General features: G+C 39.7%; 1 protein-coding gene across 3 annotated transcripts; it reads left to right on the plus strand.

Annotated features, from left to right (window-relative positions):
• Positions 1 to 49,459: 49,459 nt before the first annotated feature.
• Positions 49,460 to 100,712, plus strand: SDG2 (SET domain protein 2). Of its 3 annotated transcripts, none has more exons than XM_087700334.1 (21): positions 49,463 to 52,121; positions 52,222 to 52,287; positions 52,414 to 53,850; positions 62,416 to 62,756; positions 62,831 to 63,553; positions 63,648 to 63,778; positions 63,863 to 64,628; positions 64,717 to 64,911; positions 65,170 to 65,241; positions 65,635 to 65,745; positions 65,834 to 65,934; positions 72,764 to 72,863; positions 72,942 to 73,037; positions 73,138 to 73,305; positions 73,419 to 73,535; positions 73,657 to 73,710; positions 73,808 to 74,055; positions 74,144 to 74,252; positions 74,341 to 74,640; positions 99,775 to 100,285; positions 100,363 to 100,712. In XM_087700334.1, the coding sequence occupies exons 1-20, from the start codon at positions 49,952 to 49,954 to the stop codon at positions 99,958 to 99,960; spliced, it is 7,491 nt and encodes a 2,496-aa protein (XP_087556460.1). In that variant the 5' UTR covers positions 49,463 to 49,951; the 3' UTR covers positions 99,961 to 100,285; positions 100,363 to 100,712. The 3 variants fall into 3 exon arrangements, with proteins under 3 accessions (XP_087556462.1, XP_087556460.1, XP_087556461.1); XM_087700335.1 differs by having other exon boundaries at positions 52,420 to 53,850; XM_087700336.1 differs by lacking the exons at positions 74,144 to 74,252; positions 74,341 to 74,640; positions 99,775 to 100,285; positions 100,363 to 100,712 and having other exon boundaries at positions 49,460 to 52,121; positions 73,419 to 73,551; positions 73,808 to 73,946.
• Positions 100,713 to 144,179: the final 43,467 nt, after the last annotated feature.

Here is a 144,179-nt window from a genome sequence, read left to right on the forward strand (position 1 = left end):
GGGTTAGGGTTTCCCCTGCCCCTTAAGGCCATTCACATCCATCTACCCTCATATACCCTTGCTTAGGGTGAATTCTCATGCCTATATTGTAACACAAATGGCACGATAGCCAAACTAGTAGAGGATTTTTGTCTAGGACACTCGATAGACAAGTGTGTGATCCCACACTTAGGGCATCTCAGGTCAACCTTGTCTCAATTGGCTTGCTCTCTTTTGAGGCATCGAGATGAGATGTGTCCTGGGAGACCACAAGTGCAACATGAAATGATGGGTTCGTGGTTTTGTCCTCCTAGTCCTCTACCTCTTCCTCTGCCCAACGCCATCACTGGCACTAGTTTGAAATCCATCAAGATGGGATTACCCTCTATGTCATACAAGATGTAAGGGTTCACATATGTCTCATCCTTATTCGACTCTTCTACATAATGTATCGAAGCGTCACGCTTCTTGGTGGATGGGTCATGATGGGTCCAGGTGGTCTAGGTATCCCTATGGGGTTGATGTCCATCCTAAGGACGACTAGCTTTGAATCGTTTGGTGTTGGTTGTGATCTATTCCCTAGGTAGTAAGGCTGATTGTATGGCTGTGAGTATGGCAATTGCCTCGGTAGTCGGCACTGCAATGCTCATCATGGCCAAACCTATAGCAATTGTCACGATTGGATTTGGGATCCATGCACTTGGCCGAAATGTGGTTTTCTCTACAATGCATGCACTGCACTTGAGGTCGTGCGCGCCTTCTCATCATCTCTTAAAGCCTAGTCAACTCTAGCTTCATGTCTACCAACTCCTGGCTCTGGTCAACACTCTTTCCCTTGTCTTGGGTGCTTTGGCTAGATCTTTCACTAACAGAGATTTTAGAGACAATGTTGTCTCAGGTTGTGAGTCTTGAGCTCCTCTCCTTGAGCAATTCATCTACTCATATGGCTTCTTTAAAGACTCTAGCTAGCACATCCATTTGCAGGGTTTAGTTGCTCACCAAGGCCTTATAAAGCTCTTCACTTCAAATTCTGCATATGAACACAGTGGTGGAGACTGCTCATTCCCTAGGTCACTCTATGGCTGGGATTCTCTTAAAGAGACTCTATACATGGGTGACGTAGTCTTGAATATCCTCATTGTCCTTTTGACTAATGTTCATCAACCTAACAATGAGATTGTTAGAACATCCTGCCTCAGAGAATCTCTTGATGAAGAGGCTCTTGAGGTTATTAAAATTATTGCATTCGGCATTGTCTAGACTAGTGTACCACGTCCCTCCTTTGTCTCCTAGGCAAAGTTCAAAATCTTATGCATATTGAGCAAGGTCCATGAGGCCTTTCGCCTCGCATACTTGCTCAAACTGCTCCACAAAGCTATACGGGTTGTTATCAGGTTGATACTTATTGAGTTTCTTAGCAACCACATGTATCTTGGTTTTGCTCTTAAAATTCGGGTGATTCCTACTCCTATTAGCAATGAAGTTGCCAGGGCTACTTCGCTCTATTCTGTGGCCGTGTTCTCTAAGGAATCACTTCGTGAGAAGCTCGCTCATCAACATAAGATCGACCTTTAGTGCTCTCTCCCTCTCTACGTTTGGTCATGTCTTATTTCGATTGGCGAGTACTAAGATGCATTGGACCTTGTGCATTTCAATGTCTTGCCTCACCTTTTGAGCTCACTGCTCTTAGTTGTAGGCAACTATGCCTTCTTGAAGTGCTTTCATTGCCAACTTTCATTCTTCCTTGATATCAGCTATGATGTCTTTTTCTGGTCTACCATGATACTCCATTTTAGTTTGCAAGTCATACCAGGTTATCATTTGCTAGATGTTGACTGGGAATTCTTCCAAGTCAAGCTTGTCATTTTGGTGATGGCTCCTGATATGTTGCCAATTTCTTGAGCAACTAGGGCGTCGATCAAATTGATTAGGATAGGTAGAGCTATGTCCCCAAATGTACTTGTTACTATTGCTCCCTAAGTGGCTCGACTATTCAAGTCTCCAACAAGTACTCAGTGATTGGGGTCCTTACCCATTGTTTGATGTTTGGCGGTCTCCTCCTACTAGTGGGTTCATTCAGCTTATCTTATCTTAGGTGAGTAATAGATCTTATGAAAAAATGAAAGATGAAGGAAACATTGGTTGGAATGATGGATGTGGACATACGTTAGGGTCCATTGTACTACATGTGGATATAGTTAATCTTCATACTCACATTTATACTCCTTAATATAAACATGCAAGTAGTACATGTTGCTTTTGTATAGCCATACATGTACTACAGCTTCATTAGACACATCTAATATGTAGGTGCATTCATAAGTATACATCATTAACATTCTTAAAGGTACAAATGAACACACCAATGTACATGCATGTGCCTATTCTGCATGTGCACACCATACATCTTTTTATGTATGTATACATCATATGTACACAAGTATTTTGTGGCTATGTAACACTTTGTAGCGAATACTTAGTGAGGCAAGCCATCACTAGGTGGTAGCTTTACAAAGCAACAACCTAGCCTACATGGTAAAAGATTGACCTTCCCTTATTCAAATGTCACTGAAAAAATAAAGAATAAATTGACATTGATGGGCACCTGCCACATGCAATGTATAAGTATGCGGGTACTATCAATCTAATGAATACACAAGTGGTTAGGCACAAGTGCCTTTACCCTCAATAATCTCCCACTTAAAGGTGAATGTACCCCTAGTGAGGACAGAACAAGAAAAAAAGTGACAAAATACAATTGTACATAAAGTACAACAAGGTGAGGAATAGATATCATCTCATCCTACGCCCATCATCTTCCTAAAGAAGACAAAATATTTAGCTGAGAGACTTTTAGTGAGAAAATCTACATGATTCTCATCAATTGAGATATTGATAAGCTCAACAAACTTGTCCTCTATCACCTCCCTGATGAAGTGATAGCACAACTCAATGTGCTTTGTCTTCACATGGAAGATCAAATTCTTGTCCAATTGAATAGCACTTATAGAATTTGAATGTAGTGGAGAGACCACATCAATAATATCAAGGTCTACCCACCAAATGATCTAACTAGAGAGCCTCCTTGCATGCCTCCTTAGTGGCTACAACATACTCTACCTCTTTAGTAGATAGGGTTGTGCATTTCTATACCCTAAACACCCAAGAAATAACATCTCTAGCAAAGATGGACATTAAAGGTGGACTTCCTATTTTCTGCATATCTTGCATAATCAATGTTAGTGTATCCAATTACTCCTGTATCATGGCTACCGTAACATATGCACATATCTCTAGTGCCCTTAAGGTACCTCATTATACCCTTCATGGCATCCCAATGCTGCCCACTACGTGTAGCCATATAGCATGCCACAACTCCCACTACATATGCTATGTTAGGATGAGTGGCTATCATAATATATACCAAACTACCCATTGTAAGAGGCAGGGGGTGAAGACTCATACTTGTATTTGGGAGGGGGTGGGGACTCGTACTTGTATGTGGTGGAGGGGGTAGAGACTTATACTTGTGTTTGAGAGGGGGAGACTTGTAATAGAGAGGAGGTGGAGACTCGTACTTATAGGGAGGAGGAAGGGGAAGACCCATATTTGTAAGGTGGAGGGGGTGGAGACTCATATTTGTATTTGGGAGGAGGAGGAGGAGGAGACTTGTACTTGTATGGAGGTAGGGGAAGAGATTCATACTTGTACCATACATTATATTACTTCTACAAAACTTTTTATAGCCTTCTTGTAGTGTAAAGAATATCTGACATTGCTGTTGGTTTGCCACAAAAGTCTTAAGAAGTGATGGAGCTCCATCCAAACCTTCATACTATTATTTGCTACTAAGGGACCATTCATTCTATTTGTTGTACATTCTCATAATTCTTTCTTGCATTGCCATATTGCATTTTTTCGGACATTATCAAAGTTGGAGAGAAATATACTAGCCTTTGATCCTCCCATTGATATACAAACTAAGACATTGGTGCCTGAATTTTCCAAATTGTTGTATATATTTTTGAAGCGGCACATGGCCTCCATGAAATCCTATTCTTGAAAGGAGTTCTTCACATTTCTTGAATTAGGCATCTAAGAGTGATGTTTTTTTGATAGAGTAAGCATAATCCAATGGAAATCTTAGAAGCTTATCAAGAATACTGACATGTAATGTACAAATATGCACTATTTTTAATGGAATTTTAAGGATAGTCTCCTGATTTCTATCTTGCAACTCTTTGAGGCATTACTTTGTAAACACCTTCTTGCACTATTCAAATTCCTAGCTCGACTATTTGTCTTATCCTTTGATAGGGGAATTCCTATTTTTCTTGTGTCAAATCAATCCAAGGACACCATTCCATCCATACAATACAAGCATGGATGTGGTGTTGTCACTCTACCAAAAATCCCAAGCATGCATTTTAGGACTTTCAAGTTAGCACTTAAATATCATTCTACTTCAAATTACCCAAGGCCTTCTACCTCAAGTAGCTCTCCTTTCACTTGTGACTTTATGATGCTTGAGATATCTATATGTTCAAAAGCCATTTGAGGATCTCATGGCTCTCATAGGGCACGTGAGCTACACCTATCCACTATACATTGTTCTCAAATTGAATGCTTTTAATGCTTCCCTGTAGTAATGACAAATTATTTGTATATTGTAAAGCCATATTCACGAGTGCAATACTTATATCTTCCATCTTTTGGTATTTTAATATTTATAACTCATCTACTTTCAATACAAATACAACTCTGCCCTCTATATTCTCTACAATCATAGAATAAGCATGAACCATTTGCAACCTACACTCTTAAGATCCACTCATACATTGCTAAATTTATTATATTGAAAAATCAACATATCTTTTTTTTTTCCTTTGTAAAATGTATTGAATCTTTAATATGCTTATAGACACTTGGAGCTTTGTGATTGCCATATTTTACCTTTGCCTTTCTTCTAAAATCATATATGGTCTGGAAAAACTAAACCACTTTGACAATGTTAACAAAGTTTCTTCACCACCACCTTGTTAATTGCTCTATACCTTTGTCTACTTATTGAAGCATTGTTACACGCTTCCAAAACTTCCCTTGGTTCAACTATGTTTTGAAAATCCTTGTGTAGCCCCTTCCACACATCTTTTCCACATAGAGATTAAAGCCCATTTTCATAGCACATTGATAATGCTCTCTTTGTTTTTGGATGCTATTTACCTCATCAAATGAGAGTTTTTGAAGTCCATTTGAGAAATGGGGCATTAATTTTGTGGAGCCATCAACCAGATGGAAGCAAAATAGATACATACTAGTCTATACAAACTATGTGATGAAGTGGTGTGAAGCCAAAGATCTCAAACAGGATGATGGCAACAACGTGGCTCTATTTCTATATAGGAATATTATCGAACATTTTGGTAGTCCCTTAGAGCTAGTAAGTGATTGTAGTTTAGTTGGTAGAGTACCGCCCTTATAAGTGGCTCATTGTGCTTACAAGCCGAGTGCCTAATCATTTAGGCAATGCTAACAGTATCTTCTACTAGAACCGATGGCTAACTTTCTCCCTAGGAATGGGAGACTCATTCTAATTGGAATTAACCGTACAAGTATAACCTATAGATCCATCTTGGGAAGATAAGGGTTTTAACACATTTATTCCTGGAGGAATAGCCTCTCACCACATTGCAGTAAGTGTGTTAGGCATATTAGCCAATCTATGGCTATGCATAGCTATTCATATTTTGATATGCATATAAATCCTTAAGGTGATGGAAACTTGGATGTTTGTTCTATATCAATATCTAGTCCTTTTCCCACATTATCTATTAATGTTTCTTAATCCAAATAAGTTGATTCTTTGACATATATATGGAAGGGAACAGGCACTCACTTTCTAAATAAGATCATGAAGGTGCTAACAGAGATCTATAAGATATGCCATCTCAAGTCCACACCCTACTATCCTAGAGTCAATGACCAAGTCAAAGCTACCAATCACATCCCCTATTCAATCCTAATGAGGATGATTGTTGCATATGGCTTGAAATGATCGACTTATAGAGGCCCTTTGGGCATGCAAAACCTCCCATAAAGCCACAATAGGATAAACACCTTTCCAATTTCTATATGGCACATAAGATATTTTTTCTATTGAATCGGAACTGCCCTCCTTGCTATTGGCTATTATAGAATGATAAGGAGATGTAGAGTCCCTACAGTGCCATCTTTTGCACTTGGAGTGTTTGGATGAGACTTCTAGGATGGCTTTACATTGCATGGAAGCCACACAAGCTCAACAAAAAGTCTACTATGACAACTTCATCAATCAAAAGGAATTCAAGAAAGGTGATCTCATCTTGGCATATGATTCTCACTTTGGCAAGTTTCTTCGAAAGCTCCAATAGCACCGAATGGATCTCTACAAGATACTTACAATCAACCCTATTGGCTCTATGTAAAGACAAGCCATAGATACCTCTAACGATCCCTTCTTGATCAATGGGAAGTGTTTTCCTCTCTAGGGATCCTGACAATCACAATTGATAGTCCCTTTCCCCTTGGGATGTCACTCCGTATTCCTTCTCATGTTACTACTATTGATAGTCTTCATTGTGATTCTATTAAGGTGGTCTCATTCTTTTGTCCCCTCAGTTCCATCTCCTGCCCTTACTTTGTTACCTTCTTGTCTAATCCAATAGATATGGCATAAATGGTCCTAAACACTAGTATTCTTACCTTTGAAAAAATATATAAAAATTTTAAAAAAGACAAACACACGGTTATGGGAGAAAAGGACTTCGATCCTTGCCATGCCAACCTTCTCTTCGAGAAAAGATGGCAAACACTCTTGGACGAGGAGATAGCTATGGAAAAGGTGGTGACACCTTGCACTATAGATCAATTGAACCTCTTGATGATGCTTCTAGTGTACAATTCCGAAGCCATCTCCCTTGGTGCATTGTGTTCCTGTGCTCAAATAACTCCTCTAGTAGACAAAAGATATTCATCTCATCTAGGCTTATGATCTATTGGCTACCTACCTAGGTACGCCTATTCATTAGCAGATGTTTGACATCATCAACAAGCCGAAGCTTATCTTCATCGACAACCATTGAGAGTGCTGTGAGATTTCATCCTAATATGATGGGGATGCAAGTATGGGTTTCCCTCTGTAGTCATCAATAGAGCATGAGACAGAGGGTGGGGTGAGTGACCAGTCTTTTCCTCTTCAATTCAAATGAGAGGTGAGCTATGTGAATGGAGTATTGTACACATGGGTTGGGCTTCTTAATACACAAAGCACTTATGAACCCTTGTTTTGATGTGAAATTTGTCAAAAATCAATGTCATATATTGTAAAATGTAGTGGAAATTGCAAGTCTTTTAGAAATGTAAATTGCTTATATACTTGATTTGAGACATTAAAGGCTATAAACCCTAGTAGAAGAAAAGATTTGTATTTTTCTTTTATATAAAGAAATAATAGAGGAGGATTGAAGGGTTGTGGGATGGGAGGCTAGAAGAGGTGGTTTCTTCTCTTCTTTGTTTTCTTGATTACACCAGACTTCTCCCTCTCTCTTCCTTCTACACAAGTCTCACTTTCTACTCCTATATTCATTTTTTATCTTGAGAGAGGGAGAGAGTGAGGATGTAATGTCTCTTTCAATCTTTTGTGTGCATTTGGTTCATAGTCTAATTTTAGTGTAAAAAGAGAGCTTTTAAGGGTTTCTTTGCTAACATTCTAGATCAATGAGCATACTCACAACCTCCCTTCCTTGGGATTTTTCTATGCTTGGAAAGCCATATCCATTTGGTGTGTTTGCTAAGAGGAAGGTGATCTAGGATGCTACACAAAGAAGTCGAGAGGTGAAGTGTAAGAAACTGGGAATACATGTGTTAGTGAGAGAGAGTTGCTAATAATACATTGTCATGCTAACGTAGGTATAAAAGGTGTGAGACATGTAATTTTTGCCATCTTTGATCATAATACAATTACTGTCTCTCATCTCACCTGCTTGTACTCGGTTTTTATGGCTTCTCTCTCTTCTTTTCTATCCTTCTAGTATTTCTCTCTCCTCATCACTCTTTCTCTCTTCTCTTTTCTCTTCTTTCTCTCACCTCTCATCCCTCTCCTTGACAAATGGTATTAGAGCATTGGTCTTTGATCCATTTGGTACAATCATTTCTTGGATTTCCTTCCACAGTCTTGTTACCTCCTAGTTGCTCAATGATAGGGTGTCAATTGGAAAAATGGACACGTGCAATGACCAAGCAGACTAAGGATAACTAGTTAGAGTTAACTACAATACTTGAACATAGATTTGGAGGCATCTTGGACAAAATGGCAAGACATGCATCAATAAGAGGCTATTTTGGAGGTAAAATGGTTAAAGATAGGGTGAATAAAATTAGTATTAGTTAGAAGTCCTGTTATTTTTCAAAGTTAGGCTTTCTCTTTCTCCCTCTTTCAAGATTTTGGCTAAGAAATTCATGATGGCTACCACAAAATCCAATATCTTGCTCTCCAATTATCTCCTTTCATTCTCTGACTATGGGACAAGGATCCTACACATCCTAAGCAACAAAAGTAGAGCACCAGATAAGTGGAGTTCAACTAGAGATTAGTCCCAAGATCAGGCCCATAATTTGCAATGCAAAATGCACTACCTATCCTGGTCTACACAATAATCTTCAACTCTTACCTCCTTGATTCTAGATCTTTCCATGCTTCTAGTAATCAATAGCAACCCCTTGCAAGTGATCTTCAACCTTCCTCTCCATTCTTTTGCTCAGGGACCTCTTAAAATCCTAAAACATAGTAGGGTAACCATAGCCTCAGACCTGGAAGCTTCAATTTCTTCAATCTTTGGCTCTTCTCGACCTTCAAGGCTTCTTTGCCATCATTTTGGAGCATGATAGACTTCAAGATTGAAGGAATTTCAAATATTTCAACATATTGAGCCTCTTGAAGCTCATATTGAAGGTTTATTTTGGGGCTTTTCTTCAAAAAGCTTGAATCTTCAACATTCAAGTGTTCAAGCAAGCCCATGGCATTGATTCTTCACAGATTAAATCTTATTTAAGTAATGTACAAGATGATTTTATGGATTCTTATAGCTTCATGATGGATTCATGGTAGATTATGGAAGACTATTCAAATAATTGGACTGAAGCTTGTATCAATCATCTTCTTCAAGCTTGATCAAGGTATTCCACATGCTTAATCTCTCAATAGCCACTTGCTTTAAGCTATTCCACTTGTTGATGGGAGATTATTGGTCAATTAATTCTGTGAATTGATCAATAGATCAGAAATTGTATTCTTCTCATTTATCAGAGCCTATTACATTGAATTTTAGCATTTATTTCAATCTTATTTCATCAAGGCTAAATGCAATAATCATATCACCACAAGGAAGATCATGAAGTATAAACATGTCATCAATAAACTTCATAATCAAGCTAACCTTGGCCAATGCCAAAACTGATAGCAAATTCTTTTTTATATCTAGTATATAAGCATCATTAAATGTGAAAGTAATGTCATTAATAATTTTCTTCCAATTCATTCAACAAGATATGAGGAGTCATTGGCACATGTCACACTATTACCCTTAGGGGCAAGCTCAGGAGAAGTGAACAGAGTACGTAAAAAACTAATATGCTTTGTGGCACCACTATCAAAGTACCACATATCTGAATCCACCACAAACATATAAAAATCATGTAAAGAAGGGTCATAAATGCATTGCACACTAAACGTTCATTCGGTATCATGCACAACACCTGTAGATTCTAACTTAAAAGGAGAGGCATTTGCAAGAGCCATAGTAGCCTCTTTCGCAACCAATTTAGGATAATCCTTGATGACATGATCTTTTGACTTACAATACATGCAATAAACCACTACTCAACAATAATGCATATACCACTATCCAAACATTGTGAATATCACTGTGTATAGTTAAGGACATTGTTTTATTAAAGCTTGAAACTACCTTAGATCAAAAAATGGAGCAAAATCAACCCTAACAAACACATCTCAAGAATTCTCAACCTCTTTGCACATGTCAAATCGCATCCAAAACAAAGACCTTGAAGATTTCTACATACAGCATTGGTTGAAGACTCCCATTTGCTCTAATACCAATTCTTGGAGCTACAAGTTTCTTTTACATACAAAACATGTGAATTTCTTTTTTCTTGTCATCCTTATCAACCTTCTTTGTCTAAGTAGCATTTGCGTATTTCTGCTTACTAGCATAAGAGAAAGCTTTACCTTTGCCTTTCTAACTAGCTACAAAAGCTTGGTCTACAACATGTATATTTGCCTAGATTCTTCTTCTTGTAGCAAAACAGAAACCAACTTATCAAATGGCAAAGCATTTGGATTACCTTTCATCATCAAACAAAGAGTAGATGTAAAACCCTAATAAGAATTAGGAAGATTGTTGAGAACAACTACATAAGTGAAGTATCTAGCAAAATTTCATGTATAGCAATCAACTACTCCTTAATATCTTTAGTCTTTGTTAAAAAGCTATCCATGGAGTCACCTTTATCCATATATTCACATTCTAACTACTTGCACAAGTAAGCAGCCTTATTTCTTCCTTTGGTACAAAAGTACAAGAGTATCCCAAGTCTACTTAGTTATCTTATATGATCAAATATGTGGAATCATGGTAGGTTTGATAGACAACACAATCAAAGTATGAACCTTTGCATCTCTACCATCCCCATAAATCTTCTCAAGAGTCAGTGGTGGTGGTGGTCTAGAGCAAAACCAAAACCTTCAACATCCTTAATGACACTTGTTTTTGTTGCTTCTGTTGCACTTGCAACTTCTAAAATACCACTAGAAGTCTTTTGATTCCATGTACAATGTTCAAAAGCCCCTTTGCAACCAATACATGACACATCACATAAGCCCACAATAGGTACTTGATTCCATTTAGCTTGTCCTCACAACAATCAACATACATAATACATCATTGTTTCCAACCATGGCCATTGATTTACTTGATGCAAAAGTTGCATATATAGAGGAAAACATGCACAAAACTCAGCTGTACTAAGTGTGTTCATACACATCACTATCAAAGTATATTAAGCAAAGCAAGCCCTAGATCTCATAGAAATTATAAAAGTGATTTATTTTCCTCATAATTACAATTATTATGCCTTTCTCACAATAGAAGATATTCTATTTTATACATCAAGGTATTTTTGAAAAAAAATTAAAATCTATCTTTTGCTTCCATTTTTGCTCCTTTTAAATGGCTTTCTTATGCAAGTTTTGTTATCCCTCAAGGTGAGAGTTCTAAAATGCAAATACTCGACATGAGCATCAAAGCACTCTCGTATGGTGTTTGAATTAATAATTTCAAAGCACCCACTAAAAAATGGTTATTTCTTTTCAAATTGGTGGTACTTTAGAAAGCCCTAATGGGTAACTTGAATATGGTACCAAATTCTCATCTTCAAGTATTCATGATTATGGACCATAGAACATAGTTTAGAGAAAGTGCAAGTTGACAAAAGGATACAATAGCTTTTAAATTGAAGCTTTATGATTCCACAAGTCTCAATGACGTTATTGTACTAGTGTGGTTGCTTTTATACTAAAGATTTCTCATCGCACAATGCTTGATGACACATTATGTAGCTAAGAGCTAGTGTACTACAGGATGTCTAATGCACATCTCATAAAGTGCACAAATGTTACATGTAGCACATAGATACCTATAGATGCTAGTCTACATATGCGCACAAGTGCACACATGTGTGCATTACATACACATGAACTCATGTGTGCACATGTGCACTCACATAATATGACAATATAGATATTCATGTAACAATCACACAAGTTGTAATATGCAAACATGCATATAAATTTTAGTTTACATGCATTTTTAAGGATTCAAATATATTTATGTATAGTTGCATTTCACATGCATACTTTGTTTGCATGTGGAGATATGTAAATACAATATATGCATATAAACACTCATTTACAAGGCATAATTATATCTACATGCAAAGAATCATATATGCTTTACACATATATGAGTGCACCACTCATACATAGACAACACACACACACACACACTCTCTCTCTCTCTCTCTCTCTCTCTCTCTCTCTCTCTCTCTCTCTCTCTCTCTCTCTCTCTCTCTCTCTCTCTCTCTCTCTCTCTCTCTCTCTCTCTCTCTCTCTCTCTCTCTCTCTCTCTCTCTCTCTCTCTCTCTCTCTCTCTCTCTCTCTCTCTCTCTCTCTCTCTCATATGTATACATGTACCTTAGATTGTACTAGTAAATCCCTAAGGTACAATGCTTGTTGAAGCATATAGCTCAAAGTGACATTTTTTATGATCCTTGCAATATACTTCTTTATTTTCTCATGTTGATACCTTTCAAGTAAATGCTTGATCCCTTTATAATAAAGAAGGTTAAAGGTTAAATTTTAGAATGTCTCTATCCGTAGTTTTTGTATTATTCTCTCATTGGTGGTGGCATACTATAAACAGACCATACATGAGTAGAGACATCTAAATGATACATTCATTATTATTCCTTTGAAATTTGATCTTGTCGAAACTTAATGAGAGGATGTTGATATGTATAAATATGTGGTTGTACATGTGAATCTTTAAGGCGTATTAAGGACAAAAAGGCAAACATACACATACACATAGATATATATGTGTGCAAATAGGTTAACATCAAAATAGATATGTTTTCATACATATCTATATACATGCATGCATGGATGAATACGCATTGTGTATGGATTGCAATACGTACACATAGATACATACATGCATATATGCATGCATGGTTACATGTGTAATTTTATTGAGTTACAAGTGTGTGTGTTACATCATATACACATTTAAGAATTTGTTGGAAGTTAGAAACAATTCTTGCAACAAGAGCACCTACAACAACCACATATGACATAAAGGTTAATTTATGTATACACCATACATTTTATTATATGCAAATATTTAGCTACCTTGTTCTTTCATATTAGCTTTTTAAATCAAATGGATCTTTTATAATTATGATAGGATAATCATTATGCATCTTGACAAAGCCCCTATGAGAATAATTGAGCCATTGTTAAGAAGGATCAAAGATTCTTCTAGATTGAAATCTTGCTAGAATCTACCAGATACATCATTTGAACGTACAAAAGTTCACTTTTCCCATATCAATTGCTATTGGATTAGCCAGTCTCCTTTGATAGATATTTTTATTTTCCAAGAAATAATGTTTCTTAATATGGGAAGATAATAGTTGAATGGAGTGAAATTCATGATAAGTGCTACATGTTATGTTAACTATCAATAAAATTAACTTGCCAACACCTTGAAAACTAAGTTTGCACCATTTGAAAAAGTTGATTTTGATCAAACACTCTTAAATCCATTAGGCATAACTATTCTTGCCATGGACATGAAGAGAAGGTGTTGCACATGGCTTGAGATAATAGTGCAATATGAAAGGTCATATAAGCCTTTGTTTGAAAAATGGTAGCATGATCACCTTATTATTCTAACATCTTAAGAAGTAGTTGAGTGGAGCCCACATGAGTAATAAGGTTGAAAAGTTATTTGGCCACCATTGTGAGGGAAAGCCTTGTTGGAAGAAGAGCTACATGGGTTTTTGAAGGTCCATGGTTTGAATTCTATATGGCTCTAGTGCGTCTCTCTTGGATGTATTTATCTTGTTCAAAGAAGGTGAATATATCCAACCATTGAATTCTCAACAAAATTACACATAAAACCTAAAGGCCAAACCTCCAAATTCTTCCTAGCCTATATGGCATACATATGTTTTGTAATAGAACAAAAACTATTTTCATTTAAAGTTAACATTCTCTCCTTGAACTCAAACTCTCCAAACGTACATCTTTGACTCCAGAGTGCAAGAATTTGTATGCCATCTTTGTCCTTGGCCACCTTGAACCCAAATGGGCTAACACAATTGCATGCATTTAAAGTGAGATTTGGGGTAGTTTGATTTGAGTAGGGGTGCAAGAAGAGGCATTCTCTCTATCATGTTCAAGCTCCTTGCAAACCTTTTGTTGCAACACATATACATGTTGGATGACACTCAACATCTAAATATTAGGTCTCTTTCTCTTGCTAAGGTGTTATAAATAGTCTATATGTGGGTCATATGTTGAAGAAGAGATCTTGATCCTATTTATTTGTAAATCGTCTATGTGTGGGTAATATGTTGAAGAAGAGATCTTGATCCTATTTATTTGTCAATTCCAATATGCTCTTGACCATATGTGAGAAAAACCAAAGTGATCAAAGCATCTAGGTCTATCAATACGAAAATGTTGGTGATATTTTACTTTGAAATACAAAGTATTTGTTACATGAAAAGGCCACAAATCAATGGAAATACATGGAGATAAACTTAGCCAATTACAATCATGAGTAATTTAGACCCAATAATACCAGTCAAGGCAACTCCAATAGCACTCTTCATTCAAGCACTAATATTTGTTGAAGGACTATGATTGATTATGCTAGAGTTACCAACTATTCTTCATATTGTATTATAAATCTTTTGTTTATGTTTTTTACTCATCTTAGATGTCAATCCTAAGCTTAGTTGGATTATCACTCTTCATTCAAGCACTAAACTGGTTGAAGGATGATGATTTATTATACCAATGTAATGTATGATTTTTTTAAATTTGAATATGTTTTTACCTCATCTCAGATATCAATCCTATGCTCAATTAGATTTAGCACAATTTGACAATATAATATGAGAGAGATAGAGAGGCTATTAACTCTTGTTTTATAAACTAAAATGGATACATAGTTTGAATAGATACAAACTAGCAATAGCTTTCATATGGCCTACTTAATCGTAAAATCCTACATACTTAGTTGACATGATTTAGGTGCATTTTTCTACTGAAAGAATTGTCTTTGTTAATGTACTCATTAGTGTTATGCCTTAATTAATTACCTTATATTTGGAGATATTGTAAGTAGTTTTACTTGCCTGTCTTCTTTTTTGGAGAACATTGTGATTGAGTGGAGCAACATGACAAGCTAGTTAAACTTTGCCTAGTAATAATAGTTGGGTGGGAGATGAGGAGCATGTATGGAAGCTATTACGTTAGCCTATGATTAAAGGTGAGAGAGTGTTTGTTAAACCTATGTGCCATGTGGTAAATCCTCAACTTGCATGCATGAATTCCTCTGGGATAAGGAAATCCAATGGAATGGGTAGGAGTAGAAAGAAAAGTCTCACAGATAAGAGATTGTAGGCTGATGGAGTTGAGGATGGACTACAATAAGGAGAAAGAATAATATCTAAGCATGTCTCCAAAGAACACCCTCTTTCTCCATAGAAAAGACAATGAGATCAATGGCATAACTATATTCACCCTCCTAAGATATGTATTTCTCACATTCCATTGAGTTGTCACTATATTGAACACTTTTATGATTAAAATAGGCCAAATCCTATGGCATGTTGAATGGTCATGTTGAGATGTTGACCTCTACATGAGCTAACATCCACAACGCATGCCTCAGTAATGTAGTAGGATATTATTCACCAGCATGTTATGTGACTAACATGAGGATACACTAGTGATTCTATAGCTAGACTACACCCACATAGTCCATCCTTGGTTATGGCACATTCACTATGCCATCACTTCTTTCCTTACCATGTTCACACTTAGTGGCTGCATGTACATACGTTGTGATATTTTCATATTAGTCTCTTATCATGTTGTAGACTTAGTTTTTTTGTGTGGAAGAAGAAGAAAGAAGAAGAAGAAGATTTTAGCCCAATCTCTATGTGTGCTCTTGGTCTCTTCACCTCTCTTTCCTCTTGTTTATTTTCATGGTATCAGAGCTATCCCACGGCTGTGCAGAGCTCAATTAAAGACTGAGGTAAATTTATTAGAGCATGAAAGTAAGCAAGCAAGCAATGGGTAAGAAGCTCATCCACCTTGCTTTATTTGCCTTGGGTTATAAACAGAGGAGCCTCCTCAGGCTAGCAGTGTTATAGCCTTCGATTGGAGTGAAAGGTGAGCAAGAAGAATGGCATATATATTGAAGATAGACCCTTGAGTACTTTCTCGCTATGATTTTTGATATCTAAGGCTGTTTCAACCTCGATTCTAGACTTACAAGTGGTCCCGATAGCAATTTTTGGGTATACTGCAGTTTTGACTGCATTAGTCGTTTACAAGTACACGGGTTCAATTTTGTAAGGTTTCAAGTATTTACTGGGTTGTAGACATAAAAGGCATCTGCATAGAAATTGTAGATTGTAGTTATTGTTGTGCAGTCATAGTGAAAAATGCTACGTATTTAATTGTGATGCACCTGGTATCAGCTTATTTACATTGCAATTTTTTGCAAGGCTTTTTGTTTTGTCGAAATATCGGATAACTTCAATTAGATTGTCAAACAAGGAGCTTGATAAGAACAATTATCATGCATGGAAGTTCAGGATCATAAATTTCTTAAAGTGCAAAGGTGTTTGGAATTACATTGAAGGAAACATGGCAGTAGCACCTAAAGTTCCTATATGAAATGCTACCGCATAGTAGGTAAAGGCTAAGAAAGATTGGGAGCAAACATAGAGTGAAGCCATGTATTGGCTATCTGTCAATGTCACAGATAGCATGATGGGTTATTTGCAAGAATCTAAAACCCCCACTATTGCACGAAAAATTTTGGCAAGGCTGTTTGAAGTAAACTCAAAGGCTAGAAAGCTACAGCTCAAGTCTGAGCTAAACCAAGTGAAAAGAGGAAACATATCTATTAATGATTATGCCTTGAAGATCAAGAGTATTGTGGAAGCTCTTTGATCTATTGGTGTGGTAGTTAATGATGATGATGATGTTGTGTGTGCATGCTTTAGATGGACTCGGAGATTAATACAAAAGCTTCAAGTCATCTATGAATATGAGGACTAATATCCCTGATTTTGCAAACTTTATTTCTATGATGATACTTAAGGAGAAGAACCTTGGCTTGGATTCCTCTTCTTCTCAAAGCAAAAACAAGTCTAAATAGGTATTTTACTCTACTAGTACAAATAGAAGTCATGGCAGTAGAGGCCAAGCTAGTGGTCATGGTCAAGGTTATGATGAATAGAAAAATAGAGGAGGACAATCTCGAGGAAGGGGGAATCAAAGAGGGCAAGTTGCAAATTTTAATAGGCAATAAAGTTCTAGTGATAGCAGAGGCTAATGGCATTGTGGTAGAAAAGGCCACATTTCTAAAAATTGCTTCAAAAAGAATGCTAGATTTAGAAATGAAAAAAAATAGTAAGGCAAACAATAGCATCAGAAACAGTGATGACATAAATGAGCAATTGTGTGACTACTATGATTGTCGATGGTTCGTCAAAGAATAATGTATGATACATAGACTCATATGCTTCTAACTACATGACTTCTCATGGAGAGTGGTTTAGAGCGATGCACAATCTAGAGTCTCAAGGCTATGTGGAGACAAGGGATGATGCAGCTCATCTCGAAGCTTGGTTAGCTTCCATTCGAGCTACTTACAATAGGGATTCACCATTAGCAACCATGGATTCTTCATCCCAAGGTATATGTTGAATTTTATCTTCTTCCTGATTTCTTCCACCCTCTTGAGGCCTAATCTAGGGCCTTTCTAGAGGCCATTGAGCATTGCTACAATGCCTATTGAGGCTAGCACCTGAGGCAACACCTTTAGCAACAACCCACATGCTTGCATCTATTTGGGCAACCCTTCTCCCTGCAAGATTTGACACCCCTCCAACCTCCCATCATGTGGCCTTTGGCATTTAGGGCAATCATCTCGAGCACTCCTTGCCATTTATATTGGCCTTGGCATTGGCTTTAGCCCTTGGCATTGAGATTGGGAAACTTGTATTTAGTTCACTAACTGTGTATGCAACATATAGTCTATAATAACAAGGCAGCCCCTTGTCATTGATGCCTCTTGCTTAGTGGTGATGCATAAATGATGACCATACATTTGAGGATGCTTACCCATTGATTGGATATCGTTTAGGAGTTGATTTAGACACTATTATTACTCAGTTTGGTTGCTATAACAACCAAGGCTAAAGCCCATTTGGTCAATAAAATATATGCCTATTGCTTCCTAAAGGTGCTTACCAAATACTTGGGTTAATATATAAATGCTTATGATTCATGTTACATGCTTTGTCATGACTCTAAAATGCTTTTGAGTAGTGATTGAAGCTCATTTTGATTGACAATGGCTTGCATTTATGCTTCGGTCAACTATGTATGCCACTTGGTTTGCCCATGCTTGACAGTCACTTAGAGCTTCGTCTTTGGATGTATTTGAGCATTTTGGGCCTACTGGGCATTACATTTGGTTGTCAATTACATGCTATTTGAATGCTTTCAGGCTTATGCTTTACGGGTCTGAGATAGCTTGGGATTTATGCTTCGAATGTACCCTAATGGGACTTGGAATGTCTGATGCTATGTACTCGATGTATTTGAGCATTGCTTGCTCTATTTGCATCTGACTTTACTTCTAGTGGGAGCCTCTTGGCATATTCGGATGTACACAGAGTTTTACTTACACTTGAGCTGCAAGAGTGCATTGTCTCAGGTTGAGACGCCCTTCGCGGTGAAGCAAGAGGGCAGTATATGCTGCGAGTAAGGGCTTTAGCCCTTGGTGACCCTGTTTTTTTTATTTGAGGCCATTTCGGGGCCTGTTTTGGAGGCGGAAGTTTTTTGCACACACAGGAAAAGGCCCAGTTTTATACTGTGCGACCACTGTTCTACAGGTCGGTGAAAAGTTACTGTAGAAATTGCATCGTATGCTTGTGTGCAGAGACATTGGGAGTTACAGAATCATCCTTGTTGCCTGTTGATGCAAAATCGTCACTAGGAAGTGACTGTGTGGTCAAATACCACTTTCGTCAGTTTTGGAGATTAGCCCTTGTGAGGCTGAAGCTGTGTTCTTTGCAGTGACAGAACTTTTTGCAGTGTTCTGTAATGGCGTCTGATTCTCTCTCACAGATTGTCACTGAAAAGCTTGACAAGAACAACTTCCAAGCATGGAAGTTTAGAATGACGAATTTCCTTATGGGAAAAGGATATTGGGAATTTGTTGCAGGAAATGAAGAAGAACCAGTTCTTCCTGATGTTCCCAATCAACAGCAAATGCAGGCATTTAAAGCATGGCATGAGAGAGCCAGGAAAGTTATGTACTGGCTGTCTATCAGTATTTTAGACTATATGATTGTGCATATTCAGGATGCAAGTACGCCAAAGGAGGCATGGGATACTTTGTCAAAAATGTATAGTACAAATACTCAAGCCAGGAAAATGCAGCTCAAGCAAGAGTTGCATAATGTGCAAAGAGAAAATATGAGCATCAATGACTACCACATGAAGGTGAAGAAGATTGCAGATGCACTTGCTTCCATTGGGTCGCCAGTGGAAGATGATGATTTAGTTTCTGTGACCTTGAATGGTCTAGGAAAGGATTATGCACAGTTTCGAACATCCATTTCCGTCCGTGAAAGATTTCTTGATTTTGAGGAGTTGATTGCTCTTCTAATTTCTGAGGAGCAGAGAAATGGTGGTGCATCTTCTTCAGGAGGAACTTCAAAAGAAGCTGTCTTCTACTCAAATGCTGGAAGAGGTAGAGGTAGAGGTAGAGGAGGCCGTTTGTGAGGCCGTGGTAGAAATCAGAATATGCAGCAAACTCAAGAAAACCAGTCCTATGGAGGAGGACGTGGTAACTCTAGAGGCAGGGGGAGCCAAAGAGGTCGTGGTGGATGGCAAAGAGGGCAAAATGCAAACAGCAATGTTGAATGCTACTACTGTGGTAAAATGGGTCATATGGCTAAAGACTGCTATAAAAAGCAGAATGACATCATGAATGGAAAATTGCAACAAGGAAATTATGCATCTTCTAGTAGACAGGGTGATGACAGAAATGAGTATTTGTTTATGGTGCAGCACATGAACAATTCTGTGACAAGTGTAGAAGAAAGCAATGATGTATGGTATGTTGACTCAGGTGCATCAAACCACATGACAGGTCATGCAGAATGGATGGAGGATGCAAGGAAAATGGAAAAACCAGGATTTGTGGAGACTGGTGATGATACTGCACATCCTATTGTGCAGATTGGAAAAATTCCCTTGTCTATGCAGGATGGGAAAAAGAAATACCTGTCCGATGTATTTCATGTCCCGAATATCACCAAGAATCTGGTTTCTGTTGGTCAAATGGTTGAGCAGGGCTTGCAGGTCAGATTTAATCCTCATGGATGCTTTGTTGAGGATATGAAAAATAAAGGTTGCTTGATAGCAAAAGGAAAGAAGAAGGGCAGAATGTTTACGTTGGATGCAGACATGTCTGAATTGAGTGCAGCAATGTTTGCACATGGGACCGGTGTAGTTGCAGATATTGATATCTGGCACAAACGCATTGGTCATGTTAATGTACAGCGACTTAAATCAATGCAGGCCCAAAATATTGTTGCAGGATTGCCTAGATTCAAGGTTGCAGAAATGCATAAGGTGTGTGAAGCCTGTCAGTTTGGAAAACAGGCAAGGAAACCATTTCCTAGACATGTTCAAGAGAGTAAGAAGCCATTGGAATTAATCCACTCTGATGTGTGGACTACTAAAGCTGCATCTCTTGGAGGCTGTCATTATTTTGTCACTTTTATTGATGACTATAGCAGAAAAGTTTGGGTGTATTTTATGAAAAAGAAAAGTGAAGTTTTTGGGCATTTCAAAACTCTTAAAGCTATGGTTGAAAAAGAAACAGGCCTGCAAATAAAATGCCTAAGGTCAGATGGAGGGGGAGAGTACCTCTCAAATGAGTTTGCAAGGTTCTTGCAGGAGCATGGCATAAAGCAGCAATATTCATGCAGTCATACCCCACAGCAAAATGGAATTGCAGAAAGAAAAAACAGGCATATTGGAGATGTATCTCGTGCCATGCTCGATGAAAAAGACCTGCCAGATTTTTATTGGGCTGAAGCAGTTGCTACAGCAGTCTACATAATGAACATGACTCCCACTGCAGCAATACATGGAATGACTCCAGAGGAGAGGTATATTGGTAGGAAACCAGATATTTCTCATTTGAAAATCTTTGGTTGCATTGCCTATGTTCATGTGCCAGATGAGTTGAGATCCAAGTTGGATCCAAAAGCTGAGAAGTGCATCTTTATTGGTTACTCTCTGCACAGCAGAAAGGGTATAGATGCTATAACCCTTCTACTCGTAAGTTTACAGTGAGCAGAGATGTTGTTTTTGATGAGATGAGTAGCTGGTATAAACCAGTAAATGTGATTGATGATGTATATGCACAAAATGGTAATGCTGCACAGAATTCACAACAGCAGTCACAAAATATTAGTGGACCTGGAGTGTCCTCTAGCAGTGGTTCACATTCTTCACCATGGATAGGCAGATTGAGATCAGGAGAATCTTCTCAAAGCAATGCAGATAGTGGTATGCAGGTTTCGCGAAAAGGAAAAGAGAAGGTAGATCAGCCCATGTTTGATGTGAATCCAGGTCACTCTTATGTGGATGGTGAATCCAGTGGCTCAGAACAGAGCATTGATGATGAGTTGGGTATCGCCTCTATTGTTACACCTGGAGTAAGGAAGAACAGGGATGTTTTGAGAGCACCTGGAAGTGAGCCTACTTTGCGTAGGTCTACCAGAGCTAGGTATCCTGTGGATAGGCTGAAATATGATGGATTTACAGCCATCCACTATGCATATATGGTCAAAGTGATACAGGAACCAGAACCCACTTCTTTTGAGCAAGCCATGGGAAAAGAAAAATGGGAGAAAGCCATGGATGAAGAAATGGATGCCTTGGAAGCAAATGCTACATGGGAGTTGGTACCTTTGTCTAAAGGTAAGAATGCAATTGGCTGTAAGTGGGTTTATAAGGTGAAGCACAATGCAGATGGTTCTGTGAACAGATACAAGGCAAGATTAGTAGTCAAGGGGTATGCACAAACATATGGCATTGATTATGAAGAAACATTCAGTCCGGTTGCAAGGATGGCAACCGTAAGAGCAGTCATTGCTATGGCTGCATCAAAGGAATGGTCTTTACATCAGATGGATGTAAAGAATGCCTTCTTGCATGGTGATTTGCAAGAAGAGGTATATATGGAGCAGCCACCAGGTTATGTGCATGCTGTTCATCCTGAGTTTGTTTGCAGGTTGAAGAAAGCATTGTATGGCTTGAAGCAAGCACCTAGAGCATGGTCTGACAAGATAGGACAGTATCTTATCACTATTGGCTTTCAGATTTCCAAGGCAGATTTCTCACTTTATGTGAGAAAAATAGAGAAAGGTATTATGCTACTTGTCATTTATGTTGATGACTTGATTATGACAGGTGAGAGTGATGAAGATATCCTTCATATGAAAATGCTATTGAAGCAGAAGTTTGAGATGAAGGATTTGGGAGAGCTGCGTTATTTCTTGGGCATTGAGGTGATTAGATCACCAAGTGGGATACAGCTCTTGCAGAGGCAGTATGGATTGGACATGCTGTCCAAATATGGGATGACAGGCTGTAAGCCTATTTCAGTCCCTTTGGAGCAGAATGTGAAGCTGAGCACATATGCAGGTGAGCTTCTGGAAGACCCTACTATGTACAGACGCATAGTAGGAAGTTTGATTTATATGACTATTACCAGGCCAGATTTGAGCTATACTGTTGGATTGGTAAGTCAGTTTATGCAGGCTCCAAGGAAATCGCATTTGGATGCGGCTAGACGCATACTCAGGTATGTGAAGTCCACATTGCAGTATGGACTATTTTATGAGACTGGGGTTCAGATATAGTTGCATGAATACACTGATGCTGATTGGGCTGGTAGTATTTCTGATAGACGATCTACCAGTGGGTATGTGTTCTCTTTTGGGAGTGCTGCAGTCACTTGGAGCAGCAAGAAACAGCCTACAGTTGCCTTGTCGAGCACAGAGGCTGAGTACAGGGGTGCAGCAATGGCTGCATGTGAGGTAGCTTGGTTGCATAAGCTACTTTATGATATGCATCAGTCTACAGATGGGCCAGTTGTCATTTATTGAGACAACATGAGTAGTATACACTTGGCAAATAACCCAGTCTATCATGCTAGAACAAAGCACATTGAGGTGCATTATCACTATGTGCAGGAGAGGGTTTTACTAGGTCTTATTGATCTAGTTTATGTCAGCACAGAGGATCAGGTAGCTGACATATTCATGAAGGCATTGGGCGCAGAGAAGCTGCGCAAGTTCAGAGTCCTGCTTGGTGTGCAGGAATTGGGATTGAGCTCGAGGGGGAGTGTTGAGAGATCGAGCTCCACTTGTGACATGCCAGGGTGACCGTTGTGCATTTATGTCACCGACTTGTCAATTGCAGATGCGGTTGGTACACCGCCCATGAATAATAGCTAGATGACAGCTATCCTTATCTACTCTAGTTTGTGGCGCAGTTAGTATGCCACCTTAGTTAGTTGAGTTTGGTTTGAGACCCATATATAGGGTTCTTCTATTTCTTTGTATGAGAGTTCTTTTTGGCTTACACAACTAAGAAGAGGAAAACTGTTTTCAGCCTCCACCTCTGTGTGTATTCCCCCATTGTGCAAGCAAGAAAGCTACAAGTGAGACTCCTTCCTTCTCTCCCACAATCTTGACAATATTCACACTTACATTAACATAAGGACCCTTTCCATTCACACACCTTATTAGTGGCCTACATATTTACTTGTCTCCTTTTTCACTTTCAAGCTAATTCAACTAGCCAATTGCTTATAATATGTTGTCACATTCTTGATGCTAGGGTTGACTATAGATCTTTAATTACTTAGGGATCATTGGAACCTTAGAAATTAGCATGGTAGCACTCTATCATGGAGCAATTATGTATACTATTGAAGTAATTGAGTGATATCATGAATCTATTAGTCAAAAGAAGGTGGAGAGAGTACATGGGTGCATCTCCATCTTAGGACAGGGAGATTTAGGGATGCTCTCTAAAAGGCCAATAAATCACATCAGTTGTAACCTATAGCCAATGTAAAGTCACAGAGTTAATGCATATGTGAGTGTGACTCCTTTACCAAAACTCCTTCTTATTATCTGTCTCTATCACAAAGATATGGATTAATTTCTAGCATGGCATCAAAGACTTCTTCACATTCATGTCTCTTCTAGTTTCATCATCTCTTTCAATTATGTTCGTACATCTACCATAGCTCTTCTATAGGCATAACTTCAATCTCAAGGTTGGTATATCAAAGTTGCTTTGTTAGAGCAATGAGCATCAAACCTCAATTTAAAGCTTTGATCATACTCTAGTTAACTATTTAAGATTCAAACACCTAAAGGTTTGCTTGAGAGAAAGCAACATGTGCATCCACTATTGAGATGAGTGCTTTGCAATGCCATGGCTTGCAAGGCAGTTGTAGGCAAAGGTGCTACAATACCCTGACAAATATGCCATAATTACTCACTTTTGTTAATGCACCAGCTCATCTTTTATCTAGGGTATCACAAACTTGCAAATAGGGCAATTGTATTGGGAATGTGTTATCTGCAACAAAAATTTATTCACAAGCGCTTAGATGCCCTACCATTACTTGTAAATTGACCTCCTGACAAATTATGACGCATAGATTCAATGCAAAGTTGCAATCAATCCTCCAATAAACATTGGGGCAAATAATCAAACCTTCATATCCATCAATGTTTTGAAATCTACAATTTCCATGAGAGTGTGAGTTTTGCATTGATCATTAAGAAAATTACTTGAAATTTTTTACTAACCACTTGAAATTCTTGACTACTACTATTCCACCATAAAGAGATCCCATCATCATTTCCATCTCATCTTCTTCAAGCTCTTAGATTATTGACATGCCCATACCAATCAAAGAATCAACCAAGATTTAAAAGCTTAAGGATGAAACTAAAGTGATACTAAAGCCCAACTTGAAGGTGCAAAACAAAATTGTGATAGACATTACTAGTTCCTCATGCAATTGGTAAGAAATCTCTAATCACACTATGGAGAATTATAATTCAACCAACTTGGAGATGCAAATGAAAACTATTAAATAGGAGCGTAAAAGCTACATGGACATTCACCATTTTGCTTAAACATTTCTAATTTCGTATGCAACCAATCAAACCTCTCTATTCACCATGACAAATCCTACTTCAACTAGATAAATCAACAAACTTAATGGCCAAATGTTTCACACTTGATCTACTCAAATAACCTTTGTTAACCCTCAGACAAACAAGGTGGAAAATTCAGAAAATCTAAAGCATAAGACAAAGGCCAAGGCAAAAGTAAAACGAAAGACGACGGCACGCCAAGAAAAATATGGAAACACAAGAGGTGCAGAAAAGTCCTAAATCAAGGAAAAATGTGCACAAGAAAAGCGCAAGCCAATACTTTTGTAAAAGAGCGCAAGACACATCATGATTTATTTTAAGAGCGTGCCGAGCTCTCACCCGTGCAATTTGTAAAGGTAGATGGGCGATAGGAAGGAAGCTAGGAAGATAGGATGACAATGGGAAAAAGGGCCTAGGCCATGGCTGGCCATGTAAAAAAGGGGATAAGGGGATGACCACCCAAAAAGGGATTTAGGGTTTTGTATATAAAGTTGAAAAGTGAATGAGAAGCTCATTCTTGTGTGTGGCCAAAAGTGACTCTCATCTTCTTCTTCTTCTTCTTCTTCTTCTTCTTCTTCTTCTTCTTCTTCTTACTTGCTTGCTTGAGAGAGGAGTGTGAGAGTGTGAGGGTGAGGAACCAAGAGAAGAAGCTCTCCATCTTCTCCTCTCTTCTTCTCTTCTCTTCTCTTGTCTTGCTCGTGGCAATGGAGCTTGGAGTGTGGAGCTTGAGGATGGAGCTCGCTTGAAGCTTGCACTTGGATCGTGGAGTTATCGGAGTGCTCGGGAGAGGAGGTAACTCGATTGGGCATGGAGGTAAGCTCACTATACTTGTAGAGATGGATGGTGCATCAGCTACGTGAGAGGTAGCCATTAGTGCTCGGCTTGGAACACTTGAAGTAATAAGCGGTCCATGGCTCTCGGCAATTCATCACCTCCACATTTTGGTTCCGTTGTCAAGTTCAACGAATTCAAGCCTTGAGCACTTGCGCGCTTCAAATCAAGCATTGAAGTAGGGTTTTCCCCAAACTGGTGCTTGAGATAAATAGGTAGGAAGCAAGGGAGTTTGAAGAGGTATTCGATCTCCTTAGCAAATAGGTTTCTAGTTTTTTGGATTTGGAAAAGCACGTTGGAGTAGTGTAGGTATTTCCTTTATGATTTGTTGCTTGCAATTAAGTAGGATAGGAGCAAAACATTGGAGCACGTAGTAGGGTTCTTTGTTGTTGTATAACAGACTGAAACATGGAAAAGAATGGCAAAAAATGAAAATTTGGGTTAAATATTGGTAAGGGGAACAAGACTAAGGTGAATGCAGGCCTGGGCAAGGTAATAAGAGGCCAAGAGTGGCAAGGAAGACCACATTTTGCATTGCAGGGTTTCAGGAGAGGAGAGGGAGAGAGAGCTTCATTGCATAGACCTGCTTTGATCTTGCCATCGAGGAGTTCTTTGCCCACTATAGGTAATCCCACATCTTCCCTTGCATGAGTAGCTAGGATTTGGAGGTCCTCGACCAGTACAAAGGCCTTGAGCGCTCGGCACGACGAATTCTGTGGAGTCTGACAAAAAACACGTCACGCTCATGGCCCATCTGAGTGATGGTGATTCTGGGCCAAGTCCCAAAATCGGCCCTCGGTCCATTTGACTCAGGTGGCCCCACTCGGCCCACTTGATTCTAATACTAATCACTCGATCTCAATCTGAGACAATCATTTGAGCCAACTTAATATTCTCCAACTTAATTTGGCTCAAACCAACTCGGTCATCTCCACTCGGCCCTTTCTGACTCGGTCTGTCTGAACAATCAACTCGGCCCACAAACATGATTCGGCCCTTGGCCACATCCATTTGGCCATCCAAGCCGCAAATTCGGTCACCGTTTCCATTCGGCCCTCAGCTCGGCCCTCAACCCGTCCAAGTCCACCACTCGGCCCCTGCAATTTAAACGAGTTGGGTTGAGTTAGAGTCTTGCAAATTTTTTGAAAATTTACAGTGGACCCAGCTAGATCTCAACTACAAAACCTTTGTGAGCCATCCTGAAGCCCAAAATTTGATTCTAGCACAAGGAATAGGTGAATTCACAAGACGCTACCGCTTAGCAGCTTGAATAGGCAATTAAGAGAGTCAGCAACTTAACGGCAGCCAATGGAGTCATAGACTCTGAAACGAACCTAAAACGAGTAAGACAACGTAGTAAGAAACCCTAGAACCTCAATGGGCCAATCTAGCCAACAAGGGAAAAAAGGCCACACCACCCAAGCATGTATAGGTTGCATTCAGACTGTATCTAGTCAAAGCGAAATGCAACAACCTCAAGCTACAATTGCGAGGATGACTAGACATGACAGTCCTGAAGATGGATGCACCTTGAATGACACTGCACAAACAACCCAAGATATCAATAGAGAACTCAAATCTAGCCGTATAGTTGGAAACTCAAGGGCATGCATCAAAAGGCTTAAATTTACAAGTCAAGACCCAGAAGATGAAGACATTGTGCCGCCTGCTTATCTTAGGGTCAAACTCACCGCAAAAAGAGAGCATAGTGCCGATGCTCTCATCGATGAAGGGGCAGATTTTAATAACTTGGCCTATGAAGCATGGACTCTGCTAGGCCAACCAGAGCTCACACCGACTAATGCAACTCTTAGTCCATATGGGGGAACACCCACAAGCACTCATAGGTGTTATAAAATCTGAGATACATGCTCTACTTTCTTATATACTTAAAATATATATGGCGAATATTATGTTGGCACAGAGGGAGAATAGATGAGAGAAAAGAAAGATGTAGAGAGGGAGGTAGAGAAATTGGGAACACACTAGGGACTGGAAGATGGGCCAGTCCCCCTCCCTTGTGGAGTTATATTATTGACGAGGAGCAAGCTCCTCTATTACACATAAGCCAATTCTTACTTGTAGATCTTGGAAATAAGATCACGGTTCCTTGCACGGTATACAACCGGCTAACACTTGCACAACTTGGAAGTTAGCAACTTTTGATCCTTCTTGAGTCTCCTTCTCTCCTGCACAATATGTGTAAGGCTCTCGTCTTGGCGCTTGATTTTAGCAGAGCTTCCGCAGCACTTGCACCTTCTCTTCTCCTCTTGGATACATGCAAAGTGATGCTTCCTTCACGCCCCCCCCTTACACCCAAGGAGAGCCTCCTCTTTTATAGGCTTTCAAGAGCTTCTCTTTTTGGAGAGAGAGTTGAGTTGATCTTCATGCAAGATCTGGTTGTTCTACTCTGTAGCACTAATTTCAAGATATCTCTTTGTCTGTTGTTTGGATGAAAAAATGTCCAACACAAAAGTTGTAGATCTCGATGTTTCCGATAACCTTCGTAGCCCGTTTTTAGATATCGTTTTTCTATTGCGAGATATTTTAAAAATGGATTCTCCAAAAAATAGCTTTTTAAACTGTACTCTTAACTTGTGGTCCATGCAACCACCTTGAGTCATAGATAATGAGAGTTCATTAGATTGCATTAGGCCTCAACCTTAAGATTGAATTCCACACAAAAGCTTGTGTCATTTTAGACCTTAGAAAGAGAAAATCACTTCTCTCCTCACTTCCAGAGGATCACATCTCTTGTCTTTCTTAGTGAGAGAATTCTCTTTCTCATCTTTCTTAATGAAAGAAAACACCTTAAACCTTGACTTGTAGAGGAGAGGATGACCCCAAATGAATGCAATGCTCATTACACACAAGTAAACATTCCCAGGCGTCCCTGGATGCACACATAAATACATATACACAATGATAATGCACTTTCTCTTCTTAGAACTCAGCTCCTTGGTTCTTGTGTACACTCTTACACTTGGCAGACACTTCTTTTCCCCTTCATAACTTGTATTGCTTGTACCAAAGATCCCCGTCACAGTGCTCTGATCACCCCATTAAGTGATGCACTAGGAATACTGGTCTCTAAATGGTCTCATGGCCATGCTAGATCATCATCACCACTTAAAGAAAAGTGAGTCATTAATTTATTGACATGAATTTATTAAATAGAGAGTGCGTAATAAGCAATCAATTTATTGACGATAGGAAAGTGCAAAATCCTTGTAACTATTGAAATTGAAAGCTTGCCTATCCTATTCCATGTTCCTCCAAATAGTGCTAGTTGTGGAAAGGAAACCCTCATGGGACGACCCTTCAAAAGGGCGATGAAATGTGAGGCTGATTACATAGCACAGAGGATACACTTGACACTATCAGGTGTGAGGATAATCACAACCTTTAGTAAAGGTAACATCATTAAACCTCGAGGTAAAGACAAGGAATGTTCTGACATACTAGGCAAGCTTGGTAATGAGAGCAAGGACTTGTTGAAAGAGTTGGCACAAGTGCAAGTTGAACAGGGAAAACCAGTGAGCGAGGCCATACTCGAAACAAGAAGGTCAGGAGGCAATGCCAAGGATGGGCTTTGGACTTACAAATATCATAAAAGGCCCCAAAAGAAGCCCAAGCCTTATAGATGAAGGTATCGATGGAGAGCTAGCACAACGCTAAGATGGATATCCAAAGCGTTGCTACATGCTCAAGGGTATTATGCAGGTAACCGATGGATTTGGGTACCAAAATCCCTTGCTAAACCACCTCTATCAGCCAAAGGCTAGGATGTATCAAGACAGAAAAAGTGCAGGAGGAAATCTAAACGAAAAACCAAGTCTCGAGTCAAAAACGTTGGACTGACCGAGCCCCTCACGAGTAAAATCAGGAAACCAAACGAGACTATTTGAAGGGTAGATCCTCAACCTAGCGTGCTTAACAAGCGCATATCATATGTACGTGTCAAGTGTACACAAAGGCCACTAGTGCCCAAGGAGCCTTCGATTTTCCAAAATAATAATGAGTGGCTTAGGTGCAACATTGCTCATGGCAAGGTTGATTGCTCAACAAAGCAACTGGTAGAATCATCTTACAACCACGAGCAAATCTCTCAGTCAGTGCCAAGTCCACCTAGGAGCCCCAAATCTCCTACACCCTCTTTTCCTAAACAGTCACAAGAAGCACAACAGCAGTCGTCAAGTGCAGTTGCTCAATCCCAATCCCTATCTCCATCTAATCTTCCAAATGTCCAAGAGGTGGGACATGACACCACCCTTAGCTCTCAGCCTAAGGATTTGCATGTGCAATCCATCATGACTAGCTCAACTGTGCAAGCGAATGCGCAAAGGGCAACAAAGGACATGGCCACTTCTGACCTGCTTAAGGACTTGACACCGCATTCTACCAACAATGGCTAGTCCACTGAACTAGCCACTACTACCTCCAATCAGGAATCGCAGCAATTGCAACCTTTGACCATGACAATGCCTCTTGCGGAATGTGTCCTTAGCAATTCACCCATGGAAGAGGTGTCACAATTAACATCCTTGACACCTCTAGCACCATCGAAGGACCTCCTAGGCTTGAGGAGAAACCTCTAGATGTAGCCAGGGAGATGGCACATTTGACCAATCAACCTACCAAGGCTGTCCAGTAGGTCACAGCTACGTCCATGAGGACACACTAGAGAAAGAGAAAGCTGAGACCCAACCAAGTATATCAACGACTAACCTAGTTCAAGGTCCTGAGTCTTTAAGGGATACACCTTCCCTAACCAAGGAAAAGAGGGGGAAATAGCGAAAACAATGGTAGTTGCAAGTGGTTGGGGACACCAAGAAGATGGAGACCAAGAGCACGGAAGGGCTTGAGAATAAAGTGTCGAGCCTACCCACTAAGGAACCCATGGCCATCTCCCCTAACAGCAGTGAAACCTCAAACACATCTGTGTGTTTTGATAAGTCCAAGCAACCATTACCATCAACGGTTGCTTGCAATACTCAATCCACCAATAATAGAACTTACATTGAGTAATCAAGAGTGGATATAACACTGTCACAACAGGTTAACAGAACTATACAAGTCACATCCAAGGGAAAGAAACCATGACAAAATAGCAGCAAAGCCTTAGGAGAAACATGAAAACCTCAATGATATAAGCGATCCTAGCATTGACCAAACTTGCTCATCTAGACCCGGCCCTCCAGCTATGCTAAAACCTAGAGAAACTCCTAGAACCTTGCAGGAAATGGCTACCGATCAAGCCTTCATAGAACATAGAAGTGTCACAAAATGCTTAACTGAGTTGGATGCTAAACTCAAATTATTTGCACGTGTCTACGTCCTTGCAGACATGGGTACATTCCCTAAGAAGCATCTTGAGGAATACTTGCCATTTCCTCTATCCTGGGAAGAGCAAGAATATCTTAATGAGCACTATGACAAGCTCCTACATGAACGCATGCAAGTCATCCCTAATGAGGAGGCCGACGAACTACACTTAACTGTGACATTCAACAAAGCACTTTGCCAACCAAATCTCTTAGAGATAGAGCAACTTAAGCAACAATCAAAGGGTTGAAGTCAATTTGAAGAACATTGCTTTGAAAACCTCATTACAATGACCGAACTACGAGCCTAGATCATGATGGTCTTAGAGGAGTGATTGGCTAAATGGCAGTCTTGAAGAAGCCCAACTTATGTGGCGCCAACTTCCTTTCGAGTACTAATTGCCATTCGGGGCATGGACTTAGCCGGAACTAGCCAAGAGAACCCTCTGGCTGATAAGGTTCTCACGAAGGAGAAGCTACATGTTGCGAGCAGACTTGGACAAGGTACCATGCTTCTCAATGTTGCAAAATACCTGTTGTTACTAAGTAGGCTGCCACAAGTACTGGATGTGTGTGCTACACTTCGGTACAATCCTGAGTTCTACAATTGGTTTTTATCCTCATGAAGTGACATGGGTCCATAAACATGTACATAAATAAACAATGAATTTTGTGATGGTGTATAGATAATGCCAACACACACAAGCAATGATAGTCAAGCACATGGAGAAAAGTCTGGTTTGACAGGATGAGCTCCTAAGGTCCTCTTCTCGCCATGCAACTAGAAGTCGTGTGACTGTTCCCGCCTCTAGGTAGAGGGCATGTAGTCCTCATGGCCACCATGGGAAGCCTTAACCAATGCCTCTAAGGGCGTACGTAGGGCACCGTCCCATTTTACAGGCTTTTTCCATTTCCGATCCATCCTTTCGAGGATGAACCCTAACCCACCATTCCATCTCAACCAGTTCGTGCAACTAGGAGTGAGCAAAGATCTGCTACTGGCTGGAATACGCCCCGCAGTCAAGGCAGGACTAACATCATCAAGGGGGTCGTGCCTCCACAATGACTACTGCATACCTTACCTCACCTCTCCTCATCATATGTGCTTGATGATCTATTGTTTGATCCCTTTCATGCGAATGATTCTATCCTGCCTTAGGCCCTAACCCTTGGTTCACTTTTTGTAGGTTCCCCCACAGTATCTGTCAAGGAGCATATAGTGTAATTGGCCTGCAAGGAAGATATCCGCCATCAGAGGGACGATACGGCAGCAAGAATCACCCTTGCAGACCGCCCACATCACATGGCACAAAGCATAGTCATTGGCTACTCCCTCTTCCTAGGTCACACTCTACATTTGGCTCACGGCATTTGTGACCTCAATTGTATCGACGTCACATGTTACAAAGAGGTTTTGCGAAATCTCAGGTGTATCTCCCTATCTCCACAATTGTTCCTCTCACAACAAGGCTAGTAACACAATCGATATTGTAACATCCATCTTCACAACCTTTGACTCTCTACATTTCCCAGTCCCAATGAAAGGCTGATGGCCTCAATGCATTGCAATGGTTTATTTTCACAAAAAAAAAGAGGGAGAAGAATAAGAAGCAAGAAAGAAAGAAAAAAAAAAGGGAAAACACAAAGAAAGGACAATCAAAGAAAAGACAAAAAGAAACAACGAAAGAAACAGGAAAAAGCACTCACAATCATAGCACAACACCTAAGGGTCCTCAAATTGGGTGCATCCAGTGACCTCGGTCGACTGGCTCCATTCCTAATCCCCTAACCCCTTTCCACATCCCCCACAATTGTTCAGGGCACGTCAAAGGCAGGACATACCCAGGAAGCTTGTCTCGCCCTATGGTTAGACCTGTCACCCTGACCCACTTGCATGATTTCTTTATTTCATTCCACTTCCGTACCATTGCAATCGATCGAGGTAAGCAACGCTCAAATGGCCATGGAAAGTACATCGTACGTGCCGAGCACACCCAATAGCTACTAGCTACCAAATGTTAGGGGTCAATGTGTTCAATTATGCTACATCGTGTTGTCACGACGCAAAGGATGTCTCATACACCTTCACGGGTACTTCTCCTCAACATTGACACCTTTGGTTCATCCACATGTTGCTACGAGGAACCAGACTAGCAGTCTTCTAACTACGTAATATCTAAGTATGCACGAGCACTCACATAATATATGCACCACAATATATACACAATTTGGGTCCTCAAGTGCAAAACAATACTCTCAGCTTCCACCTGTCTCCCAAACTAATCAAACTACCTCTTGTGCACAATAAGAAGACTAGCACTACCCCCTGGGAGAGACCACATATAAAGCTTTTCAATTGTAGGTATTGCAGACTCCAACAAAAATACCGTCAACTCTTCATCAACAACACTCCACTCTGAATTCTTACCCTTCATCATCCTGCTAACCCACCAACGAATTGTCGGTCGCCCCAGAATCCCCTGAACATCAACACATGTGCCAACCCATGAATGCAACTCCCGAACAAAAACTGGCCCTATCCTCAACTTCGACAACCTTATTACCAACTAAGTAGGCCAACAAAGTGCCACCAACCACCTTCATCCCCACCACCACTAAAACTCCTCCAAGGCCAACCGCATAGCAGTCCCTTCCACCCACAACTTCAGTGTATGCGAAAGCCTACTACCTACGTCGGTAAGTGCCATGGGACTGGCACTCGTCTAGGAAGGGGGTAATGTTAACCCTCAGACAAACAAGGTGGAAATTTTGGAAAATCTAAAGCAGAAGACAAAGGCCAAGGCAAAAGTGAAATGGAAGACGAAGGCACGCCAAGAAAAATATGAAAACATAAGAGGTGAAGAAAAGTCCTAAATCAAGGAAAAATATGCACAAGAAAAGTGTAAGTCAATACTTTTGTAAAAGAGCACAAGACGCATCATGATTTATTTTAAGAGTGCCGTGCAATTTGTAAAGGTAGATGGGCGGTAGGAAGGAAGCTAGAAAGATAGGAGGACAATGAGAAAAAGGGCCTAAGCCACGACTAGCCATGTAAAAAAGGGGATAAGGAGATGACCGCCCAAAAAGGGATTTAGGGTTTTGTATATAAAGTTGAAAAGTGAATGAAAAGCTCATTCTTGTGTGTGGCCAAAAGTGGCTCTCCTCCTCCTCTTCTTCTTCTTCTTCTTCTTCTTCTTGCTTGCTTGAGCTTGTGCTTGAGAGAAGAGTGTGAGAGTGTGAGGGAGTGAGTGCGTGAGGGACCAAGGAGGATAAGCTCTCCATCTTCTCCTCTCTTCTTCTCTTCTCTTCTCTTATCTTGCTCGTGGCAATGGAGCTTGGAGCGTGGAGCTCGCTTGAAGCTTGCACTTGGATTGTGGAGCTATTGGAGTGCTCGGGATAGGAGGTAACTCAATCGGGCATGGAGGTAAGCTCACTACACCCATAGAGATGGATAGTGCGTTGGCTATGTGAGAGGTAGCCATTAGTGCTCGGCTTGGAATGCTTGAAGCAATAAGCGGTCCGTGGGTCTCGGCGGTTGATCACCTCCGCAACCTTCTTCCTTATGTCGACAAAATTGTGGGATGTTGTAGCCAAGGATGTACAAGAAACAGGTGCATCAAGGTGGAAAGAAATAGTTCAACAAGTATTATATTCAATAGGTCTACACTTAGAACTAAGTGTAATTGATATCAATGTTAAGAACATAGGTAAAAAGTCTTAGACTATGGAAAATAGAACCATTGGGTGCAAGTGCAAGAACCATGAGCTTCATCTATAAATGGAATTTGAATGCATTAAACATGAATTCAAAGGCTCACATGCTAACAAGGCTTAGTCTTCTACAATTTATGATTCAATAAAAGGCAACCTAAGGAATAATCGTTCCTTTAAATCATTGAGTCTCTTCTTCATTTGTAGAAGGAAAGAGAGCTGAAAGGGCTATAAAAATTTGCTCCATTGAATAGAAAACCATTGATGCAATTTTCTATTCAATAATACTGCTGCAAATGACAAAAGTAATAGTGTCACATGTACCCATTGCAAAAGGTCATGACATGAAGTTGCAACTTGACATAATTAAAACAAGACTATGTGCATGAATTACAAAAAGATTGGGGGTAATATGAATAAGAGATGGAATACCTAACTTAATGGAGCAAGAGGACAAGCCAACAGTCTTTGTAGATCCATATACCCTCTTTTAAAGCCTGGTATTTACCAAAAGAAAAGTATGTGTATAAGTCTGCATTAGTCTAGAATAATTGACATAAAGAAACCTAGCCTTAGTCAAAGGGGGTATTGAGAAACAATGCTAAATTGGGTATAGACATTAGCATGGTGGCACCCTCTCAACAATATTAAACATAAGAGTATTCCCAAAGTGATCAAATAATATCAAGATTCTATCGATAAAAGGAGTTAGAGTGAATATAATGGTGCATAGCCATCTTTAGGAGAGGTCAATTGAGATCAATACTTTGTAGTCAAAGAAGTTAGAGTGAATATAGTGGTGCATCCCCATCTTCATCTAGGGTTGTCCTATGGTGGAGAGCCATTGAGACACGACAATTGAAATTTATTATCCTACTTAAATGCACATGGTCAATGCATTTGAACGATGTTTATTTTTAAAAATGTCCTTCTTGTAATCTCAAAGCCCTCTATCATATAAATCCTAACTAATTTCTAATAGGATTGCTCAAAAGCCACCACATTGGAATGGTAGAATCTTCTTCAAAACATTTTCAAATTGATTTTGTGCTTGCATATTGTATACAAATAACATGCACAACATAATCAATTAGCTTACAAAAAACCACAAATCTTTGTTGAATGCAACTAAAAACTCCTCATTGATGGATGATTATACTATCCAAGTATCAAATGGCACCACAAAGGACCACCCCTATATCCACCTCCTGATTCCAATATACAATATCCTTTGTCTTATGCAAGTTCTCAACTATAATGTATTGTCTACCATTTTTATATCTTTCAACTAGTTATAGTTTCATTCTCACCACTACCATTACTAGTTGAGTGTCCCTCTTCTATTGCTACGTTACAAGGCTATTTTTTCATTTGTCAAGGGCTAATGCAACCACATTTCTTGCTTAGAACTCTCTACATCTCCATTGATCTCTTAGTCAAAACTCACTAATGAATTGGGTTCTTTTTCTTCTCTGTGAGGATTATATACTTCCATATTTATGTAATACAATGGGGAATATAATGCAACCTCTTTATTCTATATTATAAACTAGCCTTGGATTTGAATTTTTGTTTAAATTCTAATAGATATACGAACATCTTAGAGAGAGAGAGAGAGAGAGAGAGAGAGAGAGAGAGAGAGAGAGAGAGAGAGAGAGAGAGAGAGAGAGAGAGAGTTATAATGATAGAGACTACTAGAATTTTGACAAATAGGAATAGAAAGTTTTAAGTGATGAAGAGTAATATCATTTTGATAAGGAGAGGGTAGACATACATACAACATATGAGAGAGAGAGAGAGAGAGAGAGAGAGAGAGAGAGAGAGAGAGAGAGAGAGAGAGAGAGAGAGAGAGAGAGAGAGAGAGAGAGAGAGAGAGAGAGAGAGAGTTATAATGATAGAGACTACTAGAATTTTGACAAATAGGAATAGAAAGTTTTAAGTGATGAAGAGTAATATCATTTTGATAAGGAGAGGGTAGACATACATACAACATATGAGAGAGAGAGAGAGAGAGAGAGAGAGAGCGAGAGAGCGAGGGGGGGGTTGTGTATTGGCATCTACAAAAGGCTGAATTGGCCAATGAGACAAACATAGATACATCTGAAGTTCAAAGAAATTGCTTGTTTCCCAAGAAGAATAAAGAAATTGTAATGTAAAAGGAAACAACTAGATAGGAGACAAGAAATGACCAAAATACTAATAAATTACTAGGGATGTAATACAATGTGGGATTGATATGGGGACCAATATTATCTCAAGATATCTCTAATAGATCTATCCAACACGGATAGGCTATAACATAGAGGTAGAGCTACTCAACGACGTGCTAGTATCGTATGTATCCTCTTGTGATGCCTCAAACAAGGATTTGGACCAATAGACCATGATGCAAAAGTTAGTAAGGGTATGTTGAAGTGTCACCCCACCCAAGGCACCTTCCTCAAGACCAAAAGAGGTGATCTCTGTGGAATGTAGCTCCAAAAGGAAGAGTATAGGCAATGTTGATCAAGGAAATCTATCACCCTAGATAGTAGTCTATGTAGTGTGCCTTAATCTCTAACTCGAGCTAGCAAAGCTAGTAGATTTGGCACTTATCTCTGTCTATAACGAGTGCGAGGATATGCAGAGCTAACCAATGACACACCATACTCCATGGGGCAAGTGTGTGTCCATGTATCTCTACTACATCACAAAACCCTCAAGGGGTACACATAGAAGATGCTTTCATTTTTTAAAAGCCATATTTGTTCTCAAATCCTACATAGGTGTTAACGAAGTCCTGACTATAGTTGCACTATAGGGTGGGACACGTGTAGAGGTGGAAGGTGATCCATATGTAGCCCATGTAGATACAAACATGTATTTGTTTAAGCATACCAAGATTTAGTATCCCACCCTATAGTGCTAGCTATCTAGATGACTCTAGAGCAAGTCTAGAGTACATATTCTCAAAAGGCTCCAAAGGTTATGCTTGGAAAAGGGCCTTGGCCACAATAGGTGTGGTACTCCCATCCACACTCTAACAATCTCATATGGCACTAAGTACCTCTCCCTTTGCTCTGATCCATCATAACTCCCCACCGTCAAGTAGTGACTACCCTGTTGTAGCTCTTTTCCTATGACAAATTCTCAACCTCTCCTCATATTCCTCTGGAACTCAAACCTATCCACTGATTTACATACAATGCTAGGACACCCCATCATACCTCAATATAGTGCCTCATGTTGGTCCATCTTTTCCCATTTTCTCAACTCATCTCTACTCTACAGATCCATAAAGATTCACTAACATGTGGACAATCATGATGGTCATATAGCTAGTGGGAACCATAGGACCTGTAGCTTTTGGGAGTTGTACTATAGGATTAGTTGATCAACTAGCAAGGAAGCCTTCATAAAGGGCCCTATTTAATAGGTGGGCTAGGAGTGGTGGTGACACATGTTTGACATGTGAGTGGTGCTCTGCTATTAGTTCATCCCGATCTTGTGCCCAACCATTCTAGAGTCTATTGATGGCTCTTGAACCATGGCTATGCCGAAGAAGGTAGAGGAGGTGGGTCTACACTTTGGTCAAGTGAGAGGAGGCTGCCTAATCATTTGATAGAGTGAGGTAGCATATGTGTGCCATGTCTTTGGAGAGGTAATATGGGTATTGGCTTTGGGATCCTAAAATGGATTCCATTCAACCTTGCTACCCATCCTAAGAATAGTTGATAAAACTCATGCTTTAGAATACCTGATAAAATGCATGCTCTACCTTATTCATGTACGTAGATCTTGCCCGCTATGTCAATTAGACATCTAATTATCTAAATGGGCAAGATCCTACATCAAGCATCACATATAAGTTGGCTTGCTAAGATCCAAGTGGGTGGTTAATAAGAATGTGTTCCATCATCACAACCATCACCCCCCCCCCCCCCCCCCCCCCAACACACACACAATTACCCCCATTGTCTCTACATAGTGTGTGGCTATGCGTATCATTCTCTTAACGACTTAGAATAAACTTATCACAATGAACTCCCATACATACTAATTTTAGACATGACATTGTTACACCATGATAACCAAAGTGCCATTGTGTTGGCAAACAATCCCATGTTTCATGCAAAGACCAAGCACATACAAGTGAAGTATCGCTTCATTTGTCAAGTGCTTGAAGATAAGTGCATTAGGTTGGTCAAAGTGTATACATATGAAAATCCTATAAACTTTCTCATGAAGAGTCTAGTCCCTAACAAGTTTGCACACAGTTGGGAGCTAATGGGTGTTGGGTGAGGATGCTTCACATATTCTTGGCTCGCATATTCTTTTATTGGTTTGTCTCCCTTGATGCCACATTGGCCTATGAATTGGGGGGTTGTTGAGGTAAAGGGCCAATGTGATTGGTCCCCCCATCTTACTCACTAACCCTATATATATAGGAAATATACGTGTACATACTCATTCTTTATGTGTTAAGAAACAAGGAAATAAAGTGTTGCTCACAAGAGAGCTATTGAAGTACCACATACACATTGTCATCATCATCATCATCCTCTCTCTCTCTCTCTCTCTCTCTCTCTCTCTCTCCATATTTATGCATATTCTCCATGCTTTGTGCATCTCCATCAAATCTCAATGTTACAACTATTATTTTAAATTGATTTCTTTGAATAAGCATTTGGTATAGGCTATCTTTTGTTCCACTATTTCCTAAGTAGTTGTGTTATCATAGTCCACTCATCCTTTTGCTTTTAAGTAATCTTGTGATCTCAACTTTAAAATTCTAGGCCTCAACCTTTGTATTATTTGTTAGTGTAGAGTTGCCTTCTTTCTCATTTTCTTCTCACTCAATATTCATGTTCTACTAAATTTCTAAGAGCATGAAGGCCATCCTCATGAGTTGATTGGGACATTGTTGATCTACTCATTTGTTGCATTCACCCTACATGTCTTCATTGTTCTTGACAATCTTCTTTTACTTTGTTTTCTCATCTCAATCTCCTTCGGACACCATGATCTTCTTGTAAGATCTTTTATCCTAAGTTATCTTGGATCCAAGGTAGAGTTAGATGAATATCAAGTATTATGCATGTGTAGTTCAGGTGTAAAATAACTTGGAATAAGATAAATAAGCAAGCTCGATCTTGTTCTACTTAAGAGAAATATAAATATATATAGCTTTGCAATATACTTTCAATTTATAGACATAAAGCCTCAAAGGTAGAGAGAGAGAGAGAGAGAGAGAGAGAGAGAGAGAGAGAGAGAGAGAGAGAGAGAGAGAGAGAGAGAGAGAGAGCTTCCAACATTTGCCATGCTTGCAATTGGTATCAGAGCAAGGCTATGCTCCAAGCTTCTAATCAAATGTCCTCATATGCAAAATTAAGCATCTTGTGCAGTCTACATTGCCAAATCTCACAAATCATTGTAGTTTACTAGAAAGCATAGTCAAAAACCTCAATGATTCTAGTGTTGTTGCTTGAATTGCAAATTTCTCAGTGATTCTAGTATTGTTGCTTGAATTGCCAATTTTCCTCCCTCTTTTATCCTCATATCTTAGACCATATGAGTCTAAACTTGTTTGGCTTGGCAATGACTTCTTTAAGCTCTTGCTTAAAGCTTTGAAGCTTAAGCTACTCTAAAGCTTTAAAAAGTTGTATTCTTCCTAATTTCTGAGCCACTTATGCAAGGGCTATCACATATGTGGGAATGCATCATAAACTTTGAATCTATAAATGATTTGATGAAGGCTATTGTGTATGAGATCTTGATTTTTGTACTAAGCAAATTTTTGCATTGTCCACTTCTATATCATTATTCAAAGATTTTAGAATTGCGAGAATTCATAACCATGTCATCAACAACTTTTTGGAGTTTACTTTTCATATTCAAGTTAAAAGGTTCATTATTGATGCTCGACTTAAGGAGGTGCCAAGCATGGCACTCTTTATCCCTTACTTGTATTTGGATCTATTGACCATGATTTGGCTGTGGCTATAGTACCATATGTATCGTTATAGCATTGTCACCTTGAAAACATGTCATTAAAGGGAATGAAAATATCACCGTGATGTTATATAGAATGTACAGGCCCCACAGCCTACTTTGCGATATTCTACAAGAGATAGATATCCTCCCAAGCGGTTCAAGCCCTCCATGGACTATATTATAGTGACAAATGTCGGTGAGCCTCTTACTTATGATGAGGCCATTTGTAGAGGTGATAGTCACTATTGGGAGAGGGTCATGTAGTTAGAGTATGACTGATTGCAGAAAAATCATATATGGGATTTGGTTCCTTTGCCTAATGGAAAGTGTGCTTTGCCATGCAAGTGGGTGTAAAAGTTAAAAAGCACCCTTGGATGCCCAAGCCAGTGTAAAATACCAAATTTTTGTACTCTAGATGGATGATATGCTGCTAGGAGCACTCATGATGAGCTAGATGCCTTGAAAAGTCAACTCAAGAGGAGCTTTGAGATGAAGGACATGGGACAAGCCTCACATATTCTTAGAATGCGCACCACGCACAATCGCTCGAAGAGGCTCCTTTACTTGTCACAAAAGTACATCCAAAATGTCCGTGAGTGATTTTATATGCAAGATGTTAAGCCTATTGGCTGTCCTTTATCTTTTCATATAAAGGTTAGTTAGGCCAATTATGTGTAGTTTGATGAGCAAAATATCAAGATAGCCAAGATCCCTTATGCATTTGTTGTGGACATTTTGATGTATACCATGATGGCCACTCGTCAGGACATAGCATTTGCAGTGGGAGTTGTGACACGCTATATGGCTACACTTGGTAGGCAACATTGGGATGCCACGAGGGTATCATGAGGTACCTTAAGGCACTGCATATATGTGCATATGTTATAGTGGCCAAGATATAAGAGTCGTGGGATACACTAACTCCAATTATGCAAGACATGTAGACAGTAGAAAGTCAGCCTCTAACTATGTCTTCATCTTTGCTAGAGGTGTTGTTTCTTGGACATCCAGGGTGTAGAAATGCACGGCCCTATCTACTACAGAGGTGGAGTATGTTGCAACCACTGAGGCTTGTAAGGACACTCTTTAGTTAGGCCATCTAATGGCAGACCTTGGTATTATTGATGTGGTCCCTACATGCATTCATATTCTATGAGTGATATTCAATTGGCCAAGAATCTAGTCTTTCATGTGAAGACAAAGCACATTGAGATGTGTTACTACTTTATTAGAGAGGTTGTTGAGGATAAGTCCATTGAGCTTGTCAAGATCTTGATAGACCAAAATCCTATAAATATGCTCACTAAAAGTCTCTTAGCGAAATATTTTGCCTTCCTTAGGAAGATGATAGGCGTAGGATGAGATGACATCTTCCTCATCCTAATGTACGTTATATACATTTATACTTTGTTACCTTTTCTTATTCTCTCCTCACTTAGAGGCATGTTGCCTTTAAGTGGGAGGTTATTGGGGGTAAAGGCACCTATGCCTATGCTACCCATGTATTCACTATACTTATAGTACTTGCACACTTGTACACTGCATGTGGTGAGCACCCATCACAATCACTTCATTTTTAATTTTTTTAGTGAGACTAATGAAAATGGGAAGACCGGTCACACATTATGATTGTTGGAGTTCCACATTCTCTCTCTCTCTCTCTCTCTCTCTCTCTCTCTCCATAGCTCATTTCTCTCTATTACTTGTACTTGCTTATGCTTCCACTTGGGCTCCACCTTTCAAAAACACCACTTGTAAGAGCATCAACAGACCTCTCTATTGGGATGCATTTCAAATGAAGATTCTTGAATGCTTTTTGCCATCACAATTTAAGCTCCGAGCTTAGTATCTATAGGATGTCGTTGCTCAATGTAATTGAGAGATAGTTCCTCAACACATGGAGTGTTTATGGGATTTGTTTACGATTGAGACTGATGGAGGAAGTACTTGAGGATCCTTATCAATGCAAAATCATGTTCGGCCTCAACCCTACCCTTCAATTAGAAATATATATTTTTTAAGCCAATCACTTTTGAATTTATATACAATTTGATCAACAAAGCTTGAAGCATCATCTTATTTAATCTCAAATTTTGATAGCCATATTCAATGCATTTCTTTTATTCAACTTTTCATCCACTCATTTAACATCGACTTGGTCATGAGAAGAAGTATGTGTTGCTAGGAGGCATTATTTCATTGCTACATGGACGATGGCCTTAAATAATTATTTGCTATGCATTAGGGCATGTTTTTTAGGAGTATATGGCTTTTCATTAGGCAAAAAGGTGTCAAAGATACTTATGCTTTTCAAGTGCAATATTCGCTTTTGTATGCATGATTGATACTAGTGTTTAGCCAATACTAGTGTATTAGCCAATGCTAGTGTTTATGCATGTTAAGAGTCTTGTCAACACTCGTTTATATAGTTGAGTGTCTGTGGAGTATCCTTTGACTTTTTATTGTTGTGGCCAACCATTGCTTTGTTATTAATATGTATAGTACTAATAAAAGTGTTTTGTTTTATTTCTTCTAAGGCTAATTTTACTCATAGTAAACCTAGTTTATGTGTGAACATGTGATAGATATATTCGGGTGCTGAGTTGAGCATCCAACTAGTTCATAACTACTTCACATGTATTTATAACTTAATGATGTGATTATAATCATTTACTTTCAAGATGCATCAATGTATTTATTTTTGCAACGTTGCTTGTAGATCTGTTTAGCACCAACTAGTGGATTCTTATTTTGTTAGGCACCTCACCTTCAAAGCTCTTTTTTTGTGAAAATTTAAATGCTTAGCTTAATTAGTAAGTACATTATAAAAGCTTGCTTTTTACCTTTGTAAGGGGTATTTTTGGGCACAAATCTAATTCAAGAAATACTTGCATTGAGGAGAGCCCTCTCAATGCATGGGGGGTGTACATTATGTGTGTCATACTCTTGTCTTTTGGGTCTTCTTTCTAGCCTATTTAGAGAGAGAGAGAGAGAGAGAGAGAGAGAGAGAGAGAGAGAGAGAGAGAGAGAGAGAGAGCTTTTAAAATTGCTACACTCATGATAAGGGTCTCTTCGTGTATGTGCTCTAGTAAATATTAAAAGAAATGGAATGTGTTTGATAGAGGCTTAATATGAGGAAGAGGGTTGCAAAAGTCTCAAAGGCTATATCTATGACATTTATTGGTTTTAGTTTGAGATATGCTCATTGTTTTCCACAAACTTTGTAATAATGTGCAATTGTGGTTTGGATAACATGTTTAGGAAGTTTGAGTGGCTAAACATTTTCATATGTGTTGCCTTTATTGGCAAAGCTTGCAAAGAGGAGTGACATTTTCAAGGGTACTAGACACTTATTATCATGCCTTAGTTGAATAACGACATACATTTTTACATGTATATCTTTAACCTCCATAGAAGCCACAAAAAAGATTAACTAGTTCCCTAAAAACTCAGACCCTTTGTGTCGAAGTCACATTGGTCTTGCATGCTCAAATATTATTTACACATCATGCTCTCACCCAGATTTGGCATTGGTGCACATGTTTGAAAGTAGCCCTAGGAGTTGACACAAGCAAAAAGTCAGCATCTTAATATGGTTGTGATGTATTAAGTGTAGTACCCCCCAAAAGTAAGGGAAACAATACTATGTGAGCTAAATGTCCTTGCCCTTGGACTTTTGTTGAACCAACTAGATGTGTTTGATGGTGGCATTATAATAATTAAATATAACACAAAAGACATCCATGGAAAGTGGACAATTTCCATATCATCCTCAATGTGTCATTAAGTCTCCCTCCTCAGTATAAGTAGGAAAAGGTAGATAGAGGAGACTTCCTCTTAGCTAACATCCATATTGAAGGATAGCTTACAATGGAGCAGGTGAGACGAGGGTCATAAGCTTGACCACTTTGGCTACACAAAATCTATGGATGTCTTTAATGTAGTTGGGTCAACCTAATCTTTTTTTCATTGATTGGAGAAGATACCACTAATGGTTCATGGGGAGATCTCGACCTAAGTATAAAGAGCCATGACCTTTTGAAAGGTTACTTCACTGCAACTAGAGACCCAAAGTTTAACAAATAGAGCCTAACTAAGGGTTTGACCACATGGCTATACCATTTGCACTAGCATGTTTGGAGAGTCACCAAAATCATTGAATGATGAAGGTATTAACATATCAATAGTGCTAATAGAGTTCTCGTTTGACACTCTTTTGACTATTTTGTAGTTAAATGCCTTTGGAGTATTGTGACCAACTATTGTTAACCATTAATGTTTCTAGTGCTAATGGAAATACTTTTTTTGATTCATTCTAACACCATTTTTGTTTATGATTAGACTCGGTTGATGTGTAGATGCAAGCAATGGATATGTTTGCAATGCCTAGTTAAGCATTTGGTTAGTTCATTACCATTTTATGCATATTTATACTTATGGAATGACTAGAATTATCAATTTTGGAGGCACACTAATGGATTTGTTTTTATGACAGCACCAATTGTTTATATGTATGAAGTGCCTAGCAACAAATCATCGGTTAGAGGCACCTTAGCTTGATTAAGTAGTGTGTTGCAAAAGTTACCTTTCTATTTTTGAGAGCCCTCTTGATGCGTGGGGGAGATTGCACCCTATGTATATCGTGCTATTGTTACTCGGGTCTTCTTTCTTTTATATATGTGTGTGTGTGTGTGTGTGTGTGTGTGTGAGAGAGAGAGAGAGAGAGAGAGAGAGAGAGAGAGAGAGAGAGAGAGAGAGAGAGAGAGCATGTGTTGTGGGGTCTACATTGCCAAATCTCATGAATCATTGTCACTGAGTTGAGAGTGTAGTAAAAAAACTCAACAATTCTAGTGTTTTTGGCTGAATTGTAGTTTCCCCCCCTTTTTTATCCTTGTATCTTAGACCATATGAGTCTAAATTTGTTTGGCTTAGCAATGACTTATTTAAGCTATTGCTTAAAGCTTTGAAGCTTAAGCTATTCTAAAGCTTTAAAAAGTTGTATTCTTCCTAATTTCCAAGCCATTTATGCAAGGGCTATGACACATGTGGGAAGGCATTATAACCTTTGAATCTATAAACAATTTGTTGAAGGCTATTGTGTATGAGATCTTGATATTTTTAGTACGAATTTTTTTGCATAGGCTACTTCTACATCATTATTCAAAGCTAATTGAATTGTGAGATTTCAAAAACATATCATCAACAGTTATTTGGAGTTTGTTTTTCATATCTAGGTTAAAAAGTTCATTACGCAATGCTTGACTTAAGGTGCTATACCAATCAACACATTTCTTGTCTTATTCATTACCATAGGAGATTGCACCATATTGCGCATAACAAGAAGAATGTGATTCACATATATTGCCACCAACCATGGCACAATGGCTAGAACTACTAGCTATCCAATTGGAGGAAGAGTGAAATAATGGATTTGGCTTTGTGAACAACTCTCTTCACTCAAAAGGCTACCAAGTTTCTACCAAAATCAAATTGCTCTTACTTTGGTTGCAACTCTTAATGCCAAAGCAAAAAATGCTAAACGTGCGCCTTTATATTTGACAACTTTTATGGTTATTGCTAGGGATGTAGGTTCATTGTATTTAGGCTTCCACTTTCAAGTAGATGGTGGAGGTTGATGATCTAGAGACGTTTCTTTTTTTCGATTGTGATGATACTATAGTACTCTTGGATGGTTCTAGATTAGATATCGCACCTTGCCATTTTTTGCTAGAAAGGAGCACATTCATGAGTACAACAAAGGGTTCATTCTTGGATTAGCTAGTTTGATGACTATTTCCATGACAATAACTATATCAAGCAATAAAAAAATAAATGTGATTTGCATCACGTGGTGGGCAATGTTTCTTGATGGTGAAACACCACCCATAAATCATCATATAGACCTATTATTAGGATGTGTTTCAAATGAAGATTCTTGAGTGCTTTTTGCCATCACAATTCAAGCTCCAAGCTTGAGTGTCGGTGGGAGGTTTATGCTTAACATAATTGAGAGATAGTTCCTTAAACATAGAGCCATCAAGTAGTGGATTACTATTTTTGTTAGGCACTTAGCCTTCAAAACTCAATTAATTGTTTATTTGGTGAAGATTTAATTAGCAAGTACATGATAAAACTTTACTTTTTATCTTTGTAAGGGGTATTTTTGGGCGCACGAGCTTTTCTAATTCCGGAGATACTTGCATTGAGGAGAGCTCTCTCAATGCATTTGGGGGGGGGTTGTACCTCTTATTTTTTTGTATTCTTTCTAGCCTATTTTGTATTGAGAGAGAGAGAGAGAGAGAGAGAGAGAGAGAGAGAGAGAGAGAGAGAGAGAGAGAGAGAGAGAGAGAGAGAGAGAGAGAGAGAGAGAGAGAGAGAGAGAGAGAGAGAGAGAGAGAGAGAGAGAGAGAGAGAGAGAGAGAGAGGCTCTAGTAAATATCAAAAGAGATGGAATGTGTTTGATAGAGGTTCAATACGAGGAAGGGAGTTGCAAAGGTCTAGAAGACTATAACTATGCCATTTATTGGTTGGTTTTAGTTCGAGACATGCTCACTGTTTAAAAAAAACTTTGTAATAGTGTGCAATTGTTATTTGCACGAGGTGTTTAGGAAGGTTTAGTGGCAAAACATTTTCACGGGTGTTGCCTTTATGGGCAAAGCTTGCAAAGAGAAGTGACATTTTCAAGGGTACTAAAACATGTATTATCATGCCTTAGTTGAAGAATTACATACAGTTTTACATGCATATCTTTAACACCCATAGAAGCAACAAAAGAGAGTAACTAGTTACCTAAAAGCTTAGACCCTTTGTGTTGAAGTCACATTGGTCTTGCTTGTTCAAGTATTATTTGCACATCATACTCTCACCTAGCGTTGGCATTGGTGCAACTGTTTGAAACCAGCCCCAGGAGTTGACATAAGCAAAAAGTAAGCATCTCAATATGCATGTAATGTATAAGTGTAGTACCCACCAAAAGTAAGGCAAACAAGACTATGTGAGCTAATGTCCTTACCCTTGGAGTGGATATGGAAATTTGGGTTTTTGTTGAACCAACTAGATGTGTTTTATGGTGGCATTAGGATAATTAAATATAACATAGAGGACATTCATGAAAGGTGGACAATTTCCATCTTATTCTATAAGCGTCCTTGAGTTCCCTCCTTGGTGTAAGTAAGAAAAGGTAAGAGACTTCCTTTGAGCTAGCATCCATATTGAAGGATAACTTACTTGCAATGGAGCGGGTGAGACAAGGGTTATAAGCTTGACCACTTTGGTTACACAAAATCTATGGATGGCTCTCAATATGGTTGGGTTAACCTAATATTTTTTTCATTGATTGGAGAAGATATCACTCGTGTGGAGATCTTGACCTTTAGTATAGAGGGCCCTTGCTTGAAACCACTTGGACCGAAAAATGTAGGGACGTCATTTCTCTCGCCCTTTTAGTGTTTGAAAAGAAAAGTGAAGATTGAAGGGCTATAACCTCCATTTGAAAGGTTACTTTAGTGCTGCTAGAGATTGACCCAAAGCCTAACAAATAGAGCCTAAGTAAGGGCTTGATCACATGGCTATAAAATTGCACTAACAAGTGTGGAGAGTTGCCAGAATCACCACATGATGAAGATATGAACTTTTGACTTGGACAACTGCATAGTTGAACATGGTTATTGTTGTTGTCTTGAAAATGGGATGACTTCTTGCATTTCCCGAAGTACCATAACATGACACTATTTTGATTTTTGTTTGTTAAAGAATAGACTACGTGGCAAGGTTAGTGCTACCTTTTCAGTGGGCATTGTATCTATAGTTGCAGATAAGCAAAGTCGATTAGGGTAATGCCATGCGTGGTACTTGCTACACTTTTTGGAAGTATAGCGAGTTGAAGGTACTTGCGATCCTTCTTGGAAGCATAGCAAGCAGTGTAAGTTGCATGTGTCACCTTCTTTAGGCCTATTACTTAGAGAGGAGTCAGGACTCTATTGATCCGGGCGTGTGGCATGTGACCCTAACCGGGGTTAGTCAGCCTTAATCCAGAAAAGCCGAATTAATGTTTAGCGGGCTGGCGAAATTCCAAAAAGAAGGATTTTGGCGGGGACACCGACGTGGAGGCCGAGGGGGGCCACGGAGGACGCTGACGTGGTGGGGGCGGTTAGGCGGAGACGGCGGGGGCCGTCAGAGATGACGGCGAGCCATGGCTGATGCCGAAGGGAAAAACGATATGAGGGATGGGCATGCGACGGCACATTTGGACATAGAGCATCATGAAACGATGATGTGGTATGGTATGCATTTAATAATAATAATAATTTCCCCACATTGCAATAATAATCAAGTTATCACACATAACATCACGAATATATGTTTAATTTAATTTTTTTAAAAGATTATATGTTTTGTTGCTTCCAACACTCTTATTATTTCCGGATCTTCGTCCCGTCTCGTCTATTCCCCCTCCTCCTCTATCTCTCTCTCTCTTCTCTCTCTCCCCCTTCCTCGTCCGCTTTTCTGCTTTCGTCCTCTGCCTCAGGCGATGACGTCCCCGGCCTGATTTCGCCATATCCTTGATCGATCCAGCTTCTCCTCTCCCCCTCCCGCCTGCCTCCCCCATCCCCTTCCGCCAATTGCCCCACCCCCCCCAGCTTCCCCCCCGCTGAACAGTAACCCTAATCCCCCCTCCTCCCTCCCCTAGCTTCACTTGCCCCTCCCTCCCAAGTCCACTTTTAAACCCTAGCTTCTCTCGATCCTACCTCTTTTTCCAATTCATGTCCTATTATGCACTGCGACATCAAATTTACGGCCACCGTCCCTCGTTCCTTCCCGTCCATATGGTGTTGCCGATCCTGACCTCGCAGCCCTTCCTGCATGAGCGCTCCGGCGACCAAGGCGAATATCTGCAGAGGACATTCTCTTCTTTCTGCCGATTTTAGAGCTCCATGGGTGATGGAGGATGCGCTGTCTTATCATCTCGGCATCTGTTAGCTGAATTTTGCAACTCCGACTCGTGCCACAAGGAGAAGGTGAAGGGCAGGTGCAACTGGACAGTGGAATTATCCTCTGTTGGGGGGCTCGCCCTGGTATCGGAACACAGGCCCTCAGCATCGTCCAGCAATGACCAGGACCACATATGGACCCCTGCAACTATGAATGACATGGAGCCTGGCCATCCTTGTTTGCTTGCTGAGGCTGCTGTGGATGAGGACAGGCAGGGGAGGTGCCATATATCACAATGGGACGTCGACTCTGAAAATTCTCCACTAGTGGGAGCTTTAGGACAATCTGACATTAAAGAAGGGCTAGCTAATAAGTCCGAGAAAGAGACAGCATGCATTCATCCTTCCCAAGGTTCAATAGAAATGCTGGTACATCAGCCTTCAAGTGGTATCGAGAGTCCCTCCAATTTCACACAGGAAGTTGTAGACAGAGAGGAAAGTGGGAATGGTGATCAACATGGCAGTTTAGGAGCTCAAACAGAATCACCTCATTTGGAAAGGGGCGGGCCTGCTAGCAGCATTAGGAACCTTAGTGAATCTGCTGCATGCAATCCTCATATGGAAGTAGATGGGAATTCAGAACATGCATTGCATCATGTGGACGAAGAAGCATTATTTGAAGGAAGACTACCGAGTGGAGCTGTAATTGCTACTGATAGCAATGCATTGAGTGACAGAGACACTGATTCTAAGCATCAGTTCTTCAACAAAGTAGAACGTAACGAGAACTCGTCAATTGTGCATAGCTGTTGCAATGGCCTTCCTACAAGTAGAGTTGAAATTGCAAGAACTAGCGACAATGCAGCTTGCTTGGAGATAAAAGAGACTTCTGATGAAAAATTGATCACCGAGTGCAATGCTGGTGCTGAACTGGAAGGAGACAGTGAAAGAACTTTTCAACCCAGCAAGAATGAAAAATGTATAGCTACCTGTCAGTCTGAGTTGTCCTCCTACAGGGTAGAAGGGGAGTCTGATAGTATGCTGCATTCGGGTGTGAAGATTTCAGGTTGTGATTACCATGGATCAGAAAAGGATACATCGGATAGGAGAAATGCTGATGGGGTTGATAACCGCTCCCTTCAGTCATCTAGAAATTCTTGGTGTATGGATGAACATGCAGAGCACTCACATTATAGTGATCCTTCTTCTGAAAATAAACTTTGTAGAGATGAAGCAAGGCATCGCCGAGGGGAAGACAATTACAGTAATAGATGGCATAGTAAACTGAAGGAAAGGTCTCTTCAAAGCAGGCCAAGTGTTAAGCACTCAGAGATTTCTAAGCACAGGCATGTTATGGACAGACATGCTGGAAGAAGTTCTAATAGTCATGGAAAAGATGCTCAAAGTAGATGCTCTAACACTGACAAAAATGGCTACATAAAGAATCGCTCAGATCACAACTGTGAAAGAAGCAATTCAGCTAAGGTGGATATTCTGAATGAGGAGTGGTGTTCCAATGTGGTGTTCAAGGATGAGAAAAGCTTAGAAACTCTGGACAAGGCTAGCCACATTCCAAGCCTGGTTCAGGAACATCTGTTTTCTGCTCCTGTGAATGATGATGATTCTGGGTCAGTTGAAATGGATATTCCAATGGATTTATCACCTGCTCCTGCTGAAGATAGTGTACGAGGACCTTCAGAGGTTACATGGATTGGAGCTGGTTATTCAGGTGCAACTGAGCAGTTTGAAACTAACGTTACATCAACCTTTTGCTCAGAGTCATCTGATGGCAAAGGGTGGATTTTTTTTGATTATGATGGCAGTGTACAAGGTCCAGTGGAACTGAGTTTGTTGAGAGCCCTTTGTAGAGAAGGGAGGCTGCAATCTGACCACATGGTCAGTCTTGATGGAAGCAATGAGTGGGTTACACTAGAACATGCCGGGATGGCATTATCAAGCAGTCAAACTGCTGTCCCAGAAGTGCCTGCCAAAGGGGAGATTGAACGAGCACCAACATCACTTTTGGTCCAGACGGGTGGTAGCTTCCTAGAGGAGCAGAGTCGTGATGTCAGCATGTTTGAACATGTGGATCACCATAATATCGAGGAACGTGTGGAACAGCTAATGAGTGGTTTTAGCCTCGTTCCTGGGAGGGAAAAAGAGGTGATCTCAGGTAGGGGTTTCCTTTTCAGTTCATAAAGGACACATGTTTTTCCTGTCAACTTCCTCCCATTTTCTTTGTATCTCACCAGCTTGTGTTGGAATGATTGCAGAAGCACTAAATTGTGCAGTTAAACTTGTGCACCGAGATGTTCATGAAGATTTGAAGACTGAAGATGGTTTGTGTGCCCTTTGTGCTACATTTGTCTTACCTTAACTAAAACATCACTCAAGATCAGCTACTTTCTTTTCTTTCAAAGCTTCCTTTCACTGGTTCAAAGCATGCACTGAATGCCTGTCTGCAGATGCAGGGTGTCTGCAGTTACATGGTGGCTTGGCTGCATATTGGACTCAAGATAACTGGACTATGGATGGTGTTGAATCTCATGTTTCAAAAGATCCTGTTTTGAGCATTGATGTTGACAACAATGCTCATTCCAATAACCGTCAAAGTGGGTTTCAAAGTACACGGAAGTGGACTTCAAGAGGTGGTGACTGGAAATTGGTTTTCCAGGCTGAAAACCAGGGATCAATGAAAGGCCAGGCAGGTCTAGAAAGGCCAGTCAAAATGGTTTTGAATCAGGGCATTCCTCTTTGTGATAGCAGGCACTCCAGCTTGCCAGATCCTCGGAAAATGTATCAAGAGCCTCTTCTGCATGAAGTGGCTAGGTGGAAACACCTTGAATTGCCACATTGGGCTTATCGTTATTGGGATGCTAAAAGCCACAGCATGAACTCAGCCATTGAGACGACCAATGTTGCCTCTAAGGTATCACCGTATGCTTCCAACACTCAGGTCCCAGCAACAGTTTCTTATACCCCTAATTCTAGAGATGGACTTACTTTTGAGGGTTCAAAGAAGTCGAGACCTTGCAAGGTCAATGAGGTCAAGGTGGATACTGTCACGGGAGCTCCACTGAGGCAGAACACAAAGGGAGAGGCTGGGATTTCGCCTAGGTGTGCGAATGTTGCTCTGAAAAATAGCCAGTCATCACCTGTGGCACAAGATGCTTATGGGGATCCGTTTCCAAGGGCTCCTTCCTGTGAAAACTCTTCCACAACCCTGGCTTACCAAGAGTCTGATTATGAATTGACCAAACATGACATGGCTGTGTCAATTGTGGAGATGCTTGGGAACTCTTCCACCAAGCTGGTTCAGCACCTTCCCACAAAAGATGACCTCAGGTTAGATGAAGGACAATGGTTTTATAAGGATGGAGCAGGTCACGAAGTTGGTCCATTCCTATATAAGCAGCTGCAAAGCGAAGTCTCGGCAGGATTTCTTTGTGAAGGGAGCTCTGTGTATAGGAAAAGTGATGAGACATGGGTCTCATTTTCCCTTGATGCTGTGACAGAGAGTGCAACTTTTCAAGATTCAGGTGCCAGCTGTGCTTGTGAGGCAGGGCCTTTGTCTCAACCTCAGGATGAGCCTCTTCACTTCCACAGACTTTACCCACAATTCATGGGCTATATGTGTGGAGAACTGCACCAACATATCATGAAGTCATACAGAAGTAGGGATTTTCCTGCCATGCTGGATAGGTGCTTCAGTGACAAGCAATCCAAAAGTGATATGACACAGCAACCATTGACCAAGTTGGAGAGAGTAGTTCCTGATAGAGCTGTGGGGCTCATTTCTGTTCAGTCTGAAAATTCCACCAGTCAATGCCTCAATGGATTTGTAGAAGTGAAGAGCGAAAATAACACTTTCGATCTGCCATCAGCAGCCATTACAAGCCAAGGTTAGCATACATTTCTGAATCTTATTGTCTATTTGCTTATTCTTGTTTTGTTGATGGATGTTTTAGTGATTGGTATGCTTTTGAGACTTAGACAGATTAAAATCCGTGAGAAATATCTAGGTCTACATCCACTTGTTTCTTGGATAAAATTTCAAGAATAGCATGTTGAAGGAATTTAATAATTTGCAGCATCATTTCATTGTGGGGCTCTCTTGCATTGTAGAAAGAGATCATGGATGGAGGATCATAAAAAACAAAGCTAGAAAGGAAGTAGGCTCCCCACCTAGTTTTCAGTCATGTTCAATAATTGGAAGCAGAAAGACTATGTAAACACAGACTCTGCAAGAAGGAATGCAGCTTTTCAAAGCATACTGCCATGTTCACATGCCCGAGTTCCCACATGGCATACATGCATTATGTGCTGGTTATGCACACATTGATTTGCACCATTCGAGGTGGGTTAGGTGTACACCTAGCTGAATTGCAGGTCTTTACTTAGAACAATTTGTGAATATGAAAGGTTGTGAATATGAAAGGTAGGAGATTCATGTGCTAACACACATAGATCTTACACAATGTCAATGAAACTCACTAGGTTAGGAAACGGGCTTGTAATGCACAGTTTTTTGGGCCTAAAGTTGATATGCTGAAAAGGTTTTCAAGTTGAAAGCTGACAACATGGGAAGTGCAGCTACATAGGTTTGAATATTGTCAATACCATTTGATATAGTGATCCCTTTAATCATGTGCACCTTACCTGCACAAAGTGAAATGCAATAGTGCAATACAATTGCTAATGCCGAAGTCAATTGTAATTTAACCCACATGATTGTAAATACTAGACTTTCAAAAAGAATACTAAGTGCAAAGATTGTGCAGAATAATTCATTGAGGCGCACATTTAGGAGAACCTATAATATAGGAATGTCGATTTCTTTGACATGTAGTAGAGTTTTGTGACCTAATTTTATATGCATCATTGAATATTAGGACTTGAGTGGCTGCCTTGGCGTAGCTTTCTTGCTAGCTTTGGCACCAACCTGCCATCATCAACAATATCCTTTTACCCATGGTGATTGTTGTTGTGTTGGTTGATATCAAATCTCTTGCTGTTCCAGACCTTGCTGTTGCTCATTGCTGGTTTTGGGTGTACATTGCTTTGTTTTTTGGTTGAAGCATTGTCGAGACATTCTTTGGCCATATGAAGAAGCATATTGATTGAGGATAGCTAAATAAAAGCTGTAGGGCTGTCATAGCACAACATAATAATAATTTTGCATAACCAATTATCTATTGAATTTGTTTCCTTTGTAATGAGTGGTCATAGGCTATGGTGGATCCATATTGTGGGTTAGAAGAAAGATGGTATGCACTTCCACCTATACGATTGAATTGGGTGTTTGTTATTGGAACTCAAGCATATTAGGGTCAAGACTTTCACACACAAAGAATTAATGCATGGAAGTGTTGGTTGGATTTGTTTTATCGTTGGAAATCTAGATGGGTGCTAGTACCATTGGTCACAGTGGTTATGAAGTGATTTAGTGCGAATTGCACTAAGGATACTTCGGGGTTAGGACAAGTGAATCCTATATATTGAACTCACGTCCCTATTGTGTATATCATTGTGTGATTACTACTTTTGACTCTTGGCTCATTAGCCAAGAGTCCAAGGGACTTGGTAGCCCAAGAATTTTGGTGGTCCGAATACTCGAAAGCTGGATACTGAGAGAAAGATGGCAGAAAAGTATTCCATTTGTAATGGACGACCTTTTAAACAAGACAAAGTGTGTGTGCCTAATGATCAGGATATCTACAATTAAGATATTTATGAGAAAAATTTGTATAGTGTTGTGATGTGTTGAGTATGGTACACCTTGGCATATAACAGACTTTATCCTTAGTTACTTTGCTACTTTTATTGGTTGCACATGAAGACTTTGGTTGAGTCTTACATGTGTGAGTGTCTGTAGTGGTAGCTTAATAAAGTTGAATGGTACAAACAAGCAAGGATGTTACATCCTTTACAAATTCCCTATAGAAAGTGGAATAACATTTCTATGGGATTTGTAGTAGGATTATCTTGTATAAATCGAGGTCATGATGCAATCGATTGATTGATGAAAATGGCTTGATTGATTCCTAATGTGAAAAGCCATGAGTTGGCAGGTCTCTTTGTTGAGCATCTTTATAGAGTTTATGGCTTGCCTAATGAAATATTAAGTGAGTAGTGTGAAGCATTCGACTGTTGGTTATGGCTTGTTTATGCTTATGTACGATTATGAGACGAAACTACTGATTGCCGTTGAGCTTAAGGGAGTGAAAATGCGATCCATGTGAAGACATGCTAGGGTTTGCATTGAGGAAACACAATATGTACAACCAAGACTAAAACACAAAGACTTAGATAATAACAAGCAAAGCTGAAACTGTAAATGCAATATAGAGACAAACACAGAGAGGAAAACTCTGAAGTGAATGAATGTAAGAGTGTACAGAATGCCCAAGGGTAGAGCAATGGAGCATTAGAGAGTAACGTCCATCGAACTCAGATCCCAAATGTTGTGACCACCAATTGAAATATGGAAGACGAGGAAAATACCAAATGCTGATCACTAGAGGGTTAGAAGACAGAGATAATAGCAGGGATGATGCTTGGAGCAGTAGGCACCAACAGGAAGCTGTAAATGCAGCTCTAGGATGGTTGCTAGCAAGGCGAAAATAGTTGCCATTAGGTTGATGATGGTTGCTGGCTATCGCTCGAGGGAGAAAAGGCCAAACGCAGATTGCAGGGTTGATGCATGATGATGAGAGAAGTTGCCACTTGTTCTTTCAAGCAGCAAGGTGAAGGCTAATCCCCAAGCAAACCAAGGGGCAAATTGGTTTGGAGGCTTGCTGGTCAATTTTGATAGCAAAAGGCACTTGGATTAGTGGAGGACATCAGAGGATCTTAGATGTACTCCTTCCATTTGCAATATAAGATAAATACTACGAGGGGCACTAGTTTTGGGGCCAATAGGGTGTCCAATGTCCAAGATTAAAGTGGTAAAGTATGCATTTTCAGTTTATGTAAATTTTATGTGTAAGTAGTGCTTAATTAGGTCAGTTACCACCCTATCTGAGGAGGAAGGTTGGTTTCATTGGCGATGGTAGATGAATCAATTGCAATAAATGAGTGAGAACCTCGGTTGAAGGGATTAAGTTGAATGGTGGGCAGCTTGTCTACTTATAGATGTTGAAAGGTGCCCCAAAAAATTAGGGTTTTGGGGGACCATTGAAACTCTCTCGAATTGTGTACAAAATTTGTTTATTTCATTCACCAAGTGTATTTTGGGGTTGTTTAAAGATGCTAATCACATGTAAAGCGTGTTTTAGCTCAACAATCGTTGGTCGACTTTTTGCATTGACAATTGTAAGGGAAAGCATTAAAATGGCCCAAGATCATGCCATGTTTTATGCTAACCAACATTGCACTTCCTGAGAGCTTTGAGAGGACATGTGGATCTGCCTTAAAGTCCGAAAGGACTTTGATTCTCCTTCTGTTTCTCGTGAGCCGTTTAAAACGATGATTGGGACAAAGGGAATTGATTATTTCAATTGAGGAAGTCTTATAGCTTGAGGACATTGCTTGATATATTCCATCATTGAACTATTTATCGAATATCAGTGAAAAAACCGCCCGGAGGCGGAGTTTACATGGGAGTTGATATGTTTGATGAAGAGTACTTCACTTCATTCCTTAAGATATTTCTGAGGACAACAATCATTCATAAGGGAGAAAGTGTTATATCCTTGGATATCTGGATAGGTGCTATTAGCATTGGTCATAGTGGTTATGAAGTGTCCTAGTGTGAATTGCACTAAGGACACTTCGGGGCTAGGGCAATTGGGCCCTATATATTAGACTTTCCTATGCATAGCATTGTGTGATCAGCACTCTTGAACTCTTGGCCTATTGGCTGAGGCGTTCCTACATCAAGATGGTGTGGGTCGATGGTATGGGACGCTAGATCTTGGACATGGTTGTGACATGGAGTGTTGCTAGCTCTCAGGCTTGGGGGTGAGTCTGGCTCTATGGCTGGGAGGCGTGTCTGATGTCGGATCCCTTTATATTTGTGAATATAGCTTGTGTGTTGTCTCATGTGTAGGTTGGGATTCTAGGTGGGCATTTCAAGATTCTAGAAAAGTATGGAAATGAATTATTTAGGATGATGAAATCTAGGTGGTTGGTGTCAATTTATGCGGTGATGTAGAGAGACTAGGGTTTGTGGGGAGAAATATAGTGTGAAGAAAAGTCGATACAGTGGAGCCGAAGCTCAAAAGATGACTGCACTGTCCTATTTGACTCAGGTGACAACACTTGTGGGGAAGTTACACAATGAAGGGAGTGAAGCATAGTCCTTGGGGTAGTGGGCTATCAAAGTAATTGTTGAAAAGTGAAGGTCAGTTGTGGAGGGAGCGAACCGCAATCCTCAAATGCTGTCGGAGATAAGCAAGATGATCACCAGCTGTTGAGGGAGCAAAGCACAATCCTCAGATGGCAAGAGATCGATTGGGCAGCAAATGTAAATTCCAAAGTGTGTGGGAGCTGTCTAACGTAGGAAGTGGACTTTCTACTATGTGCATGTCCTACATAATCAGAGTTTGTGTATTCCACAACTCTTGTATCTTGGCTGCCATAGCAAATACATATATATGCGGTGTCCTACAGGTACCTCATGATACCCTGGATATCCAAGAGACAACACCTCTAGTATAGGTGAATACCTCAGTGGTAGATAGAGCCGTACACTTTCAAACCCTGGATATCCAAGAGACAACACCTCCAGTATAGGTGAATACATAGCCAGAAGTGGACTTTCTACTATGTGCATGTCCTACATAAGAAGATGACACTAAGGATGAGAAAGTTGATGCCAAGATCCAAGGAGTTGATGCCAGGCAAAAGATGATGCCAGATGAGAGAAGCCCTTTGAATTGGCAAACGTAGATGCCAGAGTTGATGCTAGATGTGGAAGAGATAACGGCTGTTGGTGGAGATGCTCTTGGAATGCAAAACGCAAACAAGAACCTGTGCCAGACATGGGAGAGATGACACCAGGTTGGGAGAAGATAGCCACAAACTATAATATCCTCTAATAGGGGTATGGGCAATAGTGGTGTGGAGAGGGAAGAGTGTCGGAGTGACAAAAGAAGAGGGGTGAAGAATGATTGAAGGAGTGAAGAATAAATGAAGTGATAGCCTATTTATAGGCCTAAGTTGTCTAGGGTGGTGTAACATTGTGTGGGCACCTTGACCTTGTGGACATCGTGCGAAATCCTAATTGAAGTGTGGAAGTTGAAGTGGTTTTTCAACAGTTGGAACAGCAAATGTAGAACAATCATAGCCTTGGTGAGAGAGTTTGACAATAGGAACAATGAGAAAAAGCAAAACGCAATAGGGTAATGGTTGGTGATGGCAAGTGAAGGCTGGTGATGGCTACAAGGTGCCAAAAGACATCATGCAGCAGCACCAAGACTTAAGAGGACAGCTAGAGAGTGGGGAGGGGATGATGATAATGATGGTGATGGGAGGAGAGCTGATGTTGATGATGATGAAAAAGTGATGAGGAATACTTAGGCATACAGATTCATTATCGAAAATCAGAGTTACCACTGAAGACATCCCTTGTGCGAAAATGTCAAAAACTTCTCGCGAATACTATTACTAATTATTTTGATAAACATACAAAAGGCTAGTTTTCACAAATATACAAATGTGCTTTCTTTTTGAGAAACTGCAAATTTTATTAAAAGTAAAGGTAGTAGCACCACCTTACCATTTTGGGACTTATGAATCACAAAGATTCCCAGCAGGAGAGATGGCATTTATGTGGGGATAATGACAAATAATTTTCTTTTAGCAGCGCTTTTGAGCCAATTGTGCCATGAAACCTCTAGAAATGTACAAAACTTATATTCAATGACTTTTTTTTGGGATTGTTTTGAGAACCAAAAAAATATGGTAAATCTTGGCATTTTCTAAGTCAATTGATGTTATAAAACTGCCCTACCCCTGCCGCCCCCCAAATACCCAACCCAACCCCAAACAACAACAAAAAAGGAGGAGACCAGTTAAAACAAAGAGCAAAAAGGAAGAGTTTTTCCTCTTTGCCAGTCCACTTGTCTTCTGATAAAGTAGAAAAATACACATTCAAAAACAAACATGCCACACAATTTGAGGAGTATTTGCATTTTAGATGGATAGATATTGGTATAATTTGGTGCAAAAATAGTAATCTGAATCACAGTTGTTAGATAACACATAGGTTCATACATTTGAAACTACAGCTCTTTAGAGCCATCATATGGTAGGGTGATACATTGAGATGATAGTTCAACTACTGAATGGCAGTCATAATATGCTAGGGTGATACATTGAGACCATAGCTGGGAATGTAGTACACTATGAGTTCAATGAAAGTAAAAGCATATGAGAACAAAGCCCTTTGTGCTGAAAATCATGCCAATGTAGTGGCAAGCAACATAGGCATAGTAAGTCATGAATTGCGCCTTGCATAGGTATGCGGACAGGTAAGGAATGGGAACAAAGGATTGAAGAATGGCCACTCTGGCGATTCCGTATGACTATGAACATAGGAATGATTGGGCAACCTTGCAAGAAAAAAACTTGTGGACATGGGAAAATGTAGGCAGTAGGCAGAATCAGCCATATAAGTTCAAAATGCGATTGATTTGTTAAAGGGCAACACAAATCTCCTTTCTCTCTCATGCAAACATACAAGAGCACATTCTGAGCTTGTTTGACTGGACATGTGCATGTCTATTTAGATACTTGTATGCTGGTTGCCACTCACATTGAATTAGTGGGTGGCTTCGCCATTATTCATCTAATAAGTATTGTTGTTGACATGAGGTCTAGACAAGGCTTTAAACTCTCACTAATAGTAATGTGCCCTGAGGTTTAACGCTTGATCCTCCAAGTGGGTAAAGTTAAGTCAAGGGCATGTGAACTATGGGTACATTTAGTAACCTTCTCATTATGGATTATCATTCATCCATATCCACACTAATTACCTTTTGTACTTGTTCTTAGATTGGCAGTAAACTCAATCTTTCTCTCGTGTACTTTTATTCCATTTGCTAATGCCTCCATTTGCACTCCATAGTTTGCGGCTCTTCTATCAAGATTTCTATATCACCGTTCAGTTCATCATCGTTTGCTTTCAATTTTCTTGGTGTAAGGACAGTTTCAGCATGGTCGACTACTCTCATGGCACCCCTGAGAAAAGCATGCCACACAACTTGAGGAGTATTTGCATTTTCAGATTGTTGGATATTGGTAGAGTTTGGTGGAAAAAAGATAATGGAGGTGCTATAGTTAGACAACACACAAGTTCTATCACTAAGACGTGAAATAACTGTTAACATTTTAATTAAACTTCACATAAGATTTGTAATTAAAAATACTCTTGCTACCCCTAGCTCTATGCATGGTGATCATTGCACGGCAGTGAACATGGGTATTGGACATATAATGAGCAGAGTTTGGGCCTTGATGCACTTGGTCAAGACCAAAGAATTGGCTCAAAACCTTTGGAACAGTGAAGTTTCTAAGGTTAAATGTGAAACTTTCAAGTAAAGATTGTTTGTAAACCTTGTTTTGAATTTGTATGGCACTCCATCTGTTGCATTTTTTCATCAGCTGTGTTTGCAGACTGCTGGCCACTCTCTTGTTCGCTGCATTTTTGTTGCCAGCTGCTACATGACACCTTTGGTTGCTGTGTTTTTTCACTCTCAACTGCAGTCTACTGCACCAACACGATTCATGCTGGTTTTCTTGCACTTTAGATGGCTTTGGTGCTTTCCCTAAGCCAGCTCCCATGAGATCATAGTTGCGTCAATTTCTGAGTCTGCAGTCTCTAGTTGGCAGCTGTTGTATGAAGATTTCTCTATTTCCATCCTGTTCCTTGTTGCTTATTTGCAGTTTTACTGGTGCTAAGGACAGTTTTAGTTTGGTTGACTATTGTTATTGCTATGTTGAACCGGAATGTATTTTGAGGCACCAAATACAGGCCTTTAATATACCTGATGCCGGTCCTTTTCAAAGATTTTGAAGTAACAAACCCCACTATTCAAGGCTGATAATTGATTTAAGGAATTCTTGGATCAATGTTGGTTACAAATGGGAGGTACCTTGCATTTTATCAGCTATCTTGGCTTATGATCTAGTTCACACTCCTTGTGAACATTATACTACATTCCGGCAGACTCCTTGCTGACTTAACCTTATTCTGTTAGCATTTGTCTTCCAGTCAGCACCCACATCCAGCTAGCTTGCAGCTCAACTTTGGATATCTGTTCTTATTCATAAATCAGAAATCCTGAGCATCACAGATTTTAGACGGTTACTATAATATGTAATGTGCACCCAGAATATGGACTCTATTTGTATCAATAAATGACTGTTGGAAGAACTGATGCTTTTTCTGGAAATTTTGATTTCTTTTATTGAATGATTTAATGAATGAGCTGATATCAGTCACAATATGCTTTTTTTGTTAGGCTCATCTGTGCAAAGCTCAGATTTTCCAAAGTATCGACGAATGGGCAAAACAAAGAGCTTGCAAGATATTGAAGATTTTAAACCTGCTCTCAGATCTGAAGACTGCTCACTGGAGCTGTTTGAAGAGGCAGGTGGAAATGGATGCTGGAGCACATTGGAGTTTCAGCTGCTTTTAAAAGTGTTCACTTTTCTACAAGCAGACATAAGATCACTGGTTATTGCTTCAGCAACTTGCAAATCTTGGAGGAGGGCCGTATTGAAGTTCAAGCAAGAGGCAGACCTGATTGACCTATCGTGTTTGGGGAGTCTTTGTTCTGATGAAGTGTTCCTTTCGATCACTGTAAGTTTGCTTTTGAGCTAATCTGTTGCAATGGTCTTTTGCTCATTTGAGTTGACTTAATCTATTATTTTCAGGAGCACACCTATAAAGTGTCAAGAGTTGTCTTGAGGGGTTGTACTACAGTAAGCTCTTCAGCTGTCAGATTTTTCTTAGAAGGGCATCGGTTAGTCACGAAGGTGGATGCCCATGGGTGTGAGCAGTTAAAGGAGCTTGTTGATATATTTCCTCACATCTTGTGGGTTGGATCAAAGTCAACTTTCAAATATGAAGTTAATGAACCGCTCAACAAGCTCAAAGGCTCAAAGATGTTTGCTGACAGGAAGCATTATCTAATGCCCAAGCATATTGAAGTTTTGGATGTCTACTCCTCAGAAGGCTCAAACCTGAAGGATAAATCGTATTTTGAGGATGTACATTCAGATGGCATGACAGATCTTATGGATTGTGATCCTCCACAAAGTCTAGATCGAGATTTAGAACTAGCTAGGTCTAGTAATTCTGTAAAAAGAATGAAATTAAGTAATAGTGGAAAGTACATAAAATTGGGTTTGGATTCCCATTGCAAGGTGTTACCAAGGGATTGTGCTTTGGTAGGTTCTTTAGGAAGGGACAGAGAACATTTGATGACACCTGAAGGTAAAGCTAAGCAGAAACAGGCATCTATGGTTGGTAGCACAGTGACTGCCCAGATTTATTCTACTGATAAGGCTTTGTCAAAGGCAGATTATTTGTCTCCTATTGACAGGTTAACAAAATTGGAGAAGGAAATGGCCCAGGTTCTTCAAACAATCTGTCAGGTACTTGGGTGTTATTTCCCGCCTTTTGTTTTCTTGGTCTGGTATAACTGTATCTCAATCCTGAATGGTTGGACTTTGTTTTTGGTATTTCCAGGCATATGATTGGCTGTCATCAGAGTTCAAAGGGATTGAGGAGAAAATACGGCGAGGATCATATCAGAGAATTAAGAGCGGCTTTAATGATTTTAAGGATGATTTGCTTACTATGTGCAGGAAGTTTTTACGGTATTACTTTGGAAATATATTGCATGTTACTTAATTCTTTTGTTTTGATTTTATGGTCATTCTAAACCAATGAATTGTTGGCAGGAAAAAACAAACTCACGAACTGAAGGCTGGTCAAGAGGTCTATATGCTAGCATTTCGCCTTCTTCGGCAACTTGAAGAGGGGTGGAAGAAGGATGTTTCAAACTCCAAATTTTACAAAAGTAAATTTCACGATCAGCAGTCGCGCTTGTCTTTATCTGGAAAGAAAAGGGACATGGGAGATGTTGCTAGAAAACAGGGTCTGGCAAAAAGGAGGAAAGGCCTTGATGAGAGCAATGCTGATGACTTATGGGAAGCAGAAACTACTGGATCTGATGAGGATGAAAATATGTTTCAAGAAGAAGAGGAAGAAAAAACAGATGCCTCTGATTTTGAGAATGAAAGTGATTCTGAGGTCAGGGTGGTCTGTAGTGAGCGGGAGGCTATGCCAGAGGAAGCAGCCAATACTTATGATCGATATTGGGGTGCCCGTATGACAAAGGCAGCCATGGTGCCCCCTGTTACCCGCAAATATGAGTTGATTGAAGAGTATGTGATTGTAGCTGATGCCGTTGAGGTGGGCAAGCGAATGGGAGTAAACTTACCTGAAGATTATGATAAGAAGTTACAGGCTGCTCAAGGGCTTGAGTACTTTCATCTTGAACTGCCTGATTTAAGGGACTTCCAACCTAGGAAACGGGTCCAAGATGAGGTTTTGGAGCAAGAAGTTTATGGCATTGATCCCTATACCCACAACTTGTTAATAGACTCTATGCCTATGAACAGGACTGACTTTCCAGATGATAGAAGGCATCAGCTTATTGAGGAGGTGGGTTTGTTAGTTGTTTCTGAATTCTGTTAAAGCATTTTTGTCTTCAGTGATGTAAACTGCTTGGGCTGATTATTTTTATTTACAGGATATTTTGAAAACTCTGAATCAAGAAGTGAGACAGTTCAGTGGTGTTGGCAAAGCACCTACCACTTTCCCCTTGGACTCTGTTGTGGAAAAGTTAATGTATGAGACCAAGGATCCGGCAACTAGAAGTTTTGTTGCTGCCTTATTAAGAAATATGCGCAGCAGGCCAAAAGATAAATATATAGCATATAGAAAGGTAGGCGTTTTCAACTCTCTTGAACCCTGGAAAACGTATGACTCCTATTCCCCCTGTCCTTCCTACCAAAAAGAAAAGAAAAAAAACCAGGTCGCCATATCCAATCAAGACGATATAAGCTCTGCTATGCCTGTGACTATGTGTGATGCCTTCTAAAGCTGTAATTGCTCTTTTAAGATTTATTGTTTACCACTTGGAAAATGTTAGATCTATATAACGTGTGCTGTTGGTGAATGACATTGCCTTTTTCGTATGCAGGGCCTTGGTGTAGTATGTAATCATAGGTCGGGTTTCAAGAAGGATGAGTTTGTAGTTGAATTTTTTGGTGAGGTATGAGTCTCTACCTTGTAAGTTGATTTAGCTAATTATGAAATGTAGCAGGTAGTAGGAGATTTGTGTTTTTCATTTTCCTTTCCTAAGCTAGGTATGTACTAGCACGTGAGTGATTCGATCAAAAGTCATTAGGTGTTCTGATGTGTAGGTGAGGTTTGTCAATCCTTTTAGCAAGTCATATTCTTTTCTTATAATGCTTCAATGCTTCTGCAGGTATCATGAATAGAACAAATCAAGTTTACACTTAATGCATATGATTTACAGCCTTCTTTTTAATGTCAAGATTTTAAGTCTTTTGACCACTTGCTTCTATGTACTTTACTAATATCCGAACTGTCAGTTTGACTGCTTAAGCGAGCAACTCAAATATCATGGGATTTTCTTCATTAGGTGTATCCTGCTTGGCGATGGTTTGAGAAGCAAGATGCCATAAGGTCTCTTCAGAAGAAGGATAAAGATCCTGCTCCTGAGTTCTACAATATATTTTTAGAAAGACCCAAGGTGCTAAACATATACATTTTTGTCTATTTTTTTTTCGAAGTTTGCATATGTGCAGGGGTTGAATTTGGACTGATTCGCAATGATGCAGGGAGATGCAGCAGGATATGACTTGTTAGTTGTTGATGCCATGCATAAAGCTAATTATGCAAGTCGGATATGCCATGCTTGCCGACCAAATTGTGAAGCAAGGTAAATAGTATCTCGTTCTCTAGGAGTTGGCCAGTCGTGCATAACTGAAAATCTGAGTGTTACTGTAATTAGGTTTTAGGGGGCCATGCCATTTATAACATAATGGCATTTTGTGGAAAATGTATGTTGTACTACACTTGTACATATGTGGCTTGCTGTAACCATGCAGGGAGTATGATGGCAGCTCATTTACAGAAAAAAGGCTCTGTAAGCTGAACCACCTAGCAACATTTTGCCCTGCCAATCTGAGCTGGCTCAGTTGACAATGTCAATTGTGAATTTAGTGGTGCTGTTGTTTGTGTCTTACAAAGCATCCTCTAGACTGATCTGCATCCTATCTTACAGGTTTTCATGGTTCATACTCCGACTTGGTGGGTGTATTTTGATTTCTATCTGTAGGTTGCTGTGACTACCTTCGGAGTTTTCAATAATAGTAGTCTTGGCTATCTTGGTTCGAGATTCCTTTAGATATTTGGATTCTCATATGAAATTTTTTTTACACGTGTTGGGGGTCATGATAGATCTAGAAGTTTTAAGAGTGCATATACATACTCTAGAAATTGTTCCATAGCAAAAAAATATTGATGAAAGACTGTAAACTATATCATCCTTTTTGCATATAAGCATGTGTCATGTGAATGCTGCTTGTCGACTATTGTTGTTTTATATTTTGTTGGCTAAGATTTGGATACTATTTCCTTGTGCAGTTCTTTCTTTATGAGATCATTCCCTGGTTTTCTTGTGGATACCTTAATGATCTCTTGGGTAATCCAGCCTTGAAAACACAATTATCACTTATGACACAAAAATATAAGATATTTGAATGAATCTCACCACTTAATAATGTGGCCCAGCTGGATACACTGACCACCCTTTTGAGCCAACATGAAATGTATTGTGACTGCACTACAGTGTTGAGCTTGAGATTCTTGCGTAGAAATTTTGTCCTGATATCAGTCTTAGAACTGTGGGTGCATGCATAATGGTATCTAACATTTTAGCTTGTGTGGTCTATGGGTCTCTCTACACACACACACACACACACACACGCACGTGCGTGCATGTGCGCGTGTGGGCAGTAGACATGCATTGCTACATAGAGGACACACTTTCCGGATGCTTCTTGCTTGGAGAGAAAGCAAATGAGTTTATGCAGTTGTGATCTTCAATCATGGTGGTCGAAGTTGTCTTTTGAGAAGTTTGTAGGCAAGGCGGAGGATGACGTGGAGAAGCTCCTCAAATCGCTTGATTGTGAATGTATCCTCAAGGACAAATATTTTCATGTAGAGTGGCCTTTTGAATATGCAATGAAGCTACTAGTTTGTATGAACGCTAGATGCTATGATAAAGAGTTGGCCTTCAAGCTTAAATTCTTTAGAAAGCAGCAAATGTGTGGCCCAACTAGGGTAAAACTAAGCTATTGGAGAAGATGTTTGACCTTGATCTTAAGGAGCCGACTATCTACAATGAAGTTCTTCAGATTGCAAGCTGCAAAGATCATTTCATGTTAGTAGCTGTTCTTTCAGACTTGAAAAAGCAAGTATATAACCAATGTTGGTGTAGTCTCTTCTAAATCCTCAGCGAGTAGTTCAATCAATGCAAGCGGTAGTCTCATCTTATCTTCAACTTGTCGGTTCTTCATTAGTTGTAGTTGCAAAACCTTTGATGGAGAAACTCAACCAACAATTAGAAAGTCTTAATCTAAATTTGGTTCAACAACCAAAGCCTCAAGCATCAAGAGAGCCATTGTAGGAGTTGGCTTGCAGCTGTCAAAGTCAAAGCAAATTAACGAGGATAGACAAGAGATCCATCATTTAGTGCTTTAGAGCTTGTTAAAGAGAAGGAAGAAAAATTGTGCACACTTGCCAATAATATAACAAAAGAAAATTTAAGGAAGAAAGAGTTAGAAGAGGGGTTCCAACCAAAGTGGAAGAGAGGTACTAGCAAAAACTATAACAAACAAAAGATAGACAAACAGAGATTGTGTTAGAGCCCAATGTTGTCGTGAGACTCTAGCGAAGATTGACAACTAGGATATGAACATGGAAGAAGATAGCGAAAAATATGCTTGCTGACAATGGGGTGATAAACAACAATAACAACAATCTCTCTAGGCTTTGGTACATGATGAGGGCTGACTAGAGAGATGGCAAATATGATGATAAGTTGGAAAAAAAGTGATTTCAAAGGGTAAATTTAGGGTTCCGAAATTGGCCTAATGAGAATCTCCTTTTATGGAACTTTTTGAGTCAATTTTTTGTAAAATATTTTAGAATGTTGTCTTGAGGGTTTGCATTTTGCATATTGGGGATGTATAAGAGTCAAGAGAAAGGTATTAAACTTGAATGCTAATCTTTGGTACCTTAGTAAGATCTTTCTATGGCTTGTGATACATGAATTTGTATTGGATGGGTCCTCCCAAATTGGGAGGTATAGAACTCCCATACTCTGAGAAGGATGTGCGATTGTGATTAGTCAACTTACGAGCAACGAGGAAAACCAAGTTCTTTTGCTATTTTTGGACCCAATTTATTGATTTGGTCTAAATATTAAGGTATAATTTTGTTGAATAAACAAGCAACAATTGAGAATTGACCATATATTCAAAAGAGTTACTTTTTCTTCTTTACTTTGAATTGAAATAAAAATTGAAATTGTTCAAACATTTAGCTTTTTATGTTGGGGCTTAGGAGTGGATATGATGTATTAGTAGATGTTGGGAACTCAAGTGAATTGAGCCTAGTTTGGAAACATATCTAGTGCTACCAAGTTGGTATATGGCTTAGATATAGCAGGTTTATGCAACATGTACTATAGATGTCACCATGACACGTTTTTTTCCTAGTTCGAGATTAACATGTGGTTAACTTCTAGCTCTTTAGGCAAGTGAGACATTGCATAAGTTGTGTAGGACATAGGCAGGACCATTAGTGGTGAATACTCAATGTAAAGGAGATAAAGATCGATTGATTATTTATTGTGCAAGTTTACGTGATCATTTTGTACTAGAGTGTCACAGTGAGATGCTTCTGTGTAAAACAAAATAAAAGTAAAGCTAATATGAATGATGAACTAACTAAAGAAATGCGTGAATGTCGCGAAAGTCTAATGGAAGAGAATTGTAAAGCAAAGTAGCGTAAGGAATGAAGAGTACGATGGAGAGCTTAGACCAGCCTAGAGTGTCAGAAGTGGTGCAATAAACTGTTGAACACAAGACATAAGAGAAAGAAAATAGAAGAACATTGCAAAGAAGAAAACTTGGGGATGTGCTTGGGAAGTGCAATCAAAATTTCGTTGCAGCACTCCATGTAAGATAGTCAGGTCCATCTAAGTTATCATCTGTAGAAGTGCACAAAGGAGCCATATGAAGAGGGAAGAAGAGAATATAGAGAAGAGAAGGTATGTAGAGAGAGAACACGGCCAAACCAACAACAAAGCACAAAATGAGAGTTCACATGCAATGTAACCAAAATCCTGATAAAAAATGAAGGGCAATTGTTGCAAAATGAAGAAAACAGCCATAAACAGGCAAAAACAGTAAAAACGGCTGTAAAACAGCCACCCAGCCATAGTGAGGGGCGGAAAATGAAAAACACAAGCTGTTTGAGCATTTAATGCAGCAAACCGACGATTGCAGGCTGTACTATGGGTGCTGGCTGAAAACACAAGGGGAAGCATGTACATTTTAAAAGGAACTGGCTACTCGTATAATAATTATAATCACTTTATTATGAACCAAAAGTTTTATTTTTTTAGTTGCTTAGGCAACTGTAGTATTTGACTATTTATTAGGCATTTCCTTCGACCGCATCGATATGACATTGATTTCTATTGTTTGAGAGCGAAACTTGACATGCCCCAACCTTGGTCATTGAAGAAATGTGAAAGTATTCAAATTATTGTGTAATGCTTTAACTAGATGCTCAATGGCATCTCAATAAAAATGCCAAAATCTAGTCGGATTTGAACCTGTGTTTTCAGATTCACAATGTGATCTCTCAAAAACTTTACCAAGAAACAGTTAAAGATGCCAACCAAGATCGGATATAGCTGGTTTTCCGAGCAAAGCTTTGACAGTTACGGGCCCCGCTTGACCGTGTATGGCCCCCGAGAGCACATCTCTGCTATTTCTACCTTTTTCTTCGTGGATTGAAACAAATCTGTTCAGGTTGAAAATGCATGTAGCAATGGATCTCTAATTGGCTGAAAATGATTAGAAATAGGGCAATTGATCAGCAAAAGGGAAGAAGGACCTGTAATCAGCAGAGAAATGGCAATAGGAATCTAGATCCTCCAATTTGACACCATGTCAAAAGTGGTTCAGCAATGGAAGCATAGACAAGTGTTGAAATAAACTGCTGAACATAAGATATAAGAAAAAGAAAATAGAAGAACACTGCAAAGAAGAAAACTCAGAGATGTGCTTGGGAAATGGAATCCATATACCGAACACGAGACAATCACGTACAACAATGAGTCATTGGTTGTGTGGGCATTGACACCGGCTCCTCTCTCCAATGGAAGACCACTTGAAGAATGATGATGACCGGTATGTGGAGGAGGAGGAGCCCAATAAGTGTCATATACAGCAACTAGTCGGCTGATTGGCATAAAAATGTCATAAATGCCACAAATAACCATAATAAAATGTCTAAAATAATGACAAATGTGCCCAGCCCATTAGGCATGCATAGACTCTCACATGAGCAGATAATCTTGCTAACATAGAGTACCCTAAGGGTCCTTGAGGGTGCTGTTGCAAGTGTGTGGCCACCTCGGCATATGTCCAGCAACGGGTCTTTGCTGATGAGACCACAGTAGATGAAAAATCTAAAATGCAAACCTTAGTTATTGAAAGTAGATCTAAAGTTATTGCAAGCATCTGAAAAATCTAAGTCAGGAATAGAAGAGAGAGGGATGGGAGGGAATTGTGAATGAGTACTATCGATTGCATGCTCAAATGAAATAGAAGGGGCAATGTTAGGACCGAGGTATACTTGTGGATGTACGTTTGCTTGAGCACCTCCTTGATTGACAGATATATTCAAACCCATCAAGATCTAGATCTTGTACACCAGACGAGTAAAGAAGGATGGGTTTTTAGAGGTTATATGAACCTGATGTTGGGTTTGGCTATGATGATGACGTGTCGCCAATCACCTCAAATACAATATGCCGTATGGAGGTGGAGAGGTGGCCAGCCTCGCCAATTGATCTTGACTAATGCGCAAGGCTCCTAGGGTTGTTTGGATAGTGGTGGGAATATCTGATACCCATGAATGCATTGAACTCTGTTTCCATCATGAGCCCTATATTTGGTAAAGAAGGTGAAGAAGAAGATGATGTGTTGTTTTCCTTGTTGAGGCCATAAAGTCTCCTTAAGGTCTCCAATGATGGAGAAGCTTGAAAAGGCACTGTAGGATCCCAATGGGAATGGTTATGTGCCACCCACAAACCAAAGCTCCACAACTGCCGTAAGATACTCTTTAGAAGAACACCGGCTCTGATACCATGTGAAGATATGCTATGTTTTGCATTGAGAAAATAGAGAATGTATGAACACGACTAGAAAAGTGCAAACAAACAAAGATAACTCTGAAGTAAATGAATGAATGTGTGTACAAGGCTCTCAAAGGCATAGCTGTCCGACAACTGATGACTTGCAGGAGCAGGCTGAGGGAGTAGTTGGAGAGTGATGTCCATCAGAGATGGATTTGGAGTGCTGTAACCACTAGTTGCAGTTGATTTGAGCCGGCAGAGACCTCCATGAGCAGGACAGCAGCAATGTGAACAGACCAGCAAAAACGCAGCTGCACCAGCACCAATCTGATCTGGATGGCAGTAGGGAAGAACAGATTTGATGCTGCAGACTGTCGTGGTGTCTGTCTAATGTGAAGAAAAGAGGCTGCAGCCTATCGCCTGACAGCGGGGAATGCAAACACAGGCAGCAGGCAGGCGCTGATGCTGACATGAGTAAACAGCAGGAAACGCAGCAGTAAGCAGGGCACCAGGTGGCTGGTGGCAGCTGGCAGCAGGTTGTGAGGGGCTGGAGGAGACGGGGTAGCAGTTGGAGGAATGGTGACAGCTGCAGGGTGTAGAGAGCTGATGGCTGATGGCTGAAAATGACTTGGATACTGAATGGCTGAGCATACTATCTATTTCTAGATGAGGAACCAATGAAACTAGGAAAGTTAACTTATGGGACACAAAAACTCTTCTTAGCATTAAAGTTTTGAGTCTTGGGGCTGTTTTAATGAGCTAATTTAGGTTTAATGAGAAATGCTTCTTTTTTACCTTAACAGAGGCTGGCTCATTTCTCTTATTATGTGATGAGAGAAGAGCACAGCTAAGAGAGATGGGAGTCGATTAGGAGTGAGTGCGAGAGTGTGACGGCTGGAGAGTGTGAGCAGAGTGAAAGTCTGATTCGATAAGAGTGTACCAACAATATGTTGGTACACAAAGAATAAAATGTATTTATACTTAGGGCACGTAAGGGGTGCATTCACATGTACAATGTGCGTGTACTATACACAGGGGGTTTAAACTGGGCCTTTATCCCAACATTATGCAGCTCGGCGTGATCATGTGTCATTGGATCTGTTTTTCTGGTCCATTTTGCAAATCATATTTACATCTTTGCCTGAAAACATTTACCTTGGAAACTTGAAAGTAGCAGTACTACATAGTACTTGAGCAGTTCCTACTTAAAATGAGCCTGAATTGGTCTGATTTTAATGAGATTTGCTTCAAACTTAATTTTCTTGAACGTGTTTGTGATGCATCTCATGGCTACTTTATCATATTCCATGTATGTTGTGTTGCTGACCAGAGTCACAGCCGTAGATGGACAGTATCAGATAGGTGTTTATACTCTGCGTCCTGTGGAGTATGGAGAAGAGCTTACGTTTGATTACAATTCAATTACTGAGGTACAGTGGAAGTCTTTTATCCTTGATAGTTGGGATGTGAATATGTTGACTGACTTAAATAGGAAAATCACTTTTTAGAGCAAAGAGGAGTATGAAACTTCAATATGCCTATGTGGGAGTCAAGGATGTAGAGGAAGCTACCTAAATTTTGCAGGCCCTGACACCTTCCAAGAGGTATCAAGAGCACAATTGCTAGTGTCATGTCACGTGTGGCAATTGTTGTCGATAGTTGTCTTTTCATGGGTGCACTGAGCATTGTACTTCACTTTTGTAGATAATGAAAGAGCATCATGGTGTGCTACATCGACATGATCTGCTTTTACAAGCATGTATTAATGGTCATGCGTCCTCACAAGATTGGGATGATTTGCGGCAAGCAGGCTTAGGTTCATGCCTTCTTGAAGGGATGCCTGAATGGACCATACAATATGCTGCTGGAGTAGTATGTGTTGAATTCTTTTTTGGATTTAAAAATCATCAGTCCTGTTTCGAATTTAAAACTCATCAAATGTGATGTTCCACTGTAAATTATGAATTGTCAATTTTGAACATCAGGTGAGGTTCATGAATAAGGAGAGGAAGTACCTTCCCAAAGCGATTCTAAGAAGTATGGCCAAGGAAAGAGGGCTTGAAGTGTACAATGAATCTGACGCATTAGAAGCAGAGATTCAAGTACTGCTATTTTCTTGTGTGTTTATTCTTACTTTTGGTCGAGGTGTTATTTTAATGTTTGAATAATCCTCTTTTTAGGAAAAAATTTAATGTTTCTCAATTGCACTTCTGTATTGTGCAGGCAGATGGTGTATTTAATGGGAGGCTTCAAAATCTAGCCATCACGCTAGATAAGGTATTGGCTGTCTACTTTTATTGATGTGTGCACTTGCATTAGTTCTGTTGCCGCATAAACTTATAAAATTGTCCCATTGTTTTTTCTGTGCTACTAGGTGAGGTATGTATTCAAAAACTTGTATGGGGACCCACGGTTTGCTCCTGCCCCACTGAGAAAGCTGGAGCCAACAGAAGTGGTCTCGTTAGTATGGAAGAATGAAAACTCAGTTGTAGCAGAGTTACTTGATGCCATGGCACACCATAGTACAAAGGAAGAAATTTTGGAGCTTAAGCGCAAAGTTCGTGAACATGAACCATCACTATCTGGAAATGTTGAAAAGAATCTTCGACAAGCACTTTTGTGGTAAGGGGTTTATATTTCTGAAGATCACTATTATATTTCTACTTTAAGTTGTGACAATTTCATAATATGTTCCTTTTTCTTGATCTAGGCTAAGGGATGAGCTATCTGAAGCATCAGTAGCTCCTGTCAGTCGACATGATGCAGCCGCTGATCTTATTCACCTTTATGCTCATACAAAGCTCTTTTTTACATCTCGGGTAAATAATCTTGACGTGGAACCTTCAATTTACTTGTATGCCCAACAAATATAAGCTGTCATGAGTTGGAACATGATGTTTTGTACAGGATTATGACACAGTTGAATCTCCTCCTTTGACAATTAGCCCTCAAGACTTGGGTCCAAAGCACACCCATTTATTAGGCACAGCATCATCTTATGAGTGGAGAAAAACTTACAGCAGAGATTACGTACTTGGGCAGCTTATTTTCTGGTATATACATAACACTGCTGACCCAGGGGCTAGCTTAGTGAAGGCACAAAGGGGTTGCCTTACTCTTCCAGACATAGCATCTTGCTATGCAAAGTCTAGCCAACAACGACTTGGATACAGCAGCATACACCGCTCAAAGCTGTTCCAACTAATGGTTAGTAGTGCAGAACTTTAGTATCTCAAGTTATAAGGTTAACATGTGGTCTTTGAAAGCCCTTTTATGTATTGCCTTTTATATTTTAAGTTTGATCAAGTGCTAGGAAGTGAGACATGATCTTTGTTCTCTAAATAGGATGATCCTCTCTGTCAGTACAACCTGCTTTACTTCATTCACACGTCCACTTGTACTGTACAGTTACAGAGCAATACATCTATATTTCTTTGTTTTTGCTTCATCAAACACTTTAAGCATTCCACACCTCATGAGATCCTTTATCTTTCATGTGTGCACATAGCAATGCCATTCGGTTTTCTCAAGTTTATGGACCTTTATCACATAGCCTTCCTAGATAGGTTAGTGAAGTATTCAGAAACTGGCTCTTATGGATTATTTTACTACCACTGCCAGATAGCCAGATTGCTGGTTTTATGTCTTGGATCCACTTCAGTATCGTGGACAGTCCGCTTAACTTGCAGCTATTCCATGTCTTATGGGTGCCACACCCCAATATTTACATGTTTCAGATGTTCTTGTTTCAGCTGTATCTGGGAGGTCTTTTCTCACTGTTTTTGATATGTGTTTCTAGTCATGGTCACAATGACTGTTGGCTTTGTGTATTAGTATAATACAGATCAGTGAATATGTTTGTTTTCCCACTTGATTTTACATATGAGGGAAGGCTCCTCACATTGAGGACTTCTATAAATTAGCAGAACAAATTTACCAAAAATGTGCACTCCTGCCAAACTGGTTATACAGTGGCCGTCCCTGCTGGATGTACCAGTCTCTTTCTAGCAGAGTACATCTTTCTTTTTATCATGCTATATTAGTCCCGCATCCTTGTTCATAGCTGTAAATATTCCACCAGTCATCTTCTTTCTCCTGGTGCTCCAAGTTTGCTCTGAGTATGTTGGTGGAAAAATGAGAGAAATTATCATACTTTTGATAAATGAGAATCCTAAAAGGTAGTTTTGCTTTTGCAATGAATTTGGTCAATTCTTAGAAGTGGCCATGCTATCATTTGACTTTCCTTTGGCAAAAACAGCCTTGTATTTGGTGACACTTGTGCAAACTCAAACTTCTCCATATTTGAAAATCTGTCACTCTTTAAGGGTATTATGGAGAAATTTAAAAGAATGCATCAAGGGTTGCCCCGTCTCTATGTGATTGGTAACTCATTGAGAGCTGGGTCCATGATTTTGCTATTTCGTAGTGAGCAAAGGCCAGCTTTGGCTTCATATTTTACATGTGTCAGATGTTGATCAAGGCTATGTGGAAGCAAGATAGTGATTTGCTCTTTGTATGTGCATCATAAAACCTGTATGTGAAAAGAGAGAACAATGCTACACCTACATGTTTCTCTTGTACTTATGTTGTGTGTGGTGCGTGCATGCTAATACAAGCAACGTGTACTAGCTTGCTTCGGGAGGAGGCTTTCTCCATGTGACCATCCTGTTAGGGGCATGTTCTTTGTACCTTATATTCTCAGTCATGGCTCATTGCACCTTAATTTTTCATTTACCCCCTTTATTCAAGCAAGCTAATCTTTTAGTTATCTGCACTCCGTGTGCATAGAAAAGATATCAAAGTACATATACTATGGTTCGTGAAATGTGATAAATGCATTTTATGCATGCCTTTAAAAAACCAATGTTTTACCACTTGGCCATACAATCCAATGCATTCTTAGATCAATATGTTGTATGGGATTTTCACATATACAAACTTTTCCTGTACACAACTCTAATTCTCATCCTTTGCAATGCTTGTTATAAGTGCAAACAATGAGATCATTTCCTAGGTAATGTATATTGGCTGAAAAAAGTCCTAAAAGCCATCAACAGGATGCAATAACAAGTTGGAATGCAATGGTGACAACCACTAAGCTTTGAAACCTTGCAGAAGGCTAGAATGAAACCCAAGAAGATGTGAGAGTGCGCTGCGGAAGAGGGAATACTAACATGGAGGGAGAGAGAGAGAGAAAGCAGAAAATAAGGAAGAGAAATCTGCACTGACTGAAATGAATGCTGAATACAAACGGGAAGGCGGAAGGAGATTAATCAGTCCTTGCACGTAGCCCACAGCGTCAGCGAGGGCACCAGATCAGGCTGATGATGATGGCAGCACCACCACGGGGGAGGAGGAGTGTCGGAATCTGCAAGAAGACAAGTGATCAAGTGGGGAGGGGGGCTGCCTATAAATAGGCAAAAGGACAAACCCTAACCCTAACCCTAAAATGGGCGCAAACCCTAAAAATGCCCTAAAATGGGCGCCCCACATCAGTGACCAAAAAGTGGCCGGGCAGCCAGTGGCTGCCCACTAAAAGAGGCCAAAAAGAAATACACATCCTAAGACAGCCAGTCAAGAGTGACTAGCCCCCCCCATCATAACACATGACAGACATGTCAGAGCTCCTAATGTCCTCGTTTGACTCAGACTGAGGCTCACAGGCAGGAGATGACAAGGCATGACAAACATGACTGCTAACAGAAGACTCCTACATGCTTCAAGGCTTCTCTTCAATCTTTTGTTCTTCTCCTTCTCTTGCTTCTCTTCTTTTTCTTCTTCTTTCTCTTACTCTAGTTATTTTTCTTCTTCAAAGATTAAACATTGCAAAGAAGGAAGAAGCCACAAAAACAAAGGAGGGATTTCAGGAAGCAGGGCAAGAAGATAGATGTATGACAATGAGGACACATCAACGGATCCTTGTGCGCTGAAAGTGCACACACACACTCACACACACACACACACACTCTCTCTCTCTCTCTCTCTCTCTCTCTCTCTCTCTCTCTCTCTCTCTTGCACCTACTGAATTAAGAATGAACGTGCAAATATATACGCTCTTCCTCTCTCACTTTTCGAAGTACAAAGTTCAAAGTTACAAAAACATGCTCATACCAAATTTTCCCCATGAGTTTGTGGACGATCTGTCATACTCCTGCTAAGTTTAGTAGTCTCCTCGATGCGGCTCTTCAAAAGTGGCCATTAATTTAATTTCAAGCTGTATCTCGTGCAAGGCCATGCAATAGGTGAAGATTCCCTATAAACAATCTAGCTAATTTTGGAGTTCTAACATCCGATGAGGCTGGAATAAATGACCTAGCCATGTTATTCCCTTCCCTAAACCTTAACTCAAAGTTAAAACTTAAACTTCTTAAGTGTGAATCAATCCATTAATTGCAGGTATTTTGCTTAGGAAATGTGCTACTATATTGAATTTCTCTTTTTTATACTTGAATTCATAGTCAAATTTGTGAAGATGTTCGGCCCACTTGGCCTTAGGGCCTTTCAGAATTATCTAATTCTTAAGTAACTTAATGCATTGCTGATCAATGAGTGTCGTGACCTTGACACCATATATGTATTGTGGCTACTTTTTCAAAGTAGGTACTATTTTGTACATTTTTCTCTCATAAATAGAATAATTATGTGTGCACAATTGCAACCACAAAGGGTGGTTTTTTGGGATCCACTATATTTGAAATTAGACTTGAAGCAATAGCTACTTTAAGCTTTTCAAAGCTTTCATCTTCTCCATAAACATTCTTGCCCTTCCCTTTGAGCTGGTTGATCATTGAGTTTCTAGTGATCCTATTTGGGCTTGCTAATGTTCCAGCAACATTCAATCAGATGATGGGCAAGATATTCTGTCCGCATAGATCCTTTGCAAATACATTCTTTGATGATATTATTTTTTATTTAAAGAATGAGATGGAGCATAGGAAGCATCTGGCCATGGTTCAGGAAGTTCTTAAGCATTAGCAGTCATTGTCAATTGATGGCAAGAAGAATGAGTCTTTTTGAAAGGAGATTCAGTGCTCAAGGGGCTTAGTGTCGGAGGATGGTGTTAGGATGGCTCCAACTAAAGTGGAGGCCATTCATAGGTGGGTGGATTTGGAGAATCTACATGATGTTTTTCTATAGGAGGTTCACCCACCATTTTGCTTGATACAAGGAGAGATTGCAGCTTCAATCAGTTGAGGGAAAAGTGTTTTTGATTATGGCTGATCTCCAAAAAACCTTTGTGGTACAGTGTGATGCATGTGGGAATAGCATTAGTATATAGTTATCATGGAGGATGGCTGTATGTTAGCCTATGAGAGTAGAATTTTGTAGGGTGCTGAAAAGAATATGCAGGTTTATGTGAGAGAGCTGCTAGTTCTCATTCATGTTCTTTCCATGTGGGAGCAATATTTGCTAAGTGTAAATTTGATTGTTCAGATTGATCATCGGACTTTGCAATGTTTTCTCACTCAGATGCTTTGCTTGAGCTAAGTCTTTTATGACCTGCTGATGTTGTTTGAGAAGCATATGAGTGGGGTTTGTTTTATTTGTTGCCCTTCGGGATCCATCAAAGGTTGGTTTCACCAACTCTACAACTATGAGAAGGGCATGTTTAGTAATAAGACTTGCATGTGCAGGTTGAATTTCACGATATAGTCTAACCTTATATGCATTATGCTATAGGGTCACATGATCTATGAGACCTCGTTTAAGGGAAACCTCAATCTAACCCTTAGTATGAGGTATTTAACTCTTGAAAGAGCCTCAATGACCTAACTATTGCAGAGCTTATGCATGTTCTAGTGCACATGTTACATCAGTAGTTTGACCTTGCCTTTGAGATATGGGGATGTTTGATCGATCGCCATGCATTTGATAATCGTTCCCATTGAATCAATATTGACCTTGAGCTCCCAAAGTTCATTTTTTTCCAAAATACAGACATCACAAAAGTTATGCCTTGAATCTTTCATATCAACTCTTCCAAGTGAAGAGAGTACTTGCAAATCCTTTTGATGCATCAACTCTTCCAAGTAAAGAGAGTGTTTGCAAACCCTTTTGACTCATGCCCAAGATGCTTGTGCCATAGCTCCATGTGTGACTACACTTATGCAATTGTAACAAACTTTCCAGGAAGTGCCTTGCAGTGCAGATAATACAAAGTTCCTTTTTTATTGCCTCTAGTGACAAGCATGGATCCTTTTTGCACTTCCACAAAAGTAGTGAAGTAAGCCTTGCAGTCTAATTTCCCAATTGAAAGCAAACTCTTCTTGATGCTAGGTACATACCTAACATCATGAATAATCAATTCTTGGCCGTTTTCAAGATCCAGGTGTATGGTGCCAACACCCTCTATGTCACGTGCATAGTTATTCCCTAGGTAAACTTTCTCAAGTTGACCTGCTGCATAAGAAGGGAAACACTTCAAAGACGGAGTTACTTGAAACAAAGCACCACTGTCAACAATCCATGATTGTGACAAACCATCATGAACAGACAACAAGGCATTTGTCACATCCTTTTTAGTGATATACATGTCCTCTATTGTCATAGCATGTGGATTTGAAGATGCAACCAGCAAATCTGCAGTATCTTCATTTTCTTCTATCTCTTCAATGACAACCCTAGATATCACATTTTCCTTCTCCGTTTCTTTGAAGTAGAGTTGCTATCTTTCTCTTTCTTTTTGCCTTTTGTATTTGTCTGCTTGTTGTGTTCTTGTTCTTTTTTAAAATACTTGCAATCAAGCTTTTTATGCCCTTTGCTTCTAGACGGGTAGCAAGTGACATCTTGCTGTTTTTCCTTGCTTTTGTTGTGATTTTTGTGTTTATTTGCAGTATTTGACTTATTTTCAATCCTTCCTTTTACATTATAGGCTGATCCATTGCTACCCCCACTTGCCTTGCGTCTAATCTCCTCGTCGAGAATAGAACCACGCACACCATTAAAAGTCAAGTTGGGGTTGTTGCTCAAAGAGACAGCCAATGCTTCCCATGAATCTAGCAAAGTCATGAGCAAGAAGATAGCCTTCAACTTGGGATTAAAAGGCGGTAAGCTTGCATATTGTAACTGGCTCAAAATCCTAGTAAATGCATTCAAATGCTCTAAGGCGTGCTTAGACTCATCAATCTCCAAGTTAACCAACGTTGGCATGAGATGGACTTGATTGACAGGAGTCGTATTCTCATATAAAGCTTTGAGTTTCACCCAAACTTCACGTGCAGTGGAGAGTCCCTTGATATCAACCAAGGTATCATTTGTGATTGCCATTTTAATGTAAGCAATAGCCTTCTTATTCATCTTAGCCCATTCCTCATCTGTGAAGCAACATGCTTTTCTTGTTCCAAAGCATTATCACAATATGTCAGAACATGATATCTTGCATATGATTTTTCCAAAGATCAAAGCCATTGCCATCACGTTTCCGAATCAGCCAATAGCAAAGTTGCTGAATATAACAGCAAGTACACAAAATGCACTTCCAAAGGTGCTCAAGAAGCAGATAATTTGCTGCTATTTCATTCCAAATAGGCTGATTACAGCATATACATGCAATGAATGTGATAAATATGCATAAAAGACAATTCCCACACACGTGACCCAGAAAGTGATGACTAATGATTTTCTTGTGCCGAATGAGGTAGATCTGACTTGCACGGACTCCGGGAAGCACACACGCCTTGACTGAAGCTCTAATACCAAATTGACCGGGGGGGGGGGGGGGGGGGGTGCATAGCAGGAGTGGGGTGTGTGCAAAGAGAGCAAAAACGTGAGTAGGGTGTGTACCAATGTGGTACATACAAAGAATAAAAGAATGTATTTAAGCTTAGGGTAGAGTGCACTTACACCCATAAGGGTGCGTTCACATGTACAAGTAAATATATACACGGGAAGTGTAACAAAGGGCCTTTACACCCAACACTTGGAAGATGATGTCAGCCTGCTCAGAGCTTGTTGGGCTGCTGATCAGCAAAATCTGGTATGTGGTAGTGCGAGTGGACAACCGGGAATATCTGAGGCTGGAGTGTCAAAATGAAACTGTGGAGAGGTAATACACTGCAAAATGCAAGGTGTGGCCGCAAAGTGTGACCCAGCTGGGACAGGAAACACAGGCTGATAACAACCTGGAACTGATCCTCAAAGCCTAGAAAGAGGCCACCTTTGACAAAATGCAGGAGCGATCAACTCCGGGGCTGGAGAATAGGGGTCTGCTGCCTAGCATGGTAGAAGGTTGCATAAACAGATAGAAATTGCAGATTGCAGCACTTGATGATGATGAAAACTGCTAAGATGGATACACGAAAAAGCAAATGGCTTGCACTCCTACCAGTCATCAGCAATCCTAGATTGGGTACAAGACTTGGTGCATGACCTCAATTGTGTCTACAAGCACACACTAGACTGGTTCAGCTGATCCAACACAACCTAGATGTGACATTAATGTGACATTAAAGTGATATTTAATGTGACATTAAGGTCACAAACATTGAATGTGACATTAAAGTGACATTTAATGTGACATTAAGGTAAATCAAGGGGAACACGCACGAGGATGACCGTCCGGGCTCTTGGGCCCCCGAACGGGGTTAAGGGGAGCCTAGAAATAAAGAGAGTCCATGAATAGTAGGACTCACCAAGGTTTGACGGCTGGCAATCGGATCACGATGGTCTGGCAAGCAATATACTAGGCAAGGCTGGGAGGAAAAAAGGATCACTCGTGCTCACCCATTCGGACTGTTTCTTCTGGCTTCATAGTCTTCTTCTTCTGAGTCATCGGACATTGGTATCAGAGCTGACAGGTTTAGTCGTGTGGATTTGTGGAGTCCTTCAACGAAAAGGCAGTTGATGGATTTTCAGTCGTCCCGCTATCCATTTAGTCGACGGGTCAGTCGACAGGTTTCATACGTCACGCTAATCATTTTAGTCGACGGGTTTTGCCTCGTCGACCCGTGACGGATCCGTGAAGCCGCTGATCAAACACTTGGTGACACGTCACGTAAAACTTGACGTGACGATTATGTATGTCACGTATTAAAAGGCGGGGAAGATATCTTTTATTAAAACGCCGTATGCTGGATCGTGCGCTGCGGAATCCTGGTCCACACCCGTCTGTAAACGCACCAACGGATCACACATTCTTTTCCCTTTTCGCAGGCTGAAGCTAAAGCTATTTTCTGATGTGTGTCTGATCAGTTCCATCACAAGTACAAGCTCAGCAGAGAGCAAGTTCAGGAAAGGGGCATTGATGGCCTGCGTGATTATTAAAGAAGGGGGCTGAATACTAGTCGTTTCTGCAAAGAAGCTCCGTTTCCTGCGTAACCGACTTTGTTCGGGCGATAAAATTTGTTCCTTACTCTTCGGGTTTATTTCCAAACCAGCAACAATTGTCTGCCATTAAAATTAGGGAAGTACTTTACTTTGTATGCAAATTTCTTATCTTTGCTTTCCAATTCCAGTGTATTAATGGCAAAAAAAGGGAAAGAGAGAGTAATGGAAGGTTCTAGTTCTGGGGACCACCCTATGGTAGATCCCCATGAATCAGAAATGCAAGAAGAACAGTGGGAAGAATTTTTTGCTACACGAGAGCAATTTGATGATCTTACTGCTCGTGTGCAAGCTCAGGGGGTTCAAATGGAATTTTTAACCCAAACACTCAATGAAATAAAATCTCAATTAACTTTATTATTAGAAAGAGATAAAAATAAGATAGAAATCTCGGATGTCCCATCTTCATCGAAAGATTTAGATGTGACTATGCGATATCCTAAGGAACCCCACCATAAATTGAGGAATAATCCAGTTCTAAAGGATATGAAACCCCCTCATTTTCATGGGGAGGAAAAAGACAGAAATAAAGATACAATCTTTAATTTCCTCCAAAAATGAGAAGATTTACATAAACTTAAGAATACCCCACCACATCTCCAAGCACTGGAGGCTAGTTTAACTTTGGGGCCCAAAGCATATAAGTGGTGGCGAACTTTAAAGGAGGCAAATAAAATATCTGAAACTTGGGCTCAATTTGAATCCGTCTTTTTGAAAGAATTCCTTCCTGAAAATGAAATGGAAAGAAATTGGGAAGATTGGGATTATGTCAGAGAAAAGGGAAGACCCCTGCTGACATATCTGGAGGAATATCGTGAGATAATCCTCAAATTGGAAGGAATAGATGAATTTCAAAAGACAAGAGGATTCATTAGGGGACTAGACAAAGCCTGTAAAAAGAAAGTAAAAAGGAGTTCACCTAAGACACTGGAAGAGGCAATTAAATTTGCATTAATTCATGAAGATAGTATGCGTCCAGGTACACTCACTAGTCTCACTGATACGGAGCCCAAGTCTAAGGAATTCGAAACCTCAAAATTTGTGGGCAAATTTAAAAGAAAAATGCCATTCTTTAAGGGTAAAAAACAACATTTTGAAAAGAAACCAATCCCCTAACCATGCTGCTTGGAATTGCCCTCAAAAGAAAAAGAGGGAAGACAAAGGAAAGGATAAGGACAAGGGCAAGGGAAAAGAAAAACAAATCCATGTAGTGCAGACTTTAGAATTAAAGGGGCATGAAAAGTACAAATCTTTAGAGGTCTTGCACATGGATGTACAACACAAGTGTTGTATGTCAACTTCTATGTGGCAGCCTACTTTTGGGCCACATGATTTACTTAGAGTATATGGATTGATAGCTGGAAAGAGGGTTAGAGTCCCGATTGATGACTCTGCCACACATAATTTTATAAATTATGCACTTGTCAAAAAATTGAAACTTCCCCAACAAAAGAGTGGGCATCAATATGTTGTTCGTATGATGCAAGGCCAAGACAATAAAATATGGGATACAATGGTATCCAATTTGGAAATTGAGATTCAAGGATATAAAGATAAACTTGATTTCCAAATTATGAACATGGAAAGAGTTGATATTGCTCTAGGGAGGGAGTGGCTATGGGGATTGGAACCATCCTTAAAACGTAGTTATCACCATAATACACTGGAATTTGAAAGGGATGGTAATACTTTTGTCATTCAAGGTGAACATGAAGTATCTGATAATCATTTGCTGTGTTCTACTGAAGTTCAGAAGCTGATAAAGAAGGAAGTTTGTGAGGTATATATGTTATGGTCTCTTCCTGTACAGAACACTTTTACTTTCTGTAATATAAAGCAACAATTTTCTTATGTTTGTGAGTTAAATGTTAATAATGAATTAAGTAGTTTGTTAGATGATTTTAAAGATGTGTTTCCTTCGGATTTACCAAGTGGCCTTCCACCAGATAGGGGTGATATAAATCACCCAATTGACATAAATAGGGATACACACCCTATTTCTAAACCACCGTATAGGTTAAGTGAAACACAGCATCAAGAAGTTGAAAGACAAATTAAAGATTACCTTGATAAAGGGTTTATACAACCCAGTAATTCACCTTGGGCTTCACCAATTTTATTGGTAAAGAAAAAAGATGGTTCTATGCGACTCTGTGTTGACTATAGAGCACTTAATAAAATAACAGTGAAGAATAAATTTCCTATGCCCAGAATGGAAGATCTTTTTGATCAATTGCAAGGGGCAAAATTCTTCACAAAAATAGATTTAAGATCAAGTTATCACCAAGTAAGAATTAAGGCACAAGATGTTCCCAAGACAGCATTTCGTACTAGATACGGGCATTATGATTTTTTGGTGATGCCTTTTGGCCTCACTAATGCACCAGCTACCTTTATGAAGCTGATGAATAGTGTTTTACGGCCCTATCTAGGACATTTTGTAGTAGTCTTCTTGGATGATATCTTGATCTTTAGTAAGTCAAGAGAAGAACATTTGGAACACTTACAATTAGTATTCCAACTGTTAAGAACACATTCCCTTTATGCGAAGAAAACTAAATGTGAATTCTTTGCACAAGAGGTCAAATATCTGGGGCATATAATTTCGAAAGAGGGAATCAACATGGATCCAGAAAAAGTAAGAGCAATTATTGAATGGCCACCTCCAAGGAACCTGGAAGAGCTGCAGATCTTCCTAGGTTTATCTGGATTTTATCGTAGATTCATTCGAGATTATGCCAAAATAGCTGTTCCAATGACTGACCAACTTAAAGGGAAAGGAAAAAGTTTTAATTGGGGAACAGACCAAAATGAAAGTTTTCAAAAACTTAAGGTAGCTATGGCTACAGCTCCAGTACTATTAATAGTGGATCCCAATAAACCATTTGTGGTTGAAGCTGATGCCAATGATAAGGCGATAGGCGCGGTCTTATTACAAGAAGGTCGACCAGTTGCTTTTGAAAGCAAGAAATTAGACCGTGCAAAACAGAATTATTCTGTTTATGAGAGGGAGTTGTATGCAATAGTACATGCAATGAAGAAATGGAGGCACTATTTGTACGGCGCCAAACTTTTGATTTTATCGGATCATGAAAGCATTAAGTGGCTTAATGATCAACCGGATTTACACGGGCGTAAAGCCAGATGGGCCGAACTCCTTCAAGAGTTCGACTATGAGATAAGATATAGAAAAAGAAAGTATAATATAGTAGCTGATGCACTCAGCAGGATGCCCATCATTAATGAATTGAGTTTTACTCAGTTCACTTCCAACTTGCTTGAATCTTTAAAAGGGAAATGCCAGGTTGATCCGGCATATTCCAACATATGGAAAGCAATAAAAAATGGGGATTCAAACGAAAGTGCTTCTACTGAGGAAGGAATATCTGAGGATGTTCAACAAGGGAATGGAGCATCAGGGGTTGCTCAAACTCGATTCAAGTGGAAGAATTTTACCATTGATAATGGTTATTTACTCTACAAGGGTAGGGTATGTGTCCCGAAAGATACAGAAATAAGGCGCTAGATACTATTTGAGTGTCATGATACCCCTAGCGTGGGACATCCAGGAGTTAATAAGACTTATAGTCTTATTTAAAGGCAGTTCTATTGGCCTGGAATGAATAAAGACGTCCTTGACTATGCGGTCAAATGTAATAAATGCGAGGTTAATAAAGCTGAAAGATTGAAAATGGGAGGACTTCTCCATCCACTAGAGATTCCTTCGGGAAAATGGGAGAGTATCTCCATGGACTTTATTGTTGCTTTACCCAGAACACAGAGGGGGCACGACTCTGTGTGGGTGATTGTGGATAGGTTAACCAAAATGGCTAGGCTTATTCCAACTTCAACTGATGTTAAAACACCAGAATTGGCTAGATTGTTCGTAGAGAACATATACCGATTGTATGGCCTTCCGGCAAATATAGTTTCTGATCGGGATAGAAAATTTGATAGCCAATTTTGGCGTGCGGTATTTAGGAAATTGGATACTAAACTTAGCATGAGTACGGCGGATCATCCGCAAACAGATGGGCAAACTGAAAGGGTTAACCAAATTCTTGAAGATATGCTTAGGGCATATGTAAGTAAAAGGTAAACTAATTGGGAAGAGTATCTACCGATAGCAGAGTTCGCATATAACAGTGCCAAGCACTCTTCCACTGGATATAGTCCATTTATGTTAATGTATGGGTTTCAGCCTAGAGCTCCTTTTGCAGTAGGACTGCATAACGAAAAGGTTCAGGCAGCTAAAGACTTTTTGGAGGATATGAATAGTATGTTAAAATTTGCTCAAGAAAATATTAAAAAGGCTCAAAACCGAGCTAGAGCATATGCAGATCCTCACCGAAGAGACATCTCCTTTGAAGAAGGAGAATTGGTCTATCTTAAGGTGCCTGAACAAACTAAAACTATGAAAAAGGGACAATGTCCAAAGCTTTCACCAAGGTATTGTGGTCCTTTCATAATACTTAAAAAGGTGGGAGAATTGGCTTACAAGCTCCAATTACCTGCTGGTAGTAAAATACATCCAGTTTTTCATGTAAGTAAATTAAGGAAGAAGCTGGGTGATTTGGATAATCTAATCTTAAATGATGACATTGAGGAGCTATTCAATGACCAATCTAATCCACATGAACCAGAAAGAATATTAAATGTTCGTAATAGACGAACGAGGAATAATATTTATCAAGAATGTTTGGTTAAGTGGAAAGATTGTTCAGAAGAAAGCTCAACATGGGAGCGAGTAAGTACTTTAAAGAAAAGGTTTCCCGATTTACAATTAGACCTTCCAAGTATGGTTTTCGAGGACGAAACCGATTCTTAAGGGGAAGGAAATGTGACATTAAAGTGATATTTAATGTGACATTAAGGTCACAAACATTGAATGTGACATTAAAGTGACATTTAATGTGACATTAAGGTAAATCAAGGGGAACACGCACGAGGATGACCGTCCGGGCTCTTGGGCGCCCGAACGGGGTTAAGGGGAGCCTAGAAATAAAGAGAGTCCAAGAATAGTAGGACTCACCAAGGTTTGACGGCTGGCAATCGGATCGCGATGGTCTGGCTAGCAATATACTAGGCAAGGCTGGGAGGAAAAAAGGATCACTCGTGCTCACCCATTCGGACTGTTTCTTCTGGCTTCATAGTCTTCTTCTTCTGAGTCATCGGACACTAGATCTCTTGCTATGTGTACTTGGGCAGAATAGCAACATGATGACAAATTAGACTGCACGAGTAGGAAGAACAGCCACGATCAGCTTTGGGGCAGGTTCGTCTAGGTCTAAACAACTTCGTCCAGATTGGTAGCAGTAGAAATCAACATATTTTGGGCAGTATGCGGCGTTGTCGGCCAGATTTGGGGACACATTTGCCGAAAACAGCAACTTCGGTACTTTGTACATCAAGGCTATTGGCAGAGAGGGCTACGGTGAATAGGAGATGTTTTTTCCTTGCTGGGATCAGTAGGGCCCTGCCTTTTTACGCCTGTTATACCTTCCAACATATGTGTGGCTTTTCCCTCGTGAGAAAAGCAAAGCATAACGTTAAAAGCTTGAATATTGGCTTTAAAAGCAAAACACAGCTTCAAAAACTGAAAAACTAGAAAAGCATTAAAAATTTTAATTGAGTTTAATGATTTTGCTCACATGGCTGCCATGTCAATCAGCCATGTTAGCAACTTTATAAGCATTTTTTCATACTTATGGTCAAACGAATGGTCTTTGAATGTACTTTTCATCTTTATGATTTGTTGTTGCAAATCACGTCCTTGTAGATAGTTTGAGCTTGTTAAGTTCGCATGCAATTTTTTGCACATCTATGCAGTTCTTGATCATAATGTTACTTAGAGTTGTGACATTGTTCTCAACAAGTTGCTACTTCAATGTTTCAATTTTAGGTAGCAAACCATCTTACATCTCACTTACCATGTGAATCATCCATGTTAGCAACTTTATTAGCATTATGTCATATTTATAATCAAATGAATTTTCTTTGAATGTACTTTTCATCTTTATGATTTGTTTTTACAAATCACGTCCTTGTAGATAGTTTGAGACTTGTTAGGTTCCCATGCAATTTTTTGCACATCCGTGCGCTTCTTGATCATAATGTTACTTAAAGTTGTAACATTATTCTTAACAAGTTGCCTCTTCAATGTTTCAATTTTAGGTAGCAAACCGTCTTACATCTCACTTGCCTCCTTTCTTTCGATTTTAGTGTTAACGATTGTAGTTTGCAAGGTTGTTTGACCAAGTTATAAAAGTCCCCTTTACTATCTTCAAATGGGCCCCTAGTTTCCACCCCTTAAAAGAGGAAGCAAGGGAATAGCAAGAACAACAACAAATCTACAAAGACTAGTGAGAAATAGAGTTATTTCTTGTTGGTCCAGGTCTGAAGTAATTGCATGACTAATTGATAAAGAATGAAAGATAATGAATGAGTTAATTGATACACAATAACTTGAGCACAAAATGAGAGGTGATGCATTAATGAGTGGGGGAGAATACAATGCTCAATACCACACGTGTGTGAATGACACAAAAAGTGCATTTTTATAATAAAATGAAACCTAATGGCCTAATTGTCAAAGGAGTCCCTAACCCTTGTGACACTAGGGGCAACAGTTGCATTTAATGATAATTTAAATGCCTAGGGAGCTTGGATCATGGATCAAAGGGCATCAGTACGTAGCCCTTGAGATGGCCTACCAAGTCCCTTGATGAAATGGATGGATTGATCGAGGAACAATAATAAAATCCTAGAAAATAAAAGAAAATGTAAGCTCATAATACAAAGTATGATAGATAATGGAACAAATGGAATCTAGTTCAAGGCTTGTTGAAAAGCTTGAAACTTTGTTTGAGAAAGAGCCTTTGTGAAAAGATCTGCCAAGTTGTCTTCGGTGGATATGCAAGATAACTCTATATCTCTAGTTGACATTCGCTCACGAACATAATGGTAATGAACGCCAATATGCTTTGTGCGGGCATGGAACAATGGGTTCCATGCAATGGCCAAAGCACTCTGGCTATCACTGCAGATAAGTATTGGAGCCCCATGGTGAACATGAAGATTTGTAAGTAACTTGCGGAGGTTGTCAGTGTAGATAAGTGTCGGAGCTACCTGGTGCACATGAAGATTTGCAAGTAACTTGCAAAGTAAAACACACTTCTCTATGGTTGTGAATGTGTGCATATATCTGCTCAACTGGGAGAGAACAAACTAAAGATCGGGTTTTGTGTGACATATATAAATCAAGCATCCAATAGTGTGTTGATATAAGGTATAGTGTCAAAGGATCTGCAATCGTCATTAGACATGAATTTGAAACCAAGCTCCAAGGGAGTAGACATGGGTTTGCAATCCTCAAATTGAAATCATTGAAGAAGCTCCAAGTGTCAATGGTGGCAAATTGGATAACCAAGTAATAGTGAAGTAGATCAAGATCTGTCATGGCAAAGGTTTGCTGTAAATCAGCCTTAAATATTACAATTTGATCATCATTGGTCTCGGTAACAAGCATGTCATCAACATAAAGTACCAGAAGAATAACATAAGGTCCTTGATGTTGAATGTAAAAAGTAGCCTTAGCAAGGCTATTTTGCAAAGTTACGTGGAATGGGGAATTGGAAGGAGAATAGGATCCTTGGAATGGGAGAAACGACCAAGGTCAGGGAATGGGAAGAACGACACATGTGCCCCAAATATACCCTGCATGCCCCAAATTGCACAATTGCCCCCCAATGCTACAAATTGCCCAAATTGCCTTAAATGTCCCAAAATTGCCCCACTTGCCCCAAATTGCTCTCAATGCCCCGAAAATGTTACAAATTCCCAAATGCCTTGAATGTCCTTCTAATTGCCCCAATATTCTTCAATGCTCTAAATGGACCCAAATGCCCCAAAATTGACTTGATTACCCTTGTAACTCCAAATTGCCCTAAATTGCCACAAATGCCCCAATTACCTTAATTTCCATTGAAATTAGACAATTTAAATGGGTGATTACCTTGGAATTGAGAATAGGGATGAAATTTGATTGTGATTTGCAAGAGTTGATAATGCATCAAATGTGAACTCTGGATGGACTCACGATTGGCTTATGGCTTGTCTTGACAATTTGAATCTTCAATCGGGGAGAGAGAGAGAGAGAGAGAGAGAGAGAGAGAGAGAGAGAGAGAGAGAGAGAGAGAGTAGGTGCACATTATGCAATGGAGATGGATGAATAGGTGGTAGAAGTGTAACACAAGCAAGAAGAAACAATAGGTAGGCATGGAATGGCCGTTCCAAATAGGGGATGGCAGGAAACAGGCCAGGGAACGGTAGGGAATGTTCCTCAACCGTTTCATCTCCTTGGAGGGTTTGGAATGCGTTAGGCTGTTCCTACAAGTCGGAACATACGTTCCTTGTTTCTATACTATTTTGATATCCAAGATGCAATAGATGAGAATATATGCAGGCATACCAAGCTTGTGGAGCTTGCTTTAAGCCATACAAAGCCTTCTTGAGATGACACTTCGTGCTTGGAGCCTTTGACTTCAAATCCTAGAGGCTAAGAAACATATACCTCTTTAGTGAGATATCCATGGAGAAATGCAGTCTTGATGTCTAAGTGGGTAGCAAGGTCAATAATACTCTTGGTGGTAGTAATGTGAGAGGTAGAGCAAAGGTCTCCTCAAGGTCGATTCCTTGTTGTTGGGCATAGCCCTTGGCAACAAGGTGGCCCTTGTACTTCTCAATAGAACCATCTACTTTCTTTTAATTTTATAAACCCATTTGGTACCTATTGCATACTTGGCATGAGGTAAGTCATATAGCTCCCAAGTGTCATTTTGATGGTGGAATTAATCTCTACCTTCATTTCTTTCACCCAACTATCATACGAAAAAGCATCTTCATAGCTAAAGGTTCTTCATTGCACGTTGTACCCAACAATGCACATGCAAGAAGATTACCTTGTTCCTTGCAAGTGGAGGCTTGTGTGCTTGCAACCAAAGGAAGAGGTTGCTTGCTGTCCCGAATAGTGTCTACTGGCCATCGGGGGACTCTTTTAGGTAGTTGAATTTTAGCCCTTGTGCTCTCCAGGTGATCATGAATAGGGGGCTGCTCATCGGACAAGGTATCATGATGTTGTTGTGGCTGTAAATCAGGTTGAAAAGGCTGCTGCAATGTATCTGTAGGTGGTGGAAATGAAGGTTGAGAAGAAGAAAGAAGAATCAGCCATGGAACCATTATGGAAAAGTGGTACTAGGCTGTCAAAGGTGTCTAAGCATCAATAATAGGCTGTTTTTGACAGTCCGGATGCATTTTCAATGAAGTTAACATCTCAATTGACAATTATCTTGCATGTAGAGGGTTGATAAATGTGGTACCCTTTGCTTTCAACACTATATCCAATAAATATGCAATGAACAGCCTTATCATCCAGCTTGTGCCTTTTCTGAGACGGCAGTGCCATGGTAACCACGAAATGCGTTTCGCTAGCATCAAAACGTAGAACGCTTGAAACACTTGAAACGTTTTATTGAAACACGGAACGCCCTGTGTGAAATGGTTGACTGAAATGAGATTTTTAAATAACTCCTTGTTTATAAAGAAAACTATCTTATATATAAGTTATTCAACCGTTTCACTTGGTGTTTCACATGGGAGTTGCCCAAAGGCGAAACCTTTCGAGGTGAAACACAACGTTTCAAGGGTGGAATGTTTTGGGGGTGAAAAGATTTTCACGGTTACCTTGGAAGGCACACGAGTATAAGTGATAGAACAAAAAATCCTCATACGAGAGAGAAGGCTTGGAGCCAGCCTATGCCTCATAAGGAGTGATGGTGCGTAAAGCTCTTGTGGGACACTTGTTTAAAACATAACCAACACATAGAATAGCATCGAACCAAAAAGAATCATGTAAATTCTTACTCTTCAATGTGCATCTTGCCATCTCCATAAGTGACCTATTCTTTTATTTTGCTACTTCATTTTTTTGTGGAGACTAAGGGATGGTGCATTGATGATGAATACCTTGAGATGCAAGATACTCTGAAGGATATTCTCATCATCGCCGTCACTCTCCCCGCCTTTCTCTTTTCCCTTTTTCTTTTTGGTGATTGGTGTGAAGGGGCCGAATACGAAAGTTGTTTTGGTTCTCTACCATGGCAATAAAAGTCTTGAAGCAAGAGAAGACTTCAAACTTCAGCCCATATACCCAAGTGAATCGGGGTTTTTCATCAATAAAGGTGATGAAATATAGGAATCCACCAAGAGATTTGTTTAGGACCACAAACATCATTGTGAAGGCGATGCAAAATAGATGAAGAATGAACATGAGAATTATTGGGAAAGAAAAATCGATGCATCTTGCCAAGTAAATTGCCTTCACAAATGTGATTCAATGGCAAGTGAATTTTTGGAAGATCTCTGATCATATCCTTTGATTGGAGCTTCATCAATGCTCAATAGTTAACGCGAGCAAGTCTCTAATACTATAAATGTGTATTGTGAAAGGATTCCTTTGTTAATAAGGCGGGATCAATAGGATTTTCAGCAAGTTGCTGATCATATGTGTAAAGACAATAGAGACCTTTAGTGAGGATGTTTGTCAAGACAATGAAAGAAGAAACTTGATCATCATATGTTGCACATCCGGGGCCATAAAAAATGACGTGCAACCTTGAAGTTGCAATGGCTGAAATGGAAATAAGATTCTTCTCGATGTTGGACACATAGAAAACATTGTGCAGTATCAAAGGAGTGCCCAACACAGAGACAAGCTATACATGACCAATACCTTTAATTGCATAAGAGGCATTGTTATTAGCACACGATAGTGCCCCCCTTAGGTACATGAGAGAGAGAGAAAAATAATGCTCGGCAAGAGGTGATGTGCTTAGATGTACCATTGTTGAAATACCAAGTAGAAGCTCCATCAGTGATAGAAAAACAAGCATCATGAATAGAAGGATTATATTGACATTGAATGAAAAAAGTATAATCCTTTATTTGAGTAGAGTTCGCAGTCTCATGTGTGAGAGCAAGATCGGACTCATTCTTCTTTTTCTCCGATGCAATGCACTTATGACATTTAGTGATGTCATTCCCTATCTTTCGGCAATAATTACACCTCTTGGGTTTGTTAACTATACTCTTTAGAGGGTTGGAAGAGGATGGACCAGCATGGAAGGATGTCTTCGATGGAAAAAGAGTGGAAGTAGATGGATGACCAGCATGAAAGTTTACTGATTTTTGACTAGTAGGCTTGTTTTTTACTTTTGGTTTGGCCTTCTCACGATGATGGGCGGAAAAGGCTTGTTTAGTTGCCATAGTGGCATTGTGGTTGAGACGGCTCTGTTCTTCTTGCAACAAAAGAGAGACAAGTTGGTTGAAATTGTAGCTAACTTGGTTGTTCGTAGATACCAACCACAAAGTGGCAACAAAACCTTGATATGACTCCGGTAGGCCATTAAGAGTGATGAAAACAAGCTGATTATCTTGGACCACTTCATCAATATTAAATAATTGCTCAATAAGATATTTGATTTTTGTAAGATAAGCATTGATATTTTGTCCTCCTTCCATGCAAACGTTTTTTTGTGTAGGTAAGCAATGTGCGCTTCATTGCACACTAGATATGATGATGCAAGGGTATCACATACATCCTTCGTTGTCTTATGATCGGATGTGTGGATGGATACCTCTCTTCATAGATAAAGCGATTAGGACATGTGCTTGGGTGTCATGGCCATCCTATTGAAAGTGCTCTTGAGTGGGAGGTGGTGTGGAAGAGGATGGTGATTCGGCATCGTGAGGGCCACCTCTCGTGGAGGTGGGCCTTTGCTTGGTGTCATCAACAATATGCCATAAATTCTTTGCAACAAGAACATGTCACATCATCTAAGCCCACATTGGGTAATTGGTGTCATCGAGCTTGTCATTGGCATCAAGCATATCCAACAAATCATCATTATTGTTGGCCATGAGTGGAAATTAGCAACAAAATAATAATTTCTAAGTGAAAAGAGAGAGAATAAATGCTTGAGTGTTGATGAGCCGCCAATAGAAGAGATGTTGGGTGCTACAATGAACTCGAATAATATGGAGAACAATAATTTTCTCTTGCTGTTGATGAATTGAGTCTCAATGTTGATGAAGAACGCCAAATTTTAGAAAATCCCCAAATTTGGTGGTAAAATTTGGACATGGCCAATTCGGTGAAAAGTCCCAAATTTGTTGATTATTGATGGCATATTTTAGTAATCCAGTGATGAATTTGGAGTAATAGAGAAAAAGCCCCAACATTTTCTTTAAGTTGGAGATAGATTGGTAGATTTTAGCGAAACCCCCAAATTTGCCCCAAGTTGTGCTTGTGAAGGGTAGTTCAGTAGGAATAGGGGTTTAGTTGGTGGAAAATGGGGCTTTTAGAATTTAGAAAAAGATAAATATAGTATTTTATTTTGATGTCGGGTTGGAAGTGGCAGAAAGTACGTCATGGGCCATGAGTGGAAATCAGCAACAAAATAATAATTTCTAAGTGAAGAGAGAGAATAAATGCTTGAGTATTGATGAGCCACCAATAGAAGAGATGCTGGGTGCTATAATGGACTTGAATAATACGAAGAATAATAATTTTCTCTTACTGTTGGTGAATTTAGCCTCAATGTTGGTAGTTCAGTAGGAATGGGGGCTTAGTTAGTGGAAAATGGGGCTTCTAGAATTTAGCAAAAGATAATAATAATATTTTATTTTGATATCGGCTTGGAAGTGGAAGATTATACATCATGGACCATGAGTTGAAATTGGCAACAAAATAATAATTTCTAAGTGAAGAGAGAGAGAATAAATGCTTGAGTATTGATGAGCCACCAATAGAAGAGATGTTGGGTGTTATAATGGACTCGAATAATACTACAAAGAATAATCAATTTCTCTTGTTTTTGATGAATTGAGCCTCAATGTTAATGAAGAATGCCAAATTTTAGAAAATCCCCAAATTTGGTGGTGAAAATCGGACATGGCCAATTTGGTGAAAAGCCCCAAATTTGTTGATTATTGATGGCATATTTTAGTAATTCGGTGATGAATTTGGAGTAATAGAGGAAAAGCCCCAAAATTTTCTTCAAGTTGGAGATAGATTGGGTGATTTAAGTGAAACCTCCAAATTTTCCCCAAGTTGTACTTGTGAAGGGTAGTTCTATAGGAATAGGGGCTTAGTTGGTGGAAAATGGGGCTTTTAGAATTTAGCAAAAGATAATAATAGTATTTTATTTTGATATCAGGTTGGAAGTGGCACAAAGTACATCATGGTAGGTCAATGTTGGACAATAGGGCCTTAGGTTGTCGACATGAGAGTCGGCAGGTTGCATGGATAGAAGCGGAATAGTTGTCAAGGCATGTGGGCGGCTTAGGCCAGTATGGTATATTAGCAGAAAGATGGCAAGTTGGCAACTACCGTGTTGTACGGGTGTGTAGGTCACATTGCAAGACAAGCGAGACTAGGGTGGTGTGAAGAAATACCCTCATGTAGAAGCATAAATGAAAGTGTATGACAAACAATAAACTCAAAAGAACACAATTAGGGTTAGGGTAACTCAAAGACAATGAACATAGTGGAATTGGAATGAATGACCGAATACTGAATATACAATGCTCATGCATCAAACAAACTGTGTAGGAATGAAAATTGTACCCCAAACTCTTGTGTCTTGAGAAATGAGTTAGAGGTGCTGAATAGAAGAGTGTGTGGTACTCTTGATGGATTTTGAAACATAGTGAAGGCAGCCTTTGAGGGTTGAACATGAGCAAACACAGCTATGGAAGCTAGATTTGATGTAGATAGGTACTAAGGAGAGAAAGATTGAAAACAAACGTACTTGAGGGGAGAAAAATTGGGCGATAACAGAAAACTGAAAAGGCAAATGCTAAGGTGGTTGTTCCTGCCAGGCGATAGCAAAAACGATAGAGCGACAATGTTTGGATGGTTGCCAATAGTAGCAGGAAGTGGTCCAAAAGTTGTTGCTAACCATGGACATGGGTCGCTAGGCAACTGACGTAGCAATTAGGGTTAGGGTAACTCAAAGACAATGAACATAGTGGAATTGGAATGAATGACCGAATACTGAATATACAATGCTCATGCAGCAAACAAACTGTGTAGGAATGAAAATTGTACCCCAAACTCTTGTGTCTTGAGAAATGAGTTAGAGGTGCTGAATAGAAGAGTGTGTGGTACTCTTGATGGATTTTGAAACACAGTGAAGGCAGCCTTCGAGGGTTGAACATGAGCAAACACAGCTATGGAAGCTAGATTTGATGTAGATAGGTACTACGGAGAGAAAGATTGAAAACGAACGTACTTGAGGAGAGAAAAATTGGGCGATAACAGAAAACTGAAAAGGCAAATGCTGAGGTGGTTGTTCCAGCCAGGCGATAGCAAAAACAATAGAGCGACAATGTTTGGATGGTTGCCAATAGTAGCAGGAAGTGGTCCAAAAGTTGTTGCCAACCATGGACATGGGTCGCTAGGCAATTGACGTAGCAATTGTATGGCTGGATCAGCAAGGCAAAGGTTGGAAGATGAGAAAATAGCAGGGTGGAGCTTGGAAATAGGCACCAAACTGATGTAGACAGCAATGGGCAGCTTTGGACGAGATGTCCTTTGGGAACGAGGTGTGGGCAGCAAAGCTAGAGGGCCTGAAACATGCAAAAACGAGATTGGGCTGAATGGAGGGTAGCCTGCCTATTTATAGAAAGTTTTGGGACCTCGTACCATGCACCATTTTAAAACTCTCTCGAACTATGCACTAATTTAGGGTTTTCATTAATTAAGATTTTTTGGGGCTGTTGAAGTGGCTATTTCAGCATGTAATGCTTATGTTAGCTCAATAGGTGGCAGCAGCTCAATGCAAGGGCAAGGATGTGGAGTCTTGTCTCTATAGTGTTGACTAGCCGGCCAGTTGTGATTGCCCCACTATTGCCTACACCACGAATTGTTGTAGGGAGGTGAGATGGCCAACTGGCGAGGCAGTTTGGGGGAGAAGAGAAAAAAATCGACAGCTCAAGAACTGGTTGATTCCTTAGTGGTAGGTGAGACAATGCTGAAGACAGGTTGGTGTGTGCACCTGCTATGAACAGGATAAGGCAGTTCTTCTGCTTTGAAGGCAAGAACCAAGGTGGTAGAACTGTTGGCGAAGAAAGAAGAGACAGAGTGGTGGTGACAATGGCCGAATCTGTGATGTGTGACCATCAATAACCACTCGTCAGGGTTTATTGAAGCCTGTGCGATCGCAATGGCTTTGGGTGGCAGCCAACCAAGGTGTGGTGTTCAATGGCAATGGCTGCGTGGAAGTTGGTAGTGCAACAATTGCTGCTGCGTTTCGGGATCCGTCTAGAGTAAAACACATTCTTGGAGCTGTTTTGGATGCCTACAACACCATTGTCAGCTCACCTCTGTTCCCCAGTCCTTGAAAGTTGTGATAGAGAGGTTTGAGGCTCATTGTATCATCTTCATCTCTGCACACCCTCATCTTCATTTGAGCATTCATCAAATTGTGTTTATCATGTATTTTGCATTTGCATTTCTTTGTGTTTGTCCTAACATTTCCTTACAAATTATGTCAATGGTATCTAATTTGTCCATGAAGACAAGCATGTGAATGTTCATGCTATCCACATGAGCTGTCAAAAATTAATGTTGCTTGCTGATTGTAAATAATGCTATCATGGCTGTTCTTTACAGTTTCAACACTAGCTGCTGCAGTTGTGGCATCAAATACATTATCATGGCTGTAAATGACTGCTCTGTTGTCCTGGAACCTGTATAGGCTTTGATACCAATGATAGATGGGTTGTTAAGCTTGCTGGTTTGATTCTGAAATTATGGTCTAGCAGAGCGCGAGAAATGTTAGAATGATTCACCTCTGAATCTTGCATGACATCTTTTATTGATCGTTTTAATAATTATTACCAAGTATAATGCCTGCTTGGCCCATGATCAACTTGACTTTAGCCTCTGTTCACACCAAATAGTCTGAGCCTATAAATTAATTCGTCTTGGACTAAATTCAAGCGTGTGGTGTGTGGGGATAACAGTAGGGTGGGCAAAACCTCATACATGTAGAATGGCTGTAATTTCTGATATTATTTCCTTGTAATCGTCATATCAATCAACATGATACATGATTAGTTTGTTATAGTGTTGGATGGACTTGTTTTTCCATTGTTTTAAGACATAGTTGAAGTAAGACCTCAGACCAGGCTTCTGTAAATTACATTTACAAAAAGAGTGCATGTGTGGGTAGGAATGCAAGTACATGCACATATAGTACCTATATATGCTCTTTTGTTATGTGCATAATTTAAAACCATCGTAATGCTCACATACATGTGCATGGGTGAACACAAAGTGACTGGTGTAGTCTCAAGTTGTGTAACTAGGATTGCTACACTTGCCTGGATTGAATGTCTTAGGATGAGTCTTGAACTGGGTGGGTAGGAATGCGACTGGATGAAAGAAGCGATAAGCATTTCTTTTTTTTTTTTTTGGGGGGGGGGGGGGGGTTTGTCTGTTGTGGTGGAGTTGGAATAAAGAAAAGCGGTCTGCTTTTGCCAAGCTGTATGAATGCAACTGGATGGAAGAAGTGATAAGACACTTAGTTTGTTGAATAAAGAAAAGCAGTCTGCTTTTGTCAAGCTGTGTACATGTAGGCATTTTTACGCTTCTATACATAGAGAGGGAGGGTCCAAAAACCCTGCAACCCCATACAGATATTGGTCTATCTACATGCACATGTGCGTGTGACATCACAACTAGAGCTGCATATTGCAGCTGCACACACGCGCATGCTCGTGTTTGTGATTTGCATGGGCTTTGCATGCTTATGTGCATTTGATCATCTCTCTCTTTCTGACTGCTTTTATTTCTCTCGTGTGGGTGGATATCAATCCAGTACATTTGACTCCTGTTTCTGGTTTTCTTTACAAATGTAAATGTGAAAATATCTTTTGGTTTCTTTTCTCATTTAGGAGCAAAAGCCACAGAGACAGTGGTCATGGAAAGGGCAGGTGTTTTGGGAGTTCAAGAATGGTCAGCGGCTTTTTGGGAGCCCAATGATGGATGCAGTAAATAACAGGACTAGAGTAAACAAGGAGATGATGGATTGGTTAAAGAAGAGGAGAAGAACATTTGAAGGTCCATGGGAAAATCAGTAGAGAGGTGTTACACTTTGTTTTGAGATGATTATCAGCTTCTGTGGAAACGCCATGTTTGCATATTTTCTCTAGAGCTAGTAATCATCTGAAAACAATTGTCCCTCTTCCCCCCGATGATTACTTGCTCCCTTGTATAGGTGCTGTATTCTTTATGAGAGCCTCAACCTTGGGTCACACTTAACAGAGTGAACTCATGCTCCATTGGAACTTTGCTTGGTTGTACCATATGCAGTGCTGCATACCTTTTCATTCCAAGGCTCTGGCAGTTTGAACTGTTGATATCTTCAAAGGCTTCGCACTTGATAGCTTTCAAAGGCCTCGCATGGTAAGGGCAGATGCATTTCAGTGAAGAAAGAGTTAGCTAAATACTCACAGCCACTAACAGTGTTTTATTATTTACAGGCTTGCTGCAGCAGCTACAGGACAGCTCTTTTTTCTCCCCCTATCTTGGGTTTTCCCTAATTTGATGAGAGGTTTATGTTGTGTAAGAGTTGTCCCTTCACCATGTTTCCAACCATGTCTTATAGTTGTTTCTGTAAATTGCTTGCCCTTTTGGAGGGTTCTGTATCACATTACTTGTGGATAGGCAAAGTGAGTTCATTGTGCAGTCAACATTCTGTATCCAAATAACACAAATTATATTGATCTGTTCAATTTGACAGATACTTGGCCCCAATGAAGTCATACTGGGAAGCCTATTTGTACATAACCATAAAGCTGAATCAAAAAAGATTTTTCAGAATGGAAAGAAATTTATTGGCTCAGTTTTTTTCTGAACCTTGAGAGCTTTTTTCATGGTGTAGCGACACAATACGAGTCTGTCAATGTAGGCCACTAAGTGGCACACTAGTCAAAGCCTTCGTGTGGGACTTGTAAATGCTTCAGTGCTCTCTGCTAAGTCTTGGTCTCTTGACTTCCGGATACAGGTTAATTTTCAATATGATATGTTAATGAGCAAATATCCCGTGTTACTGAGACCATCGAATGCTTGCATGTGCATGCACTGTCACAAACACTAAATGAAAGTTCTCTAGTAGTGCAGTTTTCAGCTCTTGCCATTTTCCAGGTGCCAGCTGGACAGACCGGAGAAAAATTCAGACAACAAATGACAATGATTAAAAAAACGAAGATCTTGTGTAAATTCTATGCTTCCAATCAAAGATCTAGAAAGTGAGGTCTGTCTCGAAATGGTGTTTGTATTGTGTAAGTTATAAAGATGATAATGCTTATCCCTTCAATAACATTACCTGCGCTCAGGCTGAAAAAAGTGGAAAAGAAGTTGTATGGTGCTTCTTTTTCACATCTGCATTATCCTTAGTACAGTTGTCCTATGGCAAGGACGGACAGTTTGATTTTTGTGTGAGTTTTTCCTTCTCACGTGCATTATTAAGGAGTTTTTAAATCAGGGCTATGATATTTTTTTGTGAGCAGGATGCAGATGTTTTTTGTGATTGGGTTACAATAGGATATTCAAAGGTTTTCTCCATTCTCTGCAAAGTAACGACATTAACAAATGGTGAGATCACTGGAGTAGTGTCATATGATTCTCCTCAATCTTTTGTAGGGTATTGCCATGCTAAACTGCAAAAGTTTATTTTGCACAATTGAGATGCTCCACATGAGGTCAATAAGTAAATCGTAGGATGGATTCACAACTGGGTATGTCTGCATGATGACATTATATTCACAGGGACACAAAACATGGTGTGGCCACTCTTGTGACCATGTCATTGATCAACATTCTAAGCATTGTATTTAGTGCAAAAGACTTCTTGCACTCTTGGAGACGCATACTTGGGCGAAGCAGTTTAGCACTGCAAAATCAAGTCCACTGCAAAGAGAAAGATGCCACCTGTTCAATACTGCAGATTTTTGAACTTGATGGCATATAAATCGTGAATTTTGCTGGCCATAGGGATATAGTAATCTCTACCACAAATCATAAAATGTGACGTTAATGGGATATAGTTATGACATTAATGGGACGTAGGTAGGTAATTGAAAGCTACTTAATGTAGATAGGAAATTCCTACCAAAATTTAGTAAATGTCGTTGAAATGTTGGAATTCAATACGAGTCATCTTTAAGAAAAATGAATGATTTATTTTGTACACGTGTGTGCATGCACGTGAACACATGAGATGATATGATCCAATGGATGTAGGCTGGATGCACAGTGACCAGATGGCCTCGAGATCAATTCCTATACTCGTACGGTCATCTTGTTACAGAGGGATATTTGAGCCAGGGTCCATGGGTTGATAAAACAAGTGGATTGGTTATGGAAAAGGGGTGGTTTTACCACAAATGTGAGAAAGATGAGTATGAGTCCATGGGTCTCTTGTACGTATGATCCTTGCTGTTGCATGGATGTTGAGCGGTTCGGGGTGGGGGATTTCTAGCCCTACAAATCTTGATGACTCTGTGAAATGGTCATCTTGGGTTGTCCTTTGCTAGTGTTTTGTGAAGGTGAGCCAAGTGCTTGTGGTTTGGGTTTGATGAAGTCTATTGTACCCCTTGGCTCTTGCATTGTCATCAACCCATAATCGAGGTCGACTACTTGAGAGAGAGAGAGAGAGAGAGAGAGGGGTAAGCATTGAGTACGTTTGACTATGTTGTGCAACACAACATTGAAAATGAACTAAATACACTTATGGTTGTAATAACAAAGATTGCATGTGTGGTCTACCATCATGTTCAAAATGATCTTGTAGTTGACTTGTAGGATCCTAGTCAAATAAATAGAAATTAGTGAAAGTGTTCCAATCTCTTAAGGCAAAGATTTCTCTCATCGGGTGTGATCCAAGATGGGGAGGCCATTGAAAGGAGGTACTCATCTTCAATGTTGAGTAAAGATAGGCCTATGCATCTTTGATCCGGGCATGACATATGTGCAAAAAGAACAAACACACGTACCCCCCCTATTGTAACCAAGTCTTGTTATAATAAATGATTGCTTTGAGTGTAGCATCACCCTCCCATCCACTCTCATTGACAATCTTTCCATCCTATACACTCCTCCCAAAGATCACAAAAGCATTAAGGGCAATATGACCTGGAGAATAATGACATTGTAATTGAATAAGGCATACCTTGAGTTGAGTGATGGGTTGCCTTTTTGTAATTAGTTCTTCCTTGCTTTTTCTAGGTAGTGGTTCCTCTCTTCACAATAGCTTTTTCTTGTAATGGCAGCATGGTTGAGTTGTGGTGATGGTGGAAGGTTTGGTAGGAATGCAAGTGGCAGAGGAGGAAGATGGGAGGAATATCCATTGTCTTATGGAGGCAATCCACCCAATCCTACCGGGCCTCAGGTTTCACTTGACATCCAAGAAACCCTTGTCAAATCGATCATCAAATACACCTCCACTTCTTCGATCAACATAATGAACAAGACTAAGGTGATATTGTCAAATCGATGACAACAAAACCCAAGTAATTGTCTGTGTTTCAAGGTTGGTACTAGTATAGTCCTCTCCAAATTCATGTTGTGAAGCATGTGACTTTGTGGCCATATTGTCTTATGCCTTGGCAATAGAACCGAAATTTTGCACTCCATGCACTCAATGTTAGGACTTAGGATACAACCCTTATTGTTTGAGGGCATGATGCACATTGCCATGGCTCTCTCTCATCTTGTAGATTCACATGTAGTACCTTACGACAAATGTGATCTACCACTTTTGCAATGGAATGATTCGAACCTTGAGTTTACAGAGTGTACCTACCAACTTACCTTGTTCTAGTTATGATATCTTGATAAGCAATGCTCCACAATCCATTCGATGCCCCTTAATTCACACTACATCCTCACATCCACTTTTGCATGGAACATGGAGAGATGAAGAAGAAGTGGAGAAGTAGAGTAAAACGAGGTTCTCAATGCATCTCTCTCTCAACACACACACACACACACACACACACACACACACACACACACACACACACACACACTTAAACTCACCTGTCACCATGAAAGGATAGATTAGGAGAAAGTAGAAGGGCGAGAGTTTTTCTTTGGTAAGTTTCTCACTCTCACACACTCTCTCCCTCTCATTCACTTTTACAAACGCATGAGAACATAAGCAAGAACAAGGGAGTCCACAAGTTATCACACATGGATAGCTTGTTCCACTTCTTTTCATCCTTTTTATACATGGATTTTAGGGTTTCCAAGCTCTTTGAGAATCAATTACTCTTGTTTCCTCTTGAATGGACTTTGCAATACATGCATTTAGAGTTTTAAGTGAGACTCTACTCTAAACCAAAATCATTAAAATTTGGAGAGGAGTGAGCTTAGTTCTTCTACCATCACATTGAATACAATATCTTTTGAAAAAAAATTGCAAATATTTTTCTTGGATGAAATTGTATCACTTGCATTGGTAAAGTTCATTTCTCAATTTTGTTGTGCTTTCTTTGTTCTTCCACCTTGCTCCAAATGGGATTAACATGTCTATGTGACTACATAAAAGTGACCTTTGTAGGTCTAGCCTTTGGGTTAGATATAGTAGATAAGCTAGTAGGGAGTCGAGGCACACTGCGTCAAATTGTGAGGTTTGGAAGTTATTAGGACTTCTATTTTGGGATCTAAGAGTAGCTTCACAACTCAATGATAAACGAGATACTCCTTGAAATATTCATTGGCCAACTAGCGAAGCTTACTAAGTATTTCAATTAGGTTGACTTGACTACCTTCATAGGGTATAAAAGGGTGATCCCCTAGATCCATGATCATTTATCTTTTGCATAGTTAGAGTTCTTCTAGCTAGCCTTAATTTCTTCATTTATCATCTGCCTAGATCGCCATTTAACCTTCATAGTGGAAGTGCATGTGTGGTATGATATGCTTCAAAAGATACAACGTGATCTTTAGAAACCTAAGATGGGTGCTTAATACTTCAAAATACCCTTCAAAGTTGGTGTGCGTTAAGTAATGCAAAGCTATTACATGCTTGCAAGTCTGCCATCTTGTCTCGACGAACTCATCATTGAATTTCATATCTCTTTGTGCCTTTTTTCTAATAGATGTCACGGCCTTTAGTTTTTGAATGCCCTTATCATTTGAAACTAGCACAACTCATGCATCTCCAACTCCTCTATATCCTTCTACAACATTCCTATTATTTAAATAGCATAGTGTAGCAATCAATTATGCTCATCTCTCCTTGCTTTTCACTCTTCTTATTCAATTTTCATCTCTTTAAGAGATTTCCAGTTTCCCTTTAGCGCTTAAATGGAAATATAAATCGTATATTGAGACCTAATGAGTTTGCCCTCTTGAGGTAGAGACTGTGGTGTACCTTGAGAAATGTGTGCTTGTCAATCACCCACCCCATTATTATATATAGAGTTTCGGCCTATGGAAAACATGCCCCTATCGTCACCCTTGTAGTCCACTTCTAAACATAGCAAATTATCATATTTAAATCTCTGCACAATCATATACTGAATGTAATTAAACCCGCAACTTATGAGACTTAGCTAAAGCTACAGAGGAGCTACCTAGCAACCTATACTATTTTTGTTGCCTCCAGTTACCAACCTGTTGCAACTAAGGAAGAGGTGTAATAATTTAATTAGATTCTTGCTTCCATCATAACTTATGTTTTCATATTTTAATGAGTTCACCAAATATCATAGGGTGCCTTTATGCAACAAAATAGAATTGAAACTATGCAATTGTTTCACAATGCGACATCCAATCATCAAGTTACTCCTTTGGTTTAGAGTATGGCCCATTGATCAACTAAAATTTTTGCATCTTTCTATCCAGCCAGCTTTATTGTTGTATAGTCTTGATGACGCCCCCAATGAAGATAGATTATGACACTATGTTTTCGTCATTCTTACTATGTCTACACTTTTTCCACATGTGAAGATATATATAGAATACATGTTAACTTCATTGTTGAAAGGAGCTTCCTCATACACTTTATGATACAAAAGCATACTTTTCATGCAATTCTAGGCTTTACGAGTTTTTAAGTGGCGCTTCTCATTTTGCTATTGCTTATGTAGCCATACAAATCATTACTCCTTATTTGTGAAATCCTCATTTGTAATAAAGAGGTTTGGGCTTGTATACTAATCTTAAACCTAGATGAAAATCATCATTATCAATTGCAACTTTGATTACTTAGGGAAAGTTATACTATAATCAACAAAGTTAGAAATAAGAACATGCATAAGGAAATCACACCAAGCATTCTAGAAATAAGAACATGCATTGGAAATCATGCCTAAAGTTACAACAAAGATCATGCAAAATGAAACATGAATATCAAACTTTAGAAGCCGCCTACTAATATACTAAAGCATAGATATGTTTTTTGACTTTTACCCATTTGTAGTGGTATCCTCTTAATGAATCTTTTCTTGAACATGACTTTTCTTCATCTTGAAAGCCAGAATCTACATAGGTATACATGTGCACACAAGTCCTCAAGAAAATAACATGCCATACCTATAGACCAAAAGTATAAACAAAGCAATTGAGCATATTCAAACACCACAAAATAAGAGATTATGCACATGTCTACAAATAAGTGATTAGAAGTGGAAACTCCTATAAACACATTAGAGATTGCATGCAATACCAATAGCTTTATACATAATAGCACAAGCAAGAGGATCTCCACAAATTTGCAAACAAGACTTGTCAATCAACACTTCTGCACAAAAGGAGGAAAGAAAGAAGGAAAGAAAGTTGTTAATGCCCTTTTGGATGCCTTAAAGGCATATAGGAAAAAGAAAAAAATCCAAGTGTTGAGTTACAATCCACATCAAGGAGCCATTGGCACAAAAAGAAACACATGGCAAAGCTCTAGCACCAAAAAAAAAAAAAAACACCTACTAAAGCTATGAAAGTTACTCTCAATACATCATGACCCAAAAGTAATTTAGTGTGTCTATGATGACTTTGCCACCTTAATACGCTATCCATTTTCCCTGAAAGTAACTTAATACTTAGGCTTTTAAGCTCCTCTATGATGACTTTGCCACCTTTGAAAATTGTCAATTCACCCTCCTTTCTAGTTGCCTTCATCTTGGCAATTTTACCTAGTCATGCTTTGAGATGTGTTAGTGTAAGTTCACCTATGATCCACATTTTGATTCCCTTGAAACATTTTGATTGCTTTAATACTTTGAATTTATCTTCCATGTTTCCAAACTTCAACATTTCTTGATTATTTTCTTGGTTAATGGCTTGCTATGGTACCATCCATTTACACACTTTTTCTTCCAATGTTGGCCTTAGTTTAGTCTTTAGCATGTATGTCTTTGAGCAATCTTGGTGCTCTTCATCAACATTCCTCATGTTTCTTCATGCCATCCCTCAGGGAGGCTTTCTATACATGCATGCAATGTAATACTTTTGCAATAGAGCTTCATTAACTACTAAAAAGATGGTGTTTGCCATGCCTTGTTGATGTGCCTCCTTCGATGCTTTGATTTTCTTTTATACTTATTGATATGCCTCATCTCTTGTTTCAATTTCCTTCAGTACTGTCCCTTAGACTTTGACTATTGTTTCCTCAACTTGTTTTTCAATCTTTTTATTAGTTATAGCCACTTGTGTTGCTAGCTTTGCCTCTAGTTTTTCCAAGCATGTACGCACTTTGGTGAATATATGTGGCTCAAAGTGAGAATGAGGTGACCTAGAAACATCTATGTGATTGTATGCTACTTTGTCCCATCCACATCTAGATATACCATGATACCAAGAGAATCTCTATAACCTAGTATACAAAGATATTATGGATTCCGATAGCATAGAGGGATACTCCTAGCTAGGGACATCAATGTCAACATAACTAGTTAGTTATAATTTAATAGATTGGAGTCAACTTTTGACAATATTGACATAAACATGTAGGTCGCATCAAGACCAAAAAGGTGCCGGGAAGAATCACAAAATATTGAAGACACTTAAATAGATCTTGAAGGAGATCAACATAAGGAGTTAGGCCTCTCAATACCTTCCAAGCTCCAATTTCGATACATTGTAGCCAAATTCTTAATATTGACATAAAGGACTAGGTGTCATCACAATGATCTCACAAGATGGAAGGATATCTCAACATTTGTACTACAATTCTTGAATCTAGGAGCACACAACCTACCACTTCAAAGGCACGAAGAAATGACATCACTGAAGGATTCACTTTCTTTTATATGAGGCATGGGGCAATTACAATTGCTACATCAAGGGCTTTTTCATTCATACCCTTGATTTCACACTTCAATATTTGAGGCAAACTTGTTGGAGATGGGGTAGATCACCCACCTTTGGCCATGTTCTTGATGTGCACATGTCACCATACTAGTAATACTACACCTCAATGATAAGCACCACTAATATAAAAACACAAAATTATAAAATGTCTCTATACGAGATAACTTTTCTTAAGCACGACTTGGGCAATTAAGTCAAACTTCATAAGGTATGGCAACAAGCCAAGTGGGCTAAATTAAACATGGTTTGGCAAAGATGATTTGGGGGGGTTCCCAACATATGTGAGTTGATTATGATAGATAGTGTACATATCTTAGGATGTATGAAATTATACAAAGCATTGTTGGGGTAGAGTAGTGCCCAAACATTGACAAGTTTGGATAAGATTAACAACATCAAAATCCCATTTTAAGGGATTTTAATCTTGATATTATCACATAAAAATGCTATTGTGCTCATATTTGATTCTACATAGAAACAACAAAGCCATGATACCCTACAAAGATTATGCACAAAGAGATGCCACTGTGAAGACCAAGGTTATGATTTTTATCATGCTAGTGGTGGAACAAGCTTCATCATATGCTCATATTGGGTCAATAAGTTTCCATGAGGAGACTTGCTAAGGCTATTTGAGGTTGCCTTAGAGAGTGTGTATACAAATTTAGTCATAAATTGCAGTTGTTTAACAGTAGCCACCCTACTACTCTACATATATAGTACAAAAGATCGACCTATCTTAGTAGCTTCTAGCTAGATGTGACAATGGGGTGTGGATTCACATAATTAGATTATAGTTCACAATCATACCCTTAATGTGGATACATCTTATCAGTAAATATTAGCTCTAATGCATATGCCTATCAACTCAATTACACAAAAGTTAGAAGTTGTTCAGATGTGGGATGGACACTAAAGGGACATGCTTATACTATGATGGCTTTATTATCAACAAGGGTATATGGATGTAAACAAGATTTGATGTGCCATTAAGATAACAAGAATAGTTTCAAGAGTTAGGAGAAAGTAGGACATCTTGGAGATGCCAAATGGAGGCTAAGTAAATTATACATATAGATGTCCCATCTACTATGAGATCTAAGTAAGTTTGGCTCTGCTTTTTGCATGGGGGTTCTATAGGTGCCCCACCTCAAAAACCTTGCAAACATGAAAATGCATCTACCAAACCCAAGATTGTTTGCAATACTACCAATGACATAATTGTGCAAGATATGTATGGTTAGATAGTTATGTCCCTCAAAAGAAGGTGATATTCACACAACCACGAGGACTAAGTCATCATCTCTCATCAGCATGGAATTCTCGAGGAGGTGCACTTGGAGTACTATCAAGAGTCTCTTCATAAAAAATCCATGATGCATATTTTAGGAGTGTGAGAGTGTTGATTTGTTCACACATAACTAGTTCCCAACAAAGTAGCAAAGCCATGAGGTATTTTTCTACACATAGATTAAACTTCACTAGTTCATCTTTTTGTAGACAAATAGATTAAAACTTCAAATTTGAGGTATTTGTGATAGGGAGACCTCATCACATTCCCTACTCAACACATGCTTGAAATTCTCATCATTACAAGGGGGCAGTCAACTCATTGGCACATGAACTTAAAGACATCAACTCATTCATCACGTGAACATGATTAGCATATAAACTCATCAACTCTTCATCATGTGAAACCCCTTGATGCATAAAACTAATTAGTACATAAGATCATCATCACATGAAACTACTTGTCATATAGAAATGGTTGACATTTGAATCCTTCAACATATCAATCCTTTGTCACATAAACCTTTCATCAGAGAAATGTGTCGACACTTGAGCTCATCAATTCATCGACACAAGGTACATGAAACTTGTCATCGCATGAACTTATTATCACATGAATTTATCGTAATGGATGAAAGAAGAATTTTCCACTTGCAATGGTGTAGGTGCGTGAGAAGATTAGTCCTTGAAGCACACGTAGGCGTGACTCTGGTAGTCATTTCCTAGGCCAACTCACCTTCCCTTAGGGAACCTAGTGACAATTAGGGCGAAGTGATTTTTGGATTGAATAGGCATGTAGGGCATCCCACTAACTACAACATATCCCTTGCATTCAGTATACTCATAATGCACATTACAAAAGCTTAGAGATGCATGTGATGCACATCACCACATGAGACACTCTATGCAACATGCATTAGGCGCATGGTGGGACACTTCATAGTCACTTATAGATCTGATAAGAAGCCCAGCACATAATCTTAATGCTTCGACACAGTAGGAATATTCTTTGGCCCTTTTTGCCAAAGTCTATTTCTTTTCGACACTTTGAAGGATGAGATGAATTCCAACCACAGTCCTTAAGAGTCTAGTTCCTTTCGATGCTTGGAAGGCGAGACAAATTCGAATTGCAATCCTCAAGAGTCGAAGAGTGCGATGAAGTTAAAGGCTTCTAAGGCCTTACTTAAGTTGCAAGGAATGGGGGTGTCAAACCTGAAAACATTGCAGCTAAGGATTGGGATGAACTAGATGAGCTATGCAAGTCCACAATCATTTTATTACTCTCTAAGCATGTTCACTACAATGCTATGATTGAAAATCAGACTACATATGAGCTTTGGACACAAATTAAGAATCCATATGACAAGTAGAGTCTTGCATCTCAAATGTATTGGCTAAAATAGTTGATGGACCTTCGCATGAAGGAAGGGACTTCTATGTTTGCACACCTGAATGGGTTTCACTTCATCATCAACCATTTAGCTTCATAGGAGATAAAGTTCAAAGATACTTTGCATCTTTTATTTCTGCTTGGTACTCTACGTGAGTCATGGGACACTTCTTATATAGCTGTATGTGCTAAGGATGGGTTGAAATTATAGGATGTTGAGAGTGCCCTCTTAACACAAGACATGAACATAAAGAATGTAGATGCTTCTCATATGTCACATGGATTGACTGTGACAAGCCAACAGGATGGAAATGGCCATGGTAGAGATTCTCAAGGATCTTAGTCTAGGACATGTGGACGGTCTTGCAGTAAGTCCCGTGGTCATAAGTCCAGTCTTACTATCATTATTGTGGGAAAGCAGGCCATATTCAACCAAAGTGTCATAAAATGCACAAAGACAAGCACAAGGAAAAGGGAAAGGATAAAGTGCAAGATAAGAATGATGATCACAACATTGTGCCTAGCAAGTCTAGCAACAAGATTGAGAAGATTGATATGGTGCAGCTTGATGTATATGGTGATCTTATATTGGCAGCCTCTTCCTTGGATGCTTCACAATTGACTAATGCTTAGTTAAGCTACACTTAGTGTTAGTTGATAGATTCAAGGCTTCCTTTTATGTGACCCCTCATAGAGAGTGGTTTCACTACTACTGTAGTATGATTGGATTTTTCTATTTGGATAATGGCATAGCATTGAAGATAGTTGGTATTGGTGATGTCGAGCTATGTTTTGGTTCAGGTATCATGTTCACTCTTCATGATGTATATCATGTACCGACTCTTATGAAGAGACTATTCTTTGTTGGCACCTTGGATGATGGAGATTATGTTATCTCTTTGCATGATTCCTCATGAAAGAATGCCCATAAGAATCTTGTTATTGCACGTTCTACTAAGTCTAGTATTTCTATCCCTTGATTGTATTTGGTTCAGTTGACCATGTTGTAGCTGTGTGATTGTAGTTCCACATATATCTCATTGGCATCATTGCTTTGGGCACATGTCTTAAAAGGAATGAAAATGCTTATCAGTTTGCAGTATCTTTTGCCCCTAGGCTCTAAGTGTTTTGAGTCTTGTGATCATTGCTTATATGGAAAACAAACATGTAGTACACATAATAAGTTTGGCATGAAGCACATGGGTGAGATTTTGGCTCTTGTTCATTTGAATGTATGTGGACCCTTGCCTGTCTAGTGTCAAGTACTTTGTCACATTCATTGATGATTACTCACATAAGGTCTGGACTTATCCTATTAAACAAAACATTTCTTTTATAATTAAAAAATAGTAAAAAGTATTTAGAAAGATCTTACCATTTTTATTTGACGAATCGCACGTAGGGATATTGACAATACACACAAAGTTAAGGGTATTTCATAACTAATGGATTGAGCATCAGCCCGTAGACCTTGTTTATCTTTTAGAATTGGCTTGCTCTTATTGAGAACCAGTCTAGGTATAGGTTGAAATGCGTAAGGTTCAATAATGGGGGTAGGTATGTCTAGAAATATTTTGAGCAGTTTTGTGATGAGTGGGGTATTAGGCATCAATTGACTACCCTCTACACCCCTCCCTAAAATGGTATTGTCAAACACATGAACATGATGATTCAAGAGAAAGTCCACAATATACTTAGCTAGGTAGGATTACCACATTATTTTTGGATTGAGGTAGTCACAATTGTCGTACACTTGATTGATTGATTTCTAGGTTACAAAGGAGGTATGGACCGGGAAACTTCCATCATATGTTGCATCCTAGCTTCATGAAATGCATCTTTATTGGTTATGGGGATGGGTGTGAGATGGGCTATTACCTATGAGATATGCATGCTTGTAGAGTTATCCATAGCCATGATGTAGTTTTCCATAAGGAAAAGATGCATAAGTAGTCTGAGCAGGTAGTTGAGGTATACAAGGTAATCTTTCAAGAGGAGCCAATTCCCATACAGTCAGCTAGACATCTTATAATAGTGGATGCTCTTGTGGCCCATGATCCTATTGTGCAGGATTAGCCGCCTCGCTCTACTAGAGCTAGATGTCAACATGAGTGTTTTATACCCTTCATGGATTATGTTATGGTGGAAGATGCAAGTGAGCCTCTATCTTATGATGAGGCCATACACAAAGATGATAGTCACTCATGGAAGAGGGCTATCTAGTCAGATTTGGATTCCTTACAAACAAACTATACATGGAATTTGGTGCCTTTGCCTAATGGTAAGAAGGCATTGCCATGCAAGTGGGTATACAATTAAAAAGTATCCATGGCTACCCTAAGTCCACTTATAAGGCTAGATTTGTAGCTAAGGGTTTCAAGCAAGAACATGGGGTTGACTTCAATGAACTCTTTTCTCCTACAGTCAAAATGAAGACCCTACGCTTGGTACTAGCATTGGTTGCTCAGCTAGGACCTTTATTAGATGGATGTATAGATGGCTTTTCTACATGGGAACTTGCATGATGAGATTTATATGTAGTAGCCTAAGGGCTTTGAGGAAAAAGCCAAGGAACACCTAGTGTGCAAGTTGAGAAATAGCCTTTATGGCCTTAAGCAGGCACCTAGGGAATGGATTCACAAGTTTGATGCTTTTAGCATTCACATGGATATAACCATAGCGCTACCGATTTGTGTTTATACATGAAGATGACTTATGATGGTAGCCTTATGATTTTGGTATTCTATGTGGATGATATGCTTATTGCTGGGAGTGATCATGATGAGTTGGATGCCTTGAAAACTCGGATCAAGAAGAGCTTTGAGATGAAGGACATGGGACATGCCTCACATATTCTTGGAATTTGCATCATGCGTGATCGCTCTAAGGGACTCCTTTATCTATCACAAAAGGAGTATATACAGAAAGTCCTTGAGCGGTTTTATATGTAGGATGGTAAGCCTATTGGTTGTCCTCTACCTTCTCATGTGAAGGTTAGTCAAGCTAATTGTCAACAATCTGTTGATGAGTAGAAGGCTAAGATGACCAAGATTCCTTATGTATCCACAATGGGCACTTTGATGTATACTATGATAGCCACTTATCCTGACATAACATTTGCAGTGGGAGTTGTGGTATGCTATATGGCTACACCTAGTAAAAGGCATTGGGATGTTGCAAAGGGTATCATGAGATACCTGAAGTGCACAAGAGCTATATGCATATGTTATGATGGCAAGTATACAAGAGTCATGGGATACATTGACTTTGATCATGTAGAACATGTAGATAGTACGAAGTCCACCTCTCCCTGTCTTCACCATTGTTGAAGGTACTGTTTCTTGGATGTCTAGGGTGCAAAAATGCACGGCTCTCTCTACTAATGAGACCAAATATATTGCAGCTACTGAGGATGGAAAGGAGGTTCTCTAGTTAGGCCATCACCTTGGTATTATTGATGTGGTCTCTATACTACATTCAGATTCTATGAGTGCCATTTAGTTGGCCAAGAATCTAGTCTTCTATGCAAAGACAAAACGCATTGAGGTGCATTACCATTTTATCAAAGAAGTCATTGAGAATAGGTCTGTTGACCTTATCAAGATCTCAATTGACCAAAATCCTGCAAAATTTCTCACGAAAAGTCTCTTAGTAAAGCGTTTTGCCTTCCTTAGGATGTTGATGGCCTTTGGATGAGATAATGTATTTCCTCATCCTAGTGTACTTATGTATCTTTATACTTTGTCAATTTTTTCTTGTTCTTTCCTCACTGGGGACACATTCACCTTTAAGTGTAATTTTATTGGGGGTAAAGGCACTTGTTCCTACTTGCCCATGTATTACTACACTGACAATATCCCCACACTTGTATACTATAGGTGGTGAGCACTCATCACTGTCACTTCATTCTTTATTCTTTCAGTTACATTTAAATAAGGGAAGGCCGATCACACATTGTGATTATTGAAGTTTCCGCTCCCCCCCTCTCTCTCTCTCTCGCTCTCTCTCTCTCTCTCTGCCATAGCTCTTGCTTTTGCTCGCATGCTTCTGCTCGTGTGCTTCCACTCCTGACTCACTCCCTTCAATTACCCACTCCAACAAAAGTTTGGGTCATGTGTGCTTCTGTTATGAGTGAATCCATATGGTCAAAAAGCCTACATTGCACAAAATTGTTAGATAACCCTAGTTCCCCTACATTCATCAGCATGTCCCATATCTCATCAAGTTCCACTTGCATGGACATTAATTGTTGTTACATGTTCCGAGTGTGTTGTTTGTTCATTTCTTAAAGGTATCTATCTCTCAACTACAATCTCCTATAATTGTCAACTCAATGTCATTCTCCCTAAATAGCCCCGAAAAAGCTTAACTAATTAATTAACCAAAACTTTCATAAAAAGAAATGCAATCCTAGAGAACAAAAACAAGTGAAAACCATCTTCTCAAAACAAAAATCATTTTAATCCAAATGATGCAAGAATTCACGACATCTTTGCACAAAATTGAAGAAAATTTATAGACCCACTAATTGCAAAAGAATAGAATTTTGAGACAAGAGTGCATGATAGATCAATTGGATGCAATCATCACCCCATCTATTGAGAGGGCACTTTCCAATACATGTATTTGTAATTTTTAGATTATCTTCATACATGCTACGTCTCACATTTAGACTCTTGCTTTGGACGAATGTTTTTTTCCAAAAATATGGTCCTAAAAATATCAAACTTATCTTATTCTCATAAATTTTTAATAAAATAATATTATAGCCATTTTTAAGATTTTTACAAAACACTATTTGAATAAATCCTTTGCACATGTGTGCATACAATAATTATGTGCTATGGAGTGCTTGCAAGAAATATAATAAATCATCACTAGCTAGAATTCTCAATAATAAATAATCCAACAATCTCTACTATAAATCACATTAATTTATTCTGCATCCACCTTACACAATGTGATTGGTGCCATGCATTCACATGTGCGATAAGTCATGAGGATGCTATGAATTGTCAAATAGAATTCACATAAAATAAATCATCAAATCCATTTTTGTTAATGTATTCCCCAATTGAGAATATGTCATATTCTTGAGCTTTTGAAATGTTTGAATTCCATAATAGATGTACGTAATCAACCACAATAATGCACTGCCTCAATGCAGTGAATCTACACCTCAAATCAAATGTGCTACCTCATCCGGTGAATCTACATGGAGATTACTAATGCATGGGGAAATACTTGAAAAGAGTACCAACATCAAATCCGCATTCAAACAAAAAGAGAGTTAGCCAACATAGATAGTTAACAAGACTATCGAGAAGGAAATGATTGTTGTTCAAAATACATAAGTGGTTGAACTAAAGAATGCATATTTGATGCTATTTTTGAAAACCAATGCTCCTCGAATATGCTCTTGAAAGATATTATAATAGATACTGAGTTGAAAGTGGGTTTGCCATCATTGTAATTGGTAACTTCCTTGCTGCATAGGTTCAAATAGAAAACTTGGATGAAGAGAGAATAAATTTATAGCCACTAAGCTGTAGATAAAGAGATGAATAGTTTGTGGCCACTAGTCTAAATGATAAGGGCTTTAAAATAAGGTACCTTAGAGTAACAAGCTATGCCATTTTTGTAATAGCTACACCCTTGCTCAAATATATGTATATGAAGGCATGCACTAGTCGTGCCAAAATATAAATAATAAGAGAAACTGTTTAAGAAGCGCTGCCCATTGCATAGAAAAGAATGTTAAAAAAATTAATAAAGCAACATAAAGACCTCATTCTTTGTCATACAAGCACAAAAAACCATGTGTCAGTATTGGTTGTTAGATAATATTTGCACTCTTTGTGTCAAAACGAGCTCTGAAATAATCTTCCTAGTTTGAGAATAGAAAAAATTCCAATGTGATAGTATAGGAATGGCCTTTAACATTGTATTAGAAGAGTGTGTTTGAAGGTTAAGACTAAATGGTGAATAATAATACCTCCCTTCAAAATAATCACCCCCTAGAAGAAGACCCATTGTCAAATTAGTGGTAGAGAGGCCATGGTACCAAATCAATGCAGCCTGATGTATCCCTCTCTTCCCGTTTTGGAGAATCCACCAATACCTTGAATACCACTAAGAGAGTGGTTTTGGCAGTCTATATAATGGTGGATAGGAAAGTAATGGTAAAAAAAGGCTTGAATATGACATTTGGTAACCCCTTCTTCAAAGGAGTTGAAGGGTACAATGGATTTAATGTTGAGACAGAAAGCCTTTATCCAGTAGATAAATAAGCTATGTGTGATGTTGAATATGATGGAGATGTCAAGCATGGATAATAACTTCCTTGATGTTGATCTATTGACCAATTATTGTGCTCTGATACCAATGTTGCAAGAATTCACCATAGCTTTGCACAAAATTGAAGAAAATTCATAGAGCCACTAATTGCAAAATAATACAATTTTGAGACTAGAGTCCATGGTGCAATCATCCCCCCATGCATTGAGAGGGCACATATTTGTAATTTTAAGATTAACTTCTTGCCCAATATACATGGCAAGCCTTACTTTTAGGTTGTTGCTTTGCACGAATGCTTTTTACCAAAATTATGGTCCTAAAAATATCAATCTTTATCCTATTCTCATAAAATTTCAACAAAATAATATTGTAGCATTTTTTAGGTTTTATTAAAATACTATTCCAATAAGTCATATACACATGTGAACATACAATAATTGTGCCCTATGGAGTGTTTACAAGAAATATAATAAATTCTCACTAGCTAGAATGCTCAATAATAAATAGTCCACCAATCTTTGCTATAAATCACTTTAATTTATTTTATGTCCACCTTACACAATGCAATTAGTGCCATGCATTCACATGTGTGACAAGTCAAGAGCATGGGATGAATCCTCAAATAGAAATTCACATAAATAAACCATCAAATCTATTTTTCATAAAAGCACACAAGGTAAGTATAAGGGCCATCGACATCATATCATATCCTCAATCAGACACAAAATTGGTTCTAGGGAAAAACCATCCTATACCAAGCCACAAAATACTTAGTTTTATACCAAGTAGACCATTCTAGATTAGAACTATTTGGTACCGAGTATTACCCTAGATAGGCTATCAAGGAAATTTCTTGACTAGAGCTATTAGTACTAGGCCTTCACCAAACCATCCCATAACTAGTATGGGGATCTCTTGGAATGCATCTAGGCTCACAAGTCATTGGTCTTGTCTTGGACTCGTGAAGGTCTTCCTAGAGTCTCACTAGTCATCACAAACTTAGGTGATTTGTTGTATCTTGCAAAGAGACCTCACATATATGGGCCCAATCCAAGCACCCGTGAGACAACAGAATTAGTTCCTTGTAGTGGAACTCGATGTTGGGCTTGAGGATACCCATATTTTCTCCCCATACACTTTGTACAAACTCAATTCATCAATATCATCTTTAGAAAACACAATAAGGCAACCAATAGTCACATACAACATTATTTACAAACAATTCTTTCCAAATAGTGCATGTTTAATTACATCTTAATGAATTAAAGTAATAAAGTTAACAATAGTTCCATTACTTTATGAGTGTGAAACTCTACTATATTTTTCTTAAGAAGGTAAGGGCTTGAGTGGTTAAACATCTTGATTAAAAAATAGTAGTTTCAATCTCATATTTTTAGGAGAAGGAAAACAAGCCTACTCTCTAGTAAAAATATACCTTATCTAAAGTCACTTAATAAACTAGTGATGGAAGTGGAAGAGAGGCTATGCTTCTCATCACAACCACTTGCTCCATTGTAGCCGCTTGGTCCACGTCCATTGTGGCTGTGACTTGCTCTACCACTATGGATGCAGTCCTTGTCTTTGGAGCCGTCATACCATAACAATTCTTCATTGTCTATCAAAATAGACTAGGTAGTGGTGATCCCAATTAGAAGATAGAAAAGGGTTGATAACGATTCAATTGAAGTTGGGATAGGAAGACAAGGTTTAGAGACTCAGACAATAATAGAATGGTCATAGAAGAGTTGATGCACATAGCTCCTCTCTCTTACACTTGAAATTAGGGCTCCTATTCATAGTGTCTTTACATGATGCCTTGCACTTCTTGATATACTAGTTGAAGGGGGGGGCACTTTTAGCATTTCAATTAACATCATCAATGATGTCAAGGGGTCTATTTCAAAATGCAGGGTAGAAAGTAAGCTAACACTTTCTTTGGCATAGTGTGAGAGGAAAGCAATGGTGGGATGTGAAATAGAAGCTATGGAGTGTAAGAGGGTTGAGAGAGAGAGAGACAAAGAGAGAGGAATATAAGAGAGCTATGTGGGTACAAAGCGAATGGTACCCTTATTCTTTGTTATCCTTACTTATATATAATTGTACAATATATACTTACATATAAGGCATTGCTTAGCTACTAGCCATTGGCCTTTACCCCAACAACCTCCCATTCAAATTAATGTGCCTTTATGGAAGTATAAGAAGGAAATGAAGATACTATCCAATGCCCATTAGCACTCTACAATGTGCAAAGTGCTCAGAAGGTAAACACTTTATGAGAAGATCTACAAGGTGACAAGCTCAATGTGCTTGTTCTTACGTACCTCCCTAATCAAGTGATATTTCACCTCAATTTGCTTTGTCTTTGCATCAAAGATAGTATTCCCCACCAACTAAAGGGTACTCGGACTAGAATAGTTTAATATAGACACCTCCCTTGTAATATCAAAGTCTCTCCTACTAGATGAACAAGATGTATAGCTCCCTTGTAGGTCACATTGGATGCAACAAGCTTTGTCTTAGTGGTAGATAAATCTTGTTACACCTTTGGAAGTCCAAGACGAAACGAAAAAGCCCCAAAAAGTAAAAAATGGAAGACATCCCAAGGCGAGAAAAAACGAAAGAGAAAGGCAAGCTCAGAAAAATGCAGGAAAAGCCTCAATGTAAAAGGAAGCCCATGATAATAAGTGCACCGAATATTCTAGCAATGAAAGCATTGGGCACATTGTAATTCATTTTGTAAAAGAGCTCGAGGCTCACTCCTATGCAACTTGTAAATGTAGATGGGCACCGGGTGAAGGAACTGTGAAAATAGGAACAAATAAGGAAAGAGGACCTAGGCTAGAACGGCTAGTCATGTAAAAAGATATGGGTACCCAAAGAGGAGGAGGGCATGTATAAAAAGGCAAAAAGAGAAGGAAGAAGATCATTCTTGTGTGTGGCCAAAACTAGCTCCTCTCTTCTTCTTCTTCTTCTTTTTCTTCTTCTTGTTCTTGCTTGCTCGTGCTTGAGCTTGAGAGAGTGAGTGTGAGAGAGTGAAGGAGTGAGTGTGTGAGGGTGAGGGACCGTAGTGGAGAAGCTCTTCATCTTCTCCTCTCTTCTTCTCTCTTCTCTTCCGTTCTCTCGTCTCACGCACACAAAAATAGAGCATGGATCTTGGAGCTTGAGGATAGAGCTTGCACCTTGGATCATGGAGCTACTGGAGAGCTTGGGGGAGGAGGCAACTTGATCAAGCATGAAGGTAAGCTCACTACACTTGTAGGTGTGAGAGCGCATATGATTATGTGCGAGGTAGCCATTGCACTTGGCTTGAAACACTTGAAGCAATAAGCAGTTCGTGGGTCTTGGCAGTTGAGCGAGAGCTCCCACATTTTGGTTCTATTGCCAGGACCAAAACGGAATCAAGCATCGAGTGCTTGCATGCTTCAAATCGAGGGACGAAGTAGGAGTTGACTTCGCAACGACACTTGGTTTTAGGTAGGAAGTAAGGGAGTCGGAGGGTATTCGATCTCTATTGTGGATTAATTTAGGCTTAGGAAGCTTTTTGTGCATTGGTTAGAGTAGAAGTTGTGATTTTCTATCATGTTTGGGACTCTAAGGTTTGGGAAATAAGAAAAAAACAAGGAAAAGATCACTCTTTGGATAACCAAGAATTAGGGAAACAGGGGAAGAAAAGCATATGATTTTCCATGTCGAGGAAGGCAAACAGAAGGTAAGGGGAGAAAGAGAGAACACAAAAGATGAAGCGAGAGGGAGAGGGAGCTCATTTGCATTCATGGAGATTGAGAGAGAGTTAGTGAGTGAGAGATAGGGAGTGACAAGTCCACAGGCTGCTCTTACACCAATGATCCTTATCCTCGATGCTTCTTGCTCTTCCATATATGTTTTGAATCCTGGTTGTCGATTGTTGTATTGATCTAGACTCCTGGATGAATTCAACAAGGGGCATTCAATTATTGAATAGAGTGTTTTTTCCATTTGATAGATTTTCGATTGCCACTCAGACGGCAACCACCACAGGCCTCGGATGACTGAGTTATAACAGTGGCTCGAATGTCTAAGCCACTTAGGTGACCTCCTCAGACGTCCAACAGAATAAAACTACTGGGCCTCGGATGGCCAACCTTGGAAACTCGAGCCTCAAATGGCCACTCAGAACAAAACTACTGGGCCTCAGACGGCCAACCTTGGAAACTCAAGCCTCAAATGGCCACTCAAACACTCAGACAAGCACCCCTCATCTCACGAATTTGAGCCTGACTACTCGGACATCCTAATCATCAACTCAGATAGTTGAGTCTTGGACTCAGATCAGTTGTCCAAAAACCTATTTGATTGGATTTTTAACCCTTCACGGGCTTGTTAGGGCTTGCTCCCAATTGACTAGTGGACCAGGCTAGAGTAGGATTGTTTGCACCTGTAATTGAAATCGCAAACTAAACCCATAAATGAAGCTATAGGACTTTTTGCACCCAAAGAAAGAAGGAACCTCAACTTATAGTCTGTGGGGGATTAAAAGATTTGACCCTTGGTGGCCGCTAACTGATTAGAGACCCAAGCTGAATCACTAGACTAGAGACCACCTGTCATAACCCATAGAGAACCCAGTTTCAATTGGTCAGGAGTAATCAAAACCCCTTCCAAAAGCATCAAGATTAGAAACTGATTGACGCATCAAAGGTCACACTCACAAGAGTGTAGGAATTTAAGTACGTGTGAAAGCTGGAAAGCTTGATTTTGCACAATGCACATCGAGATGCACTACTAGCGTATAAGTGTTGTGAATTTATAAACTGATGAATTAACAAGGAACACACTAAGGGGAGTTAACCTAAAAATGAACCCACCAATAGGAGTACAACCCCAAGAATCAAACATGGGAGATAAAAAAACAAGGAACAAATATACAAAAGGGACTGAACGATCACATTGCCAAGACAAGGAAAGGCTTGCTAAGATTAGGGATACATCTCTTGCCAACTTAGTTGACCTTATAAATGCACTAGTGGGTCAAGAGGCAACTACTATGGCAGGCACCAGCTTGAATGAGAACATTCTAGACCTTGACCTTGACCTTAGTGTGGTGGCAGATGTCATAGCCGCCCATGAGGAAGAGAGGAGATTGGCAAGGATGGCATTGCAGCACATTGCAAGTTATATCTAAGAGCAAAGGCTTAGAGGGGTTGCATCATGAGAGAGAGCTCAATGAGGTTCATAGGATCCTAACCATATCAAGTAGGAATAGAATGGGAGGCAATGTCGATAGGGAGAGAGTTCTAGAAGTTAATCTCACACTAAGCGAGTTCTAGAAGTTAATCTCACACTAAGCGAGGCACTAAGCAGAGTAGGGCAGCCTTGGCGGCATCATTGCTAGCCGGGTTCGCGGTTACCCCAAATGCCAAGAGTTAAAACAAAAATACCCATAGTTGCAAAGCAATTTAATGAATACCAAGCAGGCAATGATCCCTATAGCTTTGTCGAGTAGTTTGAGCAAGTATGTGAGGCTAATAACTTCATGGACCCCACTCAACGAGCACAGGCATTCAGTCTTTGCTTGGGAGATAAGGGATGAACATGATTCACCAGTCTAAATAGTGTTGAATATAATGACTACATCTAATTGAAGGACCTCTTCATCAAGAGATTCTTGAGGTGGGGTACTCTGATAACCTCATTGTTAAGTTGATGAATGTCAGCTAGAAAAAGAAAGAGGACATATGAGACTACGTCACACATGTGAGGAGTCTCTATAAGAGGATACCTACAGCCAAGCAATCCAATGAGAGAGCGATTTCTATTGTATTCATTAAGGGGATCCACAAAGAGGAACTATATAAGGCCCTTGCAAGCAAATCGAGCATACAAAGGGATGTGCTTAATATGAGAGTCTTTGAGGAAGCCATACAAGTAGATGACTTGCTTAAGGAGAGAAGTGCTCAGATGTCATAGGAGAGTAGTAATGCGATTAGGAACATCAAGAGAGCTGTAGCAAAATTGGTGAACAAGTAGTCCCCAGTGAACATGAAAAAGGAAAGAGCATTGACCAGACCCAAGCTATAGCCAACCCAAAAGCAGAGCTGGCTAGACTACAAGAGTCAATACAATGACCAGTGCAACCCCATGTGCAGTGTGTGCATTGTGGAGGGAATCACCTGCCCTCTAAATGCCCTAAGCCCAGATCAAGGCCTTGTGCCAATTATGGAAGATTTGGGCACGACACCCTGCACTGATGGTTGCCTTACAGTAGCCTTACACTCAATCGTACTATTCAAGAGTTAGATAACCATATTTCGGAAAGGGAGCCCCTTTGTTCCTCCCTGCACCCAACGATTCAAAGCTAGCTTCCCCGAGGATAGATATCAACCCTACGGGAATTCCTAGACCTCTAGCACCTATTGTGACAACCCATCCACCGAGCGGAGCTCCAATACACTTTGTTGAGGAACCACTAGAGGAAGATTTTTACTTAAACCCTTATATTTCTTATGGCACAACCCCATATTGATGGACTATAGACCTATGCCAATCATGGCCTTAGGCAGAGCAAGAGGTAGAGGCCTAGGAGGAGCCCAGATCCAGGAACCCATAACATGTTAGACATGTGGCCACCCTGGGCATATCTCATATCGTTGCCCTAAAAAGAAGTAAGAAAATAGAGAGAAGGCTACCTTGAGGTGTCCCAAGTGTGGAGTCACACATCTATTTTCCAATTATCTAAGGTAGAAGCCCTCCACAAGCTCAGCAATCATACCATCTGTGCTGCTCAGACTCTTTTTATTGAGTCGCACAACAATGATGCTACATAGATTCCTCTAAATGTCATGACGCGAGCTCAAACAAAGTAGGCCAGCATCTCACTACCTAGGCCTAGCAACCTTGATGCATCTTCCATAGGAAAGAAGAGTCACCGATGGAGCAAGGTGATTATAGACCTTTCCCCTTCGACCAACTTTAGGGAAGCTTAATGTTTCTTAGGCCATACAGGATACTACCGATGGTTTGTACTAAACTATGTGTTGATTATTAAACCCTTGTACAAGCTATTAATAGTCTTTGAGGGGACTGAAGAATGTCAAGAAGCCTATGAAAGACTTAAGCATGCTCTAACTTCAGCTCCTATCTTGAGAGCCATAGATTGGTCCATCACCTTTCATGTGCGCATTGATGCATCAAAATATGTTGTGGGGGTAGTTTTGTGCCAACTTGGTGAACGTAACCTAGACTATCTAGTGAGTTTTGCTAGCAGACAGCTCACTAAAACATAAATGAACTACTCCACAATGGAGAGAGAAGGGTTAGCCATGGTATTCACTGTAAAGAAGTTCCAACACTATCTTCTAACGACACCCTTCACCTTCTATGTGGACCATCAAGCATTGCTTTATCTTGTGAATAGACCTTGTGCAACGAGATGAATTGCTCGATGGTTACTTTTGCTCTTGGAATTTTACTTCTCTGTGGTTGTACACAAGGGCAAACAACATTATATGGCAAATCATATGTCCCGCATACCCATAGGAGAGGCCACTAGATAAGGAATCAGTGATGACCTACCAGATGCACACCTTTTTAAAATTTCTAGCAAGAATGAGAATTTTTTAGAATAGACTTTACACCATATTGGGTAGATGACATAGTCCACATACTTGAGAATGGACTACTGGAATGATCAATAGAGAAAACTAGATTAAAAAGAGTAATCTTGAAGATCCAACCTTATCAGTTGATTGCAGGTCAACTTGCAAGTCAACTGTATAGGGTAGAACAAGATATGGACTTTTAAGGAGATGTATCTGCGAACACAAAATGTATGATGTGCTCAAGGAAGCAATGGTGAAATAGTTGGAGGGCACTTAAGTAGGGGCACTACCACATGCAAGCTGCTCTAGTCCCAATTGTGGTGGCTAACACTATTCCGCAATGCAACCAAATTTGTAAAATATTGTGACGAGTGCCAACAAACTAAGGACCCTACTCGTAAGGAAAAAATGGAGTTAACCCCAAGGATCGTATGCCAACCATTCAAGAAGTGGGGAATCAATTTCATTGGCTCAATCAGCCCTACAACTCAATACTCCCAAGTCAAATACATCATTTTTGCCACCAACTATCTCACCAAGTGTGTGGAAGCCCAAGCAACTCGCAAATATGATGTAAGGACCATGGCCAAGTTCCTCTAGGAGCAAGTAATCTCACGGTTCGATTGCCCCATAGAGTTGGTTAGTGATCAGGACACACACTCCATCAACAAAGTGATCGCTCACTTGTTATCCACTTTCTTAATAATCCATAGTAAGTCCTCTCCATATTATCCACAAAAGCCAATGGTCAATCCAAATCCACAAACAAGATCTTGGTGGATATTCTAACGGAAGTCATCTCTGCCTCGCACAATGATTGGGACAACAAGCTTATAGCAGCCTTATGGGCATATAGAACGGCTCACAAAATAGCCACATGACAAACTCCATTCAAGTTGACCTACAGAACCAGAGCTATTTTGATAGTGGAATTCTTTGTTCCCAACTTGAGAATAGCAACCCAAGAGTGATGGGAGGGCTAAGAACAATGGACAAATCAGTTATTGGAACCGGAATGCCTATCTTAGACCCTTCTCATTGCAACCCATGCTCTAATCTACGAAAAGGCATGTCGCAAGAGTTGGTTTGACAAATATGTCAAGCAACGAGAATTTGGGCAAGGAGATTTGGTTTTGCTTTATACTCTGTCAAAGGACATAAGCAGAAAATGAAGTTTAGTGGATTGGGACCCTTCAAGGTTCACAATGTCAGAAGAATGGGGAATGTGGAACTTGAAAACCTAGAAGGACCAATGTGAAACTGAGCCCATTTGGGGGGCAATCCTATCCAATCTTGGGGAAATGCAAACTGATGGTTTCTATCGAGATTGAGAGTCCACCTATTGTTTTCTACATGCTACCCAACAAGCAAAGTGCTGGTAAGGAGACACTACTAGGACAAGCGTTTTTAAAAAAAGTTCATTGTAATGCGGACTATGACTCACAGTGCATCCACCTTGCCATTAGGCACATTAGAATAGTAATAATGGCTTTCAACAAGGGCACCACAATTGTCCCAAAACCTGTAGTGTCACCAGTAAATAGCTAAACCTAGTGCCCACCCTAAGGAGGGGGTAGTACATCCCAATCTGCTCCCATGGTACCTTCCCAACCGCATCAAGAAACCACGGTCCAACAACCACTTAAGAGGGGCCCTAAGCATAGACCATAGGTTCAAAAACATCAATCGTTGAAAATGTATAATTTCCAGGCCTCATGCTCTAGGCCTAAAAAAACGGTCGAATTGGTGCTCCTATAATGCACATGTAACTGAACAATGCTAGGTTCCAAAAGGCCTGATGTGAGCCCAAGGATACTATGAGGGTAGCACCTCACTATGGTTGCCTAAGCTCACGAATGTTGAGTCTAACCTTGAATCTTAGGCCCCAAAACCTAAGCTTCAGCAATGTCAATTGAAACAGGGGAGGAGAAGAACTAAAAGGGAGGGTGCTCAATCCTTGAGTGCTCAAATGGTCTATCAAGCAAAATTCAACCAACAGTCCACGAGTAACCAAGCAAGCCCTTGCCTAAGGACTCTAAGATGATTACCACAGCAAAACCCGATGACAAAGCATCAATTGAATTTCAAACCTCACAATCCAAGCCTACCACACCCACTGAGAATCTTCAAATGGAAGTACCCCACATCAACTTGTTATGTTCAATTAAACCCAAGCTAGTAGCACAACTTAAGCCACCATAGCCCCATGACAATCCATTCTTGAAGTGGCATCCAATATGGCCATGGACATAGGGGAGGACTTGGCTATGTGCATCCGTAGGCCGAATTCAACTTTCACACTATTTGCTAGAAGTTATGAACATTTAGACCTAGGACTACTTGATGAACTCATAGCAAAACTGAGATACATTTCTTATCGTGTTCTTGGAAAGGATATGAATTTATTTTTATTAAGACTTCGACCATTGAAAACAAGAGGATTGGCAATGAAATTTTGCAAGAAAAGGCCGTAAGACAACACTTGATCACATCCTATCAAAAAAGTAAAATTTCCATCCCACCACAGGAGCTTTCTGAACTCCAACAACTCATAGAATTTGAGTCCAATTCTTTACACGTGGTATAATTTGCACCTTTCATGGGCTCAAGAGGGTTAACAAATCATCACCAATGCGGAGCAACAACGTGCCATCCATACTTCTAAGTACAACATGACCTATGTAGCCCCCATCTCATTTAGAGCTTTGACCATAACCAAGAATCGGCCATTAGAAGACAATATCATGCTTCACCCATACTAGGATAAGATTCACAGAGGAGGAACTCCAAATTGCAAGTTGGCTCAACTCAAGTGATCTCTTGATTGATGTATTAACTTACATTATGCAAGTAGGCATTCACCCACCACATGATATGGACTATTATGCAATGCTTGAGTATAATCCCAAGTTTTACGACTAGTTCTTGAAATAGTGAGGCACACCATGGGTGCACCGCATGCCATCCACCTTGATTTCCACAATCCTAGGAAGAATATTTATCCTTTCCAAGGGGGAAGGGGAGTAATGGATGAAAACTCAAAATAGAAATTGAATTCTAAAAGGGAGGAATGAATGTGTAAAGTGTGTGGGGTAATTGGTGTGAGAATTCTTATTTTAAGGGTTATATTCCTCATTGTCGGATGCTAATCCTTCTAGTCATTTTACTTTCTGTGCAAGAGACGGCCTTTAAAGAAAACTAATTGTGGGATATTGTGTGGCAATAGGAACTTAAATGGCAGGACAATAAGATAAAGCCAATAGGCTCCCCTTCTTGGAGGAGGAATATAGAAGATATGGATTAGCCATGGAAATCCGTGAATTCGACCAATTAAAATATCGCAGTGTCACAATCTAGAAGGAGTTGTGACATCTGAAGAGGCAATGGTAAAGATAATAGAGTGATGTAACCTTACCAAGCATCTGGAAAAGGTGGGACAAGACATCGACCCAGTAAATATACAAAATTCCTGAGGACTTTTGATGTCCAAAGGAACAATGGCATAGTGATTATCAAGCAAGGCGAAACCTCTAGAAGGGTGGAAGATGCCCTTGATCCAGAGATCATGGAGAAGGCACTGGGGCTAGCAGAGAAGCCAGAGAAAAGGCCAAAGAGGGATGTGTACGGAATGCTATGGATGGACAAAAGAAAGATTTGCACCAATGATGGAATCAGCCTAGCTGATATTCCACACCCCACCATTCAGTTGTACGCTAAAATGGTCCATACACTTTTTTCAAGCCAGAGATACAATACCGTTATGAATAGAATTGGTGTACCATTGCTGGAAAGCCTTGCAGCCAACACCCTAGACGAGGAGATTGGAATGCCTATGTCCTAAAAACAATACAAGCATCAGCAAAGGTACTAGCCATAGCACCAGGGTGGCAAAAGGAGAGTCCTCGGCTACCACAGAATAGTACAAGAGGGAAAAAAACCTGCCTCCAAGGCTTCAACCATAAGCTTTGGAGGAGTGTTAACAGCCATTATCTAAGAAGCTCTAGAGGAGGCAGAAAGAAAAGTTGTAGAGGAGACCCGGAAGCTATCACCAATCCGTGAGGAGCATCGCTCTCCCACACCAGCAAGCCCAACCATCTCTCTTTCAACATGAGAACAAGGAGAAGAAGAAACCGATAAAGAGCAGCAAGTTAATGCAAAAAGAATTGTTAATGAAAAGGAGAATTTCCAACCATCTCAACTGTTAGAAACCTTGAGCAAGAGGACAGTCAATGAGTAGCAAGGCTCAAAGTTTTTGAGCTAAGGGGGGAAAAAAGATCGCTCTCAAAATCCCCATACGAAGGACTTGATCCACCACCGAGGAAAATAGAGAGCTACAAAGGGTGGAGGAGGAGTCAAAGAGGCTAGAAGAAGAGCATAAAAAGATGCAAGAAGAGGAGAAAGAACTATTAAGGCAACAAAAGGAAGAGGAGATTGCCCTAGCCATTTAGAGATACATGGAGCAACCCTCCCGATCTCAAGAATTGGTAATGATGAGCCAAGAAAGAGAAGACATGGCAAGCACTAATGTAGTATCGAGCTGAAGAAGCGCAACCAAGGCCAGTGGTGGAAGGTAAGGGTAAAGCCCCACTACAACCAATCCTACTAGTCATGGCCCCACCAACAATCACCCCAACACAGGGTACTGCAAAAGGGGTGATCAATGAAAGCAATATCATGGCTTGGGTGCAGTATCTCATTAGCAAAGAACAAGAAATTACACTTGCACCTAGCGAAGGAGCCCCCCTTGCAAGAACAAAAAAGGCTGCAGCACAATAGCCCAACATAGAGTCATGCCAAGGGCCAAAGGTACCCCACTTAGAAATGTTAACCACTTCAATGCCTTTGGCCATGCATCACAATGAAGATCAGGGTGAATTGGTAAAGGATTTTCAAAGTGAACTCCACAAGGCAACATAAGATAAAAAGGCTACTCTTGCAAAGCTAGAAAAAGAAAAGGCTACCTTCGTAGACTACACGATGGAGCAAGCAAGAGTAATGACCATCATAAATAGGGAGGTGATCGCATTAAAAGAGGCCCTAAAGGCAAGAGAGGGAGAAGAGGGACTAAAAGAGTTGTATGATGAAGAGAGAGAGAATCACGTCTCCCTGGAAAATATGTGTGCCTTCAACTCCTGTGAATTTAAACATCTAAAGCTAGAGATAAACGAGTTGAAGAGGCAAAGAGAAGAGGCTTGGAAAGAGTTGTAGGAGGCAAGGAACCAAAGGGATGAGGAGAACACAAAGAAACTGATGGAGCTACACATCCAGCTACAATCAACTCTCCATGAACAAGTCATACTGAAAGAGCAACAGGAATGAAAAAACCAAGAGCAAGAGCAAATGCATACACTATGGTAGGAGCAAGTGCAGTGATTGCCACCCTAGCCTAGTACCAAAACCAAGGGTTAGAGTAGATGAAGCGAAAGGTGGAAGAATGGGCAGCCAGGAATGAAGAGCGAATCAAAAAATTAGTTTACAAGCTGGCCCATTCAAAGAGTGAGCACCTCCTAGCAGAAAGCAAAGATGTAGCTTGTCAAGACGAAAATAGTAGAGCAATAACACACGTTCTTAAGCATAGTATTGAACGTGACATAGCCAAGATAGGAAGAGACACTTTAGCAACTAAGAAGAAAACTAGAGCTAACAAGGAGGGCCCTGCAACATGGACTTCATGACAAGGCACCCAAGCCTAGCATCAGCTTGGGAGTAGAGGAGCAACATGCTCACCTAATCTAAGCTGGTTTAACCATGCAGGAACTCACCTTGCTAAGGCTTGGGGAGCTAAAGTAGCAAATGCAGCCACCTCAATAGGAGCCGCTAGAGCCGGTTAGGTAGAAGGGCTTGATTTTGAACCAGACTATCAAGAGGAAGAACAAGTGCAGGGACCAAACCCCCCTATGCAGCCACAACTACAACTAGAAGAGCAAGGGGAGGAAGTAGGGCTACCTGAACAGATGGTGGAGATGGGGCACATGTGCAGAGAGCAAGTGGAACATGCATGCAAGAAGTTGTAAGTCAAGGCATCGCAAGTCCCACAAGTGGCCATCCCTCAAAGTAAGGAGCGTGATCCCGTCAACTAGGGCCAGGAACTTACAGTGTCGGAGCAATGGGAGAACCACGGCCATCCCTTCAAGTTTTCCTTCACTTTTTCTCGCACATTGGACAGAGTATTACCTCCTAAGGTGGTGGAGGATGTCATCAAGCTTCCAACAATACTAGGAAGGTAATAGATAGAGGAACAAAGGACACCCCACAAGGTGGCAGTAGGAACCTGTAGGCTATTGGAAAGATAAGGCGGCGGGGGTACCTCAGAGGGTAGAGGGATATGAGGCACAATAGCCTAAGTGGCACAAGAACATCTAGGACTCTAGTTTAGAGGCATGGATTTCTTTTTGGAGTACATTGCCCTATGAACAAGATGATCCTATCTACATGCCCTACCCACCAAGAAGGTTTGGAGTAGATTTTGACCAAGAGTTGCATGGTAGATACGACTTTCCTATGATCTACAATGTAAATCCCTCAATCCCTGAAGAAAGCTTGACTTTTATCCAAAAGGACCTCCGTCCATCTATAGCAGATTTCCTCAAGGACTTCTCCTTATGCCTCAACCCCGCTTTCATCACCACATATAACTACCTCTGCCTACTACGATTACTGAAACAAAAACAAATTGCAGAGAAGGAGCAGTTGTCGCCGCTCTTTTTTTATCTCAATGCTGGGATAGATAGTTGTGTGATGGTGCACCTCATGATGAGAGCCACTCTCTTGCTAGCATTTGTATGAACCTCTTAGAATATATAAGTGACAGTAGATTCACTAGTGTGACTACGCATTTTTGTCATCTATCCCACTCAATGTAAGAACCAACTTAAAGGGGTATTTGCAAAGTAGGGCATTCCTCAATAAAGCCCTCAAGCCACCACACAATTTGGCCCCTACTCATCAACGAGATGTCTCTTAGCATGCTCCCTTATTAAATCTATTAGTTTTAAAAAAAAGAGAAAAAGTTAAAGAAAAATAAAATTAAGAGAAAAGAAAATATGAGAAAAAGGAGAAGGACAAGAAGGAAAGAAGTAGAAAGAAAAGAATCACAGCAAGGAAATCAACCCATATGTACTCTATGAGCATCATAAGCATTGTACCTACGGACCACCCTTGCCCTTCCCCCACTTCACATACTTAGGACACCTTAAGAGTCCGACACACCTAGGGAGCTCCCACTCCCTAAGTCGAGCCTAAGTCACACCCCCCACAGTACCTCCCTTTGTACATGAACTAGGTCCTCAAATGTGGGACAACACCACGGGCTTGTGCCTAAGGTTCCAATCCAACTCCAAGTTCCACTGGCACAAACATCATGCACTGCATAGTGAGGTAAGCACACCCCCAAGTAGTGCACTTTCTTTTCCTTTCAGGTACATTCGGCAATCTGTGATCGACCACCGACATTGGAGGCCCCCATCATCCAATCAATCCATTCTTGGCTTCCACAACCTCTCATCCATTTTGGTATGTTCTTCTCCATTGCCAACCTCCCCAAAACACCATCATCGACCCACATGGCAAAGCTTCAACTACCCAAGCCTTTACCAACAAGTGTCATGGGACTGGCACTCGACTAGGAGGGGTTAATGTTACACCTTTGGAAGTCCAAGACGAAAGAAAAAAGCCCTAAAAAGTCAAAAATGGAAGACAACCCAAGGCAAGAAAAAACAAAAGAGAAAGGCAAGCTCAGAAAAATGCAAGAAAAGCCTCAATATAAAAGGAAGCACACGATAATAAGTACACCGAATATTCTAGCACGGAAAGCCCTGGTGGGTGCATTGTAATCTATTTTTGTAAAAGAGCGTGATGTTCCCTCCTATGAAGTTTGTAAATGTAGATGGTAATGGGTGAAGGAACTGTGAAAATTAGAAAGGAATAAGGAAAGATGACCTAGGCTAGAACTGCCGGTCATGTAAAAAGGGATGGGCACCCAAAGAGGAGGAGGGCATGCATAAAAAGGAAAAAGTGAATAAAGCAGATCATTCACAGCAAACTAGCTCTTCTCTTCTTTTTCTTCTTCTTACCTGCTTGTGCTTGTGCTTGAGAGAGGGAGTGTGAGGGAGTGAGTGTGTGAGCGTGTGAGGGTGAGGGGCCATGGTGGAGAAGCTCTCCATCTTCTCCTCTCTTCTCTTTCCTTCTCTTGTCTCGCACACGGAGTAATGAAGAATGGAGCTTAGAGCTTGAGGATTGAGCTTGCTTGAGCTTGCACCTTGGATCATGAAGCTACCGGAGAGCTTAGGGGAGGAGGCAACTCAATTAAGCATGAAGGTAATCTCACTATACTCATAGGTGTGAGAGCACATACGGCTATATGAGAGGTAGCCATTGCACTTGGCTTGAAACACTTAAAGCAATAAGTGGTTTGTGGGTCTTGGTAGTTGAACGAGAGCTCCCACAAAGCCACATATGGCTGCAATTGAGAGACCCTATAGATTGCACCACTTGTGAAAGTGAAGACAAAAACATGTCCATTGGGCCTCTTGGAGGTGAGGAAACTCTTGCATGATCGTGGTTGGGTGCCGAGAGACTTCTTCCAAGGCTAGGCCTTCCCATTTGATGAGGTATTCCTTGATGGATCAAGATCTCAAGTGTTTATCTTGCTACCCAATGATTGCCTCAAGGATATATTGAATGATATCTTCTTCATCTATTAGAGATAGCTCTTCCACATAGTCCATTGAGGTGCCAACAAAGGGATTCAATTGATTGACATGAAACACATTGTGAATCTTGGTTGTGGGGGGAAGCTCTAACCAATAAGCCAAGTCACCAAATCTCTTGAGGATCCAATAGGGGCCATAGAAATGATGGGCCAACTTGTTATTTCTACCCTCCCCTTGAGAGTGGAGTAACAGGACTTAGGCACTTTCAAGAGAACCAACTCTCCCTCTTAGAATTCCAAGTGTCTTATTTTATCATCAATATAAAGCTTCATGTGAACTTTGCCTTCTAAATATTCACTTTGTATTGCTGAAAAGCAAGGCTTATATACACTCTAACTCCTCTTTACTATGGGGGTTGATCTTGTCATTAAACATGACTACAAGGAAGGAAACCTTATACCCGTATAGTGCCTCAAAAGGAGAAACCCCAATGCTAGAGTGGGTGGAGTAGCTATATACAAATTCAGCCAAGTGGAGCCATATATCTCAATTGTGTTATACATCATGGAAAAAGTGTTGTAGGTATGTCTCAAGCCATTTATTTATCCTTTCAGTCTAACCATCCGTTTTTGGGCAGAACACGTTGGATAAAGCAAGCTTAGTACCCATAGATGTGAAAACTACCTGCTAAAAGTTGCTCATAAAAGTGGCATTACGATCATACAATATGACTTGTAGTAACCCATGCAACTTAAACACGTGCTCCATAAATCGAGTGGCCTCCTAAGATGTAGTATATTGGGTCTTAGTTGGGATGCAATCTTAGTGAGACAGTCAACTACCACATATATACTGCTCCATCCTTTCTTGGTTATGGGCAAGCTAGTAATGAAATCCATAATGATATGTATCCATTTCCCTTCAGGAATAGGTAGGGGCTACAAAAGACCAGTGGGCCTAAGCATGCTCTCCTTATTCTATTGGCATGGAACATGATTGGCCACAAAATCCTTGACATCCCTCCATAGGCCCTTCCAGTGAAAGCTCTTGGCAATTTAAGCATATGTTTTGAAAACACCCAAATGACTACCAATGGGGCAAGAATACATCTCTTCCATGATCTTTTGTGTGAAGGGAGAAGTGTGGGGGATGACAACCTTGCCATGGGACTAGATAAGGCCATTTTAAAGTTGACATTGGGATTTTTCATCCATTATTCCATATTGTAATTTGTGAAATATATAGCTGAAGTCCTCAATTCAGCAAATAGGCATCTTAAAGCTCCCCAATCCCAATCACTATGCAACTATGAAATGGAAGACACTTCGCAAGCCTACATCACTGATAATGAATCAGCGAATATAGTGTCTTTGCCCCTAATGTGAGAGATGTCAAAATTATAATTTTGCAAAGTTGCCACCCATCTTCTATGCTTAAAAGTCAATATAGACTGGGTCAAGAAGTACTGGAGGACTCAATGATGGTCACTCTTCACTCTAAACCAGCTACCATATATGTAATGGTGCCATTTCTTAACAACATGAAGGGTGGCCAACATCTTTTGGTTATAAACATTCATTTGATCCTTTTCATCAAGCTTAGGGCTCTCAAAAGCAATCACACCATGCTCTTATAGCAAGATAGCACCAATACCTCGGCCACTATCATCACATTCAATGGTAAACTCTTTTGAGAAGTCAGGACATACGAGGACAGGGGCTAAAGCGAGCATTTCCTTCAATTGGTTAAAGCTGTGATTAGCAATAACATCCCAAAAGAGGGATTCCTTCTTTAAACGATCAGTCAAAGGGGATACAATGGTGGTGTAATGCATAATGAAGCATCTATAAAATGAAGAGAGACCAAGGAAACCATGTAATGAGGTGGTGTTGGATGGTGTGGGCTAGTCCTTAAAACATTACACATTTTTAGAATCGGTTTGTATGCCATTTTCACTAACAATGTGCCCCAGTTACTCATTGAGGTCTATATACAAATGCATTTTCTTTCCTTATCAAATAGCCTATGCTCTCTCTTATGATTTGCTATAAATGAGAATGTCATCAAAGAGTAGAAGCACAAACTTGAACAATAAGGAACGCAAAATTTTATCCATGAGGCTTTGAAACAAGGCAAGGACATTGGTCAATTAAAAAGGTGTCACTAGAAAATGATAAAGGCCATCAGTACTCCTAAAAGCCATTTTGATCTCATCACCCTCCCGCATGTGTATTTGATAGTAGCCAAAGCACATATCAATCTTAATTGTATATTATGTCCCTTTTAACTCATCCAACAAGTCATTAATCCATGGGATAGGATACCAGTTCTTGACTGAGATTTTATTCAAGGCCTTGTAATGCATATACGGAAAGAGCCATCTTTCTTCTTGACTAGCAGGAGACTAGAGATGCATAAGGGGGGGAACTTAGTTCAAGAAACCCCATCTCAGGTAACTATGTGACTTGCTTTATAACTTCTTTACATTCACACTTGGAGAATCCATAAGGTGGCTTATTCATTGGCTTAGAATGGATTATAGGTGGGTGGTCCACTAGCTTCTTAGGGGGAAGGGCTATAGGCATATGAAACAAATCATCATACTCCTCTAGTAAGGCTTTCAAGACTAAATTGCTAAATACTCTAGAGGGTTGATTTGAATTTTCCTTATTTAAGTATAAGATAAAGATATGTGACCAATTTTTAAACTCCCTTTTGAGTTGCTTTGTTATAATTAGCTAAAAATCAGCATTATCATGAGCTCCCTCTAGCTTAATGAGCTCTCCATACATCATTAACTCCAAGTAAAGCTCAGAGAAGTCCATAGCAATTTTGCCCAAGTGTTTCAACTAGTCATCACAATCCAAGACAACATCAGTGGGGCCCATGTCTAATGCAATTACATCAAGTGATATCATATAATTTTCATCCAAGTATAGGGAAACCTTGGACTATACATGTGTGCCAATTTCTTCTTCACTATTTGCTACTTGAACTTTTAGGGGGTATTGTAATTCCATAGTGGTGCATTTCAATTGCTCAATGGCTGAAAACTATGTGTACTACCACTACTCACTGGGATAAATACATGCATTCCATTAATACTTCCTTGAATACATATAGTGTTGGGGCTCCTAGAGCCAATCTATGCATCCATGGAGATGGAGCAAAGTGAAGTGGTAGCCGGGGGTGGGGAGGGGGGTGTAGTAGGGGTGATTAAACCAAGAGCATGAGATGGGAAACCACCTAGATCAAAGGGAAACCCATCCTCTAGATCATAGAATTACTCATGGTCCAAGTTCTCTACATACTCTTCATTTTCAGCATGTGTAAAGTTATTTACAGAATGTAAGATATGTAATTCCTCCTCATCATTGTGCCAATCTTCCATTATAAATATGCTATGAACTTTGACCTTTGTTGTCTTGTAGGAGCATTTTGAGGCATGGTCTGTCGTATACTTATCACCAAACTTAAAACATAGGCCTTTTTCTTTCCACTTCTCAAAATATCTAGGGAGATGAACTTTTGATCACTTAGACCATTTGGGGCCGATACAATTCGTGGTCTAGCTTCAACATATTTACCCTCAACATTAGAGCTAAGTGCTATCCCAAAAGTGCCCTGTTTTCTTTCAAAATTGAAGGGGGGGTAAGTAGGTATTTTGGGGCTGCTAGTAGGCATGGGGTTGCCTCTAAAAACACCACAATAGGGGCTTGGCATCAATGGGATGTGGGGCTATTTAAAATCTTGTTGAAAATTCTCATGTTTATAGTACTTCCTTGCATATCTTTCAACTAATTCAATTGCATCGAATAAAGTCAAAGGCCTTGCTACCCATGATAGCCTTGTTGTCCATATATACTATGCAGACCATACATATTGTGTGATCCATACATGCCATGTTGTGCATTGAACCCATATTTCCCCTTATAATCATGCTAGACATTAATACCATGATGTCCATTATGGGTCTAAGTTGGATAAGTGTCAATTGGACTCCTTAGGAGATTCGGGGAGCTTCTATTATTGTGGGGCAAGGGTCTCACCAGGGGATTGGTTGCATGCATGATGGGAGATCTCGAGAGACACTTGTCATGATTGTCAAAAGGGTTGCTAATCTCAAATGTGAAAGGAGAGGAAATTACCTTGGCTCTAAGGCTACCCTGTGGGTTATGAAGTGGGTCCAATTGTGGAGGCCATGAAGATTTGTACTTAGACTCATTTGCCTTATCTTGTGCCGAGGTAGTGGCTAACTGGGATACAAGAGTAGTGAGGTGTTCCAAGGTATGTTGAGTCTGAGAGTTGGACAGGGCCATTCGCTCAATCACAAGATCTATTTTTGAGAGCATCTAACGATGATTCACAACCATGTCATTGTGTCTTTCCATGTGACAGACCTCATAAATAAAGGTTGTGATTGAGCATGCTATTAGGGTTCATATCGGGAACTTACTCTTGTATCTCACATTATTGGGTTCCTCATTCATTGAGGCTCTAGAGTCTCTAATCTCCCTCTAGACCTCCTCATGGACCTTTTCTTTGCCTTCCTGTCATGCCATCTGAGTACAATCCACAAGATCCACCATTAGTAAAATGGGTGTAGCTGCTAATAGAGAACTCTGATTATGGAGTTTTTCCATTAAAATCAAAGGGGATGATGCCTCTTTGAGATGAGCTATGAAACTATAAATAAATAGATAATTTTTCAATTGAATCTTTGTGCCTATCGTGGAATGGTCTATACCCTATCCATAGTGACCTCAATGCACAAAAATGGCCATATCTTTTAGATCGTAGCTCCATTATGGAGATTTTTTATTTAAATCGAAGGGGACGATGTCCTCTTTGAGATGAGCTATAGGGTTCACTCCAAGATGCAATAGAAATTTACTATAACAAGCTTTCTATGACTATCCTTGAATGCTTGCAACTAAAACACTACATATCTAGGTTCCAATATATTGGTGGCTCATGGGCTAAGGAGTCTAAGCATCATAATAAGCAACATCTATAGTATATAAGCATGATCCCAAGTACATTTTGGCATTAGTTTTCTTTGCCATTACTATATATAAAAGCCTAAGTATCATATATCTCCCATTGATTGCATATATGTCAAGTGCCATACATGGGTGTCTTGATGAATGAAAGTGCCTCATGTAAGGGGGTATCTCATTGGGAATGGGGTGATTAGGGAGTGCACCTACACCTACATACGAGTATCAGGCTTCTGGATCACTAGAAGTGGGCAAAGTTTGATTGTGCACCCCTTCAGGTCTTGTGGTAAGGGAGGGTCACCTCTTTTGGCTTACCACCTCACCTTGCATTGGCCTTTTTCCTTAGCTAAAGTATATATGGCAGACATTTTTAATTATTCAACCAGCATGAGATTCATTGGGACAATAAACATTGGGCCTTTTCATGAGATGCAAGCATTAGACAAGAGCTCAGGTGGGGGGACATACCTTGGCAATCAAGTGACTCACTAGCTACAAATTACCCTTTTACAATGGCTTACTCTCTTGGGATCAATTCAATGCACACATGATAAGATAAGTGTCAAGGTCAGTAATAATCAATTGAGTAGATTTGATATGTTGCATTGGAATGTAGATGGAAAGTAAGCAAGCTACTAATTCAATGTGGATAGTATTCATTTAATGAAGGACTCTACTTACAAGGCAATATGCACCCTTAATCTCTCCAACAAAAGGGCTAAGCTCAACAAGTAGATTAAAATGAGAGATCAAGATTGAATGAACATAGCTCTTCACTACTTGAAGTAGATGGATGAAGCATGATCCAACAATGGCTTAAGTTCTCCATTAAGTCAACCTAAGGAAGCAAACACCTTCAATGGGGTATACTCTTCAAAATTTTGATGCTTGCTCTGATGGTGCTTGATCTCGAGCTTGCTCTTCAAGAGTTGAAAGATTCAAGTGGATCTTTCATAGGCTCCCATAAGAAATCTTTGCATGATGAGCTCCATGTCTTCAATCTAGGTGGATGTGGCCAAAAATGACTAAAGGAGCTATTGGGGGTTGAGATTGAAGAGGTTTTTGAGAATTTGAGAGCTCAGCGGTTGTCCAAAATAGTTCACTATTCTGCACTAGGTTTTTCATCTTGTGGAAGCTCAAATGTTGGAGGAGGGAGGCGAAGATGCTAATCAAGTGAAAAGGAGTAGTTTCTTGATGCCTTGGGGAGCTCCAATGGTGGTGGTGGTGACTAAGGCAAAGCCAACCTGCTCAACACAATTTGCATGACAAATTGCGAGCTAGTTTCTAGGGCACTCTTGGAGTCAAACTCCAACATTATACTACTCTATGTGTTGCCTATGATGCAAAGGATCAAGTCCTGTGGTTGGTGATGTCTTGGAGAAGGCTAAATCAAGATCTTGAGGATTCTTATCCATGGCAGCCATGGCAACTTGCAAAGGAAGAGAGAGAGAAGGGCTGCAGTAGAAAGTATGTGAGGTTTTTGCCCTGAAACTCCTAAGCCTCCGACTTTGTCATCATGAAACCCCTAAAAGTTACATGGGAAAGGGTGACAACCTACTAAATTAACCATTTTACCTCCAAAGATGTTAGAATATCTAGCCATAGCTCGTACTTTCCTTCAAGAAAGCTAATACTAATTGTAGTCCTCCTTGATGTACTTGTACATGTGCTACCTCGGTAACTAGGGTTTTCAAATTTGAAAAGGGAGCTAGATAGAGAAAAAGGAAAGGGGAAAAGGACCAAAGCTTGAAGCCTTGATGCCACTTGTAATGAATGAGGCTAAGAGAAGAGAGGAGAAGCGAAAAAAGAGAGAGAAAGAGAAGAACAAGAAGAGAGAAAAAGACTAGAAGAAGAGAGAGAAAGACAGGAAAGAAGGGAGAATGAGGAAGGAAGCCATGGAAGCTAAAAGTGAAGGTGAAGAGTCAGTTCTTGATTATACGTGGATGACCTAAATTGGGTCTCTTACACCTTTTATACATCAATCAATGTGATTGGGTATCTAACCCCTAGTTCCCATGCACCCCGCTCATTACACATTTAACCTTTCTCTCATTATAAGTCCACTAGAGCTCTTTGGACTTGTATTGTCCTTTTTGTTCATCTACTGAGTGAGCAAATTGCTCTCAACATTAGTACTCATAAGACTACCTGGTGTAGAGTTACTAATGTCACTTCTAAAAGTATCACGACTCTCAAATAAGGTAACTAGCAAGAACATAGCCTTTAATGAATCATAAAAGATAATTTTCTAATATTTTAATTGGTTGAAAATAGTATTGAACTCATTCAGATGAGCAGACATCGAATACCCCTCCTCCATGTGGAGATCAATGAGTTTTTTAAGCCAATAAACCTACAAGACTGCACTTTCTTTTTCATACGTGTACTAAGATTTTTCTATACACCATATGGACCTTCCATGTTCTTCATTTTAAAATATATGGACTTTGAGAGTGTTAGTATAATAGTGAAGCATGCCATCTCATCCAATTCTTCCTATATATGTGGATCTATGTTCTCAAGCATAATTCCACTACATTTGATTGACTTCATCTACTTCTTTCGGACCAACACACTCTGTATTTTCTCCTTCCAATGTAAAGAGTTTGTTTCTTCAAGCTTTACAATATTGAGCAATGCATTTTTTGAGCACCATGAAAAATCCATAATGATAAAAGTATGTCTACACATAGCAAAAATACCAAGATATACCCAATTGTACAAGTTGAAGATAGGCCAATGGATTGTAAACAAATTATCTCACAAAGACTATCCAAATATAAACCAGCATAAAACTAATATGAAAAAGATACTTTAGCACTCTCGAAGGCATATGATTTTTTTTAACAAGCTTTCAAAATATCCTGGCTATCTTTTGAGCATTAAACAACTGCCAAAGGACATGCAAACTTTCTTCAGAAATTAATTTCAACCCACATAATCTCTGTAAAATGAGAATAAACTAATGTGGAAAATCATTCAAGGTGAAAAACCCATCAAAATCTATATGCAATCCAAAGCTAAGAGTAATCTGAGAGCCTTTAAGTGTGAAAGAACTGCAATTAGTTAAGCTTTAAAGCTTACATAAAGATTTTGTATAAACAAGTGGACCCCACAATAGAGCAAGCATAAAAAAGGCACCCACTTCTTCTAATGGGTGGTTTTTGCTCCAAAGATGTATCAGACATCAAATGATTAATTTTGAGTCTCCACATGCTTGATAGATCAACATTAGACTTTAAAAAATCAATCTGTTCTTTTCTCTGTGTGTGTGTGTGTGTGTGTGTGTGTGTGTGTGTGTGTGTGTGTGTGTGTGTGTGTGTGTGTGTGTGTGTGTGTGTGTGTGTGTGTGTGTGTGTGTGTGTGTGTGTGTGTGTGTGTGTGTGTGTGTGTGTGTGTGTGTGTGTGTGTGTGTGTGTGTGTGTGTGTGTGTGTGTGTGTGTGTGTGTGTGTGTGTGTGTGTGTGTGTGTGTGTGTGTGTGTGTGTGTGTGTGTGTGTGTGTGTGTGTGTGTGTGTGTGTGTGTGTGTGTGTGTGTGTGTGTGTGTGTGTGTGTGTACAAATACATACGCATGCATGATAGGAGGGGCCACCTAATTAGAATGCACCTTGAATTCAGCATATGAATTTTGTGAGGATTGATGAGGCAATCCTCTCCTATCATTGATTGTGTGTATGCATGTAGTCTTCACACATATATGTGTGGCAAGGGAGGTATGTTGATTGGCATATGCTATATATGTCATGAGGTGATTCCTCATTGTCACGCATAACTTGTATGTTCAAGTTTTTGTGTATATATGTATTGTGTTATCACTTGTGGGCCATGTGGATTAGCATGTGCCACGCACTTGACGTACGCATGCTGTGATATCTCTATTTTGTGGTGGTTGTGTATGTTGGGCCGAAAGATACTTGTCAAATGGGCACTTGTCAATAAATTCAACAAGCGAATATGTTTTGAAAAGTATGTAACAATCGACTTAACACTGTGTTGTGAACTTGATGGAGAGGTGTCCTTTTGATTGTGATACCCTCCCTTTCTTCCTAGGTATGGATGGATACTTGGTCATGAATTTGGCTAGATATTATCAAAATGGGCTATATATGAATAGATAAGTGATTGGCATTTGGTTGTGTATTCTGCTACACAATGTCTTAATATGCTAATTGTTTTCTATTTGTTCAATGGCATGGGCATTTAACTCATATATTCATCCAAAAAATATCATCATTTATGTGTAGTTTTTCTAAAATCTTGTAACGTTCTTGCACTATTTAACTTAAGGAGCAACTACTTAATGCAATTTATGTTACATTTTTAATGTCTTTTATATCATGCAATTTTGGATTCAAATTGGAGTTTATGCAACACCAATCTAACTCAAATTTAATATAATGTAATTGTGTTTTTCAATTGAAGATTATATGCAACACCAATTTAACTTAAATTGATATCATATAATCTTATTTTTAATTAAAGATTATATAAAATACTTTTTTAACTTAAAATTGATATCATGTGATTGCATTTTTAAACTAAAAATTATTTACAACACCAATTTAACTTAAATTTGTTTTCATGTACTTATCTTTTTTCAACTAAAAATAGAAATAGGACTCTCTCTCTCTCTCTCTCTCTCTCTCTCTCTCTCTCTCTCTCTCTCTCTCTCTCTCTCTCTCTCTCTCTCTCTCTCTCTCTCTCTCTCTCTCTCTCTCTCTCTCTCTCTCTCAATGTAATGTATGTTTCATTTCCAAAAATATATATATCGTGCAATTGTGTATTTAAATTGTACCAATACAACTTAATACATATTGTGCAATTGCATTTCTAATCAAAGATTATATGCAATATTAATTTAATTTAAAATTAATATAATGGCATTATAATTTATACCATGAATTTACATTTTTAAATTTCAATCAAAGATTATACTCAACACTTGTTTAACTTAAATTTGATGTCATGTAATTACATTTTCTAACTAAAAAGAGACACGCTCTCGCCCTCTTGTGTTTTAAAACTTATGAGAACAACTTTATGCAATTTACATAACATTTTAAATGTCTTTTATATCATGAAATTACGTATTTTTATTGAACATTATAACAAATTGTTTTTCAAGATTTAGGGTTCAAGCTTTCTCCACAAGTTTATATGTAAAGTGATGTAACTCGACTTGCTAGGTTAAGTACTAGATACCATGCTTATGCATAGAGAGTCTGTGATTTGTGAAGATGGCTCTCAACATCACCAAAGTGCTTCACATATGCTTTCTAGAAGCCATCTCGTCTAGCACAAACAAGCAAATATCACTCATCAAGAGCAATAATATTGCCCTTGTCAGCCTTTACAATATGGCATGTGCAACCATGCATACAATGCTACAACAACAACATGATATTTTCACTTAGTTGCTAATGCACTTTGGGACCTTGAGAAGAACCAACATCTTTGTCACACACTACTTGGAAATGCACCCAATATGCTTAAAGATCTTAGGAAGGTAGCAGTGGCATCTACATCAAAGGAAGTTGGCCCTATGGAATAGAGTGGAGAGAGGAGGTGGCATTCTCAAAGAGGGTGAAGGACTTATTTGGCTCAACCTCTTTGCTAAAGCATTTGAAAGACAACCATAGGTGCAAGCCCTAGTTTTGGTGCCTCAAGCCAATAAGATGATCCATTAAGGATATGAACCATATTGCATATATTGAGAAATCACTAGTGCATGCCAACAATTGGCATTCCCTTTGATGTAATAAAGCTAGCTAGGGT

Source organism: Lygodium microphyllum, chromosome 19, assembly GCF_053477565.2.
Source record: "Lygodium microphyllum isolate KBCC chromosome 19, Lygodium_microphyllum_v1.1.10, whole genome shotgun sequence".
NCBI classification, from domain to species: Eukaryota; Viridiplantae; Streptophyta; class Polypodiopsida; order Schizaeales; family Lygodiaceae; genus Lygodium; species Lygodium microphyllum.

Excerpts from the sequence above, each read along its gene's own strand:
- SDG2 (XM_087700334.1), top strand. The coding sequence starts at position 49,952 with ATGGGTGATGGAGGATGCGCTGTCTTATCATCTCGGCATCTGTTAGCT. Across the intron at positions 63,554-63,647 it reads TTCTTCAAACAATCTGTCAG|GCATATGATTGGCTGTCATC; the intron begins GTACTTGGGTGT and ends TGGTATTTCCAG. Across the intron at positions 74,641-99,774 it reads CAAAGCTGTTCCAACTAATG|GAGCAAAAGCCACAGAGACA; the intron begins GTTAGTAGTGCA and ends TTTCTCATTTAG.